General features: G+C 47.1%; 2 protein-coding genes, 1 long non-coding RNA gene and 1 pseudogene across 20 annotated transcripts; 2 read left to right on the top strand and 2 right to left on the bottom strand.

Moving 5' to 3' along the window:
- The first annotated feature begins 24594 nt into the window (after positions 1 to 24594).
- Positions 24595 to 37478, top strand: AGT (angiotensinogen). The gene is made up of 5 exons (XM_047703407.1): positions 24595 to 24684; positions 29989 to 30840; positions 33887 to 34154; positions 35799 to 35943; positions 36711 to 37478. The coding sequence occupies exons 2-5, from the start codon at positions 30012 to 30014 to the stop codon at positions 36900 to 36902; spliced, it is 1434 nt and encodes a 477-aa protein (XP_047559363.1). The 5' UTR covers positions 24595 to 24684; positions 29989 to 30011; the 3' UTR covers positions 36903 to 37478.
- Positions 37479 to 45553: 8075 nt separating this feature from the next.
- Positions 45554 to 99546, bottom strand: COG2 (component of oligomeric golgi complex 2). 16 transcript variants are annotated; one of them, XM_047701366.1, is made up of 19 exons: positions 99314 to 99546; positions 79182 to 79343; positions 77946 to 78011; positions 75661 to 75741; positions 73947 to 74050; positions 72805 to 73029; positions 71491 to 71599; positions 70511 to 70708; positions 68763 to 68887; positions 64304 to 64430; positions 62039 to 62178; positions 55735 to 55796; positions 53977 to 54128; positions 52150 to 52347; positions 51174 to 51246; positions 50739 to 50881; positions 49054 to 49193; positions 47430 to 47613; positions 45554 to 45905 (listed from the first exon to the last, which is right to left on the bottom strand). In XM_047701366.1, exons 2-19 carry the CDS (start codon positions 79236 to 79238, stop codon positions 45804 to 45806), a joined length of 2286 nt encoding a protein of 761 aa, XP_047557322.1. In that variant the 5' UTR covers positions 79239 to 79343; positions 99314 to 99546; the 3' UTR covers positions 45554 to 45803. The 16 variants fall into 16 exon arrangements, 15 of the variants coding, with proteins under 15 accessions (XP_047557322.1, XP_047557310.1, XP_047557311.1 ...); XM_047701354.1 differs by having other exon boundaries at positions 99252 to 99477; XM_047701355.1 differs by having other exon boundaries at positions 50739 to 50878; positions 99252 to 99477.
- LOC125084263 (rRNA-processing protein FCF1 homolog) lies at positions 93761 to 95462 on the top strand (annotated as a pseudogene).
- A 5467-nt stretch (positions 99547 to 105013) lies between the features above and the next one.
- On the bottom strand, positions 105014 to 114164 carry LOC125084264 (uncharacterized). Of its 3 annotated transcripts, XR_007122571.1 has the most exons (4): positions 114141 to 114164; positions 108149 to 108413; positions 105255 to 105428; positions 105014 to 105130 (listed from the first exon to the last, which is right to left on the bottom strand). It is a non-coding gene; the product is annotated as an uncharacterized LOC125084264 (long non-coding RNA). The 3 variants fall into 3 exon arrangements; XR_007122572.1 differs by lacking the exon at positions 108149 to 108413 and having other exon boundaries at positions 114141 to 114161; XR_007122570.1 differs by lacking the exon at positions 114141 to 114164 and having other exon boundaries at positions 108149 to 109098.
- Between the last annotated feature and the right edge of the window lie 22604 nt (positions 114165 to 136768).

Below are 136768 nucleotides of genomic sequence, written 5' to 3'. Positions count from 1 at the left end.
ACCCGGTGTGCAGCCACTTTGCCCGAGGACTCCAGTAGCCTTGGACACTGCAGCAGGGCAGACCGACTCTCCCTCTCCAGGACTTGCCAAGTGCACACACCGAACCTGATCCTGCCACGGGGCCTGTCCTGTGTTCTGTGCCTGGCTTAGCAGTGCTGGGGGCTGTGTGCAGAATGGTTGGGGAGGCTGGAGGAGGAGCCCGGAGGGGAGGGGAGCCAGGGCGCATGACCTGGTGTCCAGGGGAGAGGGGCCGTGGCTTAGGGCAGGGATGTTAGGAAAGCAGGTGAGAAGGGGCAGATTCTCTTAGCAAAATGACTGTCAGGGCTTCTTTGTGGGGCGCTAGGTTGGGGCTTCCTGCTCCCAGACCTGAGTCCAAGGACGGAAGAGGGACAGACCGGCAAGTTCAAAAAACTTTGGATATGCTGGCACGAAAACGCCCTCCTCCCTGCTGGTGGGAGGATAGAGAGTAAACTCTCATAACCTTTTTGGAGAATTGTTGATTAAAATCTATCAAAATAACAAATGCCTGGACCCCCGACCCTGAGCCAGCTGTTTCCTCCTAGCAACGTCCCCCGCAGATAAACCCGTCCCCCTGAAACACTTTCCAGCTTGTTCAGTTCATTGCAACACTATTTACTGTAGAGAAAAGTTGGGAAGCCCTTAGGGCCCACTCTTAGGGCCACGATAAAAAATTACGGCCCAGTTAACTGTGCAACGGAACACCGTGTGGCCAACAGACGGGAACGAGGGGATTCCACGCTGACAGGGATGTTTGATGGAAAGGTCCCCGTGCAGCGTGGTGTGCAGAGTTGGCCACCGTTTGTAGAGAAACAGGGAAGAGAATATGCTTTTCTAGCTGCAGAAGAAGTTCTTGGAAAATACACCCGGCATTAGCAAGAGGATCCCCTTTTCTGGGGTTTGGACTGAGTAAGCAGGGGCTAGGGTGTCCGGAGACTTCTCTGTATGCCTTTTTATAGGATTTTGTACTTGTAACCTTATAGATGTACTCAGATGAATTTCTTTCTAAGTTTGAGATGTTGAGGTCCAGTGGGCGGTTAGATAGCGAGGAGGACTGCAGACGTCGTGGAGAGCACCCCTGTCCTCCTATCTGAGCGACCGAGTCCCTCTGGCTGCACGGACCTGGCGCGGTGCCTCCCCTCAGTAGGATGCTCTCCACTCTCCCCCTCCCGACTCTCCTAGCGACCCCTCCTCATACGTGACCCTGTGCCCCAGCATGTACCACCCACTGTGTGTGCGAAGGGGCTTGGGCTGGGATGGGGGCCTCGGAATTCATGCACCACGCCCCACGTGTGCAGAAATGGAATTTCTTCTCTTCTGGTGCCTACGCCCCGACGGGCCTTGGGACTGCCGACTGCCCAGAGCACCCTGTGATCTTGCCCCTTTGCGGGGCGCTCTAACACACGGAGTTCAAGGCCACTTTTAAGTATTATTGGCTTAGTCACTCTTTTGGCCAAAACTGAGTCCTCTTGAGGTAAGCACTGTCTCCAGGATCTCTACCCCAGTCCACTTTTCTCCCCGGGGAGGGGGGTGGCATTTGGGCACACGGAGGGAAATGGGCTTCTTTGGTACCAGAACCAGACCAGAGGTCCCCAAGTCTCCTGGCCTGTGGTGGATCCGTCCTCCTCCCCTGGCCCCAGGGGACTTTCTTTCTAAGGTGGGAATGACCCACGTGTCACCATAGACTTCGAAAAGTCTAGCTTGAAGCTCAAAGCCAAGCAGGGATGTCTTCATTCTAGAGGGCCTCTGTTTCCCCTCCCTTCGTCTCACTGCCAAGAAGTTGAGGCTCAGGAGTGGTGGTCACGAGGGCCACCCCCGTCTCCTAGAAGGTGCGAGCTGGTGCTCCCTCTGTCACCTCCCAGGTTCACACCGGGAAGCCTGGGTCCCAGGTGAGATTCTCACTTCCTCCCCCAGGCCGTGTCCTCACCAGAACGGCTGGCATTCCAGCATCCGGCTACCCACCCTTCCTCCCCAGTGGGCCACCCACATTGACGTCACATCACAGGGCAGGCGGTCACTAGCAGGCACCCAGCACGAATCTTTCCCAGATGCTCTTTGCAGTCTCTGTCCTCAGTTGTCTGAGTGCAGAGAGCGTGCCGCTCAGAGATGCGTGCTGATCAGCTCCGGATAGTCCCCTTGGGTTCCCAGAGCTGCTCATGCTGCCTGCGCTGCCCTTGGCTGCAGCCTTGCTTTCTGGCTTGGTTGTGGAATACGGTTTCCTCCAAGGCCTTGTCGTCCCAAATAAGCACAAGGCTCCTGCTCTACAGCCCAAGGTGACACTGTCGAAATGGCCTTTGCATTCCTGAGAGGTTTCACTCTTTGAAATTTCAGCGTGGGGGCACCTGGGTGGCTCTGTTGGTTAAGTGTCTAACACTTGGTTTTGGCTCAGGTCGTGATCTCACGTCGTTGAGATCGAACCCCACCTGGGGCTCCACCGTCCGCGTGGAGTCTGCCTCATATACTCTCTCCCTCTCCCTCTACCCCTCTTTCTCACTCTCTCTCTGTCAAATAAATAAATCTTTAAAAAATAAAAATAAAATAGTAATAAAATAAAATAAAATAAAATAAAATTTTGGTGTGGAAGGAACACGGATATCCTTGGCTTCCTTCTGTGGACCCTCTGATGCCTCTGTCTCTGCAATTTGGTCTCATTTCCAGAGGACAGCTTCCCGGCCTCCCTCGGGGCTGCTACATACAGATCCTAGGATGCCCTGAACCCTAGGCCCAGCAGAATGGACCTCCACTCTCCGTGGTTTAGCAAGCAAACATCCCAACTTGATTTTTGAAAACCTATGCGTCTTGTCGCCTCTTGCCCTGGAACCCCCATTCCCATCCAGTAGTAAAAATGGGATTTACATTTTGCTATGTGATACTCTTTCATTTTAAAAGGGTCTCTTTTTTTTTTTTTTAATTTTTAAAATTTATTTTCAGCGTAACGGTATTCACTGTTTTTGCACCACAGCCAGTGCTCCATGCAATCCGTGCCCTCTCCAATACCCACCACCTGATTCCCCCAACCACCCCCCCACCCCTTCAAAACCCTCAGATTGTTTTTCAGAGTCCATAGTCTCTCATGGTTCATCTCCCCTTCCAATTGCTCTGCCAACTAGCCGTCCACTTCAGCGCTCAAGCACCCTCTGAATCCGTCTCTCCGCACTCAATGGTCTTCTTCTCCCTTCTTTCCAACAGGGGCACCTGCAGCAGCTGGGGAGGTGGGGAGTTGTGGGGGGGTGTCTGACTTATCTGGGGCATTGGGGCGGGGCCTCTGGGGCCCTGGGAATTCACCTCTTTTCTCACTGAGTTTGCTGCTGGAGGTTGCGTTTCGATTTTTTTTTTTTTAATTTTTATTTATTTACTTGACAGACAGAGATCACACGTAGGCAGAGAGGCAGGCAGAGAGAGGAGGGGGAAGCAGGCTCCCCGCTGAGCAGAGAGCCAGACGCGGGGCTCGATCCCAGGACCCTGGAATCATGACCTGAGCTGAAGGCAGAGGCTTTAACCCACTGAGCCACCCAGGCGCCCCGCGTTTCGATTTTTTATCGTGGACGATGCTTTGTAATTCCCCGGGGGTGTAGCATGGCTCCATTTTTCCCTGGTGGAAGCCCCTCCACTGGGGTCTCTCCGGGCCCCCTCAATCTCTGGCCCTCGGTTCCCTTTCCCGGCTGGGCTCTCAGCTCCTGCAGCCACCCCAACACGTCCCCTGCCTGCTCAGGACAATGCCAGGGGAAGTGACTCTTGAGTCTCAGCCACGCCTCCCCCGCCAGCGGAAATTGACATGTTTGGGCTGCGCAGTGTCATTTGAACCCCCTTCTTCCAACTGGAGGGTTTCAGAAATCCCATTTCATAAATCCCATCTCCCAGGGATGGGAACAGAACTTATTCCCGGGTCTTCCTGGCTGTCCGGGGCTGCATGACTCAGGCTCTGCTCCTCAGAGGTCCCCACGTGAGACTGATTCAGAGCGAGAGCTGGAGAAGCAGGAGAGAAGGAACTTGTTTCGTGTGTTGTGAGAGCGAGGCGGTGGTGGAGGCACTCTGGTCTTTAGGGTCTGCGTGGGAAGCATTTGGTGTCTGTGTGTCAGCATCCTGTGAGCCTCTAGCATGTGGGCCTGAGGAACGAGGTCTCTGCCGGCGAGTGACCGTGGAGTTGACCTTTCTCCAAAGCAGCCCCAGGATGGCGCTGAGAATCACTGCTGGCTTTGTTCATCCCACGCCTGGGTCGCTGGCTTCCCTGGAAACCGTGACCTCCCTCTACCCTTTAATAAACGTTCTGCTTTAAGTAGCAACTGTTGCTTGCGACGAGGAATTGTGGGCACCCTTGGCTTGTTTCCATGTGATCTTCAGGTCCTGGGATCTGAGCAGGCTTGCAGGCTTCCCTCTACCCAAACAGCCTTGGTGCCCTTCTTGTCCGGGACCCACAGGAGCCCCTGTGAGGCCGTCTGCCCCGCGGATGCACGCAGAACCTGGTGCACGGCATACTGGTTTCAGAGTCTCCTGCAAACATCTGGAAGTGTTTCCTCCATTGCTCTCTCTCTCTCTGCAGGGTTAACCAAGACGAGTCTTAGGGCGGGTGGAGGCAATGACTTCAGACATGGGAGCTCCGTTCTCACCTTCAGCTTCTCCCCCACCCCCACCAGCCCGGCCTGGGACTCCTGTTCTGGTCCTGAGAACTCCTCTGGTACCACATCCACAAGCCTGCTAGTGTTCTGCTGGGCGGGGGAGGGGCCGCAGGGAGAAAGGGTACAGCCCTCTCGGCAGGCCGGCCACAACCATCCCAGCTCCATTGTCTCCTTCCGAGCCGGCTCACGGCCAAACAGCAGAGCCCACCCAGAGCAGGACAGCCCAGCTGAGCCTCATGTAAAAGGCCAGCCACAGACTCATGGAAAACACATGTTCTGTAAAGCCCTTAAGCTGCAGGGGGTTTGTTATGCAGCAAAAGCTCACCGACACACCTCCCATGAGACCGTAACTATGGTGGGATGAATGGGACGGTCATGAGGCAGTCTCGTAACTGAGCATGACTGGGGGCAAAAATACACTGGTTTGGGATTTAGTGTTGAAAAAATACCCCTGTTACACACCTTTTTCTAAATCAAATTACACTTGGTCTGAGCTGCCAGTCTTCAGAACTGATGGAAAGTGTCCGTTCAGTGAGCTTTGGGGATGGCTCCATCCAGGGTTGCACAAGCACTCCCCAAGGAGATGCAGGAGGCCGTGGGGGCTCGTACAGGGTGGTCCCTGGCATTGCTGGGGCCTCCTGGCTTGGATGAGGACGCAGCACGTGAGAGCTAGAGAGGCTCCTGTGCTTGTGGCATTGGCCCCGTTGGCTCTGTGAGGGTAGACATTGTCCTGACCCTAATTCCTCTGCAGAAGATCTGTTGTCCCAGCTACTAATCCTCCCCTGATTTTCCCCTAGAGCACTGAGGAAACATAGATTAGGGGGAGTCTGGGAGACTCCTTCCCTCCTTTCCAGAGATGCTATGGGGGTTTTGTTCTGGGTCTGAAGGATCCTTCCATCCTAAGCCCAAGCACCATGTCAGACACCCTCTGATACACCAGAGCAATTATCCCAGAAGATCCCAGCAGAACACTCAACTGTCCTGGATCGTCCCCAATCCAGAAGTCTTCACCATTATACAGCCTGTCCCAGGGTCCTGGGGTCAGTCCAGCCTAGCCTCGAAGACAGCCCTCAGATTTACTATGAAATCAAGCAAGACCCTGGACCTTGATTTTACTTTGAGTTCACATCTAGGGAGGTTGGAGTAAGGGAGGCCCAAAGCTCCAGGGAGCCCGTTGGCAGAGACTTTGCCAACAAGTCACGTGGCTCTGGGCATGAATAATGTAGAGTATTGTCCTGAAGCAGTTTCTGCCATGTAGGAGGAAAGACAGTCACTAGTAGTTTGTGATGTTTTCCTGTAGCAAAAAGAGATGGAATACAAAAGAAAAAAGGAAAAAGAAAGAAAGAAAAAAAATCATTGTAGAGATTTTTATATTCTCCACAACATTGCTGGGTTTATTAAAATAATTAATATAATTACAAATATCTCATGGGAGCTCTCTCCTGCATCATACAGTCCAGCTGCATATGCAGTAATTGACATAGATTTTATTTAATTCTCCCCCCCTTTTTTTTTTGCGGTGAAGGTTTATCTTCAGCAACTCTTCAGGCGTCTCATCTTTTGTTACTTCTCATTCCGTCTTTTTGACACACCATTTTCAGATTCTCATAAATGGTATTCTCCCACGTTGGGAAGGCGCCATTAGGCAGCAAACACATGCTACTTTCGCCCGGATGAATGGCTCAGGAAAAGAACTATTTGTCTCCTTTGAGCTAATGGCTTTCATAAAATCTCATAACAATCCTTATGCTCCAGCTTTCGGAAGGATTTATTAGCTTAGGCTCCCATGAAAAGGGAATTTATAAAGTCACTGACTGTCAGTCCTAGCTTGGAGGACACCAAGGAACACAAGAATTGTTCATTTTGGATAGGACTTTTTTCATCTGAGTACTATGATATGAACGAATATGGTCATGGGTTCGATTATTATAACTAATGTATAAATATAGTTTCCTGTTTAATTTAGGCAATTACAAACTGTGGGAGCTGGTGGGATGCAAAACCGTTTCACGATTTTGGAGAATAGTCTAGTCGTTCCTGAAATGGTTACACCTAGTTACCATGTGACCCAGCAATCCCAGTCCTAGACATATCCCCCACCCCATGAAAATATATGTCCACACGAAACCTTGTTCATGGGTGTCTGTAGCAACATTATTCATAATGGCCAAAAGGTAGAAAGAATGTGAACCAACTGATGAGTGGATAACCAGAATTTGGGATGTCCATGCGGTAGAATATGGGCGAGTCAAGACAAGGAATGAAACCCTACAGACGCCACAACATGGAGGAACCATGAAAACATTATGCCCCCATGAAAGAACCATCACAAAAATCCATGTATTAGATGCTGTGGACTGAAGAATGTCTGTGTCCCCTCCCTGCGGCCCCAGGTCATAGGTGGAGACCTAACCCCCAGTGTGATGGGATTTGCCGGTGGAGCACTCACGAATGGGAGGACCGCCCTAGAAAAGAGATTGAGGAAAGCTCCCTTGTCCCCTTCACCACTGGGCACACAGGAAAAAGATGGCCATCTCTGAGCCAAGAAATGGGTTCTCGTCAGACACCGGGTCTGGTGATACTTTGATCTTGGGACTTCCCAAGCTTCCAGAACTGTAAAAATTGTTTGTTGGTGATACCTCACTGTCTGTGGTATTTTTGTTATAGCAACCCAAACGACTAAGCTATTCCATGATTCCATTCGTATGATCGTCCATAACAGGAAAATCTGTAGAGACAGCAACTAGATTAGTGGTTGCCAAGGGCTGGGGGAGAGTGGAGGGTGGGATAGAAGTGGGGTGCTAGCTATAGGATCCGGGGTTTCTCTGAGGTGATGAAAATGTGCTGAGATTCACGGAGGTGATGGTTGCACAAAGTTGTGACCATACTAAGCATCGTTGAATCGTACACTTAAAATAGGTGAATTGCATAATATGTGAATTATAGCTCAATAAAGCTGCTTATAAAAAGAAGATGTGTGTAAGTTCTGTGCTTAATTTTGCCCCGATAAGGTTTCATAAAGTTATGTGCTGCAAATGTGACTTGGGTGTTAATAATAGTGATGGTACGGACTGTAATCTCCACGGGAGGTTCTCCGGCATCCCTGCACATGCAGTGTTCCGTGCAGATGGCTCCTTGCGGGTCAAGGTTCTCCTGTAAGCTGTGCAGATTGATCTGTGTAAATGAAGCAGAAAGGTATTTATCAAAAGAGCTCGGGAAACCCAGAAAATGGGTAAATGCAGAGAAAAACTAAGAACCGGGTATGGAGATGAGCAGGAACTGGGGGAGACCCAAGAGCTGTGAACAGAGGGGTGCCTGGGTGGCTCAGTTGGTTGAGCGTCTGCCTTCAGCTCTGGTTGTGATCTCAGGGTCCTGGGATTGAGCCCCACATCCGGCCCCACATCCGCCCCGTATCAGGCTCCCTGCTCCGCGGGGAGTCTGTTTCTCCCTTTGCCCCTCCCCACTGCTTGTATGTGCTCTCTCTGCCTCAAATTAATAAAATAAAAGCTTCAGAAAAGAAAAAGAGCTGAGAATAGAAACATTCTCACAGCAGGGTCAGAAGTCGGGGTGACTGGAAGCCAACCATCCCCACAGCTTATACCTCTGTGCTTTGGACTCCAACGCCAGGTGGTGGCCCCTGAGCCCAGGGAAGGCAGAACCTCCCACTAACAGCCCTTCCAGATTCTACCGGAGACCCACAGGGGTCCAGGTGCCGAAAAGTGACCCAAGCCCTCAGCAGGCTCCCGGGATGCTGCCGGTTTTGTCCAGGGTGAACCCTGTGGCCCCATCAGGAAACAGAGCCTCCCCATTTTGCAATTTGGCCCCAAAATGCTACTCGAAGAATTACATTAGACACTATAGCAGTGTGTGGCTGACTCGGGAAAGAGAAATCGGGAGTGGAGGAAACATTTCATTCAGCCCCGAACGCCGGAGCAACAGATCTCTTCCTTGCTCAGCCCCGGTTTGTGGTTCAGACCAGTGTCCGTGCTCCCGATGTTGTGCAAATCCTGGCCAAAGGAGGACGTTTGAAAGAATTTTTTGGATCAAGACCCAGATGAGGAGAAATCCATCACATTAACAACCGCAACAGCAACTTTGTGTTAAACCTTTATATGTAAAGATTGAATTTGCTTCAGGCGCTTGGAAGCCGAGCTGAGTACGACTGAGTATTACTGAGTATTACTGAGTGTTACTGAACAACACGCGTGTTCTCGGCCACACCAAAGCAAACTCTTTGAATTTAAGGTATCGTCTTTCTTTAAGTTTTGATATCCTTTTCCAAGATCCCCTAAAACGTACACGAGGCATTTTTCTTTTAAATAGTCTAGTCAGGGTCCTGGGAAGAAGTAGGCGGTACACCCACTGGGACAACCGAGATTTTCATCAATGAACTGTTCACCAGGATGTGGGCAGGAAAAGACACAGTAGCTTGAACAGCTCCCTGGGGCTTGGAGCAACGGGGCCCCTCTAGAACGTCCCCATCTGGGAGGGGCAGGAGTTGACAGAAGAGGGCGTAACCCCGGGAGGGACTCCCACAGGTAGCGAGGACTGCAGGACCAGTAAGGATGATCTCCTCCACCGCCGAGACCAACTGAAAGTCCACCAAGGGAGCCTGGTGGCCTCATTCATGTCAATCAGCCTCCCAGGGGCAGGGGCAGGGAGGCGAGGGCAGGAGGGAGCAGGTGGGTGGGAGTCTTGAGTGAACTCTTTGCAGGGGGTGTGTCGTGCTGGCATCTAGCTGCGACCCACAAGAGGGTGGGAGGCCCCAAACAGTGAGCCCAGGCCTGAGTGCAGTTTTCTGAGCCAATGAGTGATGTGATTATTACCCACCTTTCCCTCCAGCGTGCCTCTGGCTCTGGTCTTTTGTTCAGATGATAAGCAAAGCCAATTATTTATAGAATTTATGAATTAAATTCTTTCCTGGAGTCTTTTTGTGGTGAAATACATGTAACGTGAAAGTGACCGTGGTAACGATTTTGAAGTGTGCGGTTCAGTGGCCTTAAGGACAGTCACAGTGTTCGGTGACCATCACTCCCATCCGGCTCCAGAACCTTCTCATCTTCCCAAACTGAAACCCTGCCACCGTTTAACAGTAGCTTCCCATTCCCCGTCCCCCCAGGCCCTGGCCACCACCAACCTGCTTTCTGTTACTATGAATCTGACCTCCTACAAGTGGGACCATACGGTATTTGTCCTTTTGCCAATGACTTATTTTACTCAGGATCATGTCTTCAAGGTCCTTCCATGCTGTAGCCTGGGTCTGGATTCCCTTCCTTTTAAATCTGAGTGATAGTCCATTCATGGCGCCCTGCTGATCCATTCACCCACCAGAAGATACCAGGATCGCTTCCACCTTCTGGGTACTGTGAACAAAGCATAGGGGATTTAAGTGAAACAAACATAATGCAAACACCTTTGCGCAAACTCCAGTGCGTGCCCGTGACCCCGCTGGTTAGAGGATCGTGCACACAAGAGAACTAGAAAACACATGTGCCCCCTGCAAGAGAGGGCATGAGAAGCTTCTAGAGCCCTGAGCTCAGCTCCTTATGGTATCATAGAAGCAAAACCCAAGCTTCTACCTGAGCCCTCCCCCTACCTTGAAGATGGGGGTGGTGGTCCCGGAATGATTGACAGGACAAGTCTCCAGAAGATGGTCTCCCCATAGACAAGATGGAAGAGAGGGCATGGGGGTGGCCCAGTGACAGGCAAGCCAAGAGGAAGACTCTGGTCCCCATCACAGTGGCTCTCAAGTGGCCCCATCCAACCAGATGTCACCAGGAGGCAGAGCCTGGGGTGGGGCAGCTTTGGAATTACACATGATCAGGTGAGTTCACCCCAACTCAACTGCCTTGACAAGTTTTCCAGAGGAAACGTCAATCCTGCAAAAGCTTCCTATTTTCAAACAGTAGCAAAGATGCCATTTTGGCCTGAGTGGGTTTATCACTTTGTAGCAATTGAGACAGCTTTTCAGGGATAAGAAAGTGCAAACGAGTCTCCTAGTAAGAAAAGCAGCCTTAGGACTAAGGGTGCTGGCTGGGGGTTCCTGATGGTAATTTTCACAGGTGCTTGCTTTCACAAGCTTTAGCCTTTCGAATTTTTATTTGTTGTGGCACCTGGATGACTCAGTAGGTTCAGCATCCAACTCTTGAGCTCAGCTCAGGGCTTGAACTCAGGATCGTGAGTTCAAGCTCCATGTTGGGCTCCATGATGGGTGTAGAACCTACTTAAAAAAATATAGTAGATTTTTTGTTTGTTTGTTTGTTTTTGTTTGAAACCTGGTGAATGTATGAAAGCGTGCTTGGAAACATCTAGTAAAGAGCTGAGTTTAGGAGTTGATAGAAACTTTCTATCATTTTAATCAGAAGGAATTTTCACGAAAAGGGGCAGAATTTTAATAGACCAACTTGGTTTTTAGGTACCTCTGGCTTTGGGTACCTCTCCAAATTTCTTGTGCTGATTTGTTGCACTCATGGGCCAGTTCACCAAGAAAGCCAGGGCTGCTCCTCCCTGCTGGGCACACCAATTTTGGAGACCCACCTGTGGCCAGACCCTGTTCTGGATGTGGAACTCTTGCCAGGAAAAAAATCAGCCCTCAACGAGCTCATCACCCAGAATTCAATATACAAACTGTATGATTTCGTACAATGATCCCCAGTAGAAGGAAGTTAAGGAGGAGTCAGGGGATAAGGCGTGGGGCAGGGTGTCCCTCTGGGGTGCTCACAGAGGCCTCTGAAGCATGAGATTTGAACTGATCGGTGAGTAATGAGCCCCTGCTCCCAGATTGAGGAAGAAATCATGCTGGGTGGTGGTTTCTAGGTTCAGGGGACAGGAATGAGGTCAGAGTGGCTGGAGCCCAGAGGATAAAGGGTGGGGGTCGTGTACTTAGGGCTTACCCACGTGGTGAGGGTTCTGATTTGTCACTAACTACAATGGGCCACCTTTGGAGGTCTTGCTCCTAGAGGGAATGTGATGGGATTTACACTGAAGAAAGACCTCACTGCGGGCCACATGACCAACAGATGGGAGGGAGCCGTGGGGGAGAAAGCAGGAAGTCTAGCAAGGTGGCCTGTGGGACATGTGGAGGAGCTGTGCAAGCCTTAGACAAGCAGTTATGGGACTCTGTTGGGGGACATTTAATTAAAAAACAGAGTCTTCTCTCAACCTGGTAATTCTCTCCACAAAACAATAGAGCAAAAAAACCAGTTTTATGAGTGAAGAGGCATTAAACCACATGTGATAGGCATCGCAGGGAATCCATGAAAAGATGGCCAGCAGATACCACCATGACACACGTGTTCTCAAGACAGACGACAACTAGTCCTCAAGGAAGAGGACACGATGGCCCTCCTGCTCATGCGGAGTTCATTGAACTTTACCTGGTGACTGGAGTGACCATCTGCTAATTGAAGGGAAGACATGCTTCTCACAACATTACGACAGGAGGTGGGGGAGCCACCCCCCTCCCCAGCTTAGGCTCCTACATACGGCACCCAGGGGCTGGGACATAAGGAGCTCTGGCCCTTCCTGCTTCTGTTTCAAAAAAAAGAGAATTGGATTGACAGTGCCAAGTTTTCTAAGGTAAGTGTTCTGAGAAAATGGATGGGGGAGGGGAGATCCCTTCCCCCATTCTCAACAGGGAGAATGGAGTCTCTCAGGATTTCATTTGACTTTGTCCTTACAGGGCCCTCTGTGTGTCAGAAACACTACCCGGGAGCACAGGGCAGCTGTGCTGAAGACTAGTTGGGCGCCATCGGCCTCTTGCTGGCCATGGATGAAAGTCCGGGAGAGATGACCAGTGGAGGCCAAAGGGCAGTGTGGAGCACAGAGAGGGAGAGGGCGGACAAAGCACACAAGATAGAGACCTTCGGCTCAGGGTCAGGTGGAGGGTCAGATCACCGTTGCGCTTCTGCCTGCTGTCAGCCCAGTAGAGCTAGCGCTCTCCCCAGCCACCCGGCTGAAACCCACATCCCCAGCAGCACACTGGTGTCATCATAAAACACTCATCATGACCTTTGAGACTAGAGTTGTTCTCCAGGGGCTTGCAGAGAGGATAACAATCAGCCCGATCAGTTCCCTGACCTAATTCCAGAGTATATGATACAAGAGCCAGAAGAACACCTGTGCCCAAAGAGTTACGGTGCAGAGAGTATATTCTACCCTGTTATGGAGAAGGGACGTGAAGCAGCAGGTGGGAAGTCCTAGAAGGGTGACCTGCCCCTCAAAGGTGCTTAGGAAGTGACAGCCTCTTATAGTTGTTGCTACGATCTCACAGGTGACATAAATAGCGCCTCTCCAGATGGACGTAAGAGCCCGGAAGGCTGGAGAACTTTCTGTGTTGTGCCTCCCAGGGTCAGATCAAGATGTGATACAGAAGAAGTGCTCAGTAATTACTGAGAGAAGATGAGGATTGTTGTGCCCTCAGAAGTGGATAGAACTTGCCATTTTCTCACACGGGCATGGAGTCTTTCTGGATGAGAGAACTCAGCAGAACTCTGTCGTGTGCCCCTCAGTTACTTACTTGAGGTTTCTAGGACCTCCTGAGCCTGTACTGATGGTTTGAATTTTGCTAGAGAATTGTCATTGTCAACGTAGGTTTTCATACTGCCCGGCAAAAAACTGTATGTAAGATTCTCTCTCAATTTCCTAATCTCCTTTGTAACTGTAGCCTTTTTATATGTGCTTGGTAAATATGTATTGACAGTCTGATTGATAGTTTTAATTTATGATCATAGAATAACTCAGAGAGTACAGTTGGGCGTTTGACTCCTGGGGAAGACCCCGGGGATTCATAATTTCCGTGCTTGGTGTTATGTGATGGTCTCTCTGCTCCGGCCTGAGAAATCACTCAAATGGGTTTAGGTATGAGACATAGTTCCCGGCACAGGTGGTCACTGTGCCTGGTCACAATGTCTGGAGCAGAGAGCTTAGGAGAATTATATTTTTCCTTTGCCCAGAATCTTTAGGAGGAGGGATTATCTTTTTTGGACCTCAGCTTCATACCTGAGTACCACTGGTGTGATTTTAGGGCTCTCCTATGTCTATCAGGGTGCCAATTTCCTGGGACCTTCTCAGAAAGTCCAACCATTCACCATCTCCAATGCAACCTTGACTCCAGAAAGTCATCATTGACATTACTGCCCAGGGGAGAGGGAGAAGGGAGGACTTTCAGATCCTGTATCCAAATTCCTCCCTCCTTACTCAGAGAGTTGGAGTGTTGGAGTGTCTTCTTGGAAACATTTTGAGATCCAAGGGAACGTCAGGAGGTGAATAAAACAAGACCTGGGGAGACACAGGGGCTGTGCTCCCCCAGTAAAGCTCTATGGAAGAACATACACAGATCGAATTCTTCATCAAAATGTGGAGCAGGGATGCTGGGACAGGATGTGAGAAGAGATTCGTTCACCCGTCGGGCTCCCTACTCTTGATAAAGTAGGGGAAGTGGTCCCACCAGCTCAATGTTTTTGTTCGTTTGTTTTTAAATATCGTAAGCACAAACCAAATAGAGCCCTCTCCCATCTTGGCTCATAGCATGACATCTGGGGCCAAGTCCCACTGTCCAGACTGCTTGATCACTCGCCATGGAGCCATTTATAAGCCCGTCCCTCTATTAATAAGATGGGCAAAGCAAGTGTCATGGCTTCTTCTCTTCATACAGGACAGTCAACTAGCAATACCCACAATGCCTGGGGGAGGCCTGAGAGGTGACCCAGGAATCCCGGCCTCTGCTATAGGGCTGGTTCTGGCTGGCAGCTTTTGCTGGCACTCCTACCACGGCTGGCCTCCCCACTGCACCCCGACTTCTCCACTCCTTCCTGTTTGTGGCCGGAAGGCACCTCCACAGGTTTCTGTCCCCAAATTTCTTTGCTGTGTTTTCCATGGAAGAAGACGCGATTCGTTGCATAAACACTATTTCTGGAACTCGGTTTTCGCAAGAGGTACATCTCGGGCCCGTAAGGATGGTGTTTCTGTTATCACCTGTATGGAACTTCAGTGGGAAAAGGGTGACAGCGTTTCCCCATTGGACAGCCATTCCTTATCTAAACTTATTAAATGGCGAGCAGCACTGTCGCCTGTAGACTTTTCCCAACCCCACGGGTGCCAAAGCAAACACGTGGAGTCCGGCCACCTTGCTGTAGTAATACAAGTGTAAGGTGGTGTAAGTAGGGAAAATAGATCTGGAAAACAGTACTATCTGTATCTGCTTTCAGGACGCCTCCCTCTGCTGACACAGAAACGGAAGGCCAGGCCTGTCCAGGGCCATTCCCCAACCAGGGAGTCACCCCCAAAACAAACTGAGGACCCCCGAGAATGTGCCATCTTAAATAAGAATGACGAATTCAACTTCATGTGACTCCTGATGAATTTTCATTGAAGATGTATTTTCTGGGATAAAACCCCTTCAGCCAATTTAATTCACTAATCAATCTCTATTATATAGAGTAGTTAAATCATTTTTATTTTTCTAAAGTTAATGCAATGTTTTCCATTCTAATTTCTCAAAAGTTAATTATCATTAGGATAAATTCTTTCCCTTTTAAAATTTATTGTGAAGAGCTGATTAATCAATTAGCTTTTGTCCTCATCAAATTCTCTTGATTATATCATCTGTCTCTCAAGATTTTTCTTTTATAGCCGGACCCAAAGTTTCCTTTTGTTTTTCTCCCCCTTCCCCTTTGGCCAAGTTCAATGGCTCAGGCTTAAAGTTGGCAGATCTGTGTTTTACCAACAATATAGTTTTTAAAATCAATTTTCTATTAGTGACAAAGTTTGTCATGTACAATTCTAGCCATCGTCTGGATAGGTTATGTACGTCATTTCTTCCTGTCCTTTTCATTATGAAGGGGATAAAATAGATCATCTAGCTTTTTTTGGTTCAGAATTTTCTGTACAGTCATCTCTTCATGCAGGAATAAAATAATAAAATTATACATGAAACAGGTGTTGTAAATAAAATAGATGTTTCCAAAGTGAATATTTATGTATTTATGCTTTAAAGATTTATGTATTTATGTATTTGTGTGAAAGGGAGAGAGTACCCATGCAGGGCAGGGGAAGAGAGAGAATCCCAAGCAGACTCGCTGCTGAGCGTGGAGCCCGACGCGGGACTCGATCTCACGAGACCATGACCTGAGCCGTCAGCCAGTTAACTGACGGAGCCACCCACGCACCCTCCAAAGCTGAATTTTAGAGAAGGACGCTAAGCAAGTATAGATCCATTACCTTTGTCCCTGGTAACCTGGATTAACAGAACAGATCAAGGTTCAGCGAGCCTTTTGTGGGGAGGGCAGGGTAACAAATATTTTAGGGTCATATCTTCTCTCAACTCTGTTGTTGTAGCCTGAAAGCAGCCATGGACCGTATGGAAGTTACCAAGTATGACTGTGTTCAATTAAAACTGTATTGTACATAGATAAACATATAGTGTGTATTTATATATACTTATATACATAAATATATACTATTTATCGAGATAAATATATGATATTGATATAAATACATATTTATCTATATATCCACAGGTCTTATTGAAGTATAATTAAGACACAATGTTATGTCAGTTTCCGGTGCACAACATACCGATTTAACAATTCTGTCCACTCTTCAGGGCGCCCCACAGTAAGCACAGCCACCATCGGTCCCCGTACGAGGTTGCCACGATATTACGGACGGTATCCCCTCTGCTGTACTTTTCATCTCCGTGACTTACTTAATTTATGACTGGAAGATTGTACCTCTTAGCCTCCTTGATCCTCTCCCATTTTCCCCGCTCCCTCCCCTCTGGCAGACTCCAGTTTGCTCTCTGTATTTAAGAGCCTGTTGTTCCCCCCTCCCCATTCCGCACATGAGTGAAATCATATAGTATTTGTCTTTCCCTGACTTACTTCACTTAGCATAACACCCTCTAGGTCCACCCACGTTGGCTCGAATGGCACGATCTCATTCCTGTTTGTGACTGCGGAATATTGCATTGGGTGTATGTACACCACGTCTTTATCTGTTCATCTATCAATGAACACTCGAGTCGCTTCTGTCTCTCAGCTGTTGGAAATAACGTTGCAGGAAACATAGGGATACATATATCTTTTTGAAAGAGTGTTTTCCTTCTCTTTGGGTAAATGTCCGGCAGTGGAATTGCTGTGTCATACGGTAGCTGTAATTTTTGAGGCATGTCCCTGTTACTTTCCACAGTGGTCGCATGAGTTGACATTCCCACCAGCAGTGCACGAGGCTTCTCTTTTCTCCACATCCTGGCCAGCACCTGTTACTGTCTTTTTGATTCTAGCCATTCTGACTGCTGTGGGGTGATACCTCGTCGTTCTCCAATAAAACTTCATTCATAGAGTTGTGGTCCAGATTTGGCCCGTGTGCCGTAGCTTGCCAATCCCTGGAATGGATGAATGCTATTCCGTTGTTTGTTTACTTGCCTGGGTTGGCTGCAGACGACTCTGGTTAGAGAGTTCCTGGAACGCACATTAGAAGTGGTTTCTCTTTGCCCAGTATCTTGGGATCTCAGGATCACAGCTGTTCTTCAAAGACCTGTAAAGCTGCCATGTGTGTGTCATACCCAGTTTTTTTTAAGGAGCTCATCAACCCACGGACTTAAATGGAGAACCATAAAATGTCCTGGGGCAGGATAAAGGGAAGATAATCATAGCTCCATCTTACTGAAAACGGAGGCAGAACAATCCTCTTAACCTTCATCACAGGGTTAATTATGGATGGAGCATATTATATGATAAAACCAAAACGCATTGCAAAGCAAGGCATGACTCTAACATTATTATTCATGAACCTCATCTGGGCAGAGCAGATTAAGTTCTGAATTTAACTGGGAAATTGTTACACTTTATACTTAGATCACTCCCTTAAATACAGAAACGATGACACTTCTGAGTATAGTATTAGATAGAGAATTGTCTCGTTACCATGTTGGAAACTGGCAGCGAATGTAAAACTGTGTGTCAATGTACGTAAATAAAAAAGAAAAGAAGAAGAAAAGCCAAAAATTCAACTAAAACAAATGTAAAAGGGAGACCCATTACACACAGGCTAAAACTTGAAGGGAAATTTAGTGTACTCAGTGGAATCGAATTTTTAAAAAATATTTCATTTATTTATTTTGGGGGGTGGGGTGGGCAGAGGAAGAGGGAGAAAGAGTCCTGGGCAGATTCCCGGCTGAGTGCAGAGCCTGACACCACCCTGAGCCGAAACCAAGGATTGGATGATTGACTGTGCCACCCACACGCCCTGGAATTGGATTTTTGAAGAATGCTCTCTTGCCCTCTCCGTGGGAATAAAGGTTAAGTTATCGGGGATATCCAGAGACAGGCAATCGTCGGCACCAGCTGGGAAGCTCGATGTGCCAATCAAAGCTCAGGTTTTCCCTCTCGTTCCACTCTATCATTCTTAGTTTGTTGGCCTTTGGTCCTTGTGGGTGTTGTCTCATGGTTACAAGATGGCTGCCCTGTCTCCGGGTAGTACGTAATGTTTGAGGGAGTAGATTCTGAGTCACTAACTCTGCTAACACAAGGAAAGCAACAAGACTCCCAGAGGCCCTCAAATTTCTGTTTATGTCTCGCCGGCCTGAACCATCTCCCTTGACCAGTAGTGGTTACAGGGGAGCCGAGGAAAGTGAATAGTTACTTTTCCCAATTTCTGCGTGGATGTGGATGAAGGAGAAAGGTGTAGGGGAGAGGAGAGGTTGGCATCCAACAGCATCCGGGATTAACTTTATTGCCCGTTTTCACAGTCCCCTGGAACTGATTCACTAATTGTATCACCTTACATCAAAATTGGTGGAGACAAATAATCTACTTCTTATTTATACATCTTTAGTGGGTGACCAAGAAGAGTCATCCGTTTGGCTCTGTGTTCTGAAATATACTCCAGTCACAAGAATTTCCCCCAATGGTGTCATCTGGAATCCCCATCCCCTCCAGCCCTTGGTCTCCTGCATCTAAATCAGCAGCCATGTCCTCACCAGACAACGTCTGTATGCAGAGGTCTGCAGGGCCCGGCCTGGCCCAGGGCATCATGCGATGTCCGGGAGGGCTCCCAGGGGGAGCAGATCCCTCCTGCTGAGAAGCGGGTGCTGGCACTAGTTCGTCTTATTTAGCAGGAGTCTAAAGCCCTTGAGAGCTGAGAACACTGCCTTTGTATTTGAGGACTCTTTATTGGAAGGAGATGGATTTCTCCCTAATGAGTCCATTTTACCAATGGAGAGAGCCCCAAGAGCTGTTCCAGTTTCTCTGGCTCAGATGAACAGGGATGAGGACTCAGAAGTGGGGGAACGTGTCCTCGTCACAAATTGAAGAACTTGGCGGCAGGACAGGGAGCACCTCCCTGCAGTCTGGTTCCAGGAAATGATGTACCTGTACTCATGTGTGCCGGACCAGGCATGTTTGGGGACAACAGCTCTGATCTGGGAAGAAGCAAGTCCCCTGTGAAATAATGAGTTTTGTCTAGAAGTAGAAATAGAAACCCGGTTCCTGTGTTTATGCCTCCTTCTTTCCTTGGTTCATTCTACCAGCCTCAGAGTCTGATGACGTCATGTACATCAATAAAGCATGGCGTAGTTTCCCAGTTTGGCTTTGTTTTGCTTTAGAGCAGGAGTTTGTGTGTGTTTGTCCTGTGGCTGGTGGGCTGGCTGGTCAAGAGGTGGGAAAGCGGGAGTTTGAGTTCAGACTGATCCTCATCTCCATGACCACAGCATGGACTTGACCTCCAGATGGAGTGCCAGATGGAGGCGTACCCCCTCGCCAAGGCATCACTGTGGCCCAACGCTGCCTCCGAACCATGGCTGGGTTCATGGACCCCATTCTGATGGCTTACTCAAGCTCCTTAGCCAATATGTGCTGTTCATTCCACAGTCTGCATTTAGCCGCAGATAAACCATCCCGGACTTCCACTTAGAGAGCGGACACAAGAGATGGTACATATTAGAAAGAAAATTGTCCTAACTCTACATCAGGTCAAAAGTCAGTGGCCTGTTTGAATGGCTGCTGCTTCTGGGAATAATTTAGAGTCTTGATCAAATGCTCTAGCAATTTTCTGATTTATTTTAATGAGCTTAAAAGCCTGGCATCGAAAATCCAGCCCTGGGAGCTGATTAATGGCCTTGAACCAGTCTCGCAAGAAGTCGAAGCTGACATCCTTTACTGTGTCCCACTTAATGGTGATTACCTCCTTATTTTTTCCCCAGTAATATGTCATTACCAAGAGAGAAATGTCTGTTTAGAGGCCCCTCTCCACTTTGTAACAAGTTTGAAATGAACTTTGACGTGTGTTGTAATCCCTGAGAAGCTTCTTCCAAATATACTAAAGGCTGTAATTGTGTGACAGGGACACTCAAGCCTGAAAAAATTGAGAGAAGTGGGAGAAATCACTCAAGGACACCCAAGGGCATGTTTTTCAGATGCTCACAGATGGGGGCAGAGGTGGCCTGGGTCTAGGGGATGGGGGGAGTGCCCAGAGGAGGGACACATTGGATGTTCCCTTGATGCCGGGCCACCACTAAGCTGTTTGGCAAAGACAATTAACCTTTGGGAGGAACTTGTCTACATGAGCAAAATAATTGTAAAATTATGTGACAGAATTCATAGGCCCATGTGAGATACAGTGATTCTTTTAAAATGAAGATTTAGGGGACGCCTGGGTGGCTCAGTTGGTTAAGCAGCTGCCTTCGGCTCAGGTCATGATCCCAGTGTGCTGGGATCGAGTCCCGCATCGGGCTCCTTGCTCAGCGGGGAGCCTGCTTCTCCCTCTGACTCCGCCTGCCACTCTGTCTGCCTGTGCTCGCTCTCGCTCTCTCTGACAAATAAATAAATAAATAAAATCTTTAAAAAAAAAATAAAAAATAAAATGAAGATTTAGAAAAGTGGTTAGAGAAGGGACTTAAGTCCCTACTGTCTGATCAGTGAATGTCAAGATTCTTTCTGTTCTTTATTATCAAATGTGTCATTCCTGGATAATTTCCTATATTGTGGCTCCTCCAGCCTGATTGTGTCGAGACAGTACAGACCTTCCTGTCTCAGCAGTTTCCTGACACTCCCAAAGCTGTGCCCTCCGTCATGCCATCTGGGAATGCTGGCTTCTGATGACTTAGCAAGTTGCCCTGTCCTTTGTTGACGATGACCACAAATGCAAGTCTTACCTACAGGGCAGTCTGAATTAGAATTCTTCTTCTGGTCATGTTAAACATACTGCTTGGATTTTTTTTTTTTTTTTTTTTTTTGTAGCATAAACAGAATAACAGGTGTTATGATCGTACCTTCCCCTGAACTCCATAGGACGTGTGGGCAGGGTGCATTCCATTGTCCACCTGCCTTTGGCACCCTACAGGAGCAGGGAGGGTAGGTGATGAGCGACAGTCTGGGGAAAAGGGGGGGGTCTCATTGTCCCAAGGAATGTCCGTCTCCCATCTGACATTGCAGAAGCCCACCCCAGAAAGCACGATGGCATTGCATTGATTTGAGGCAAGAGAGGGCATCTATCAGAAGGACCAGTTAGTGAATGGGCATCGATTTTGAAAGTCCTTGGAAGGAAGAGGACCACCCCTGGAGGACTGGCTGACACAGAGCCTGTGGAAGGGGTGGGGTGAACATTCTGAGGGCCAGAGGCAAGAGATCATAGGGAGAAAGATGTCCGCTGCCATCGGTACCCTGAGGCCATAGAGAGCAGAAAAGATACATAGGACACAGGTGATTGAGACAGATGTATGGCTCAAGCCCAAGGCTTTGGCAGTGGCTCTTCATAGCTCAGAGCTCCGACGTCCCAAAAGGAGACATCAGTACCACCCTAACATAACAGCCCAATCTTATGTGATCCTGCTAATTATTATCAGTGAAACAAACGTTGTGCCAGTCAGCAAGAGTGATCTGATGAGGAGACAGCCCTCCTAAACCGAGGATGCTCCAGAGGCAAGAGGCCTAGAGCTACTCAGACATCTGGTCACCCCCTAATGCAACATGGGGAATGCATAGAAGGTGAGGGAATGTCTTCATGGGGAGAAACAGGAATCAGGGACCACACAGGTCATGGTCCTGCCCCCAACCTGTCCCTGACACCAGAGAACTTAAAACATTGAAAAGAAGGTGCTCTAGGGCATAGTTTGTCTCCTTCCAGTTCTGTGGTCATAAGATTCAACCCTTCATGCCTTGGTTTACCCACTGTGTTGGGCCATTTTGAGATAATACAGTAAAATCTAGTTTTGTACATATCTGGGGTTCAGGATCCCTCCCCCAAACTTTACTAGTTTAAGAAATATGTGCACCGTATGGTTTGTCTAGACAGCAGATGTCCTCCTGTCCCTTAATACTGTCATTTCTGTGAAATAGTTGCTGTCCTTTGGACAGCTGGGCTAAGACACATGATCAGACATTGAACTTCCAATTCTTGACCCGTAGAAGGTTTTCAATAAATAGTTGTTGGACAAACACCTCAATGTAATAGGAAAAGAACAGGTGTAGGTGTCAGACAGACCTGGATTCACCATGTTCTTTCTGGGTGATGTTTAGCAAACCTCTGAGCCTCTTGGGGGCCTCAGTTTTCTCTCCCTGGATGGCAGCAGGTGTGTGAAAGTGTGCACTGAAGACATCGAAGAACGTGGACGCACCGGGCATGGAGCCCCACCTTAGAAAGAAAACTACAGGCCCCAAATGGCGTCACTTAGGCTAACTCAGCAAACCAAGACTTAATACCCAAGCTAACTGCAGTTTGGATCCCTCGAGAACATGACCTTTCAGCAGACAACATGGAATTTTCTGGTCGATACCAGAAAATTTACTGAGAGACCACTTCCGCTCCCTCTAGAAGGCCGACATTGCCTGAATAATGCACTCTTAGCTCTTGCTAATAAATTCCTCTATTCATTGTTTGCATGCCCTCTGTCTGCCTTCAAAAATCTTTCTTTTGGTTTGCTCAGTGGAGCTCCCCTCTACTTGCTGCCTGATTCATGAATTGTTGAATAAAGCCCATCGTATCTTCGCATTTGCTTGGTAGAATTCTGATTTTTAACAAACTGCTCAACAAACATGAATTCTTTCTTCCTTCTACCCAGGAGTTGAGAATATGGAGTTTTTTTGCTCCCTGCACCCATTCATTACCACGATTGTTAAAAGAGGAGTCCACAGTTCAATCTTCCATTGGCTTCTCAAACCATCTCAGCCGGACCCCTCCCTCATCCTTCCCTGAGGCTGCTCTCCAACTCCCTAGGGACTCCTACACTCCTCCTCATGGTCTTTGATGAGCAATAAACGGTTGGTGTCAATCAAGATTGCTCTGGGTGCAGACATCTCCACTCCGGCGACTTGAAGCCATTCTGACATACGCTGCCCAAAAGCCTTCCTTCCAGCCCTGACTCCTCACCTCTCGGAACTCTCCTCCTTGCTTCTGGAACACAACCCCCTGTGTGTTACAGCCACCCCCCTGCCCCTCCTCATCCTGCGCTGACTCCCTTCCCATCCCCCAGCTCCCTAGGTTTCCCTCTTCTCCCCTCTCCTCACATCTAAGACTTCTCGGGGTCGGCGGTGGGGGGTGGGGAACATCTCCACCCACAGGCCTTGAACTCCACCATGATGCATCAGGACCCTGCATCCAGCTGAGATCTCCGTGCTGAGAGCAGGAATTGTCACCCCGAGTATTCCCGGCTGGGATCCAATAGGCGCTCAAAACAAACCCATCTGAGATCAAACTCTTCCTGTTGCTTCCCCAAAGCTCTTGTGCTTCCTCGGTCCCTCTCTCAGTTATTGGTTTCAGCATTCTCTCTCTCCCTGGGCCGGAGCTTGGAAACCTGATGCCTGTCCCAGTTAGAGGACATTTGTAAAAGCAGAAATCAGGCTTCATAACATTCTCCCGCTCAGACACCTTCCATCCCTCCCTCCCATGGCATTTGACCTCTTTGACCTCTGAGCTGGTGTTCAGGCTCTAGCCAGCGTCCTTTCTTTCCACATCACTCGGTCCCACACCCCAGATCTGGGGTGGCCGAGTGGGTTTCGTCTCGTATGTTGGCTCAGATCCTGGAGAGTTTGGCCTGAAGCCCCGTGTCCAGGGGACACTCAGGAATGATGGGGCGCCCTCCCCGGCCATGGGGGCAGGCACAGGGAACAGTGGCCGTTTGCTGTTACCCCTGCTCTTCCTCGTAGCACCTTTAGGGGTGCTGGTGTCCCCTGAAAATCTCCGAGCTTTCCCGCCCCTCTGGTACCACTAACCCTAAGGACCCCTTCCTCAGTGTCCAAGCCAAGCTTGTTTACCCTTCGGGCTTGGACAGAAATGGCTTTGCTTCCTGAAACCTTCCCCAGCCCAACAATTGTTCCTCCCCAGGATCTAAAAGCATCTTGTCGGTGCCTGTCTGTCTGTCTGTACCACTGTTGGCGTCTAGCAGCCTCCCCAGCGAAATCACCAGTCTCTGGAAGGTGCTTCTGCTTGGTTGTGCATCTCTCCCCCTGCCCGCCAGAGGGCGTCTCAGGGAGCAGGTGCCTAAATTAGGGTGGTTTGGATAATCATTGAGCGGCTCAAGGCCATGGGGTCAGAAATTGCCCACCCGCCACCTCCCGGGCCACCCTCCACAGCTCCCTCCCCTGCCCAATGGGGACTCAAGCACAATCTTGGGGACTCTCAGAAGCACACCCTAAGAGGGCTCTGTCAGAAGGCCAGGGTGGCTGTCACACCTCAGGCTAGAGACCCATCACACACCTACACACACCTACGTGGGATCCCTGTGTGCGTCCCCGCGACCCCAGGGCAGGTGAGCTGGGGTAAATGTGTAACTCCACAGCTTGCCGGCTCATGCTGTTCGGCACGGAAAGTGTGTATCGATCACTCTGACTTCCTGGAAGGAGTCCCAGCCTGAGAGTCGCTCTGGCGCCTGTCCCCTAGCCACTCAGCCGCCTGAGGCCCCCACCCCCCAGGGTCGGGCCAAGTGATGTCACCGCCCTCCTCCCCAGCTTGGGCACAGAACGGTCTGGGAACGGCTCCATCCCCTCTGATATAAATAGGGCCTCGGCCCAGCCAGGGGAAGAGGCTGCTCTTGTTTTGGGGACCCGAGGAGAAGGTAAGCGGGGAGCCCCTCCCTGTCAGGGCAGCTGAGTTCTGCCGGGAGGAGAAGCCAAGGGGTCTCTGGTGGGAGCAGCTGGAAGCCGGAAGGCAGGGATCCGTGGTGACAGGCGCTGCAGGGGAATCACTACTGAAGACGACCCTGATATGTACCCCCTCCTGTCACATCGGAAGTCCTCTCATGGGCTGTCCTCCCCCTCAGACACCCCAGGTCTTAGCAGAGGAACTGCCCCCTTCTCCACAGCTGTAGGGCAGGGTGGCCAGGTCCCCTGCTGCCTCTGAGCAGGGCTGGGTCCTCAGGCACAGGCCGGGAGCAGAGCCACGGGGGACCTAGAGTCAGAAGGAAGCGCAAAGCTTGTGCAGGGACAGGAGCTGTGAGGTGGATGGCGGAGCAGCCTCAGATAGCTGGGAGCTGCGTCCCTGACCCCATTCCCGGAGGCTCAGGCGAGGAGTGGCCTGCACCATGTCTGTCTCCCTGTACCTCCCCCAGGCAGTGCTGCCTCTGGCCCTGGGTTCAAAGCTTGGGTGCCCTCAACTCATCACTTTGTATCCCCAAGCATCGGTTTGCCCATCTATAAAATGGGACAAACGGCGATGCCTGGCCTCCCTTGCTCATGAGCTAGGGGGTATATTCAGAGAGCTAATACAATGTGAAAGTGCTTTCTAAACTTTAAGAGAAACTACAAAGACAGATTCTTATTGTTCAAGAGGCACTACAATGGGTGCTGAAGTGTGTGGACTGTGGCATCAGGGGGTCTGGGTTTGAATCCTAGTTCTGTCTCTCACTTAGCTGCGTGACCTTGAGCAAGTCACGGAACCTCTCTGTTCTTCCGCAAAACAGCATCCATTAATCCACTTAACAACTGTTTATCAAGTACGTACTATGTCCCAGGAACATTTCTGGAAACGCAGTATGTATATCAGCGAATAAAACAGAGCAAGGACCCCACTCTCTTGGGGTTTGCCTTCACATGGGAAGAGGTAATGAACACTAAACAAATAAATACATGAGAATTAATTATTTGTAAGGTCATAAGGGGGTCAGTGCTGTGGAGAGAGGAAGTAAAGCGGGATAAGCGAGTTCAGGGTGTCAGGTGTGGTGGGGGACAGTTACAGCGGGAAATGGGATGTCACGGAAGCCTTAGCAGGATGAGACAAGTCCATGGAAAGTGCTAGAACACTGCCTGGCAATGATAGGCATTAGACCAGTGTTGGCTGCTGATCTCACCATTTCACGAAGCCACAGAACCACGAGGGGATATGGAGAGGAGACTGAGCAGGGGTGCCGGAGGAGGGCAGATCCACAGGAGCCTGGAGCCCCCGTTTATTCTGAGACCCCGCGGTGGGCTGCTAAGGACCGGTCAGTACGGCAGCCACAGATCCCAGCTGAGAGCAACACACAGCAGCCCCCGCCCCGGACCGTGACCGTGAAATTGTTTCACTGTAGACAGTGCGTGTGCTGTGTGGGACTGGCAAAGCAGGGAGGGGGCTATGCTTACCTGTGTGGCCCTAGCCGGGGACTGGGGGCCACTTCTGCCAGATTTCTCCAGCCCCCCGCTTCTACAGGTTTCCCCTGATAACTCAGAGTGTTTTGGCTTTTTACACGAGGCAAGAGCTGGCCACGGAGGCCCGTCTGGATGGGAAGGAGAACTTTCTGTTCCATTTTTGTATGTCGTGTGGCTTCTCATGAGAACCATGGATTGGGTCAAATGTGTGGGGAGGAGGGGGAAGTGGTGGCCGAGGTCAGAAGTCAAAGTTCCTTTGGTGTTTGATGACCAGAGCAGAACTAAACACACAATGCTCGTGAGTTGAAAGCGGGTGCAGGTTACCAGACCCGGGAGAGGAGTGCGGAGCGCCAACATCAGGGGATAACTGGGTATGCCGGGGTGTACAGGAAAGATGGAGGCGTCAAGGTGACCTTGAGTTCACGCCTCAGTTCCAGGGATGACTGGGCTGCTCTGGGAGGGCAGGGGGATGGGTGAGGATGAGGACGGGAGCACCAAGGATGAAGCTGGTAATGCAGTCCTCGGCTTCACCAGAAATCAGTGCGATACCATGGAAATGACTGGGAGCGAATGAACCCGTGCCATGAACACAGGTCCTAGGTCCGCAGAGCCAGCCCAAGAACCTTGTCTGCCACGTTCTCTCTCATTGAGAGGTGAGGCGGGAGCAGAATCGCAGGGCGCTAGAGAAAGGTGCCAGAAATCCTCCTGCAAACGACAGAGACCCATGTCTAGGGCACAGGACGGTTCTACTTCAGTCTCACCTGGGACGTTTTTTAAAAAAACTATCCCTGGGGGCACCTGGGTGGCTCAGTGGGTTAAGCTGCTGCCTTAGGCTCAGGTCATGATCTCAGGGTCCTGGGATCGAGTCCCGCATCGGGCTCTCTGCTCAGCAGGGAGCCTGCTTCCCTCTCTCTCTCTCTCTGCCTGCCTCTCTGTCTACTTGTGATCTCTCTCTCTGTCAAATAAATAAAAGAAAAACAAAAACAAAAAAACTATCCCTGGCCCCAGCGCAGACCAACGCCACCGGCTGTCGGTGAGAGGTGTTGGTGGGGCTGGTGTTGGGCTCCACGGGGATCCACTGCACAGGACATAGTCCTCTACGTGCAGGACACAGTCGCCGACCGGCCTGGGGCGCTGGGACAGGTGCAAACACCAGGGTTTCAGGCTGAGCCTCTGGGGCTCACTGCCAGCCGCCTGTGGGGGCCACAGTGGAGCTGAGAAACCCCTTCGAGGCCACACGCCAGGGTCATTATAGCTGGCATCTCCGGGGGCGGGGGGAGACGGACTTCCACGGTTTCTAAGGCTCCCCCGATGAGATCTGTGGGAACCGGGCTTGGGACTGACCGGTGAGAGTAAACGCAGGTCTGAATTGTATCTGTGACATGCTTTGCTGTGTGAACTCGGGAACTTTTCTTTATGCCTCAGAACTCCCCTTTCCGTGTCTGCAAAGGGGTGAAAACTTTCCTTCCTCGCATGAACAGCCAAGGGCTGGATTGGGGAATCTGTAGGCAGGGGCTTCTGGGAACTGTCACACACTACCCAGTTAGAACAGGTCTATGCTTACAGGACGCACCTGGTCTGGGGAATGAGGTGTATATCTCCTGGTTGGGACCATACAGATCGTTCTCACCAGGCCAACTTATAACATAGAAAAAAACCTCTGTGCATCTTAGTCTCGTATTCCAAACTGGTTTCCACCTACCCCGGGGCTAGGAGGCTTCCTAGAGACTCGAGGTCTGCCCCAAGGCTGGTTTTCTAGGGAAGCTCATAGCCAGAGGCAGCCATATCAAAGTCTCACAGACTGGGTCCCTTCAAAGACAGAAATCTGTTCTCTCGTGATTCGGGCGGCGACAAGTACTGATGACTCCTTCTGGGAGAACCTTCATATCTCATACCAGTTCCAAGTCCAAGCTGAGATGTTGACAGATGTGTCTTCTGAGGTCCCTCCCCCTGGCTTGTAGATGGCTGTCTTCTCCCTGTCTTTCCAGGGTCTTCCGTTTGTGTGTGTCTGTGTCCTAATCTCTTCTAAGAGGGATCCCAGTCAAATGCGATGAGGGTCCATCCCAATGACCCCATTTAACCTAAATTACCTCTTTAGAGACTCTATCTCCCAATAGAGTATATTTTGAAGTAGTGGGATTTAGGACTTCAACATAGCAAGTTAAAAATTTTAAGGCAACAAGGTGAATTTTGTTTATTTTAAAATCAAAATTCCTTCAAAAATAAGTTTAACAAGATGGGATCGGGAGGGAGATAAACCATAAGAGATACTTTTTTTTTTATTAATTTTATTTTTTTTAAACATATAATATATTTTTATCCCCAGGGGTACAGATCTGTGAACCGCCAGGTTTACACATTTTACAGCACTCACCATAGCACATACCCTCTCCAATGTTCATAACCCCACCCCCCGACCATAAGAGATTCTTAATGTCACAAAACAAACTGAGGGTTGCCGGGGGGCAGAGGGGTCGGGAGAGGGTGGCTGGGTTATGGACATTGGGGAGGGTATGTGCTATGGTGAGTGCTGGGAAGTGTGTAAGCCTGACGATTCACAGACCTGTACCCCTGGGGCTAATAATACATTATATGTTAATACAAATAATAAAAAAATAAAAAAAAATAAAATTCAGTAAAGGCAAAAGAAAATAAGTTTAAATGTTTCCATATTACTCTTTAAAAAAAAGATTTTATTTATTTATTTGAGAGATGGAGAGAGTGAGCATAAGCAGGTAGGGGATGTGTAGAGGGAGAGGGAGAAGTAGGCTCCCCGCTGAGCAGGGAGCCAGACACGGGACTTGATCCCAGGACCCCAGGATCATGACCTGGGCTGAAGGCAGATGCTTAACGACTGAGCCACCCAGGTGCCCCCCCATTACTCTTTATTAAACATATAATTATTGACTAATCCATGATATCACTGATTTACCCAAGGTAAAAAATACTATCAGGCAGTCACATATTCTTTTTTTTTTTAAGATTTTTATTTATTTATTTGACAGAGAGAGATCACAAGTAGGCAGAGAGGCAGGCAGAGAGAGAGAGCGGGAAAGCAGGCTCCCTGCCGAGCAGAGAGTCCGATGCGGGGCTCAATCCCAGGACCCTGATATCATGACCTGAGCCGAAGGCAGAGGCTCAACCCACTGAGCCAGCCAGGCACCCGCAGTTGCATATTCTTGAAGAGAAGCACTTAACAACATTTTGTGAAAATATTTGTGTATATTTTTCCTTGACGTTAACGGACATTTTGGTATTTCTGTTTAAAATCTACCCATGTCTTACTGTCGAGACATTCTGCCCATTATAAAAATCAGACAAAACAAAACCAACCCCAAAATACTCCCCCCCCCACCCGCCACCACAAAAGGCACAGCTCAGGGGCGCCTGGGTGGCTCAGTGGGTTAAAGCCGCTGCCTTCGGCTCAGGTCATGATCCCGGGGTCCTGGGATCGAGCCCCGCGTCGGGCTCTCTGCTCAGCGGGGAGCCTGCTTCCCTTCCTCTCTCTCTCTGCCTGCCTCTCTGCCTACTTGTGATCTCTCTCTGTCAAATAAATAAATAAAATCTTTAAAAAAAAAAAAAAAAAAGGCACAGCTCAGCCCACGATAGCGCGTCATGGCTCCCAGAGATACTGTCCTCAGAGCCTGGAATCTATCGCTTCTCTTCAAGGTGAGTGTAGACCCGGATAGATTTCTCCTGGGTTCATGACCACAGGGAATACGGGAACAGCTAGACGTCTGGCTGGAGGGCACTAACGCGCTTAGTAACCTGTCGCCTTGCACGAAATGCTGTTTCAGGGAAGTGAGCGCCCCTGCCGGAGATGGGTCCTGCCGGAGTGGGCCTAAGGGCCGCTGTCCTCTGCCTCATGGCCTGGGCCGGCCTGGCCGCTGGGGACCGAGTGTACATCCATCCCTTCCACCTCCTCGTCTACAGCAAGAGCAGCTGTGAGCAGCTGGAGAGACCAGGCCCAGAGATGCCCGAGGAGCGGACCTTCACGCCCGTCCCGATTCAGGCCAAGACGTCCCCAGTGGACGAGGAGGCGCTCTGGGAGGAGCTGGCGCTGGCTGCCGGGAAGCTGGAGGAGGAGGACAGGATGCGGGCGGCTAAAGTGGGCACGATGCTCAACTTCCTGGGCTTCCACATGTACAGGGCACTGGGCGAGTCCGGGAGCGCGGCCAGTGCGACCGTCCTGTCCCCCACGACTCTCTTCGGCACGCTGGCCTCTCTCTACCTGGGCGCGCTGGACCCCACAGCCAGCAGACTGCAGGCCTTCCTGGGCGTCCCCGGGGAGGACCAGAGCTGCACCTCCCGGCTGGACGGCCACAAGGTGCTGTCCGCCCTGCAGACCATCCAGGGCCTTCTGGTCGCCAAGGGTGAGGCCGGCGGCCGGTCCGCACTGCTCCTCTCCACGGTGCTGGGTCTGTTCACAGCCCCTGGCCTGCGCCTGAAGCAGCCTTTTGTGCGGGGCCTGGCGCCCTTTGCCCCCGTCACCCTCCCACGCTCTCTGGACTTGTTCACGGACCCGGATCTTGCTGCTGAGAAGATCGACAGGTTCATGCAGGCAGTGACAGGGTGGAAAATGGACAGACCCCTGTCAGGAGTCAGCCCAGACAGCACCCTGCTTTTCAACGCCTATGTCCACTTCCAAGGTAAGGCAAAGCCCGGAGGTGCCCTTGGGGTGGGTGCCCTAGGGAGACAGCTCTCTGTGTCTACAGACTTAGTGTCCAGCATTTGGCTCAGCAGGGCTGGGCCTTGGGGATGGGCAAGGTGAGAATGTGGGGAAGTACCTGAGAGTCACTCTCAAGGAGCTGGTAGTAGCTGCACAAGGGGCTCCTTGGATGAGCATCCAACTAGCCACCTGCTGTCCTACTGTGTGCAGCGACTCTAGTACTCACTCGTATCCTGATCATTTAATCCCCTTGGGACGTGGTAAAGCATTGTTACTGCCTCCAGGGAAAAACCCACAGTGACCGCCTTAAGAAGGCACGGCCACAAGTCGGGGTCCTGAGATCCAAACCCACACCTCCCAGCCCAGTGGCCCATCTCCACACTCAGGAGGGGAGGCTTCTTGTCTCCTGAGAAGGTCAGTGTCCTTGCAAAAATACCCAGTTTGTTTGCTTACACCACTTTCATGCTGGGAGCAGTTAGTACTACTCCCCCCTCCCTAAATCCCCACAAAGATAGCTGGCTCATTCAACAACTGATTGTTGAAGCCCTATTACGCGCATGCCCGAGCTGGGCGTCTCAGGGGGCCAGGGAGGAAGGACGCACAGGTGTGGAACCCAGGTTGCCTACTGACGTTACAGAGGGGAGATGGACCCACAGGTAAGTGCCCCCAGCTGCAGAGCTCTAGGGAAACGTGCCCTGAAAAGGCACTCTGGGGCGCCAGGCCCTTGGAGGAGGGAGGGTCCCCGGGGAGAGGACAGAGGATGGCGAGGGGAGCAGGGCTGTGGAAGGACAAATGTGTGAGCAAAAAGGCTGGCAAGTTCGGAGCCAGAAACCAGAGCAAGGGCGGCTCTGTTTGGCCAGAGCTCAGGGGTGATGGGACCTATGGGAGGCACAGCCCGAAAGAGGGGTCCAGCCAGATCTTGGGATGTGATGCTGGGAAGGGTGGTGGATGCTGGAGCAGGAAAAGTGTTCTGGTCAGAGGGCATCCAGGCTGCCAGGGCTGTGTGCATGGGAGGCGGGGAGGGTCCCAGGAAGGTGATGCAACGGGCCCACTGTCCCGGGAGCACGTGCTGAGGCAGTGACCTTGCAGACTGACAGGTGGGGTGGGCAGGGCGTGTTTTCGAGCCAAGGGAGCCACAGCAGAGAGATGAAACCAGAGACATGGAGGTGTAATAGAGCATGACTATTGTCTTACTCTGAAAACATCCTGTAAACCCCCACGGGGGAGGACCTCCAGCCCGTTCTGGGTGCAGGGGGAAGACAATGGACCCAGGAACCCAGCACAGTGCCCTCCTGCTGAGGGTGGCTGCCCGCCCCCCGCCCCCCGCAGTGGAGGACAGAGGGGGGATGCGTGGAGGAGGAGCCCCAGGAGGATCGCTCACTGAGAAAGTCCTGCCCCCCAAAAGCTGGAGAGCCACAGGTGCCTGGACACTCGGCCAGCCCCACCATGCCCACTCTCTGATCTTGCCCCCTGACCTTTCTGGGCCTCGGTTTCCATCCAACAGAGATGCACAACCCCTCCCAGCCCAGCACCACATGGCTGCCTTACGAAGCCGAAGGCTGTCTCTCTGGGGAGCTCGAAGTGCCTCTTTGGTAATGATGTTCTGTGACCACGACCTCAGAGCCCAGATGGGCGTTCCCGGCTCTCGAGGCCTTGGGGGTTGGGAGCCCCTGAGCTGTAGGGCGCCCTTTGCTCAGGCCCTGTGGTCATCCCGAGCTGCCGCGGGCTCTGGCAGGTTCCACAACACCAGTTGACTTAACCTTGAGAGATTTACTTAACCTCTGGGTGAGGATGGATTCTGTGCTTTTCAGCGGAGTGTCCAGGACAGGGAAGCCACCTCTGTTCAGACTCTCACGTCCTTCTGTTTGGGTGGGAAAAGGTTTAGTCCTTTCTTCCCCTAAATCTACAAGTCTCCAGCCAGGCCTGGTGGGCCAGCACTGAGGGCCCCCTTGGGGAGCCTGGTACAGTCACGGGGGACCCCGAGAGACAGGGCATCCAGCAAGCGTCTGCCTCTCTTTCCGGACAGCGGAGCCAGCTAGCCGCACCCCTCGGCCACCCCTCATGCAGCCCCCCCCGGGGGGGGGCACACGGGGCTGCCCCCTCCCTGCAGGGCCCAGGGCGAGCTTGCACCGAGCGCTTCCCTCCGAGCCACGGCTCGCACCAGGTCCTGTGTCTGTCCTGGGCAGGACGTGGAGCCTGCCTTGCGGGACGTGTGCTTAGCTCTGCGTCCTGACTGCAGAAGGGGAGCCTGTCGCAGCTGACACTGCTCCCAGATGGAGACGCGCGCGTGCCCCAAGGCTGCGTAGGGCTGCCAAGCTGCTCTGGGTGACGCTGGGATGGTGGGCGCAGATCACTGCACGTCTGTCCAGCCCCACAGAACGTACGGCCCTGAGAGCGAGCCCTCATGTCAGCCCTGGACTCTGGGTGACAGTGATGTGTCGGTGGAGGGTCATCAGGGTTAACGGACGTCCCGCTCCGGTGGGGGTGCGGATCGCACGGGAGGCTGTGCTTGGGGTGGGGATGGGTGTACGGGGAAACTCTATACCTTCCCCTAATTATGCTATGAACCTAACTTCTCTAAAAAAATGAAGTTTATTTAAAAAAAGGAGCCAGTGAGTGTGGCGGGCCGCAGGCTTTGGGCCAGGACAGATCTGGGGTGAGTTTACCTGGTCAGTTCATGGTGGCCTAAGGTCCCTGGTTTCCTTTGTGGACCTTAAGGTGACAGGTGTAAAATCTCAGAGTGCACCTGGTGTGTTAAATGTCTTCAACATGGGCAGTTAGCGTCACCGTCGTGATCTCAAACGGTTGGATCTTGTAGGAGGAAGACTCTACCGGCCCTTGGGGTACAGGGTAGGGCCTGCAAAGCGCAGGGGTGGGAAGATACCCTGTGGCCCGCGGTATGCCGGGGGAGGTCGGGTCACAGGCTGGGCCTTCGGCTCTCCCCGTGGTGTCCCCAGCCCTGAGCGCATCTGCCTGCCCCTGCCTCGGCTGACCCGTCCCTCCTTGTCTCCTCTCTGGGTCTCCAGGACAGCTGAAGGGCTTCTCCCTGCTGAGGGGACTGCAGGAGTTCTGGGTGGACAATGCCACCTCGGTGTCGGTCCCCATGCTCTCGGGCACGGGCACCTTCCAGCACTGGAGCGACGTCCAGAACGGCCTCTCCATGACCCGGGTACCCCTCAGCAAGAGTGCCTGCCTGCTGCTGGTCCAGCCCCACGGCACCTCCGGCCTGCAGAAGGTGGAGGCCGCCACCTTCCAGCACAAATTCCTGACGTGGTTGAAGAATCTGTCTCCCCGGTACGGCTCCTGGGACACCGGCTGGCACCTCTGGGGCAGCTCCCCGTGGACAGTGGGGAGCTGGGCCCATCTGTCTACCCAGGGCGGGAGGGGACGTGGGATGAGCAGATGTGTGGGTGTTGGCTGAGCCCTGGGCCCAGGACGGGGAGGGGCCGGGGGCTTCTGCTGTTCTGGAGCCTGTGCGTTCATGCGTCACCCCTCCTTCCGTCCACCCGTCCACCTAACTCTGCAGGTGTCGTCTCTTTCTGGGTGCAGGAGAGGGAAGGAGTGGGAACGTGATTTCCTTGGGCTTGGGCTTACCCGCTGGTTTTGGAGGACTGCGTTTCAATCCGCCCTGAAGGGGGGACCTTTGATGCCATGACCACCCACCACGGCCCCCTCCCCTCCCCCGCCATCCTCCCACCCCCAGTCTGCTGCATTCCTAGAGCTTGTCGGGGACTGGCTTCCCAGAAGGGTTCGGACCCCTCTGGGATGCCTGGGGGAGACGCTTTCTTGGGGAGCTGTCCTTGAGTCCAGAACTCCCTGCCTTGCTGCCCGAGTCGTTTGCTCCTCTTTCCAACTATGGCAGGAAGAAAGCCATTCCCGTACGCTGGCGTGCTACACTTGTCCCTTGTCCATGGCCCAGAGCAGTGGGGGCCGGAAACCTGCTCCGAGACCATCACTCAGGGACACACTGGCCTCCCGAGGGCAACGCTCCTTTGGAAATCAGTTTCGGTTGTGCTGATGGTAAACGCCTAACGGCAAGTGTACCACGTGTACCATCTGTAGCGCACCATTCAGTGACATGAAGCACCCCACACTGGTGTGCCCCCCCACCGTCCGTCTCCAGGTTTTCAGCTTCCCCGACGGAAACGCAGCCTGCCCACCCCACTCCACCCCACCCCCACCAAAACCCTGGCCATGCTTCTGCTCTCTGTGAACTTGTCTGTTCTAGGACCTCAGAGCAGTGAACTCATACACTGTCTGTCCTTTTGTGACAGGCTTGTTTCACTTAGCATGACGTCCACAGGGCTCGCCCGTGTGGCAGCGTGGGTGGGGATTTCCTTCTCTTACAGCTGATGCTCCATTAGACGGACAGACATGTTTTGTTTATCCCGCCGTCCGTCCGTGCACTCTTGGGTCACTTCCACCATTTGGCTACTGTGGATAATGTATGGACGTGGGTGTCATGTAAATCCCGTGAAGGCTTTGGGGGTCACAGGAAACATCCCTGGGCTCTCAGGAAGACGGAAGGCAGAGGCCCTACAGGCAAGCCAGCTGAGTTGATGTCAGCAACATGACTGTGTGGAGAGTGACGGGACGTTCTTCCCATCGCTCTCTCCTCCACGGGGCTTTCTGTGTCAAGAATGACACTGCAAGGTTGGTAGTAAGACACGCTGCGTTATTTCAGAAAACAGCTTTTTACAATTACCCACGTAGTGCAGCTTTGATGCGACCAGCTGAAAACCAGAGTAGAACGAAGGACAACTCATCACCAACCTCCCGGGCGCTACTTGAAGCGCACATCCTTCTCACAGTATTTCCAAGGACACGAGAGTTTTTTGTTGTATTTGTTGCTGACAAACTTTTCCTAGCTGGGCGGGGGGCCCCAGGGCCTCCCAGGGGAGCCACCCGGGACTTCCTAAGTGTGTGTCATCCCCATAGGACCATCCGCCTGACCGTGCCCCAGCTGACACTGCGAGCCTCCTATGACCTGCGGGACCTGCTGGCCCAGGCCAAGCTGCCTACCCTGCTGGGGGCCGAGGCAAACCTGGGCAAAATCAGCAATGATGATCTCCGAGTCGGAAAGGTACCGTCTGTGCCGGTGATGTCCAGGCCCAAGTGATTCCGTGTGTTCACGGCGGGGGGGGGGGGGGGGGGGATGGAGACGGAAGGGACACGGAGAGAGCTTCTGCGGGGCAGGCAGGGGAGGAGAGGAGGACAGCATGGCTATGTGGCTATGCATCCGGGGTGGGAGAGAAGTGACCAGAACTTTCCAGGGCTTTCTGGGGACAGGAGGAGAGCAGCAAACCCTTCCCCACCATGTGTTTTTGGCTCTGCCCAGCATGGCCTAACCTCGGGGTCCTTCCCAAATCCCACAAGAGGGTCAGGACTCAGGCCATGGGATAAGGACCTGGTGCCAGTCCTGCCAGAGCTGCGTGCCCCAGGGAACACTCAGCAGGAGGCAGACTGTCCCTCTGCCTGAATGATGTCTCCCTGGAGCTGGGGGGCTTGGAAGTGCTGGCACCGGGCTGGGTACCGGGGAGAGGGGGCCTTTGCAGTTCTTCACTTCTGGGGAGCATCAGCTCTCTTGCTAACTTCGTGGGAGGAACCAAGCACTAGCAGACCACAGCCAAGGGGCCTGGGGTTCTGTCCTGGAAATCCAGGTGGAAAGTGGGAGACCGGTGGGTTGGAGGGATGCTCTGGGGAGAGCTGTTCTGTGAGTGGGGCCGAGTGGGAGCCATCTACACCGAGGGGCATGTATGGCACGAGCGAGCTGGAGAAACAGCTGTCCTGCACCTTCTCCCTGGGCCCTGAGGGCCGTTGGGAGCTGTCACAACGCTTGCTGCTTTGCAGGTGCTGAATAGCATCCTTTTGGAACTAAAAGCAGACGAGGGAGAGCAGCCCACAGAGTCTGCCCCACAGCCGGATGGGCCCAAGGCCTTGGAGGTGACCTTGAACCGCCCGTTCTTGTTTGCCATTTACGAGCATGACTCCACTGCCCTGCACTTCCTGGGCCGTGTGACCAACCCGCTGAGCGCGGTGTGAGGCCCGGCCCGCCCGCAGACCTGGCAGTCACCGCGAGCAAAGGCAGCGGCCCGCAGCAGCGCTGATCTGTTGCCGTCTTCCACTCTGCCTTCCAGTGAGTCAGCTTCGAGCTGGGAGAAAGCCGTTCTCTTCCCGTCTAATGAGCAGCAGAACCTGCGGGCAGAAGGCCTCCCGGGTTCTTCGGCTTCTCCTGGGCCACGTGGGGGGTACCAGGAACCGGAATTTAGTACAGGACAACTGTTCAGGAGAAAGTCTGAACAGACCAACTGGGTCGTGAAACCGGAAATTGTTTCCTTTTTATCGGAGAACAGGAATTGGGTTTCACAGTCCCACGGTTTTCCCTGCCCTGAGTGTAGATCGGCTGGGGAAGCGTGAGCCGCCGAGCCGCCATCCCCGCGATGCCTTAGCTTTTGTTGGTCCCGGTCTTCTTTCCCAGGATGCTGTGATCTTGGAAAAACCCAAGCACCTGAATTTATGTTAGAATGTAACACCATGCCTAATTATCCCTTGTGTTATTAATAAATGTTTTGCAACAATAAACAAAACAAGAAAAATTCTTGGGCTGCCTGGGTGGTTCAGTGGGTTAAGCGTCTGCCTTCGGCTCAGATCATGATCCCAAGGGTCCTGGGATCGAGCCCCACATTAGGCTCCCTGCTCAGCCCATCCTCCCACTCCTGTTCTGTCTCGCGTCTACTCTCTTGTCAATAAATAAAACAAATCAAATAAATAAAATCTTAAAAAGAAAAATTCTATCCTTCAGCAGCAAAACAAAACCCTGCCATCTAGCTGACAGACTGTACACACCAAGTCCTTTCTAGAGCTTTGAGCCAGACTTTGGGCGTATTTCCACGGAAGGTGTGGGCCGTGACTTAGCCATCATGTGGAGAAGTTTGCTTCCGGATGCTTCCGTCCCTAAGCGGCAGGTGGGTGCGTGGGGGAGGAGGCCTCAGGCCCCTACATGCAGCCGGAAGGAACGGGGCCCACGGGCACTTCTTCCTTTCCGGGGACACAGGGTTGATCGCTGGTGCTGACGACAGTGAACCCATTTCCTCATGTACATTCAGCGCTCTCTCCCGCTGCCTCCACCGACACCGAAATGACCAGGCAGGCTACGGACTACGGGGCCCACCGACGAGGGCCCAGGGGCATGCGGCGGCCCGGCACGCATCTGGGGGTGAGAGTGGGGGTGACCATCTCAGAGTTGAGCCGGGTCTCTCCTGTATGCAGATGCAGTGGTGGGAGCAGAAGCACCCGTGTTCCGCTCACATGACGGCTTTGCTGCCCACAGTCCAGAGAGGACTGAGTGTCCTCCGAGCCTCAGCGTCCCCCTCATGTTCCAAGCGTCCAGCTAGTCTGACACACACCTCCTTGCTCTGAGATCCGGGAAACAGCTGGGCCAGGCATGTGAGAGGCAGCATGGTGGGGGCTTAGGGGCATGGCTTCCAGAGATGGACAGGTTGAGCAGGAAGCCCACATCCAACGCTGACCATGACCCGGAGTGGGTGACCTCCCCTGTCTGGGGTCCCCTGCCCTCCTGTGCCAAATGGGAAATCCTTGAATGAATAAATGAGAAATAACCACCATCATGCCAGTGGCAAACGTTTTGGGGTGCAGGCAGCACCCATCCCTATCTCTACAGCTGCAGGTGAAGCTTTCTGCTGCGGATCATTTCAGTTCCTGGCCGCTTCCCATCGCCCCGCCCCCCAGCTCCCCTTTCCTCAGATCAGCCTCTGCCTTCTGGCTGCACAAGGAGGCCCCAGACACGTTACACCGATCTAGATGGATGCTTGAAAGTTCTAAGGCATGAGTCCTTCCAGAATGTGAAAGAGCCTAAGCAAGGGGTGCCCATTCCCCCCAAACCCCCAAACCTCACACGACATCAGCCTGAGTGATATGGGCCCCCGGGGGGATGACTGTGACACAGCACCAGTGCTTTGCACGGTCACTTCGAGGACGCAGAGATCCAGACGCCCTGAGCCCTCCCCACGGCATGTTAATGAACTGTGGGTGCTGCCCGGAGCCCCCCTTTCCGCAGCTGGCAGAGACTCGATTCCCGCAGCAGCCCCGACCCTGCTGGGCCAGCCCTGGCTTATTTTCCACCACGCTCTGCGCTCCCTGGGTCCCTCTTCCCTCTGCCCAGCGTGGGGCAGAAGCTGCCCCCCAAGTCCTCTCTGGCTTGGGCTTTCTGGAAAGGTTAGGAGACGCCAAGGCTCTGGGGAAAGCCGGACGTTCAGGAGACAGGCGTGCCTGAGACTCTCACGACTCAGCCCAGCCTGTGGTGTGTGTGGGGACGCAGAGCCTCGGGTCCCACCCAGGCCCCAGAGTCCGCGTCTGCATCTTCCCGGTGGCCCGCGAATGCACACTGGACTTCAGGTTAGGAACAGCACAGAATCCCCCTCCCAGCACAAGCTTCAAGAAGGGCCGGGGCCACAGCCAGCAGCATCAGCTCCCGGATTCCCGCTCTCAGCGGGGAGGACGCATCTTCAGTCGGAACTAACCCTGACGGCTTCTCCCGTGGTTCCTGAAGCGACTGCGGACAGACAGCGGTCTAGACGGGCGCGTGCGCTACAGGTGCAGCTCGTCCCTGCACCGACACACCGGCGCCAGCAGGGAGCCCGAGCCATCGTCGCTGCCCTCAATCTGACTCGTGAACCGGGGTCTCGAGGCGGCTCGCGGAGACACAAGTGGTCACGCTGCAGCCAGAGGAAGGGGACGTCGGTGTTCTTCCCCGTATTTTAGAAAGCAGCTGGCAGCGGACGAGCGCGTTTCTCCTGCTGCTGGGGCCGCTGGGGCTCGGGGCGGTTGCTAGGAGTACGGTGTTGCCAACCCACACACGGCTGCTTTTGTCCTCCAGCCCTTTTATAAATGGGCAGTGGGTCAGCATGTTCCCAGGATACAAAATACGAACATTCAGCAGATTGCTTCACACGCAGGTATCACTTCTGGGGGTCTGTTTCTCTTACACCATTCTTCACTCAGTTCTAAGTCTTCCTGGGGGTGCCAAACGCCCCTCCCATAGACACGGGCATGATTCCGCAGCTCCGATCCCGTCCAGCCTGGGCACGGGTGGGGCCGGCAGGGACGGTGGCCCAGGTTGCTTCCCTGCCCACCGAGGAAGCACATCAGAGCCCAAATCTTTATGACTTTTGTTTGTTATTCATTTGGCAGCAAACCCCAACCTGAACAGACACGAGGCTGCTTAAGATCCTTGCGTGACGGAAGTTTATGGAAGTGTGACGGGCCCTCAATTTGCTGCAGGAAGATCCGTGTTGGATGAGCAGATGCGTTCCATGCAGCCCCATGGTACCTGAGATGAATCACGTTACCTTTCCAAACTGAAAAATTCGGATCTCTGAAACATGTACTGAAGGCTTTGGGCTTTAGATAGATGGTGGATTTGAATATCATCCCATGTGATCTTTTTTTTCCAATAGGATTTATTTTTTAGAGCAGTTTTAGGCTCACAGCAAAACTGAAGAGAAACTACAGAGTTCTCCTATACTAATAGGTGAGATTTTGGGTGTCCTAAAAACCCTCTGTGCTCTACCTATTCATACCCCACGCCTCCTGGCACCACTGACCCTTTAACCGCCTCCCTAGGGAGACATTCTCTTCCAGAAGGTCGTGTAGCTAGAATTCTACAGTGTGCAGTCTTTCCAGATCGCCTTCTCTTAGCAATATGCGTTTAAGATGCCTCCATATCTTTTCATGGCTTGATGGCTCATTTCTTTTTAGCACCAATGACATTCCACTGCCTGGATGGGCCAGCCTTTGATTTATCCATCCCCATACTCAAGGACAATTTGGTTGTTTTCAATATTTTTTGGAAATTATGAATAAAAGCTGCTATAAACATCCGTGTGCAGGTTTTTGTGTGGTCACCATTTTGCCTTGATTTTTTTTTTAAGACTTTATTTATTTATTTGACAGAGAGAGATCACAAGTAGGCAGAGAGAGAGAGGGAGAAGCAGGCTCCCTGCTGAGCAGAGGACCAGATGCAGGGCTCGATCCCAGGACCCTGAGATCATGACCTGAGCTGAAGGCAGAGGCCTCCGCCCATGATTTTTTTTTTTTTCCTTCAAGATTTTACTTATTGGGGCACCTGGGTGGCTCAGTTGGTTGAGTGACTGCCTTCAGCTCAGGTCATGATCCTGGAGTCCCAAGATCGAGTCCGGCATCGGGCTCCCAGCTCCATGGGGAGTCTGCTTCTCCCTCTGACCTTCTCCCTTCTCATGCTCTCTCTCAAATAAATAAAATTTTAAAAGAATTAAAAAAAAAAGATTTTATTTATTTATTTGAGAGAGACCAAGAGAGCACCAGCAGGGAGAGGGGTGGAGGGAGAGGGACAAACAGACCCTGCGCAGATCAGGGAGTCTGATGCCGGGCTCGATCCCAGGACCCTGAGGTCATGACCTGAGCCGAAGGCAGCCACTTCACCAACGAGCCACCCAGGTGCCCCCATCATGTGATTTCTTAAAGCTGCAGAATGAGTAGACGTTCAGGGTGCCTCAGGGAGACCCTCAAACACCGTGTGTTTTGAATGTCAGTGACTCCATCACTTCAAAGGAGTGGGGGTCCTGTAGCCCACCTCCCTGCCTGCAAGTTACTGCACACTTCTGTTGAGCTACCCGGAAAGTTCTCCTCTGAGGCCTGTTTGTAAGCTCCGTTAAGCGGGTAGAGACCAGCCTGCGGTTTAGGCTAATTCGGTGCCACCCCTGAGGCCATATCCCTCCAAGGACCCTCCTCATGGCCCCTGTGAGAAACCTTCCATTCCGGGAACACACACTGTTCCCAGGCCCCCCGAGCTCAGAGGATTGTTCTACCTGCTCCCTTCCTCGCCTTCGTGGCCTCCTGCCCACACCTGTCCACACGGCTAGTCAGCACCCAGCTATACGAGAGCCGCCCTCCTTCCTCTCCACACTCTACCCCCAAGTTCTGGCCTCCCAAGCACCCCCAACTCCAAACTCTCTCAAACCAGAGTCGCCAGGCTCTGGGTCCTCCTGTGCTGGGGCCTGGCCGCCGTCCACACGGGGCTCAGTTTCCCTTCTCTCTGAGATCTCGGACACTGCTGCTGCCCGGTGTCCACACTGCACGTTTCTGACCTTGGCCTTGTTCAGCTGTTCAAGGCGGGAGAGTGACTCAGGTCATGGTTACTGCATCACGCTGGAGTCCTTCACAGCCGGAACCCGCCTTGAAGATTAAGAGTGCGTTTTGGCCCCCCATCAGAGAGAGAACCCATGTTCTGAGGTACAGCGTGAATGTGAGAATGAGGCTGAGCGGAGCACACAGGCGCGCTGGCAGCCGCGGGAAGGGAGCATGGGGCCTACCCCCGCTGCTGTGCGACACGACACCCGGAGGCCGGTCAAGGGGGGTGGGCAGTGCCGGGAACGTGCACAGGTCAGTGCCAGCGTCCCCTTCAGAGCTGCTGACCCTGAGGCAGGAGGAGGAGAGACAGGGAGAGGCCGGCTTTCTCCCATGGTGGGGAGACTCCACTGGGGCTGCGTGGAGGCGGAGGAGGAGGGGTCTCTCCTGTGGGTCGGGGTGCCAGCACCAAGAAGATCAACGGTGCCTTCAGAGAAGAATCACCGCCCCACCATCCCCAAGACCCGGCTTCAGAATCTACCACTCACTTGACGTCTGCATTCCGTCACTGGCCTCAGTCCTGGAACATGAACTTGAGCGGGAAGGTCTCGGTGATCTCCGTGGCAGGTCACATCTGCGTGTCACCGTGCGGCCAGTAGGGCAAGGCCAAGCACCCGAAGTCCTGCAGCCCTGGCTGCCCTGCTTTAGCCCACCAGGAGAGGCCGGAGGACCCTGGGGCAGCCTTTCCCACACGCGCTTGGTGGCTGAGCAGCTTGGTTGCTGGCAGCGACTCCCTACAGAAGTCCAGGACGCTGCAGAATCACCAGTACAGATGCCCACCAGGAGTGCGGGCGTGAGTCTGAAGCAGCTCCAGGATCAGCGTCTGTCTCTCGGTCCTCCTGGACACACAGCCAGACCAGTTTCCAGTCTCCACGGGCTGAGCTCCAGCCACGGGAGTGTGCTGGGCTCTCCCACATGGGGCCACCACCCCCCCCCCCACCCACCCACCCCCCCCCCCCCCCCCCCCCCCCCCCCGGCGTGGCCCTCCATGTGCTTTTCCTTTCCCGGTTGGCTGCCGCCAAGGGGGAGACCACATGGTGGCTCCAGAAGGTCTGCCCACATCCGAAGCCCTGGAACCTGGGCCTGGTGCCCGGTGACCTCACTCGGCAAAGAGGCCTTTGCAAACACGATTCAGCTCGGGAGCTCGGGACGAGATCCTCCCGGATTAAGCACGTGGATCCTAAATGCAAGGACAGCGTTCTCCTAAGGGAGGAAGGGCAGGCGGCCCTGGGAAGAGGGAGGCAGAGACTGAGTAGTGCTAATGCGAGGGAGGTGGGAGAGGCAAGGAGGACTGTGTCTGACCAGTCCTCAGGGTGCAGGGCCCCGCCGACGCCCACATTCGGACCTCTGCCTTCAGAACTCTGAGAGAACAGAATTCTGTCCTTTTAAGCCACCATATTTGCAGTAATTTGTTAAAACAGCCACAGGGAACCAACACAGGAAGTCACCCTCAGGGAACGTGGAAGCCACAGGAAGGAGATGGCGGCTGGGAGGCAGCCGGGGTCCCTGAACGATGGCGGGGAGCGCCCCACCAACTCGCGCACAGCCTCCAGGCACCACATCACCCAGGCCAGAGAGACGTCCTTGTGCTGAGATGGCTGTTTGGCTCCTATGTCTTAGGGTAAAAACTCATTCTAGTTTTTCCTATAAAAAATGCATTGGTTCGTCCTTAACCTTTGCTCAATTATGATTCTTCAAGGCAAAGCGAACTAACAGAACACACATTGACACAGACGTTCTGGGGAAGCCAGGGATAAGCGTTCTAGAACTTTCTGCTTTTCACTAAAGACTGTTTCTTCAGCCTAGAAACCAGCCTCAGGACCCCAAGCGTGTAGCTACGCCGAAATGAGCCCGGAACGTGTTGTTACCGGACCTAGGCCGAGCCTGGGCCCCAGTCCTGCAGCAGCAGCTTCTCTGTTCCGACGCTCCTATTAAGGAGGGAGAATTATTACCTAGTGGGGAAGCCTGGACCCTGGGACCAGTTTGGTTGGATTGAAATTCCACTTGTTAGTTATCCTAACTCCTTGTTTTCTGTTTCCTCATCTGCATACGGGGACAGTGGGGGGTTGGAAGGGCTAAATACATTGGATCCCTGTCAACCCTGTTTTGAGACAAACGAGAAAGGCAAGGCAGCCAGGCCGAGGGGACACACCAAGGCTAGCGTTGACCAGCGCTGGGCTGGCGACAGGTGCTCAGCCACGTGGCAACTGAGCAGACCGTGGGCAGGTGGGCGGATCTGCGCAGCCGCTGGCGCTGGGTCTTGGCTCCCGGAGGGCCGTGCCAGGGGTGGCGGGAGGCTGGCCTTACCCACGAGGGCCTAAGTTTACACGCAGAGGCAAGTGCTGGGCCGGCCACTGTGGTGGCTCACACAGGTCCTGTGGGGCTGCAGGCTTGCCTGCTGGCACAGGGTGGCAGGGCCCCCGCTGGATCTCCCTCGGCTCCCGCAAATCCTGGGCCGGGGGTGTGTGCAGCTTCAAGAAAGCACGACTTTTGTAGGCCCCCTTTACAGAACTTGGGGTCTGGGGGCAGCAAGAGACAAACGCGGGTGTGGGCTTATCTCCACTGGCTCCAGGTCAGCCTAGCTCGCTCTCACTTCCCGTCCCCTCCAGGACACCTTCCTACTGCCCCCCCCCCCCGACTGCCCCCGACGGCCTACAGGCCCAGCACCCGCAGAGGCAACAGCCCGTGTAGACGGCTGAGCCGGTGCCCGCGGTCGTGCGAGCGCCCACCCTGACGCTGAGTCCCTTCTGCTCTCACCGCGGGGCTGCGGCCCACCAGACCCCGGTCCCATCGGGTGAGAGCCTGCTCCAGCCGGGGCAGGGCGCGCAGGGCTGCAGCCAGCGCTCTCCAGGCCCCGAAACACAGCGGGAGCTGCAGGGCCGCCCGGGAGCTCCTGCCGCCCCTGCCGCTCTTACTGGGGTTCCTCTCGTGCCCCCCTTCTGCAGCTCGGCCTCATCACGGCGCTGAAAACAAACAGCAGAGTAACTGCTGCTGGCTCCCAGCCCTGCTCTCCTCATGGCCTCTTAGCCTCTTCCTTTCTCGGCCGGCCGCGGGCCTTTGAACCAAGGAGACTCTGAGATGCGACGAGACGCACGCTAGCGGGAGGAGAGCGGCGCCTCCGGCGCCTCCGCAGTGGGTCGGCAGCGGCCCACCTCGCGCTCCTCCCTCTTCCCCGCGCCCTGCAGCCTCTCCCTCCCGCCGGGGAGCGCCATCTCACCCGTGCTCAGCCACAACCCCAAACCCCAAACCGCACGCGCTTGGGCAGACACGTCTTTTATTCAGGAAACACGTCTTTCCTCCTGCTTCGCGCCGGGCAGACGGAGGAGTGCGGCTTCCCGCCTGCCTCAGAGCGTCCCCTGCGCGCGGTCCCCCTGCAGGCGGGCGCTCCCCGCGGCGGGTCCCGGCCAACTTTCCGCAGCTGCCGGCTCTACGAACTCAAGTCCCGTTTTAGAAAACGGCTCTTCCACGCTAAGATTTACAATAAAAATAAAATAATTTGCTCTGTAAACTATAGTAGAAAGTTTCAAGTGTCTTAAAAACGATCTTCCATACAACGGAAAAAGGCTTCTGTGTTCTGCTCTGGGTGACAGGACACCTGATGTGCGGAGAGCAGCGGCGTTGGGGTGTGGCGTTGGGGTGTGGCTGGAGACACGGTGCACCACTTCTGGGCCACAGAGACTTGGGGAGGGGACAGAGCCGCTTTCCTCCCCTCAGGCTCCATGGCCTGCTCTCCCCTCCCCGTGGGCTCTTCCAAAATGCTCAGGGCTGTTCTGCCGTTGCCTGGTCCTTGGCGGCAGCGACCAGCTCGGCGAGAGCGGGGAAGCTCTTTATGTCCTTTGTCGCCAGGCCCATCTTTTGAATCTGCAAAGGCCAGGAGAGCGAATGAAGGCCCCTCCACTCCGTCTGAATGCGAACAAAAGCCCCTTATGAAAGGACACACAGAACAGCTACCCCCCCAGGAACCCAGAAAAAGGGCGCTCCCCAGTGACTGCCAGAGTATTTCTCCCTCACAGCAAAGGGCTGACTCATCGTCAAGCCTCACTTTTTGGGGCCAAACGCTTGGCATTCTCAGAAGCCAGCATGTTCATTTATCTTAGTCCGTCACACCGGGCTCTTACCAGCCTGAGAGCCTCTTTTGTGGACTGCGAAAGAAAATTCACACAAAAAGAATAATAAAGTGAACTATTTCTTAAGTGGAGAGTTTTCAGAAAAGCATTGGCCTGGGCTCTTCATTTCTTCACACAGCACCACCAACCTCTCCTCAGAATCTGATGAATTGCGGATGCCGTGGCGGGGCGAACGCCGTGCATTACCGGGGCACCCGAGTCGTGGCACACTGTGTTCCTGCTTTTGTGAATGGAAGCTACAAACACAACATGCACACATGCACAGGAAAATCTGGAAAAATCTGCACCAAGTATACAGAATCTGCCGGATGCTGATGCTCCTCTGGGGACCGGGACCAAGGACTCCCATTTCTATTTGTCCCCCTGCTGCTAGCCCCCCAGCCCTCCCCTTCTTTCTTTGGCTTCTTTGTTCTTCGCATTGCTGTAACAAATTGTTTTACTTGTAAAAAGACTCTAAGTTTCTCTTTTGAAATAAAAAAACAAGGCAATGGACTTCTGCCAGAATAGACCTATCTCTAAATTCACCTTAAAGCAGCAAAATTTAGCCTGCAGGAGTCCTCAACGAGCTAGAAAGCCAAGCACCTCCTGACGGGGATTTCAGGATCCCACCTCTTTTCCTCCAGCACAAGACCTTCCCAGAGGACCTGTGTCATTCCACGAGCCTAAACGGTTTAGAAAGCCAGCTTCTCGAGGATGAGAAGTTTCTCGATCCTTGAGCAAGTCACCTCAGTGTGAACAGAGGCCTTGCCCAGAACCTGGATCTGCCCCCTCAGAGACATTAGGTACAGTAATGCTCATCCACCCGCCGTGACCCTAAAGCCTGGGTTCAATGAAAACAGAGAACTCAGCCAGGGACGCAAAGAGGTCAGGCTTCGGTGATTCCTCAAGGGCCACACTGAGAAATCCAGGGGCTAATGGTTTTCCCGTTATTTTAACAACCTGACTGCGTCTTGGGCACTTTCCAGAAGGCGGACAAACAGGACACCATCTCCGTCTGTGAGCTCACACTCACACTCACACGCTCACACTCACGAGTGCCCGAGCCAAACAGAGGCAGTGAGACTGCAACCGTCAGTTTTTCGTATCTGCTGGCGCACGTCCTTTTCCTTCAAGTATTTTGGGGCCCTGACCTACTCTCCCAGCCCCAGAGGCGGATACCCCCACCTTCCCCGGGCAGCACGCGTGGGCTCAGGTGAGCCCCCAAGAGACCGAGGGGCCATCATCAGAGGCATCATGCTGACGACAGCTCGGGCCTTACCTGCTCTCCCAGGTATTCCACGTCCAAGGCCAACTGCAGCCGGATCTTGTCATCGTCGCTCATGCCGCCGCCACTGGGACCGACGGGGTTGGCGGGAGAGCTTCTCCTGGCTTGCTTCAGCCTTTTCAGGCTCTCCTCCATTTTCCTCACCGAGCTCAGGACGTCTGACACGGTTTCGTAATACCTGGAGCACAGGGCACACTCACTGGTGAGGCCGAGGTGCTCGTGTGTCTCCCCAGACAGGGTACTGGCTTTGTGGGCCAAAACAAGAGATTTTTAGGATTAAAAATTCATTTCCAATTTAAAAAAAATCTGCCATGGTAGATTTATCAATGTTTCTTAAGACTGAAAAAAAAGTTGTTTTTTTTTTTTTTTAAAGATGTTATTTATTTGAGAGAGAGAGAGAGAGTGCACAAAGTGGGAGGCGCAGAGCGAGGGGAGAAGCAGGCTCCTCGCTCAGCGGGGGGCCTGATGCGGGGCTTGAGCCTGGGGGATCATGACCTGAGCCGAAGGCAAATGCTTAACTGAGCCACCCGGGTGCCCCTAACGGGCGGGTCTTGACTTTCTAACACTGCATTCCCTCAGAACTGAAGAAATATGTACGTGGACTTGTGTACAGTTTTACCCCCGAACTGTAAGAGGAAACTATGGGCCAAATGGTCTTTCCTACTTGAAGAGTGAGTAGCTGGAGTTCATTCCCCAAAAGTGCAAGTAACAGATTCATTTACAGTCAGTTCTTGGAACAGTTCATCTTTTAAAGAATGGAAGCATTTCAAATTTTTAAATAAAACGAATTACCTTCACAATAGTCTCAATATAATTTGCAAATTATAAATGAGTTGCTTTTCAAAACTTTGTTTACAAGCTGGTTACCTGGCACTTGGAATGTATTTGCCCACAAAAGCAATATTGTAACTCACTGTTATGTCCTAAATTAACCCACAGATTTCACTTAATTCAGATGAGACTGAAATAAATCAAGTATTAGTGCAAAATAATTAAACAAAACTGAATAATATTCTTTTGACATAAGCCAAGGCTGGCATCGGGGGAGAAGCTGATTAAGGGAGAAATGAGGAGACATTCAACCACAGGGATGCTAAAGACCTCCTTGTATTTTTAAGGACTGCAGGGTTTGAGACACGGAGCATTTCTCCGTTGTAATGACAGTTCCGAATGTCTGTTTTCTCGTCTAGACTGCAGCGGCCTCGCGGGTAGGAGCCTTGGATTATGCGGCATGATCAGAGCCATTTCAGACACAGCTGAGGAGAGAGAGGATCTTGAAAGGAAAAGTAAGCCTGGACTTGCACAAAGAGGCCCGCATGAGGTGCATCGCGGACACCAAGGCCCAGGCATGCCCAGGGAGGTGCAGGGCCAGTGTGAGCCCCAGGGAGGCCGGGAAGCAGGCGGCCCGACACGCTCTGGGTGCAGGGTGAGTGGTGCGAGCGCGGCTGAGCCATCAACACAGACGGAAGGACTGAGCACCCGTGCCTGGCTCGTCCAGGCACCCACTGACTGGATGGACTCCCCACCTTGTGCACATGCAACCCGCCAGGGCCTCCGCGATCTCTGACTCAAGTCTTTTCTAAGAAAGTCTGGAATTGCCTACTCCTCGGGTACTTACTTATGAGTGCTCTCAGAAAGGGCGCCTTCTAGCCACTGCCGGATTATTGCCTGTTTGAGCTTATCCTTGTGCCCGCTCTGAAGCTGGTGAAAGGGCTTTAGAGCACTGTCCACGTACGAGGAGGCTGCTGTTGGCACCTCCTGGAATAACGATGGTGGGGGATACAAAAGTACACAGGAAAAAAAAAAGAGAAAGTTACTCAAACTTCACGGAGGTGCTACTGACCTACCAGTTTTGAGACAGGCACAAAGTCCCTCCCTCCCCAGAAAGCACACCAGTGTTGTCTACAGAAAGACACCTGGAGAACAAAGGAGGTCTGGTAAAGCAAGGGAAAAGTCACGTTTCCAGCCAGAGATGGGAGAGAGAAAGAGAACATGCACCAGGGCGGATGGGGGTGATGGGGGCCGTCGGGGGCTGTCTGAGACCATGCATGTCTAACAAGCTCCCACCAGGTGGCGCTAACGCCGCCGATGAGCAGCCAGAGGAGCATGGATCTAGGGTTCGTAATTTGACTTTTTTCAGTTTTAGCTTCTTCAGCTGCAGACAAGGCCACTGGAATTCACTTTATAGAAGAACAAATGACAGTATCTGACCCACCTGCACCTGGTAAATACATTAACGTCGTATGGAACAGACGGGGAAAGCCGGTAGCTTACTAAAAGGAAATTAATGTATTTGGAATATAAAGTAGGTCTCTCTCCCACCTTGAAGTGGGAGCTTCAAATCAGACCAGAAAGAGGAAGCCAGGTGAGAAAGTGTGCTTGTTGGAAGCGGCAATCCTAACGCACACCCCAGATTTAAGAAGGAGAAGAAAAAGAACCACAAAGGAGGTTCGCCCCAGCTCAGTTCAGCCCTCTCTGCCTCCGGAACATGAGTCGGACAGGAAGGCCAGCACGAACGGGACAGGACCCAAGATCAGCACGCGCGGAGGCTGCCCCAGGGACACTCCAAAACAGCACAGCGTCTTAGGAAATCGTCATAGTTCTTGAAAATAATTTTAGCCTAACATCCAACTCTACAATTGTGAAAAAAGAAATTCGATGGAAAATTAAGTGACACGTAGCCAGAAGGAGAGGAGAAATGCCTGAAAATAAGAATTCAGGAGGGGAAACTAAGACCACTGGTCCAAAAGAAGTCCCCAAGTCGCCATTCTATAAAACGTGACAACAGGAGAATTCGACTTTGAACACCAGTGTGCGTGCACGCTTTTCCATCTCATAAATGCTTTCCATGTTCTTAACGCAGCTTTTCAAATCTTATCGAGTTAAAGAACCGGAGGAAGCTGGTACTTGCTAGGACAGTATGAAGGGAACAAGGTAAATTCAAATTTTTTCAAATATAAGATTCAAAGACCAAAAGAGTACAGGAGTTAAAGATATTTTCTTAAAATGCTTTCTTTTGAAATCTTTATCTTTATCTTTTCTTTTATCTTTATCTTTTCTTTATCTTTCCTTAAGGCCAAAGGCATCCAGAACAAGTCCGTATAGTCTGAGTCCAATTCCCAAAGCAGCTGACCGTAACCATTCACCCGTGTGGTCCCCCTCCAGCAAATAAAGACTCTTTGGATGAGGCTGATTAGGTCTGTCTTGGGCTGTCCTGGGTCTTGCTGAACCACTCCCTCCCTCGGTGTCTTTCCTGCTCTGTATTTCCCCACCTTGGAATTCTTTTCAGTGAGTGCTGCTAACCTTATTGGTTCTTCGGTAAAGCCTGGGGACCTCCAGGGCACTTTTCAGGTAACTGAAACAAGACTCACTTAAGTCTTGGATGATTCTGTTACTCAAGGCAGGCACACAGGCTGACAGAGACGTCTGGGAGTCCTCCAGGGCTGCTGTAGAGACATAAAGATTAAATGTAACCACTTACTCAGGCCCAGATGTGAATCTTAATTTAGACAGTGTCATGGTATTTAGAGAGTATATGACAGTAAATCAAATCGAATCATTAGGATTAAACAAAATATCTCATTTAGAGAAGTTAAAATCACAGAACAGAATATAGAAACAACCAAGGATTTACAACGAGAGAAGAAAATGGTAAATATATCCTACAGTGTCTAAAGTTTTATTTTAAATTATTTCTCATTCAAAGATTTGCTGGGTCTAAAGGTTCATTTTTTTTACCTGAGATAGAAGAAAAATTCTTAAAGCCAATCATTTCAAGTTTTGGCTTGATTGTTTCCAAGAGTTCTGGAAGCTGAAATAAATATGCACTTTATATATTCAGTTACTTTTTAGAAATCAAAGGAAGAGGCAATTCTATTTGCATCTATAAACTCTAAAATATTGTTAATGAACGATGAAACTAAACTCAGGACTTTCTGTCATTTTCGTCAGAAGAAGGGAGAATTCCTAACGCTTTCACAATATAACAGAAGCCAACATCACGTGAAACGGCAGTGCTCGGCTAGCAACAGGACAGGGACTATGAAAACCATTTCCTATCCTGTGGCTCTTTCCCGTCCCAAAACAAACTTACAACGAAGACCATGTTTTTGCTCAAAACATGTTATTTGTTCGAGCCCCACAACATATTTAAACCGGAGGAAAGCAGATTTATGTACCAGAGCACTCGCACACAAATTCGGCCCACAAAGCCCTCTTAATTAATGATAAAGGCCCCAATATGGGGCCCTATCCAGGGGAAACAGAGGCAAAAGTTTTAACAGTTGAGCACTTTCAAAGTACAGCTGACGATCTAAAGTTACCTGGAAATGATGTGGTCAGGTCAAGTGGGGTAGAGACAATTAAGCCCCAACCTGTTAGCAATCATGCCGCACAGGGTGAGCGGAACTAATGGGCAGACGGGAGCGGGCTCGCTCGGGGCTCATGACAGCGCTACGGGAGAGGAAGCGGAGGCCCCAGGTTCACACAGTTTGCGACCAGACTGATGAGCAAGGACGAAGACAGCCCACTGGTGGTGGGGGGAGGGTTTGGAGAGACACCTCAGAGGGCAGATGAACATGTTCTCTCGAGGTGCCCTTGGGCCCCATGATTCTAAGCCCTGTGAGGCCAAATGGTGTCAGGTCTTTGCACACACACTGCTTTCTGTGGCCACACCGAAGCAAGCACCTGGGATTCTTCCGGGACACAGGCCTACCTGCTCCTGAAGCTTGTCCAGGTCTGCAACCACATACACGAGCTGCGTACTGGAAATGGAGACCGTGGGCTTTGTTTCTGAAGGGCCACTTCCTTGGTCTTCACCATTTCCTTGGGTAACTGAAGGGTCTTTGCTACCAGTTACCAAAGGCTTTTTGATATCCTTGGCACTTTCATTAGAGATGGGCCTGAGTAAAAGCTGGAAAACCATTGCAATGATTATTTTTCCACTAGCAACATCTCTGAGCTTTCGTTTTTGTGGGTCAACGACTCACCTAAAGTGACAGCTATCTACGAAGTATTACAAGTTAACCAACGGAAGCACAACAAGGAGAAACAAGGTCAAGCGACAACCCCACGTACATTTAATCTTCCTTAAACCTGTGTCTAATTTTGGTGATAAAAAGTAACTGGCAAAAATAAAATAGGTTCCTAAACAGAATGAAAATGTTTCTGGAACATCACAATTAAAAAAAAAAATCATTGACTCTACTGGGTAAAATCATTTACCTAGTGTGCTTGGCAAATTTATCATTATAATTAGTAAGGATAAAAAAAAATCAAAATCCAAGCTTCATTATGCTTCAAATAGTACAAACAAAAGTATTACTCAAATCATGTATTGTTACAAGGGGAAAACCAGAGAGAATTACCCTGGAATCAGGAAAAAAAATGCAAAAATGAATGTTTAGGGCAAGATAATTTATTAGAGACGTCAGAATTACTGGCTGGTCAGAATGCATGCCACCGCCGACTCAGACCGAACTGAAGCATCTCATGGCCCCCGTGTCCCCAGAACCGATCACACCGTGCTCTTCAGAAACAGCCTGATTGTCTGCTAAGACCCTTCTGAGCAGAAGAAGGCAAAAGGGGAAAAAAAAAAACAAACTGGCTTCCACTGAGCTCCCGGGATCCACCAGGTACTTCCATCAACAATTTGTTGGTCAACAAATTATCTCTTTACTCCGCACAACCACATATAGAAGCTGTTTTCCCATTTTACAGATGAAGAATTTGGGACTCCAGAGCTAATCTTCCCAAGGCCGTGAAACATAAAAGTGGAAGAACCTCGGTTTGGTTCTGACTGAAGCCTGCGCTCCTTCCGTTAGAACACTCAGCGACATGGTGACGTGCTCATCTCTGATGCCAACTAGGACTTCCTTCCCACAGAGGAGACTTCTTTGTGTCATCTTTCTAGAGAGCAAACACACGCTTCCGGCCTCTTTTCATTGTCATCACACACAATGAACCGGCTGCGTTGTCTGTCTGTCTCCTGAGACTGTCCAGGAGGCAGGGACTCTCTCAGACCCAGATGCTAGTGTGGGGCCTGCCTGCGGGCTGAGCTGAATGGATGCTTTACCCACAGAACCTAATAATTCTTCGTGGGCATGTGGCTATTTAATATAGTCAACTACCTGACAAGGAGAAAAGTAGGATATTCTGAAATGAAGGGAAGGTTAATTAATTTCCCTACCTTTTAATCTTGACTATCGTATGATTTTTTTTTTTAACTTCCAAATACGATTAAAACATGTATATTTTTATTTCTACTCCTTTTCATTAAAATGAGCATCTCTGTTTTAATCTGGGGGCACCTCAAAGATTCTGGCTTTGAGGAGGGAACACGAGCTCGTCAGCGTGGAGCTTTCCCACCAGATGCCCACAAAGGCCATGGAGCCAAGAGGGAAAGGGAAACACACACTGGCTACGAACTTGAGAAGGGCACCTACTGTCGTCCTCCAGATTAACCTCTGGTGACCACAGGGCATTGTGAAACCAGAGTCCCTGACAGCGCTGGTTCTGGAGCGGCGGCGTGGCCGGCCCTCACCTCGCGGACGAAGCCCGAGTACCGAGCCAGGAGCTGCAGCGTGAGCCTCCACAGCCGATGCGTCAGCCCCGGGAGGAACATCTTGGCCGACCAGCACCGCTGCAGGCCACTCCACGTCCTGTGAGAAGCCAGGAGGCAAAAGGGACTGCCAGCTGGAGAGGAAACAGACACGTCAGGAATCACCGCCAACTCCAGGCTCAACTCAAACATTCTCGACGTGTAACTCAGGAGTGGGGAAACTGGCCCTAAACCATCCACGCTACCCCATCTTTCGTGGCAACGCGCCCGCTAATTTTACACAGGTCCCCCTCCCAGTTGCTGGGGAAACAAACACACAGCATTCAGGAATCATGTTACGAGGCATTTTATACCACCTCAATAAACACAAGCAGGAGGGGCGGTCCTTGCAAGGGCTTTGACTTTGGTGCCAAGTCTGTCCTGTTGCATTTGTCTGCTCCTCCGTTCCCCTCCTTGAACCCACTGCTCATGTACAGGAAGTCAGGGACATATGACCCTGTTCAGCAAAAACAGGTGAAGACCGACTTTGAGGCTAAAACCGCGCGGTCCAGGCTGACCTGGCCACACAGACACGAGGAGTCTCAGCAGGGCAGCCTAGAGACCCACATGGCTACAGAAGTAGCTGGACAGTGTGTGAGTGGCCGCCGGGAGTGACTACAGGACATGGGATTAGCGAGACCACCGAGGAAAGCAAGCACGTCCGGAACCCACCAACCACAGTCACCTGCTCACTATCCCGGAATGGAGGCCGGGGCTCTGGAGGCCTGGGGCGGGAACCCCAGTTGTGAATCATTCCCAGGAGGGAAGGGCCATCCTGATGCTTTACATGGGCCTGGGACTAAAGCAGATGTGAGCCAATTTGCTATACAAAGAGCTGATCACCAGGGGCTAATCCCCTTGCCGTGTTATATTCAGAAACAAAAATAACATCTGCTTCCTGTATCCTTAGTGTTTTTTGCTTGTTTATTTTAATTTCACTTTAGGGACACGTGGGTGGCCCAGTCAGTTAAGTCTGGCTTCAGCTCCGGTCATAATCCTGGGGTCCTGGGATCGAGGCCCGAGTCAGGCTCCTTGCTCAGCAAGAAGCCTGCTTCTCCCTCTGCCTGCCTCTCCCCCTGCTTGTGCTCACTCTCTCTTTCTCTGACAAATAAATCTTTAAGAAATAAAATCTTAATTCCAGTGTAGTTAACATACAGTGTTGTACTGGTTTCAGGCGTACAATACAGTGACTGAACGATTCTGTACATTCCTCGGTGCTCATCATGGTAAGTGTCCTCTTAATCCCCGTGACCCATTTCCTCCTCCCCTCTGGTGACCACCAGTTTGCTGTCCATGGTTAAGAGCCTGTTTCTTGGTTTGTCTCTTTTGTTCCCTTTGCTCGCTTATTTTGTTCCTTACATTCCACAAGTGAAATCAGATGGTGTGTCTTTCTCTGACTCAGTTCACTTAGCACAATGCACTCTAGGTCCCTCATGTCCTTGCACATGACAAGATTTCCTCCTTCTTTACTGCTGAAACAATATCCCATTCTTTTTACCGAGAATGCTCTATAAACCAAAAAAATTTGATTTCTTTAGCCTCTTTAGAAAAAAAGAGAGACTGAGTTATGTTCTTAAGGTCTAACTATGGCATGACAGGACAAGGTGCAAGGACCCTCGGAACGGGGAGGTCTAGGTGACTGGCTGAGCTTCCCTCACTCAGGGAGCGACATCCTGCCACTGATCACTTTCAGGAAGTTACCTGGGGCGTCCGCCAGCACACCGGTGAGTGCTGCTTCTAAGGATCCTGCAATCTCTCTGAATCTGAGATAAAAACAAGAGCACAGATGAGGGTTAATGCAGCTGCTAGATGCCTCTCCCTGTTCTCCCTCCTTCCCAGGGACCGGCCACTGCCTCCATTGGCTTGTCCCTCAGTCTGATGCTCTTATCAATGTCCAATCAGCCCCAGAATGCCTATTCTCCCAAACGTTTTCTAAACCGAATAAGGAAAACATTTCTTAATCGGGCACAATTAGGTAGGGTTTCTCTGTTATTTGCATCTGACTGGAATCATGACTAACCCGTGCTTTTCAAACTAAAACTGCCCGTTAAGCTGCCATCAAGAAGCCATGCCTGCAAAGTCCCACCTGCCTTGTGAAACCTGCGTTTCCATCCCCTTGCGGCCACGAGACTGCAGCTATCTTCAATCCATCTTGATTTGCACCATCACAGCAGAGTACATGTCCTCAAACTAAGGAACGGGGAGGCTGTATTCTGTATCTTTGTTTGCAAGCTTGAGAAAAGCCACTGCAGGTAGCCAGTGAGCACAGCGGCTGGTGGCCCACGCTCTGTGCATTTCCGTGGAGCCCCTCATGCTCCCTGGTGCCCACCCTGTTGGCACAGCCAGCGGCATCTGCGCCACTGCTTCCGGTCACTTTGCCTGTGTCTCAGCTGGCCCACCATCCATCGCGACCTCCTGTCCCTGATTTCTGTTTTAATAATTGATGAGGGCATTTGTTTAGGACTCTGTGACATGAAAGTGTGTATTTTTTAAACTAGGTGCTCAGGTAGCATTCTGTTTCCCGACTACGTAAACTTCCCCCATCATACCCTCCCCAGCACGCTCCTGTCACCGGCCAGTTCCCTTACGGCAATCAATTCTGACACACGCTCAAGATTAATTTACCTAATTGAGCAGTTTGGTTTTTTAAATTATTTTACCTATTTTATTATTTTTTAAATTGTTTTGTTATTCACCATACAGCATGTCATTAGTTTTTGGTGCAGTGTTCCATGATTCATTGTCTGCATATAACACCCAGTGCTCCATGCAATGCGTTTCCTCCTTAACACCTATCACTGGGCTCACCCATCTCCCCACCCCCCTGAAACTCTCAGTTCCTTTCCCAGAGTCTACAGTCTCTTGTGGTTCATCTCCTCCTGATTCCACACCCCCTTCATTTTTCCCTTCCTTCTCCTAATGTCCTTCGTGTTATTCCTTATGCATCACAAGTAAGTGAAACCATATGATAATTGACTCTCTCTGCTTGACTTATTTCACTCAGCATAATCTCCTCCAGTACCGTCCATGTTGCTACAAAAGTTGGATATTCATCCTTTCTGATGGAAGCATAATACTCCATAGTGTATATGGACCACATCTTCCTTATCCATTCATCTGCTCAAGGGCATCTTGGCTCTTTCCATAGTTTGGCAACTGTGGCCATTGCTGCTATGAACAATGGGGTACATGTGCCCCTTCTTTTCACATTTGTATCTTTGGGGTAAATACCCAGTAGTGTGATTGCTGGGTTGTAGGGTAGCTCTATTTTTAACTTTTTGAGGAACCTCCATGCTTTTTCCAAAGTGCCCATACCAGCTCGTTTTCCCATCAAGTGTTAAGAGGGTTCCCCTTTTCTCCACATCCTCTCCAACATATGTTGTTTCTTGTCTTCAATTTTTGCCAGTCTAACTCGTGTAAGGTGGTAGTGGTTTTATGATTTGAATTTCCCTGATGGCTAACAATGAACATTTCTTCATGTGTTCTTCATGTGTCTGTAGCCATTTATATGTCTTCTTTAGAGAAGTGTCTGTTCATGTCTTCTGCCCATTTTTTGACTTGATTACTTGTTTTTAGAGTAGAAGTTCTTTATAGATCTTGGGTATCAGCCCTTTATCTGCAGTGTCATTTGTGAATATCTTCTCCCATTCCGTGGGTTGCCTCTTTTTTTGTTGACTATTTCCTTTGCTGTGCAGAAGCTTTTTATCTTGATGAAGTCCCAAAAGTTCATGTTCCCTTTTGTTTCCCTTGCCTTTGGAGACGTGTCTTAAATAAACATTGTTAAAATTAAAATGTCTATGCTGACCAGAGCAATCTGTACTTTAAATGCCATCCCAATCAAAATAGCAATGGTATTTTTCAAAGTGATGGAACAAACAATCTTAAAATTGTATGGAACCAGAAAAGGCCAAGGAAATGTTAAGAAAGAAAAACAAAGCTGGGGGCATCATGTTGCCTGATATCAAGGTTTATTACAAAGCTGTGATCACCAAGACAGCAGAGTACTGGCATAAAAACAGACACACAGATCAATGGAACAGAATAGAGTCCAAATACAGACCCTCAACTCTATGGTCAACTAATCTTCAACAAAGCAGGAAAAAATAGCCAATGGAAAAAAAGAGAGTCTCTTCAGTAAATGGTGCTGGGAAAACTGGACAGCTATATACAGAAGAATGACACTTGACCATTCTCTTACACCGTACACAAAGATAAACTCGAAATGGATAAAAGACCTCAACTGTGAGACAGGAATCCATCAAAATGCTAGAGGAGAACGTAGGCAGTAACCTCTTCGACATGGGCCACAGCAACTTCTTTTAAGACACGTCTCCAAAGGCAGTTTGTTTTTTTTACAGTACATATGTGCTTTTTAAAAGCAGTCCAGGGACGGAGCTGAAGGAAACTGGCTGAAGAGTGAAAAGAACCAACTGTGAGAACCAACCGAAGCGAGGCTGTGCACATCAGACAGAGAGCAGCAGCTGTGCCGCCCACCAACACGGCCCAGAGCCCAAGACCCCAAGGCCGCCCTGCATTGCTAGGACCCCCCTGGTTACCACAGTTTCCTAGAGGCTAAGCGGAAGGAACCTTCGCACCTACTGCCCAGGGAAGCCTGCGGAAGGCTTGTCTCCCTGAGCTGCAGACAAGAGGCATGGGGGAAAACAAGTGACAAGCAGAAAGGCGGGGTTACAGAAGGGAGCCCAGGAGATGAGCCCAAGAACAGAGCAAAAGGGGATGGTATGACCCTGCGCCGGGGGAAGAGAGGGGGGAAGGGGAGCTCTGCAGCGGGGAGAGCGTACTGGCCCCAGGTCTCAGCCTCAGGCCCCTCACATCACTTTTTACAAAATCTATACAAAATACAGAGTAAGCTCTGACAGGGAAAAGGCCTGAGAGGTAACCCGGCACTGCATACAGCTGGGGAAACCCGGAGCGAGCTACACGGCCCCGAGTAAGGAAACGGTTACGTGACGTGTGGCACATTCATTCTAGAATGTGGTATGGGAAGAGGTCGGCTTGAAGGTACATAGCAGTTAGAGCAAATATAACTTACCAGTAAGGAAGGGACAGAGGACACAAAATTATTCAGACATTTATGCTAACGACAAGAATGCACACGTGAGAAGTTACCAGAACCAAAAGCAGCAGGACCCCTGGTACCTTCCTGCCTTCACATGGCCCTTTGCCGTGTGACACGTGGGAAGAGCCATGAAAGCACACCTGCCCGTGTCACCTGACTGAGCTGTGCCTCCCCAGCCCGGGACCTAGCACCAGCCCCTCGCTCAGCTTTGCTGGGCAGCCGACTTCTAGGACGGAAGCGACAGGTTATCGTTCTTTATGCAAAACAGCAGCAAGTGAGAGGCGACTCTGGTGAAGCTTGAGAAACGTGCTGTCGTTGGCACATGGATGTGTGATGCCATTCTGCTCTTGTCAAGAGTACTTGTAGCAAGGGCAAACCCCAAATAAAATGTTTCTCAAGTCTTAAATCTGGGTTTGGGGAAGGTCTCCGGACACATTCCTCCAGGCAGGCTTCAGGTCTGCGAGCTTCCGAAAGTGCTCGTACAGAATCGGCACGGCAGCGAGACACCCCCTCTGCTTGGCAGGATCAGAACTGTCAGAGGCCGAGTCTCTACACACCTCTACCTCGTGTACACGCACACTTGGGGCAAAGGGAGAGTGCGTTGATGCTGCAGACACTCCACATCATTAACGAGGAGACCTACTACGTTCAGCATGTACCGAATAAAGCATATACCGTGAACGTTCTGGGAGTATGTAAGGTTCTAGAAAGATTTCAATTAAAAAGACCTACAACTTAGCCTTTGGCTTTGAAGGGACTAACACCAGTTTCTAGGTAGCCACTGGCTTGTGACAATTTGACACGGTTTCGGTCCTACCTGCATTTACTTTTCTTCCTATGAGAAACTAAATCCTAAAGCTACTTTGCAACATGCCTGTAAGAACATGGGAAATGCAGACCCAGCAGGGTATCAGGAACAGTGTGCTCCAGAAGGTGCTAGCTCGGAATGCTCCCTTTTCTCCTAAGAGGATGGGGATGCAGGCCTATGGTCAGACCAGGAGCGTAAACCTGTTCCCAAGAGTGCAATATGAGTATTTCTCCCTATAAATATGTCAAAGCGTATTTGTCAAAGCGTACCACCCCACTGGCTTTTGGCTTCCTTCAGGTGACCCTGAAATGAATCAGATAACAATACAACTCTGACCCTAGTCATGTTTGTGGAACTTTCTGTCATTCCCCCAGAGTAAACAATTCGACACCTGGTAAAAATCAACAGAACAGTCCTACAAAGGATTACTTGAATTTATTTTTAAAATGGAAAAACAAACGTATTGAATACAAGTTCCACACTTCGTAACTCAAACGTCATTTTTAAGAATTTCACAAATTTTGAGAGAGATTACAAAAGAAAGTTAACCAATTCCTTTGAATGCTTAATTTTAAAGATCTGGTGAAGGTACAAAATCTTTCAGGAACTGGCTGACTTTCAACCTAGTTTAAGGCTCATCTGCCAGCCCTGTGAGAACCAACTGAAGTGAGGCTGTGCTGTCGCTGTGGGGCTCTGCCTGGCCCACCCTGAGCTCGGGCTGAAAGCAGCCCGCTGGAGCTCCAGGAGGGTGGGTCCAGGAGGTGGGGGGACAGTACAAGATCTCCAAGCACGGGATCATGGGATCTGGGGGAACAACTGGAAATAAGAGTTTGGAGGCAGCAGCCAGGACGTGATGTGATAGTACCGGATGTCTAAAGCTATCTAACTCACCACCGACTACGGAAGAAATGGTTAAATGCAGACATCTCTCCTCTACTGTAGCCTTATACTGTGACATAATGCTCCACTATTTTAAATTCTGCTCCTGAATCGAAAGGGCTTCTTACCCTGGCTTGATCTTGATTATCCCGTAACAACTACTTCCAGTGTGGTCCATGAATACCTTAGATGAACAAATCCTTAATTTCCTACTCAGAGACAAGCTACGTGGTGATGGGACCTTGGCAAATTAAGCATAAAATTTGGGAGTAATATGAGAAGGGCATCTCCCTAATGTTCTGATAACCGTGATTTCATTATCACAAGATGATTACATACATTTGCAATCATGGCAAGCAATTATAATCAAGGTACCTAATCCGTAATATATTTCCCTGTGACTTTCCCTCAGAACTCTAGGGAAAAGGACTGCATCGTAATGAAAGTACTCAGCGATGAAAACAAAAAGCCTATGACCCTCTACAGACCGTTCTATCTAAAACACTCTAGTTAATGTCATTCTATGAAGGAACTTACCATGACCTCAATCAAGAGACTCTGCAAAAATGCCGGATCTCATCGATTTTTCTAGCAAAACACACGTTGCTAAGAGTTTATCCTAAATTTCCCCAATAGTTTATAGAAGCACTTATTTACATACGTGTCATCATCAGGACATCTGTTAGAAGTGTCACCATTTTCCAGAACAGAGAGAACAAATGTCAGAGATTATAAAGAAAAGCCAAAATAATAACTAAGATTCTCGTAACTGATTGAAGGAACCAGATGCAAAGGATACCTAAGGCTGCGCCTCTCCCCACTCTCTCTGAGGGAAAAGAACTGTCCAGAGAAGCCGACAACAGATGTGGGCCGGGGCCGCTGTTTGACAGTGGCAGGTGGTGAGAAGAGGAAAAGGCAAAAGAGTGTGCCGCTCCAGAGCCCCTCCTGTCTGCCTCCGTGGATGGCTGTGGAAGTGTCATCTGGGGGGACGGAGCTGGGCCCGGAGGCCACCTCAATTCGAGGCTGGTGTGCGCAGCCCTCTAATCACAAAATTATTTTTCTCTCATGTGAGCCAGGACCTTGACAATCGAGACACCTGCACGTTTCCATTTTAGGTTTTGCTTCCCACGGAAAAGTGCAATGATCTCCAAGAAAAGGCCGGTAAGTGGGGCAACCCCTGCATTGGTATTCGAATTCCGTCTTAGAAGACTGGAGGTGGGGGGAGGGAATAAATTACTGACCTTATTTGAAAATAAACAGGTAAATTCCACTTATTATTGAAGCTGTGATAGGCAGGATGAGCTCTTAGTCTCCTCACACTGGCCTGGGATCCACACTGCTGTTCAAACGCTCTCACAAAATCCATACTTACGGTGTATTTCTAAAAGAAGAACACACAGGTGGGCGTTTCACTGTAAGCACACTAACCAGAGACGGGAACATGCACGGAAAGCTGTAATCCAGAGAGAGAAGGGGAGCCCTAGGACTCCGTTCCCAGAGCCAACAGGGACCTCAAGAGATCGTCCTTCCCAGGTCCCAACTTGAAGATCCTGTAATGCCCAAGTGGTCCGGTGACCGGCTCACGAGCTTACGTGACAAGCTCATCTGGAAACCCAGTGCTCTGCAAAGGACAGCTCTCATGTTCCAGGGCACCCCTAACCTAGCCCACTGGAACGAGACGAGACTGGAAATTAAGTGGTCTCGCTTTCACTGCTGCTCCAGAAGAAGCAGCAGGACAAGAATCAAACCAGGGGAGCAGTCCAGTCCTTTCTACAGACAGAACAGCACGAAAGTGGATGGGGACGGGTGGGAGGACGGGGGGGTCACACCACCGTGAAGAGCAACAGCTGAAACTCACCCAGCATTCATCACCTGTGCACTGTGCTTAAAACTGTACCACTTAATTTCGCCCACAAAACTACCCTACCAGTAACTACTGCTTGTACTTTAAGGACGACATTTCCTCTTCTGCTTAGGCTCCGAGAGAATTTACCCCCAGACGAAGCTAACAGAGGACACAGAACCGGGGTCAGCCAGCGGAGCAAAACCGCAGATGTGGTGAAATGCGGATTCCCTTGTGGGAACTCCAGACGTCCGAGTGCCCAGGCTATTAGGAGAACGTGTGTGGACCTTCCACGGACTTCTTAATTAAGATGGGCTCAATTCTGGCTCACCAAACCATTCACCTAAATTTGCTGAAGTCTGCGCTTAGGCCCGAATTACGGTGCCCTGAATACTACACATTTTTAATTTCTTTCAATTGGTTCTGAGCAACAGATCCCCTGAGTGTGGGGTCTAGGCATGTGGAGTTGAGATAAAAGTATTATTCATCCTTTTGGGATAAAACGTATTCTACCTCTGCATAGGACAGGATGTTAAAGGATTACAAAGATGTTTCTCTCTTCACAAGAAGCATGTCACAGCAATGTGGAAAGCTGAAAGCATTTTTTGAGAGAAACTGACAGATGCTATGCTTGCTTGAAATATACCCACCAACATTAAAGCACTGGTTTAGAATTCTAAAATCAAAGCGCTGTGAGAAAGTGTCATTTCCGAGCTAAAACATCTCCTGAGCCTAACGTGATCCATACAATTCTCTAGAGTACAGCAAAATGTAAAAGGTCTTAAATGGTTCCTGCCTAAATCACTATTTCATTCTGCTTACAGTATCTATTTTTGAAAGCCCTAATTTTCAAAATCACAAAAATCACTGTCACACAATTTACTGAAAGTGACACCAAGTGATCGTATTGTTCAACATACTGTTAACATCACAATGAGTCACGAGGTCAGTGGTATTTCTGGAATAATAACGCTCCAAATTTGTTGTCTTACCTGTTTTTGAAGTCCACCAGCCCCCCAGCTCACCGCACTTACTGCCTGCCTCTCTACGCTTTAAAAATTAACAAGGATTTTACAATTCCATCGATACCTTTTGTTTTGCTTAAAAATTATACAGTACTGGGACGCCGGGGTGGCTCAGTTGGTTGGACGACTGCCTTCGGCTCGGGTCATGATCCCGGAGTCGAGTCCCACATCGGGCTCCCGGCTCCATGGGGAGTCTGCTTCTCCCTCTGACCTTCTCCTAGCTCATGCTCTCTCTCACTGTCTCTCTCTCAAATAAATAAATAAAATCTTTAAAAATTAAAAAAAAAATTATACAGTACAGATCTGCAAACCTACTTTTTCATGGAAAACAATTGCAACGAGATTGGCTTTTAATGGTTTCTAGGATCTTTTTTAAAAAGTGAGAAAATAATATATGTATCTAGTCACAACTGTGTTCAGACTGGATTTTACTAAACATTGTCAAATTAAAATACTTATTCCCAAAAGTATCAGGGACTATTACTTGGATGAAACGATTTTTAAATACATGCTCACTCATGAACTCAAATTTTTATTAAAAAAATAACACCACAGAACCAAGACTCTGCAGAAAACATGATTAGCATCAAGTCTCTGTTTAATATCTTCAAGAATCAAGAGGATGGAGGAAAAGGTACCTCGTGAAATGCATCAGGATTCCCGGGATTAAAAAGAGAAGGCAATTTTTCTTCTAATCCTCGTACTATTTCTGGCCACACAGAGTTCACCAAAAAGTCATATCCAGGAACAGTATTGCCTTTTTCACTGTAGGACAAGAGCAAAATCTCAGTCAGATACACTGTGCTCTTCTATTTACAAAGGGCGAAATTCTACTGTGCTGCTTTTACTAGAAGTTCCTCAGCCTAACACTTATTTCAATCTTTACGAACAACTCTCTCTGTCAATGAGCTGGTTTAGGGCCGACACTTCTATCTTACTCTTTGATCCCAGACTCACCTGGAAGCTGGTGTGTCCTCTGTGGCCTGACTCTTCTATCTATCACACAGGAGAGCAAGCTGGTGTCAGACTGCCTTGGCACAATTCCTCCCCTAATTAGGCCACCGTATTTACACTCTATCTTGGATAAGAAGCAGTCTAATAACACAAGAAAAGCGATCTTCGCATTGAGGTGTTGTAAATGACACTAATTACCAATTACTAACAGCTGTGCGAAGATGCCGCCCTCTCTGAGATCACCTTCAGTTCTCCAGCTGTAGGACTGCTCCGTGTAAAATCTTGATCACAAATTCCGATACAGAATACCTACCACACTAATGTTTTTGTGTGTGTCCATGCTTTATTTTGCATTTTTTAACAAAAGGCTGGACTCTGGATTTCTAGTTCTAGAATTCGACGAGAGGCAGAGGCAACACAGACATGAAGCATTCACTCGGAAGCCAGAGTGCCTGCGTTCAAGTCGTGGGCCCTTTACTTTCTATGTTTTGTTGTCTTCGTCTTTAGATGGACATGACAGCATATCACAGGTTCATCATACGGGTTAACGTCTACCAAGCATTTAGGCTGGGGCCTGGCGTACAGTAAGTGCTATGTTAGCAATGCTTTCATACATAAGTAAGTAAGGCAGATTCCTTAAGTATCTCCTGAATTTAAAGACACATAAATATGTTTCAGGCAAATGCCACCGCGATGATTACCCGCTCCGATGGTTGTATACTGCGTCACATGCTCTACTTTTAAGAAAATTTTCTTGAACAATGGTCAGCAATGCAGTACACGTTCTTATTTAAGCTAAAGTGGGAGTTCTGTAGCTAAGCTGCGATAGCATATTGGGATTTTACTATGCTGGCGTTAAAAATCAACAGAAAAATGCTTTCATAATCTTCCTGCTTAGCAAAAATTATCAGGAAACACAGGTTATAAAGGAAGCTAGGCTTCACTTCCAGAAAGGGATACCAAATAATCTTACTATAGTTTAGTATTGATAAGAAATCCCCTGTGGGTTGGAAGAGGGCTGGGGAGGGCAAAAAAGAAAGAATAACATTAAGGGTTTTAAAACTACAGATGCACAGAGTATAAGCAACATTAAATAACAAGATCTCCACATCCTCAAGGTAAATATCTACTTAAAGCCCCAAAGAGAAAATTTACATCCTCAAGATGAACAGCTGAAACAGATGGCAAATGAGGGAAGTGAATCCTTATTCCTCAGAAGATAAATCCTGCATGGCGCCCGGTGCTGCCAGATTATAAAGGGCATGTGCGGACGCGACACATGGAACAAGTGAAAGACGGACAAGGAAAGCGCTGAGCCGAGCGTGTGGAAACCTGGAGGCAGGAGCTAAGTGGGGGTGGTCAGGGGCAGCACAATCAGGGTGCTTGAGGCAAATGACGACCTACAGAGGTACAATTTAGATTCCTCGGTTAAGCATCTGCCTTCGCTTGGGTCATGATATCGGGTCCTGGGACCAACCCTGCACTGGGCTCTCTGCTCAGGGAGGAGTCTGCTTCTTCCTCTTCCTCTGCTCCTCCCGGGCTCATGCGTTTTCTCTCTCTCTCTCCCCTTCTCCCTCTTACATAAATAAGTAAATAAAATCTTTAAATAAAAAAACATAGATTCCGGGGTGCCTGGGTGGCTCAGTGGGTTAAGCCTCTGCCTTTGGCTCAGGCCATGATCCCAGGGTCCTGGGATGGAGCCCCGTATCGGGCTTTCTGCTCAGTGGGAAGCCTGCTTCCTCCTCTCTCTCTGCCTGCCTCTCTGCCTACTTGTGATCTCTGTCAAATAAATAAATAAAACCTTTGGAAAAAAAACAAAAACAAAAACAAAAAAAAACACAAAAAACCCCATAGATTCCCCAAATTTCTGAGGCTTCTACGTGAATTCGGCCACACTGAAAATGGTGGGAGAACTTGCAAAGCTTTGAAACTTGACATTTCAGGACCAAGACTAGCCTTGTCAAATCTAATGACTGGCTGTTTCCTAACTGTGGTTTCTTTAGTTTTGCATCATGACTTTTCTTCTTCTTCTTCTTCTTTTTTAAAAAATTTTATTTGAGAGAAAGCACAAGCCAGGGGTCAGGGCAGAGGGAGCCAACACAGGGCTCGATCCTAGGACCCTGAGATCATGACCTGAGCAGAAAGGCAGAGCTCAACCGACAACCACCCAGGCGTCTCTACATCATGACTTCTAAATTCTTAATGTGAAATCCAAATCCAGCTAAATCTTCATGATTACTAACTGCAAGCGGCAAAACCAGGCTTTCTCTAAATTCCTGTAATGAAAACAGGGTATTTCAATGGTCAAGTGGCGTATTTATTACTCCAGGTTTTTCTTCCCACAGAACACAAATTCAAGACCAACTACATTGCTTGCTTACTTCATAAAGATTAGGGCCCTCCTTAGCCACAGATTCATTCTTTCATTTTGCAGACACTGGGTAGTTTTATCTTTAAGATGCTGTGCCAGGTGTGGGCAGGAAGGCGTGGGCAGCACAGAAGGGAGCACGTGCTAAGTCTATGGACATCAGTTCTCAATAGATTAAAAGCCAAATGGAATCCAGAGGATGTGCCTAATGGTGAACAACAGGATACAAGATGGTCTCTTGAAAGAAGTAGTACCTCAGGCACGCCTGGGTGGCTCAGCGGGTTAAGCCTCTGCCTTTGGCTCGGGTCATGATCTCAGGGTCCTGGGATCGAGTCCCACATTGGGCTTCCCGCTCAGTGGGGAGCCTGCTTCTCTCTTTGCCTTCCCCTCTGCTTATGCTTTCTCTAATAAGTAAATAAATAAATAATCCAAAAAAAAAAGAAGTGGTATTTGGACTGGAGCTTCATGTGGAGTGACAGGTCAACAGAAAGACAAAGGGAATGTGACAGTCGGGAAGCAATGAGGGAAAACACAGAAGCGCACAGTACAGATAGATGTTCCTCGGCTTATGATGGCCTCAGCTCCTAATAAACCCATTGTTCAGCTGGAAATCTCTTTAGCTGAAAATGCATGGAATACACCTAAGCGACTGAACATCAGAGCTCAGCCCCGCCGACCTTAAATGTGCTGAGAACACTTACAGTATTGCACAGTTGGGCAAAATCCTCTAACACAAAGCCTATTTCACAATAAAGTGTCTGGTATCTCATGTAATTTGCTGAACACTGCACTGAAAGCCAGAACAGGATGATTCAAGTGTGCTGGTTGCTGACCCTCGTGATCACGTGGTTTGCCTGGGGGCTGTGCTCACCGCCCCAGCCCAGCATTACAAAAGAGGATCCCACTGTAGATCGCCAGCCCGGGAAAAGATCCAAACTGAACGCACTACTATAAAAAGTCAAAAAACCATAAACTGAACCAATGTGAAGTCAGGGATCTTCTGTACCAGGTGTGCTAGGGAAGGTCAAGTGCTCCTGTCTGGCCAGGAACCATAGTGGTATGGGGGAAAGTTCCACAGTAGAAAGTTCTACAGCGGAGAACCACTAGGACTCAAGCACCAAGGGCCTCACAGGTTGTGCCAGGAAGACTGGATGCTCCTCTGTGGGCGATGAGAAGCCACGAGCAACTCAGGAAGGCCGCAGAGCTCTGGGCAGGTGGGACGGCCGAGGGCTGCAATGAAGAGGGACAGGTGGAGCCGGGAGACCAGGTGGGGAGAGCCCGCTACCCTGGACAAAAGGCGACAAAGGCCTGGACTGGGATGACGGAGATGGTGGAAGGTAATGGGACATTCATGAAACGGACTGGAAAGCCATGGAAATAAAATAAGAGAGGGAGGGAAAACCGAACAGGACTTTAATCACCATCAGTATAAAATGTGTTGAACTAAACTGAATTGGTATTTCTAGACAGATGATGACATCACAACAATGGAAGGAAACCAATTTTGATTTTGAACCTGGTTAAGGAGAAAGTATAGACAAGAGAAAAGCAGAGGCTCTGGAGTCACAGAAATGTCACCGTCAAGATTCGTCCCCACTCTTCGTTCCCTTCCCTGTAACCCCAGGCGAGCGACACCCGCCTCACAGCACTGGTAACAAACAGGGAAGCGCACACGTTCCCGGGTCAGACAGGACAGCCAGGGGTCAGCGGCGCATGAGGAGGTGACAGGTGGTCACTAAACTGAGCTCAGGCGCATGCACAGCAGTTTACGTCACCTTGAGATGGCGCCTCCTGTGACCTCTCGAAGAAGGCGGCAGTGGTGAGGAACGAACTCCAGGAGCTTGGCATACATGATCTCTAGGCCGTCCGGATGAGACTCAACGATCTGTTCTACGATCACCTAGAGGAAGGAAGAGCGTTTTTTTGTTGTTGTTGTCTTTTAAAGCACCTAAAAGAGAAGTATGAACTCTACACTACAGACAAAAGAATCGAGTAACCCTTAAAAATGCACTTCGCCATTCCTCCTCCCCACTCAACATGCTTTCTAAACAGGAGGTAAGTAACAGCGGCGCGAAAATCTAGGTCCCGGGATTTGGGAACACTGTTCCAACCCTGGGGGACACAGAGGCTGGGGGACAGAGACTGGCCTGAAGCTAAAACATCACACACACTCATCTGTTTCCCTTCTGAGCTTAAAAGCAAAATACTGTGTCTCCAGACAACAGCTCCGTGCCATCTTCACCCTGGCCTTGTCCTCTACCGTCTCCAGAACAGGGAAAGGGCTGAGACGGAGAGCGATGGAATAAAACACATCTTATTTTGCTTTAGTATTTTATTTTTTGTGGTGAGGCTGAGTTGCAGGAGGTGAATGACAAGCATACAAACTTAAAATACAAACATGGCCACAGTTCATCTAATGACACGGAAATGTAAAGTACTTCCCTAATTTAGCATATTAGATTCAGTTCAATGAAAAGGGCATAAATTAAAGAACTAAAATATTTTCATTTAGTGACAAAGAATAACGTGATCTTTTTCACCCCCACAGAGAGAGCTATGAACTGTAATAGGATACATACAAAGAACTGACAGATCATTTATTTTTAGTAGTCCTAATGAAGCTGAGAGGATTACTGAAATTAATCCTTCAATTTCACTTCTATCAATGGGATGCTGTCCCGTTTTAAAACTGGAAGCCTTTCATCCTGAAGTCATGGTGGGTAGCTTTGTACTTACTGGACAGAAAGAACACTCGCACTGGCAGGTTGACTGAAGAAAGCCCTCAAACGCTGAGACTGGCTTCATGATTTCTATCAGCCTGAACCAGATGAAACCGACGCTCTCTAAGTGGGAAATTGCTGAGTGCTGGCGGCCTCACACAGCGCAGCCCGTACTCTGGCCGCTCAGAGGCAGGATACACTGACTCCCTGTATTTAACTGTATCCTCATAGGTCAAGGACACTGGGTAACCAAGTTCCGGACTTAAGGTACTACCCCGCTAACTCGCCCATAAAAGCCCTTTATCTTTGAATATTCCCTCCCTCCCACCTTCCTGGCCTAGCAAACTCCTCCATGGTTTTCAAGACTTAGGCCACATCAATTCTGCGAAGACGCCTCCCCTCACGGACTTTCCCTGCGCACAGGGCTGTCTTCCAGCTCCTCCAGCGGGCACGGGCGCCTTGGTGGGGTCACGCTTTTCGGCAACTTCATTGACGTGTAACTCACAGAAATTGAAATTGACCTGAAAATGTTCTGATCCGTACCTTCTTCCTAGGCAAGTCCCTCACCCCTACTAAATTAAGATGATCCCTGAGCTATGGCATCACTGGAAGAGACCAGAGCGCATGCCTGATTCCTGCCATGCTGACGGGCACCAACCGGGCCCAACCCTTTCTTACAACCAGAAGAGCAGTAACTAGGAGCATCTTCAAGGAAGAGCCCTGAGCTCTCTCACACCCAGTCAAGAATCAAAGCCAGAGTAGATGCTCTGTGTTTGCAGAATAAAGTGCATGGGGGCACAAACCTCATCCATGTACGGTTTCACCAGTACTTGACCGACTAGCGCCTCTGCGTCCCGTGTCTTGTCAATTGTGGCGTAGGTCCGTAGGCAGTGCCGTATGATGTCAACATTGGAAGTCTGAAGACCTTCTAACAGCAGGCCTTCCAGGGACTGCTGCAGCATGGCCGTAATGCCAGCTATACGCTGCAAGAACAGAGGGACAAGGAAAGAAAGGTCCAGGCAGAACAGTTTCTAAAAATTCAAATATATATGTATAATTTATATACATATGTGTTATATATATAAAGCAGGCCTCTAATTCTACCAGAATATATGTAAGATGAAAATCCCAACATTTCCTAGAGAATAACAATGAATCTCTTCTCCCCACGATTTCTTTCTTTCTTTCTTTTATTTTTTAAAGATTTTTATTTATTTATTTGTCAAGAGAGAGCACAAGCACACAAGCGGGCAGAGGCGGAGGGAGAAACAGGCTTCCTGCCAAGCAAGGAGCCCAAGGTGGGACTCGATCCCAGGACCCTGGGATCATGACCTAAGCCAGAGGCAGTGGCTTAACCGACTGAGCCACCGAGGCGTCCCCTCCCTGTGATTTCTTTGAAGGTAAGTCAGCTTCATCAAAGGGAAGTTTAGACAATTACTGAACGACAAAAAGTTATTTGCCTCTTAAGCTACGGAGTAAATCTGACAAGTGTGCATTTAAAACTGGTCAAGGGCTTTGGATAAATGAACTCTGACTACATCATATGAAATTCAGAATTCATTTTACTCGCATAGTTTAGAGACTACACTTGTGTCTTTACACAAAATCTACCTAGTGTGACCCAATGGAAGCAGGGTCCCAAGCAGCAGACACTAAAAGAAAAAATTCAAAGCTAGCTTCAAAATCCTGTAGAGTAGCAATTATCAGGGGGCAATGCTAGGTCAAACCAAAATCATCCAGGAAATTCGCAAACAGCACACTGAAAATCAAAACCAACACTTACTGGTCTTACTTTGTCCAGAAGAGGCATGCCTTTGCTCTGAACAGCATGAAACTGTAACTGGTTAAATTCTGTGGCAATTCTCTCCAAAATCTGTCCAGTCCAGAGGGGGCTAGTAGAGACAATTAGAGAAGTGTAATTCCCAAAGTTGATTTGCGAGCGACCACATCACCTGGTTAGCAATGCTGACTCTGGCGCCCCCCGTGCTCTAACTTTCTTCACAATGTGTTCCCAGCCACAACCCGTCACCCCCGGTGCCCCCCACGCCTTACAGCGCTCAGGCACCTGCACGCCATCAATTTTCAGGACAAACTGTCTGTGCAGCAGGCCCCAGGTGCGGGGGATGAGGAGAGGGGAGGGCGTAGAAGCCACCGAGGCAGCCTGGCCCGGGCCACAGGGCCCAGGCAAGGGGATGGAGCTATTTTAGGTCAGTGTTTTAGGTCAACTGCGTGTTTCCACCACGTTCCTCGGGCTCTCCCATTCGTGCCCTTCTTCTCCCTTCTTCTCCCATTCTCTAGCCCCCTCCTCTCTCTTCCCCTGTCCTACTGTTCATACCCGAATCCCCCTCTTCTTCTCCGCCTGCCTCATTCTCCCTCCCCAGTACCTCCCCAGTACCAACTACTGCTGTCTCCTCAATCAGCTAAAACCGGCCGCCTAGCAGCAACCCAGGAAATCCCTCAGAGCAGCGGACTCCAAGTTTACATTTACCCAACGGCGGAAAGAGCAAGCTCGGTGCTCCGGGAGCTAGTGAGAAAACACTTACAAGTGCATCTGCCACCAAGTGGACTGGATACACTTCCCTCCCGCCCCCCACATTAGAAAGCGTCAACCCCATTCAAAAGGAAGCCGAACAGTGAAAGAAAATAAAATAAAATAAAATAAAGGCCCCGAAGCACCTGCTGGGCTCTTTGAGGCATCCCACATCTGAGGATGGGCAGTCAGGTAGTGAGGAAACACACTGTAAGGAAACCCAAAACATCTGGAGACCCGCGGCAGTGCGCCCAGTCCCGGAGCATCAGAACTAGTGTGGAGGGAAGGCAAGCGATTGGCACGACCAATGCCGAAGCCTAATCCCAACCTCTACTGACTGATCCCGTGGGCATTTCCTATTTATCCTTATCTCGACGTTTCTGGGCCTGGCAAGCATGATGGATTTACCATGCGCCAACGCTGCTCTGGCTTTCCTGACTCTAGAGCTCAGAGCTGCTCTTCTCAAGAAAAAAAGTCCTCCAAGGTAATTCTGAGCAAGAAAGCGCACAATGTCTGTTTATCAAGGACAGCGTTGCAAAGGGCCAGGATTATAGACACAGAGCTCACTGAGGTGTTTCTATCCGAGGGGCGCAGCGGCAATGGCAAAGATGGGAAGAACACTGGAGGGCCGGCTCCCCAGGGACCGAACGAGGACGTGGCCGGAGGGGCTGCAGGCACTGCGGAGGGCCGCAGCGAAGTGGAGCTGCTGGAGACACATGGCCTGCAGAAGGGCCGCGCACCGAGTGTCTGCTAAATGCGGGCGAACAGGGGCAGAAGCACGAGAGCAACGGGCTAGAGACACAAGCATGGGGGGGGGCTGACCATGTAGTTGAACGCCTTGATGTGAAAGGGGGCAGAGACCTTGCACCAGAGAATGGCTTCCTTTGGGATGTGTCCATTCTGAATCTCCATCATGAGACATGTGGAGCATATGGTCTCTCAAGTTCCTTCCAAATCTAAAACCTTAATTCCTAAAATTTAGAAACCTAACTCCGCCTGCAGGAGGGACTGTTAGCCTCACACGACAGAGCATGCAGGGCACCAGGCTACCTTGACGCGGGCAGCCCAGCTGGTACGTGCAGGACCAGCCCGGGCTCCTCCCACTGCACCACTATGCATCTCACGGTGCTGACAGGACCTAACAACTCATTTTCTGAGTCACTCATCTACCCTGCCTGACTGAAAATTCACACCAGGAAGGGAACAAGACAATCACAGTATAACAAAGAGAGCCATCATCTTTTTCCTATTTCATAAGCTTTTTCTTTCCTGTTTGTAAATTTCAACTGGATGTGTCCTACACTGTTTCGTAATAATACAATGCTGGTGCAAAATACATCAGTGGTAATACTCTGGGCATGTCTAGGAAAAAAAAATCTGAGCAAGATGAATGGTAGGTATGCCTTGAAGATCAACAGGATTTTGCTAGTCCTCAGGGAAGGTGATTCCAAATATAAAACTTTTCCACTGGAAGCATAGTGATGTGCTGGAACTGTGGTCTAGAACCAAAGGGTTTACAGGGACGTGTTACAGACGTCACCATTTCATGCTCTCCACTCTCCTGGAGCTACATTCAAAAACACTAAGCCACAAACCTGGATTTTCTTCTTGTTCAGAAATGAATTCTAACTAAGCCCTCCCCACCAAATTGGGCTGGATGTGAAGTATTAATTTATGTGCTACTTAGTTAAAAAAAAAAAAATGCTTACCTGCTCGCTTCGAGTGCAGAGGTTTCTTTAGAACTTTGTGAATTTAAGATTTTTTCAATCTTTTCAACTGATCGAATAACTTGTATAAGCCTCAACACACACATCTATAAAAATAAAAATTAAGCAAACAAAAAAAGTCACCATCTTTACTCTTAATCATCTTTATTTCCCATGCTAAATGCAGGAAAATATAAAACCAAAAGTCAACTCCAAATATGTAGGGCATGCTATATTTTGAATATATCTATGAAACACAGAATTCTCAAGAATGCAAATCTTAGTTCTGGCTTTCTAGAATAGGCACACTTCAATATTCTATTGCAAGTTTATAGAAAAAAAAAACCCCTAGACTTTGCTTTCTCATATTCTATACTCTTATTTCTTCTTTCTCCCATCCTGAATCTTTCTATGGGCATTTCTTTCCTATTTTTTAAAAAAGATGTATTTATTTGAGAGAGAAAGAGAGAGACTGCATGTGAGCGTGCAGGGGAGGGGCAGAGGGAGAGAGAATCTCGAGCAGACATCCTGCTGAGCACAGAGCTCAATGCGGGGCTCAATCTCATGACCCTGAGATCATGACCTGAGCCAAAATCAAGAGCCGGACGTTTAACCAACTGAGCCACCAGGCGCCCCTCCGTTTGTTTTCTTATGGCCCTTTATTCATGTTTTAACTTTGGCTTCCGATCATACTGACCCTCTCAGTTTATATGTGCGTATACCTATCTGCCCAAGCACCAATTCATTAAAGACCTTTTACACTACAAATATTATCAAAGAGGTTGAGGGACATTATGAAAACTCTCATCCTTAAAGAACAAAAAAATACAAAGTCATCCATTCAATAAATAGTTACTGAACACCCCTGGGAGCTTGACATTCGTCCCGACGCGGGGGGGGGGGGGGGGGGGGGGGGACACGAGAAAATGCAAGAAAAACACCCTGCTCTCACAAAGCTTACTGTTTTGTCTGGAAGCGCACGGGAAGCATTCTTTGGACAAAAGCTGTGAGGAGATCTAGAGGCGAATTAAACAGAAGGTCCCCTCAAACAGGCTTCTCCCCACTGAGATTTTAACAAATATGCTAATAATACACATAGAAAACATTGTACAGAGCAGCAGGCCAGAGTCAGAAGCCCGGACTCCCAATGCCCGCTGTGCCCCTACATCATTATGATCATGAATGAAATCGGGGACACTTGAAACTGGAGATAGCACTAAGGGGCGCACTCCCAGGGTGAGCCCTCGGATGTACGGAACCGCTGCCTGTCTCACACAACTGAAACTAAGCCAACACCACATGCTAACTACTGGGAATCGAAAAAATTAAAGTGAACACAGAACATAAAGAACACAGAATCAGAAAATAACAACAAACCTGCGGCAGAATCCCGAGTTTGCTTTAGAAAGCCCACTTCTCCCCTAGTCTCTATCTAATACAGGCCTATTTTCTTTACAGGGCCGCTGAAAATTTATACGGTCGTTAAACTGTCAAGCCCTGCACCGACAACACTTATCACTGTTTCTTGTTCTGGAAAAAGTGAGTGATCTTGAGACCATGTGGGTACCTCTAAAATTCTGTCTCATTATTTCAAGTAGATAATGTGACATAATGCATGAGAGCTTTGAAAAAAAGCTGAATACTGCTGACAAGTACGCGGAGACAAGAGGAGAGGGCTTTAACTGGCAGGCAGCGTAAGAAATCTAGTGGAGGGTACCTTTTTCTTCCTTATGTCCTCTTGTTTACACATTCGTTCATCTACTGCCCGAATTCCTTCACTGACAGATGACCTGAGACTCTTTAAAAGAATAATAAAGAAAATGTATTACAGACGTTGTTTTCTCACATTACCAAGTTCCTACATCTCACTCAATTCCACAGAACTTAATACCTGCGCAGCAGTACTATGCAGATATTGACAAAAACACGATATACCAGACACAATTACTGTTGAGGGGACTCATGATCTGGGGGCAAAATGACACAAAGGCAGGGTCGCCAGAAGAAGAATGACACATATACAGTGAAAGTCGGGGAGGTGGGGGGTGGTTAGAACAGAGAACAGGTAATCTGGAGCAAAGTACAGGGGAGTCTGGAAATGTGACGGGGCTCGAATCAGACTCTGAAAACGATGTGTACACAGCTGCTGAGGTGGGGGGGATGTGGAGAAGAGGTCCATGCAGACGCACTCAGGGTCAGGGTCGGACAGGCACACAGCAGTGTGCACTGCAGGCTTCCTTCTGGAGAGAAGCAGAAACAGGAAGGGAGGGCCAACTTCACTGAGATGAGGGCTTTAGATTCTGCACGTTCTGGAGAATGAGAGAATGTCAAAGCACTGATGCATGATGATGAAATGTGGGTTTGGGAAAACTAGGAATCAAGAATGAAGACCAGAAGACCAGAAAAAGGCAGAGCGCATAGGTAGAGAAACATGTCCAGAAGCTAATGAATAAAGAGATAATTAGGAATTAGGGCCAAAACAAAGGTTAACAGAAACAACTAGAATAAAGTAGGCATATCACAAAAATTCCACAGGAAGGTGAATTAATTCACTCCATCAACATTATGAAACACCTCCTAGACGTCAGTATTGTGGGAGCCCACAGGGATACAATGAAGACAGAAATAGTCGTATCTCAGTGGTCTGAGAATCTCACAGAACAGCTTCAGAGTTGGGACCAGAAAGCAGGTCAGGCCTGTGGCTGAGCAGGACCAAAGTGGCTATAAAACGGGCCATGGAAAAGGAAGGGGATAGGGTCCTGGCAGGGGGCGAGGTAGGATAGGAGCCTGTGCGAACAGAGCAAATCTGCCTCCAGGGAGGGTGTTTGAGAGAAGAGTGGGAGGCCAAAGGAAGGTTGGGCTCAGGAAACAGCACCGCTACGAGGCCCCAGGAGGAAGAGGAACACCAAGGAGGCAGCAGGAGAGCCCCACAGCAGCTGGTGTGGAATCCAACACTGGACCACGAAAATCACTTCCATTCCAAGGAAAAGTACCTTTAACAAGATTTTGTAAAATTCAAACAAGACATAAACCATGGAAAGTATCGGCTAGCTCAAGGCACAACTCAAGATTTTTACCTCTTTCACGAACTCTTTCCTGCCTACCCCTCCCCTGGGCTTCTCAGCACTGACATTTCTGTCACTCTGCATTTTTCTTGGTTCTGACCATGCAGTGTGTCTTCCCTTAAATTATCTTCTCTTTACATTCTCTCTAGGATGCAGGCACTGTCTTAGGGGCAGGATGCATGAGGCCACTCAAGCTAGAGGAGACACACAAGGAAGGATGGAGTCGTTTACGAGAAGTTTACGACAGGGCATCAGAACGGATGGAGGCCGGAAGTCAGGGCACCAGACATGGACAGGGGAAGTGGGGAAGACAGGGCAGCACCGTTTTCTGTTGGAAGAGATGCCACAACTCCCCTCCACAGTTCACCCGGGTGCAGTTCCTATTCCCAATGGCTTAGAGGTGGGGAGTCCCATTCCCACAACAGAGATTTTTCTGAGAGAACATTCAAATGTAACATTTATTAAGTATTACATTTTATTTATATTATCCTTCAGTTCCATTAGGGATTACACAGTTTTTGTAGATCAGCCCAGGAACCTAATCACATGTAAATTACGTGGGGGGGTGGGGTGGGGGGATATTTACAAGATTATAAACTGTTAAAATACAAGTCATTCGTAAATTGGAAACCACTTACATATGACCAAAGTGGCATTAATAAGTTGAATTTGGAAATATGCTTCCTCTCCCCTGACATTTTAAGGCCGTCTACTCTGAGAATCTGTCTTCTTCAAATCGAACATGTTTTTTAGGTTTTTAGCATATGTGAAAACAGAAAATTATTTACAATTCTTCTGAAGGTGAATACTATAATCATGAACCATTAAAATACAACCACCAGTACCACCAACCTAACAGATGAAAAGAATTCTTAGAGAAAAGCCGATAAGGACAACATGCGTCACAGTAGACTGTTTTCATTCACTGGGGACTTACCAGAACTTCTTCTCGTAACTGTCCCAAAGGCACAGAAAGCTGATTGAGGGCTTTGTCCATGCCGACCTAAAGGCAAAGCCAGGTTGGCACAAACACATCACAATCAGGAGTAACAGTGACGTATCTACTTAACGATCAAAGCAGTACCAGATTTAAGTGATTTTTTTGGCACAACCGTATTTTGCTACTTAACTAGCTAAACAACAGAGGTGTTACTTGGCCATTAATGTTGCTCAAAGAGTATGAAAAAATCTGCTGAAATACATGAAACTATAAAAATAAGGGAAGTCATGAGAAACGAAATTTTCCTTAGGAACAATTTGCCTTTAGATGACATTTTAAATGAATGTGAAAAATTTTCACAGAAGGTGAACAGTTCTGTCTGTAATTGATGATACTCAGCCAGCTGATGTGAAAGTCTGATGGGCTATGTCTCTCTTAAACATTATTATAACCCTTGAGAAAAATCCAAATTAAATAGAAATAAAACTTTCTAGGTTTCTAATCCTATTGGGACATTTATCTTAGTGTTATATTTCCCCAAAGCAAATATGCATCATTAATTTTAATGCTTCTTGAAATTCCTGTGGAGCTGTGACTTTCTGTGCTTTTTTGGACAAACAGATTTAAAACAAAATGAAACATCAACAAGGAGATTTTTCTGCCAAGTAATAAAACTCAACATTTCTCAATGGCTTTTACCATCAACTAATAAGCTCATTGCAAATCATTCTTATATTTTTATAAAAACAAACTTTTAAAATATCAATATTGGCCAATGTTCCCTCAACCTAGCTCTGGCTAACAGATATACCTGGGAGTAAATTAAACATTTCTGTAAAAGTGGTGCACATTTGCTCCTACAAATTAGTCTAAACCAAGGAAGATTTCAGGGTAATCACTTAGCAACTAACAAAACAACCCCTCGGATATTATTATCCTTTACTTTTCACTGCTGACTAATGAATTTGAAACATAATCAAACTAGAGCAGCCTTAAATGAATAAAAACTAAAATAAAAAAAATGCATTCCAAAAAGTTTAGTTCTTTTATTAATGAATTTGGTAATTTCTTCAAGTTTCTGGTGGGGGTGGGGGGTAATCAACTGAAAGGTTTCTCAAAACTCTGTCCTTTTAATAAATATGAAGGAGAGAGAACGTGTGTGTGTGTGTGTGTGTGTGTATGTGTGTGTGTGTGTGTGTGTGTGTGTGTAGGACTTGCAAATTTCAGGTTTACCAAGTTTGTGGAAAGGTTGACAAAATCTGCGTAATCCTTGTTGATGAGCTCAACCATGGCTGTTTTAAGAAGTTTATAGTAGAGTTCCAGATCTCCTCTTAGTTCCTCCAGCTGGACACGCTTCCTACAGTCAGACACAAAATGATCGACGTCGAAATCTTCCTGAAAATCAAACCAGAAAGAAAAAATGACTGTACTGATATCACATTTTACCTATAAAAATAAAACCAGAGAAAGAATAAAAGAGAAACGCCATTCTATTCATTTAAGAGGCCGTATTACTGCAGGGGAGCACACACAGGGACATCGGGGGTCTGCTCACTTCAGAATGGTTTGGGAAAAGGGGCCCCTCGCCAAGACCATTCTCTCCTGTTGCCTAACTCTACAAGGCACTTTATTTCTTTTAATTATACATTTCAAAGAGGCTCTTCTCAAAATAGAAACAGCTTTTTCTTCTTAATTTTAAAAGTAACAAATGTTCACTGTCAAACTTTCAACCAACAAAGAAATACTTATATAAAAGAGTAAAAAAAAAAAATCACCCACTCTCTGATGCTCTGCAGTTAAGCACTGTTAATGTTTGTTTGTTTTTTTTCACTATGTAACACTGCAATTCACATCCTTCCAGACTTTGTTTTGGTCTTTCTCTTTACCTTTTTTTTTTTTAAAAGATTTTATTTATTTGAGAGAGAGACTGAGAGAACAAGTGGGAGGAGGGGCAGAGGGAGAAGCAGACTCCCCGCTGAGCTGGGAGCCTGATGCCAGACTTCATCCCAAGACCCTAAAATCATGACCTCAACGGAAGGCAGATGCTTAACCAACTGAGCCACTCAGGTGCCCTAGTCTGTCTCTTTAAAATATAAGTAACTTTCAGGGCACCTGGGTGGCTCAGTGGGTTATAGCCTCTGTCTTCAACTCAGGTCATGATCCCAGAGTCCTGGGATCAAGCCCAGCATCGGGCTCTCTGCTCAGCAGGAAGCTTGCTTCCCTGTCTCTCTTCCTGCCTCTCTGCCTACTTGTGATCTCTGTCAAATAAATAAATATTTTTTAAGAAAATAAAATATAAATTACTTTTTTAAAAAACTGACATATAATGGAAACATGTTAGTTGCAGGTGTACAACATAAAAATTCCACATTTTTATCTATTTTGAAATGATCACTGTAATATTAATTAACATCCATTACCAAACATACATTTTTTTTGTGCTAAGAATTCTTAAGCTTTAGCAACTTTAAATATACAATGGAATACTATGCAGCCATCAAAAGAAATGAAATCCTGTCATTTGCAATGATGTGGATGGAACTAGAGGGTATCATGCTGAGCGAAATAAGTCAATCAGAGAAAGACAATTATCATATAATCTCCCTGATATGAAGAATTTGAGAGGCAAAGTGGGGGGCCTGGGGGGTAGGGAAGGAAAAAAATGAAACAAGATGGGATCAGGAGGGAGACAAACCATAAGAGATTCTTAATCTCACAAAACAAACTGAGGGTTGCTGGGTGGAGGGGGTTAGGGAGAGGGTGGCTGGGTGATGGATCGTATGTGCTATGGTGAGTGCTGGGAAGTGTGTAAGCCTGACGATTCACAGACCTGTACCCCTGGGGCTAATAATAATAATTATATGTTAATAAAAAATAATAAAATAAATATACAATAATATACAGTTATTATTTACTACAGTCACCATGATGTACCTTACATACCCAGGGCTTATCTTATTAACTGAAGTTTTTACCACCGGACCCCTTCATCCATTTCCTCCACAACCCCATCGCCTTTGGCAACCACCAATCTGTTCTCTATGACTTCATTTGTTTTGTTTTTTAGATTCACATATGAGGGAGATCATACAGTATTTGTCTTTCTCTGTCTGACTTATTTCACTCAGCACAACATCCTCAAGGTCCATCCATGTTGTTGCAAATGGCAAGACTTCCTTCTTTTTATGGATGAATAATATTCCATTGTATACACACGCATTTTCTTTATCCATTCACCCATCGGTGGACACTTTAGTCATTTCCAAGTCTTGGCTGTTGTAAATACTGCGATATTCACTACCGTGAGTGTAAGTCTTGTTGGCCACTAGAGCCAGGTGATCTAGAGGTACTCCCTGGGTAGCAACTGCAAACCTTGGGGCATCATACGAGCATGCAAGCTCCTTTCTAGGAGATACCAGAAAGCAGAAGCGAGGCAGAGGGACAGCACAAAGATGGCACCTGTAAGCTCCATCTTTGGAGAATACCTTACTAGGCCCCCAGATCCCTGTTAAATTAGATGCCTGCCCCTCAGGGCTTTAAGATAAGCAAATGAGCCTCTTTCACAGAAATCGGAATGCTTTTCAGCGTGCTGCTTCTGTGCTGAGTTCCAGGGTGGGTGAGTCTACTTGCGCAACTGCTTTAAGAACTGCTTCTCCGTTTGCTACAGCTTTGTGGGTCTCATGGATGCAAGCCCTGATGGCTTTCGAAGCTAGATGTTTTGTGGTCTTGTCTCCCAGATGCAGGTCTTAAAAGTTGGGGTGCCAGAAGTGGGGTTCAAACCCTTTGCTCCTCAGGGAGAAGCCTGGGGTTTTGAGTACCCTCCCAATCCTAGGTTGCTGTACCAGGGGTGGGGTTTATGGCAAGACTGAATCCTACTTCAATGTAGGTTTTGTTCTCATTCACCTAACGTGTAGGAGTCACTCAGCTAGTTCTAGGGTTTTTTCCACAGGAAATTTTTCCATGTGGAGCTATAGATTCAGTGTATTTGACTGAAGAGATGAGTTCAAGATCCGTCTATGCCACCATCTTGAATGGAAACCCCAGACCTTCTCTATGTATGTGTGTACACACACACACATACTCTCTCTCTCTCTTAATACTGTAAGGGCCTATTCAGCCAGAGCAGTCCCAACCCAGTTGAACTGCCATTTTGTTGTAAAACTTAAAATGACCCTGCCCCCCACCCCCAGGGGAACTTACTCTAAAAACAAGTCCCAGGTAACAAAGTCCAAATACAAGGGTAGGTCAGGCCAGGTGGAGTTATTCAATCAGTGGGGGCGCATACTGTCTCCTAGCTACCAAGGAGTATGGGCCCCGCCCTTTGGGCACCTTTTGGGCGCCAATTCTGAACAAGGTAATAGGCTGGTTCAAATATCTACTAGGGTAAATTGTAATTCAATTGGTCACCTAGCATGACTGTGCAGCTTTCTCTGTGTGTTACAATTTCATTGGCCACCTGTGGCCAGGCCCAACCACATGGCCTTTGCTCTATAAAAGTTAGCCTGTGAAACAGAGAGGGGTCGCCCTCTCTGTAAAAGGGGCGGCCCCCACCGGTCTATTTGACCATCAGTTTGATTCTTGATGCTTGGCCTGAAATAAAGCTTTTCTTGACCTTTGCTTTATATCAGTCTCGCTCCTTTAATCACAGACCCATTATTGGGGGACCCAACAATACTCATGCTATTCTAAACTATTTCCCATCTAGAGGCGCCTGGGTTACTCAGTGGCTTAAGCCTCTGCCTTCAGCTCAGGTCCCGATCTCAGGGTCCTGGGATCAAGCCCCGCATCGGGCTCTCTGCTCAGCAGGGAGCCTGCTTCCCCCCTCTCTCTGCCTCCTTGTGATCTCTATCTCTGTCAAATAAATAAAACCTTAAAAAAAGAATAAAAAAAAAACCCATTCTATAAAAAAAAAATTTCCTATCTAAAAATATAACTTCAATATCTTTTTGTAAAACACATACATTTCTATTAATATTTTATGTGGATGTTGAGTGTTCCATTGAACAGATGTTCCAAATCTTTCATAACCTATTTCCAAGTATTGGTCTCACAGGATTAGCTATGCTGTGTTTCCTCTTTACAATACTGTGATGCCCCTGGTAGGCTTATATGCTTAGAGGCAATAAATTACTATCTACTTCCCCTGTGACTTTGCTACTCATTGACCTGTTTAGTCAGCAAGAATCAAATGTGATGATTCTCAAACTAGTTAAGGACACCTACACTTACTTCGTAATTATATAGTTTCATTAAACACAATGTAAGCCAACAAAATATGAGTAGAAAAAGATCACAGTTCTTACGAAAACTAAGACGGCTACTTTGGAAAGATTTGATACAAAGGAATCAATAAGAAAATTTTTGCTAAGTTAGGTATGGGTGAGATGACCACGTATCAGGTAAGGAGGGGGTGATCACAGGATTCTCACTCAATTCAGTTAAAGAAACTGAAACATAGAAAGCTTTTTTTTTTTTAAAGATTCTTTTTATTTATTTGAGACACAGAGAGACAGTATGAGCAGGAAAAGGGGCAGAGGGAGAAGGAGATTCCCTGCTGAACAGAGAGCACAACCTGGGACCCCATTCCAGGACCCCGAGGTCATGACCTGAACCGAAGGCAGATGCCTAACCTACTGAGCCACCCAAGTGCCGTGACAACTCTTTGGAAATCTAATCAGCAGCCAGTTCCCCGAGAAAAGACCCGGCACTGCTTCAGTGGAGAATAAAAGTACATATATTTTTTCCAAATAAAATGCTAAGAACTATATGCACCATTCCCTAAGAGTACTTGTTTAAACTGACTTTCTTAGTTAATCAACCATAGACCCAACCCTGATAGTGTCAGAGAGGAGGACTTCATACCAAACCGTAATTTCACAGTCATCTACTGAAAACCACCTGCTTCTTAAACTGGGGCCCGAATTAGCCTGGACCTTTCTCTCTCGAGACCATCTCAGACAACACCTTACATCATAGTTATGTAGTACGTCACGGGATGCGGGTCTCAGTTCATAATCCTGGCCATGCTACTCACCAACTGTATGCCTTTAGGTTGATCACTTTCCCTGCCTCAGTTACACATTGTTGAAGTTCTGAACTTCATGATGGCATTCTAAATTGTGTAACTGGGACGCCTGCGTGGCTCAGTTGGTTAAGCGTCTGCCTTCAGCTCAGGTCATGATCCCAGTCTCCTGGGTTCGAGTCCCACATGAGGCTCTCTGCTGAGCAAGGTGCCTGCTTCTCCCTCTGTCCCTCCCTCCTGCTCCTGAACTCTCTCACTCTCAAATAAAATCTTAAATAAATACATAAATTGTATAACTTAGCCTCAATGAACAAATGCTATTAGGTAATATTAGTACTCAACTTACCATTTATGTATTTGTTCTCAGATAAACAAAAGTTGCATTAACACATGACTAAATAACTCGGAACATCTGTGAATACTGGGTTAGGCAGCTTTTGCTGTGAAAAGCAAACCCAAACTTGCAGTGCCATAATAAAGACCCATTTTACTTACCAAGAATGGTTTTACTTTATAGTAGATTTATATAGTAGATTTCCCAAGTATTTAAAAAGAAAGTATTTACAACCCATACATTTAAGGTCAACTGATTTTTCACAAGGATGCCAAGACCATTTAATGGGGGGGGGGGGACAGTCTTTTCGAGTGCCTACTACTGGGACAAGTGAATATCAACACGCAAAAGAATGAATTTGGAACAGCAACTTCACACATACACAAAAATGTAACTCAAAAGGGATCAAAGATTTAAATATAAGAGTAAAAACTGTAACACTCTCAGGGAAAACAGGTGAAAATCTGTATGACTTTGGATTGGGCAAAGCTTTCTTAGATATGATACACAAAGCAATAAGAAATAACAGATAAGCTGAACTTGATCAAAATAAAAACTTTCGTGTGTCAAAGGACACTACTGAGAAAGTGAAAAGACAACCCACAGAATGGGAGAAAGTATCTGCAAATCATTTGTCTGATAAGGACCTAATAACCAGAATATGCAAAGAACTCTTAGAACTCAACAACAAAAAGAAAAATAGCCTAATTTAAAAACACGCCAAAGACTTTTGAATAGACATTTCTCCAAAGATGATACAAAGATGGTCAAGAGCACACGTTGGGATGTTCGACACCCTTGGTCATCGGGGAAATGCAAATCAAAAGCACACGGAGATGCCACTTCACACTCACTAGGACAACTACGGTAAAAGAAGAAAAAGAAAAAGAAAAAAAGAAGAAAAGTGCTGGCAAGAAGGCAGAGAAGCTGGAACCCTCCTGTATTGCCAGCAAGAATGTAAAATGGTGCGGCTAAGGCAGCAATCAGCTCGGCAGCTCCTCAAGAAGTTACACGTACAATTCCCCAGCAATTCTACCTCTAGGGGTATGACACCGACAGAACTGACAACAGATGTTCCTGCCACAATCTGTACATGAATATGCACAGTAGCACTGCTCGTAACGGCCAAAAAGTATAAAGCCAACGACCATCAACTGATGAATGGATACTTAAAATGTGGAAGAGCCTCTTACACAGCAATAAAAAGGAATAAACTGTTACATGCTACAACACGAGTGAAGTCTGGAAACATTCTACTCTCAGGTTAAAGGAAGCCAGACACAAAGGTCATGTTTTATATGATTCCATTGATATGAGATGTTTCAGAAGAGGCAAATCCATAAGAATAGAAAGATTCATGGTTCATGCATAATTCATGAATTGCCAGGGAATAAGGGGAGGGGAGAATTGGAACTAAGAGGTTTATTTTTCGGGTGATGGACATGTTCTGGAATTAGACAGTAGGGACGTATGTACCACATACATAGTAAATATACTAAAAACCAGAGAAGAGTACACTTTAAAATGGCAACTACTATGCTTTGTGAATTATATCTCGATGAAAAATGAAACAACTTAGGGACGCCTGGGTGGCTCAGTTGGTTGGACGACTGCCTTCGGCTCAGGTCATGATCCCAGAGTCCTGGGATCGAGTCCCGCATCAGGCTCCCAGCTCCATGGGGAGTCTGCTTCTCCCTCTGACCTTCTCCTCGCTCATGCTCTCTCTCACTGTCTCTCTCTCAAATAAATAAATAAAATCTTTAAAAAAAAAAAAAAAATGAAACAACTTAAATATCAACAAGTTAAATGCTCAGATACATTAAAAAAATCTAAAGTAACACTAATCACAGGAACACTGGAGAAGCTATATGAATTTCAGACAAAGCAGATTTCAGAGCAAGGAAAATTATCAGGCATAAGGAGGAGCATTAAATAATGATAAAGAAATCAACTGACCAAGAAGACACAATTATCCTTAACGTATATGTGCCTGATCAACGCAGGTGAGACACAACCTAACAGAACTGCAGGGAGAAATAAAGAATTCCATTATCATAGCTGGTGACTTCAACACTTCTCCATCAGTAATGGGCCGATCCAGCAGCAGGGCAATAAGGATCTGACAGATATGGTGCACTCTTTCATCCCAGACAGGGCGCACTCAACACCACCATTGATTAACATACGACAGACGTCCACAGACAACTTCGCCCAGTAATAGTGCAACACACATTCTTCTTAAGCTCATAGGGAACACTCATCAAGACAGAATAATTCTCGGGGTGCCTGGGTGGCTCAGTGGGTTAATCCTCTGCCTTCGGCTCGGGTCATGATCTCAGGGTCCTGGGATCGAGCCCCACATCGAGCCCCACATCGGGCTCTCTGCTCAGTGGGGAGCCTGCTTCCCCCTCTTTCTCTGCCTGCCTCTCTGCCTACTTGTGATCTCTGTCTGTCAAATAAATAAAATCTTAAAAAAAAAAAAAAAGACAGAATAATTCTGGGCCACAAAACACAACAAATTTTTAAAAATAAAAATTATACCAAGTATGTTCTCAGACCACAGTGGAATTAAAAATCAGTAACAGAAAGATAGCTGAAGAAGTCCAAAATACATGGAGATTAAATGGCACACTTGTAAATAACAGGAGTCTCAACAAAATACAATGTAGCAAAATGTGTGGGATGCTGCCTAAAGGGAAAATACAGTATTGAATGCAAATATTAGAAAAAAAAGATTAAAGTTAATAATCTAAGCTTCCATTTTAGGCAATAACAACAAAAATTAAATCTAACGTAAGGAGGGGCGCCTGGGTGGTTCAGTTGGGTAAGCGTATGCCTTTGGCTCAGGACATGGTCCCAGGGTCCTGGGACAGAGCCCTGCATCAGGCTCCCTGCTCAGGGAGGCTACTTCTCCCTCTCCCATTCCTCCTGCCTGTATTCCCTCTCTCACTGACTCTCTCTGTGTCAAGTATAAATCTTAAAAAAAAACAAAACCTAAATTAAGTAGAAAAAAAATTAAAATTAGAGCAGAAATCAATGTAATTAAAACCAGGAATTTTTTTTTTTAAATCAATAAACCCCAAGTCTGTTTCTTTGAAAACATCAATAAAACAGATAAACTCTTAGCCAGGCAAACAAAGAAAAAAAGGTAGAAGACATAAATTACTAATATCAGATAAAGAAGGGAGGGCTACTGCTAACAATCCCAATTACTGTAAATTCAACCAGACATTTATGGAAGAAATACTACACAATTCTCTACAATCTCTTCCAGAAAGTAAAACTAGAAGGAATACTTCCTAAATCATTCTAGGAGATCATCATTACCCTAATACCAAAACCAATACTGCAAGAAAAGAAACTACAAACTAGTATCTCTCATGAACACAGATACAAAAATCTTCAACAAAAAATAGCAAATAAAAGCAAACAGTATATTAAAAAATTATACACCAGGATCATGTAGGATTTATTCCAGGTATGCAAGTCTGGTTCAACATTAGAAAATCAATGTGATCCATCACATCAACAGAAAACAAATCACATGATCATATCAATGAAGGGAGGAAAAAAACATTTAACAAAATCCACACCTCTTCATTATTAACCCTCAGGAAACTAGGAATAGGAGGACTTCCTCAACTTGATAAAAAATGTTTCCAAAAATCCACAGCTAACATGATATTAATACTGAGAAAATAGAAGACAGGAAATCAAGGCAAGGATGTCCCTCTTACTACTACTATTCAACACTATACTGGGAGGCCAAACTAATGAAATAAGTTAAGAAAAGGAAATAAAAGGTGTACAACCTGGGAAAGAATAAAACTTTGTTCACAGATGACATGACTGTCTACAGAAAATAGAAAGACTTCATACCCCACACCCACACCCACACCCTCCTGAAACTAGTCAAGTGATTATAGCAAGACTGCACGATACACAGTTAAAATACAAAAGTCAACTGCTTTCCAATGATGTATCAGACAAAGGGCCAGTATTCAAAATTTATAAAGAATTTATCAAACTCAACATCCAAAAAGCAAAAAAATCCAGTCAAGAAATGGACAGAAGACATCAACAGACCAAAGAAGACATCCAAATGGCCAACAGACACATGAAAAAGTGCTCCACATCACTCAGCATCAGGGAAATACAAATCAAAACCACAATGAGATACCACCTTACATCAGTCAGAATGGCTAAAATTAACAAGTCAGGAAATGACAGATGCTGGTGAGGATGCGGAGAAAGGGGAAGCCTCCTACACTGTTGGTGGGAATGCAAGCTGGTGCAGCCACTTTAGAAAACAGTATGGAGGCTCCTCAAAAAGTTAAAAATAGAACAACCCAACGACTTAGCAATTGCACTACAAGATGTTTATCCAAAGTACATAAACATAGTGATTTGAAGGGGCACAAGCACCCCAATGTTTATAGTAGCAATGTCCACAATAGTCAAAAGATGGAAAGAGCCCAGATGTCCATCAACAGATGAATGGATAAAGAAGATGTGGTGTATACACACACACACACACACACACACACACACACACATTACTGAGTCATCAAAAACAATGAAATCTTGCCATTTGCAAGGACATGGATGGAACCAGAGGAAGAAAGACAAACACCATATGATTTCAGTCACACGTGGAACTTCAGAAACAACAGATGAATATAGGGAAGGGAAGGAAAAATAGAAACAGACAGGGAGGCAAATCACAAGAGACTCTTAACTACAGGAAACAAACCGAGGGTTACTGGAGGAGAGGGGAGGGCTGGGGTAACTGGGTGAGGGGTATTAAGGAGGGCACTTGTTGGGATGAGCTCTGGGTGTTGTATGCAACCAATGAATCACGAAATTCTAACCATGAAACTAAAAGTACACTATATGTTAACGAAATTGAATTTAAATAAAAAAATTTTAAAAGTCAATTGCTTTTGTATATACCAGCAATATGCAAATGGAACACAAGACCATTTACATTAGCAGACAAAAAAAATTTAATACTTAGGTGCAAATCTAACGAAATAGGCACAAGATCTATGTGAGAAAAAGTATAAAATTCTGATGAAAGATAGCAAGCAAGGTAAGATGTGAAGAGGAAAGAAAGTCCATAATCTTCGGTAAGGACACTCAATACTGTTATGAGGTCAGTTCTTCCCAAACTGATCTACAGACTCAATGCAATCCCAATCAAAATGCCAGGAAGTTATTTTGTGGATATCAACATGTTGATTCTAAAATCTGGATGGAAAACTGGAAAACCAAGAGTCCCAGAGTAGTCAGTTTTCCTTTTAAAGGGGGGGGGGGCGGGGGAGGAAATTGAAGATTGCCACCACCCAATCTCAAAACTTACTATGAAAGCTACAGTGATTAAGACAGAAGGTGCTTTGGCAAAGGAGACGAACAAATCAACGGAACAGAGTGGAGAGCCCAGAAAAAGATCCACACACACAGGCAAAGGCGATTCAATGGGAAGGAGAGTCTTCAACAAATGGAACCGGACGATGGGACAGCGACATGAAAAAAACAAACACAAACGAAAAGAATAAAAACAAACTTTTCACACCTTTCACAAAACCTAAACGTAAAATGCAAAACTTCTTAAGGATAACATAAGAAAAAAACGTAGGGATCCTTGGATTTGGCAATGACTTTTCAGATACAAAACCAAAAGCATGATCTACAAAAGAAAAAACCGATGAGGGCACTTTGTTAAAATTAAACTTCTCTTTAAAAGACACTCTTAAGAGAATGAAAAGACCAGTCACAGAGTAGAGAAAATATCTGCAAAACACATCCATGGTAAAGTACTTAAAACCAAAAATATAATATAAAGATGTCTTAGTAACAATAAGAAATCAAACCTAATTTAAAAATGAGAAAAGAGGGGTGCCTGGGAGGCCCAGTCAGTTAAGCATCTGCCTTTGACTCAGGTCCTGGGATTGAACCCCACACTGGGCCCCCTGCTCAGCGAGGAGACTGCTTTTCCCTCTCCCACTGCCTGCTGCTACCTCTGCGTGTGCTTGTGCTGTTAATAAATAAATAGAATCTTAAAAAAAAAAAATCTGAAAAGATGCTCAACTTTGTATGTCATTAGGAAAATGCAAATTTAAACAAGGTACTATTACATATCACGTAGAATATCAAAAATCCAAAACACTATTAATACCAAATACTAGCAAGGATGTGGGGTAACAGAACTCTTCATTCACTGTTGGTCAGAACGCAAAATGGGAGACATTTTATAAGACAGCTTGGCAGTTTCTCACAGAACTGAACACACTCTCACCATAAGATCAGTAATTGTGCTCCTTCGTATTTACCCCAAAGAGATTAAAACTACTGTCCACACAAAAACCTGCACACGGATGTTTACAGCAGCTTTATTCTCTGAAGTGCCAAAACTTGGAAGCAATCCAAATCTCCTTCAGTAGCTGAACAGGTACACTGTGCCACACCCACACAATGGATTATTCGGCAATTAAAAAGATGAATTATTAAGCCTCAAGACTTGGAAGAACCTTAAATGCATATTACTAAGTGAAAGACCAGTCTGAAAGGCTAAATACTATATGATTCCAACTATATGGTATTCTGAAAAAGGTAAAAATTAACCAGCATTTTTATTTTTTATTTATTTTTTAGGTCATCTCTACACCCAATGCGGGGGCTGGAACATACAACCCCGAGATCAAGACTCAGATGCTCTAGCGACTGAGCCAGCCAGGTGCCTCTGAAAAGGTAAAACTCTAGACAGTAAAAAGATCCCGGGCTGCAGGGGTGAGGGAGGAGGGTGCAGACAGAGGAGAAGAAACAAATAGATGAGGTACAGGGGTTTTCAAGGCAATGAAACTAGGCTGTAAGATACCGACAGTAGGTAAATAACATTATGCATTTGTCAAAACCCAAAGAACTATAGAAAGAGGAGTGAACCCTAATGTAAACCATGGACTTTAGTTAATACTGTATCAATGCTGGTTCATCAGTTCTAATACATGTGCCACAACAATGCAAGACATTAATAATAGGAGATACTGAAATTAGAAGAAAAATAGCTTCTCTTTGTACTCAGGGGTATTTCCTATCTGAACCCAGGTAAAGTACAAGTCCCCCAAAAGGCCAGAAGTTGGGAGATCACAAGAGGTGTTAGAACACAGGAAAAGAAATGAGCAAAGCAGACAAGTTACAAGCAATTTAAGAACCATTAACCGTTAGAGAAGCAGTGACATCACTTAAAATTAAAACCAAGTAGAGTTTAAAGGTTTAGCTACTTTACTAACTAGCTGCATTCAGGGATGACAAAGACTAATTCAAAATAACCTGGGAATTAATCATTTAAGACTTACCAAAAATCCAATTATTAGTAGCTTTAACACTATGAAAATTACATAGAATTTTGGAAAAGATCGAAGTTCTCTAAGCCGCCAAGAAGTAAAACACTCTTTCCCAAATACACGGACTTATAAGATCACTATGTACTATCTCCATGACAGAAACAGAATCCCCCGGAACCATCACTCTGTAATGATGAGAAGTACTAAGAGGGCACATGAAATTTATGATCTCTGCCCTGAAACATACCATTTGATCGAGACAAAAAAACAAAATAGTTAAGCACTAACCTGCACACTACATAGGTTGAAAGACATAGAAAGTTAGTGTGAGCTCATGTATGTGTGTTTCCAACCATTCTTGAAAACTAATGGACAAAAGAGATGAATAAATGCCCCTGTATATCCCGCAAATATTCCTTAAATATTTATCATGCAACTCCAGCTCTGCTCTAAGACCCGTGGACACAGTCATGAAAAGGAAAGACAAGGTCTCTGCTTTTAAGGAGCATATATTCTAATGCACGAATGAGGAAATAAACATGTAAACAAACAAACATGATATTAATGAACAGTGATCAAATAGTGATTAAATAGTGATCACAGCTAAAAAGAAAACAGGATACCGTAAAGGTTTGAATGACAAATGGGATGTACTTTAACTTGGATGAACCAGGAAAAGACACTTACAGAACAATGAGTTGAGATCCAAATGACACAAAGGAGCTAGCCACGGGAAGTGTGGGAAGAGTGTTCCGGCCCAAGGGATCAGCATGTGTGCAAAAATGTCCTTGGAGCTCTTCCCTCCAGCCCCTGCCCTCAAATCTCTGACCCAGCTAGGTGGGGACATAATCTAGGACTTGTGTCTCCCAAAACTCATTCTAAATCTTTATTTGGTGACTAAATTATTCAAGCTTGAGAAATTAAAAACATATGCTAACAAGATCTTCCCACCATCTACAGAGAGATCATCTTAAAAGCATCATGAAATCGTAACAGTGAAATTCTAAGGAACTTCTGTTCTAACATTTTAATCAATTTTATGTCTAACTCCTTTGTTGAATTTATATACCTGTTTGACATACTTATGAAGAGACAAAAAAAAAAACACCCTACATTCTGTAAATTTATTCATCCATCTAACAAATATTTGGGTACCTAATTACACTCTGTTCCAGCTGATTTCTTCTCTTTGTCTCTTTTTTCCCTCAATTTAACACCAATCACAATCTATATAGGCTTTTAGTTCGCTTTTCAAACTTAATTTCTTGAGCTATTTAAAGGAATTATCTAGTTCTAGAGTTCTCAACATTGGTCACACATTAGAATCACCTAAGGGGGGCGCCTGGGTGGCTCAGTGGGTGAAGCCTCTGCCTTCGGCTCAGGTCATGATCTCAGGGTCCTGGGATCGAGTCCCACATCGGGCTCTCTGCTCAGCAGGGAGCCTGCTTCCCCCCTCTCTCTGCCTGCCTCTCTCTCTCTCTCTGTGTCAAATAAATAAATAAAATCTTTTAAAAAAAATCACCTAAGGAACTTTTTAAAAGATTTTATTTATTTATTTGACACAGAGAGAGAGAGCCCAAGTAGGCAGAGAGGCAGGCAGAGAGAGGGGGGGAATCAGGCTCCCAGCTGAGCAAGATAGAGTCCCACGCGGGGCTCGATCCCATGACCCTGAGACCAGGACCTGAACTGAAGGCAGAGGCTTAACCCTCTGAGCCCCTAAGGCACCCCCTCACCTGAGGAACTTTCAAATAAAAAGCCCAAAGGGCACCTGGCTGGTTCAGTCACGGGAGCGTGCAGGTCTTGATCTCAGGGTTGTGAGTTCAAGTCCCATGTTGGGTTTAGAGATTACTTTAAAAAAAAAGAAAAAGCCCAAGCCCCAGTTTGTGATTAATTTGTTTAAATGTTTAAAGAAATTTGATGCTAAATGTTGTAAGACTGGTTAAATAACAAAAAGATATGTTTACATAATACTCTTGCTCTCAAATTTTGAACAAAGAACTTACTAATAATCAACAACTCAGTAGGCCAACGTTTTATTCAAATGATAAGTTTTATGATACTACAAAGAGTGAATGAGAAAATCAAAAGCAAGGAGAAATGAGCGGGTGTGAACATGGGGAAGCAAGAGAAAGCAAGAAAGTATGCGACCATGAAGTGAATGCTTAGCTCCGAAATCAAAGGCTTAAAGAGAAGGACAGATTAAAACCTAAAAAGAAAGAAAAGAAAGATCCCGTGCACTCAAGGAAAGAGAAGTCCCCCAACATCCCTCCTGCTTTTTCCAGTATAAACACACAGCTGGGCCGCCTTACCACATCCTGGTTGGTACTGACTTTATCAACTTTTCTATTTAAGCCAAACTTGACCGGGTACAGTCAATGATGGACGGGCTGTGTGCCAAGTGTATCAGTTGTATAACTGACTGTGTAATGGCTGAAACTGAGAAACTGGGGTGAAAGTATCAATTGGCTCTAAGGATTGCCAAAGAGCCAAGATTCAAACGATTACCATGTACACACAAGACAAACTACCCAGATGTCTGCTCAGTACAGAAGTAATTCAGAGTGTTACATTGTGGCATCAGCTGACCCAGACCCAGAAGATAGCTGGAGTTCCCATCATGGACATTCCTAACCATAGGGACGACACTGAGTGAATGCCAGATGATGACGGAGCCCCTCGCTTCTATTTCTTAACAGAGTTCCTCAGCCCTCCTTTACCAACTTTTCCTGTTGCCAGTTCATACAAGCAAGGTGCCACCGCATGAATTATTCTCCTTACCCATTTCCTCTGTTCTGAGCTATGGCTAAAGACACTCACTTTTTGATGTTTTGAAACTGATTATCTTGTACCATTTTACATTTTGTTGCATCTTTTTATAAATCAGATGACCGCTCACAAAAGAAAAAAAAAAAAAGGAAAGGAAAGGAAAGATCAAAAGGGAGGACAACAACCAAAACCCACTTCTTTTTTGCCGGGAACCTTTCTTACCAAGTGCCAATCAGATAAACTTTATCTGATGTTACATCGTCACATCTCCTCTGTCATCAAGAAAAGTAGTTCACATAAGAAAATTTCTCTATAAAATGAGTTGTAGGCTCACATTCCATATTTGGCTGATTAGAATTTTATTACGATGTCTGTCTCAAACTGATGCGGAAGAGAATGGAATCTTGTCATCAGGACGTGGCATCGAACTAAGCACCCACAGGGTAAGCACTCAGCTCCTGTGACACGAAGACGGCTCCTGGGGATGGGGGACCCTGGGCAACAGTGGCTGACCTGCTGGCCTGCGGCTATCTGCCATCTGTCACTCTTCTCTCTTCCTCCTCTGTCAGCCGCCATCAACAAAGTCCGCCTGAAACAGCCATCACTTCCCTCTGGTCCCGTTTACTGTAGCTAAGCTACAGGCCAAGCATCCAGATCACCAGCCCTGTGGGAATTTCTTCTAAGGTAAGAGGTGGCGCTATTGGTGAAATGCAGGCGCCAAGGCATGTGGACACTGTGCCATCTTCTGCGCTATTCTTAATGTTCTGATTGTCCCACTTCCCACCTGCGGCCTCTGGAAAAGAACATGCTACAGTAGGATTTCCAAGGACTGATGCGTGGGGGTCAGGAGATCCGGCCTGTGATTTGCCCCAACTAGCTGTGTGGCTTTAGTGGAAGTCATCACACCTCAGGCCTCAGTTTCCTTATCTGCAATCCGGGAAAACGGACTAGAGTCTTTTCAGACAAGCAGGCAAAGATCATACAGATAAGCACCACCTCATTATACTAACAAGCAAACAGAAGCCCAGAGGCGAGTGATTTGCCCCAAGTCAGACGGGACCCACATCTGCAGGTCACTCCTAATCAGCCAGCACAGTACAAAGAGATCTGAGCAGCTGCTCATTCTTCCCCTTTTCCATTTTGTCCATCAGAATGCATGCTTCCTGTGAACAAGGACGCGCAGGACCCGCTTCCTATGTGAAGATTCCCAGTTCACCCAATCAGAACAGGGAGGAGCCTCAAGGACTCTCACCTACGGTACCTGCTTACAGTCACCGTCCGGAGAGCTCCCGCTTCACGCCTCACGGAAAAGGTCATCATGTGCCTACCCGGGTTGCCAACGAAGCCGCAGGTTCCGGAGAGGAACTGATGCAGAGACGTTCGAGGGAGGCAGACTGGCTCAGCGCAGAAACAAACTGTCTACCAAGGAAAACTGCCCCACAGGGGACTGAGTCTCTTTGAAATACGTTCGAATGTGTAGGAAAATGTTTTTTCAAGAGCCGGTGGACTGACCAGTCACCTCGTACATACAAGATCACATCCGCATTCTGACAAGAGTGGCCTACCTGCAGTGTAGACCAGGGGCCAGGAAAAGACAAGGAAGGCGCAAGGAGACTGGGTGAGAAGCTTCTACGGCGCGATGACGAGGGCGCACTGCAAAGGTACGAGAAGAGATGAAGAAAAGTATATGGACTCAAGAGGTTTAGGGAGCGAAATCCACAGGACTTGGTGTGACAGACTAGATTTTGGAAAGGTGACGGAGTAGGAGTTGACTTCTGGTTTCCCGACTCCCAGCTAAACGGATGGTGAAGTGTTTACTGAGAGAGGCAACAGAATAAGAAAGGTGGTTTTCAGCGGAAGAGGTGCTCACGAATTCCGTCTTGAACCTGATGAGTCTGAGGGGCCACAGACACATCCAAGAAGAAAGGTCAGCAAGTCCGATACACAGGACTGGTGCTCAGGAGACATCTGGGCCAGAGACAGGAATCTGCCTTACCTGCCCATAGGTGGTCATGAAGCAGCACGAAGGGTCATCTAGGGAAAGGAGGGAACACGGGGCCGAGCCCATAGCCAGCATTCAGTGGCTACCAGGAGCATGACTTTGCACAGGAGACACATCAGAGAGGTAGAAGAAAAACAGGAAGCAATGCAGAGCATTGGTCTACTGCGACGTCGAGTAAGGAGACAGAGAAAGGTCAGGTGCGCTGACTTACAAACAGCTTTGGTAAGAACTCTTTAGTGGAATGACAGGGCCTGAAGGGTGGAAGGTGAGAAAGTCTAGTCAACCCCTGAGCACTGGCTGCGATGCGCGACAGTGACAGGGCAATACCTAGAGGTGGGACCGTCAAGTGGGAGAGGATCAAACAGGAGCGCACGATGGGAAGGAGTGCAGGGGAGAGGATCCTCGCAGGCTCCTGGAAGGGCGGGAGGGCATGGACTCCGACCCAGAGCGGAGACTGAACCCGAAGAGGAAGGAGAGCCTCTCCCCGTACCAGGCGAGGAGGAGAACGGGACAAATACAAGAATGGGATCGTGATCAGCAGGATGGAGGAGGTCCCGTGGATGGCTGCTAATTTTTCTGTACGACTGGAGATGAAGTCGTATGTTGAGATGGAAGAGGAAGGCTACGTGTGATGTCAACAGCACACCCATGTAAATGGTCTAATTTATCTGTTATGCCACCTTCTCCCCCTACTACCAATACCTTATGTTCCACTCATCTATTAGTTGGCTGTCAACCCTAAGGATTTTCGTATTTCTAAGCCAACAAAGTATGATGTTGCCACTGCCTCTGCCCCAGGGGACCCTTCCCCATCTTCCATTCCTGCATTTTGATCACCTACCTCTTTTGCATACCTTTTCCCTCCTATTTCTCATTAGATCTCATAAACATGACTTTTTAAGTAGTCTCCTGCCACCAGTCAGCTCCAACTCAACAGATATGACCATGCAACTTCCTGCTGTAAACCTGACTGCAGCTCTACCGTGAAGACTGCATCAACGTGGATCCCTCAATGTATGCAGTGTCCAAGGTGCAACCCGCAGCCCCACCCCACCTCCCTCTTTACCATCCCAATCTCGTTCCAAAATGTGCCGAACAAGACACCTATGTAGAGATACAACCCCGACAGCAAGCTCTCCACTCATTTCTGCCTGGGAACTGTTAACTTACAAAACGTCTCTCTGATGGAAACACAAATTGCAAATAACCTTTATCTCCAGGTCCCACCTAGAAGATCAATACCACTTTACACAGAACAGCTGTTCCATGGATTTTTCCTTCTATGTATGAAGGGGTCACGTTCATTAACACTACAAATTATACATTACATTCAGAAGTTTCAGAGCCTTGAAAGAACACGGAATTGCTGGCATTCTAGCCACTTTCCCAGTTTGCTCTCTCCCTACCTCTAAGTCCTACTTTAGAACTGCTATTTTGAGATTTCTATTTTCTGAAGCTGCTTTGACCAAAGGCATTCTGTCAGCTCAGAGTGAGAAAGATGGCGGGGCTAGTAAGTGTGAGAAAATGCTAGTGTTAGGCCCAAAGGAAGCCTGACGAAGTCCAAAGACAGACAAGCTAAAGAGACTTCCGTGCTTTGAGATTCTTTAAGTCTCTGTGTGTGCCTTTTCTTCTTCCAATGACCTCTCTCCTCATCATGTGTCCTTCGTTAACAAAAGGTTTCTGGATCAGAGAATTCACTCTGTGCTCTCCTTCAGACACTCCATTCAATTTACACCTTCTATTACAGTGGTTTAACATCACTGTACAAGAACAAGAGTACAATATACCTTCGTCTAGACATCCCTACATATTAAAAATGATATGGCCACACCGCAGAGGATCCAGACATAAGCACTTTTAAAGCCAGAGTTTGGGAGATGTGATCTGAATGCAAATATCAAAAAGGAACTAGCTGGTTAACCCAAAAAAGACAAAAAACATATTATGACTTGAAGTCATAAAAAAGTAAGAAATTCAAACTCTTTCAAAATTTTAGGTACCTACAGAGCCAAAACTTTTAAATATTGAAACCAGCGACTAAATCCCAATCCTTAGAAATTAAACATATACGTTTTGATAGTTTAAGTACAGACCCAGAGGGATACAGAAAACAGATAAAGCTCCTCCTGGCTCTGATTCAAACCTTGGGACATTTTCAAGGCTATGCCTGATGAACCTTTATTGTCAGTAAAGTCTTTTCAGTTTAAATTTCTATTCTGTAAGTTTATGTCCTACAGTTATCTGCAGCCAGCTTCAAGCTGACCTCACCAAGAGAAGTAGGGCAACTTTAGAAAAGGAGCTTGGTATGCTTTGTAATCCTGGAACAGAATTGGTCAGGATAGTACAGTCTTTCAGATTTCACATTCCAGGAGCTTTAGACGAAAGTGAGGCAATAACTTTAGGTTAAGTGCCTTTTTGACCCGATTCCTGGTAAGTACGTGCGTTCAGAGATGTGTTCAACGCACAGTCGCTGAACTAGGCGCAAGGCACTGGGAGGCTTCTGTCAGGCCAGGGGAGCGGCGGTCTGACTGTGCCGCACGGTAACAGAGTCGGGTCCCAACAGGGGCTTTTACGTTTAGCTCAAAACCACTTGCCCTGAACTTTCAGGCCTTTTCATTCAATGTGCACGATTTCACAGAAGTGCTTTCTCCAGGCTGCACCTACCAAACCCGAGGCCAAGAGACTCACTGCGCAGTGCAGCGAGGTCCCCGCCGAGGACCCGTCCGGGGCGGGCACGGCCCAGGAAGCCCGCAGAAGCCCGAGGAGAGGCCCCGGAGGGCAAAGGAGGGCAGGCCACCCACGGCCCGGCTCCGGGGAGCCGAGCCCCGGCGCGCACCTTCATGAACTCGTCCTTGTCGAAGCAGAGCGTGTCCGGCCCCTTGGGCAGGTTCATCCTAATTCTCTCCATCCCGCCGGCCGCCGCCTCTCAGCGCCGACACTCGAGCGAGGAGGAAAGGTAGGAGGTTGCGCTCCCGGGCGCTGCGGGCGCAGGCACTGCCAGTTCCCACCGCACAGAAGGCACCGCTTCCGCCAACATGGCAGCGCCCGCGCCGCGGCCAATGAACGAGGACGCCGCGGGCCCGCCTCCGCCTGCCGCCGCCAAGAGAGGCGCGAGGACCGCCGCCGCTGAGCCAGCACGTGGTGCTGCCCCCGTGCGGCGGAGGGCGGCACTACAACCTCGAGTACGTTTCTGCGGGGCGAACCGGAGAGGGGAGGGCGGGGAGGGTCAGGGGCACTCCCTCCCCACCTCACCGTTTCCCTTGGAAAATCGGCCTGCGAGCCTCTTCCAGGATCTTCTCCCGAGATATTCCCGCGGGAAGCATAGCCGTGGAGGTATGCTGGCCCTTTACTTCTGCGGCCGGTCGTCCAGAGTGGGGCGCGTCCCCGTGTCAGTCCTCCGGTCCCCGTGCGCCGCCGCTGCAGCCGCCTGGGCGCGGAGGCCTCTGTGGGAGCCTGGCTTCCGCCCTTAGCCCCGGCGCCCACCGGCGAGCGTGGCTTCTCCCCCGCTGAGCTTGGCTCCAGCGATCTGTAGGGAGGAAGGTGGTCAGCTGGCAGCCTCGGGTCTTCTGGGCAGCTCCCCGCTCCGCTTCGGCTCAGCTCCGGGGTGGCCACAAGTTTGGGTCCTCAGAGCTCTTAAAGGATCACCTCGCTACCGGCCGACAAAACACAGCCGACAAGTAGATGTGCGAGCATGTTTATTTCTAGTCCACGCTAGAATGGGCGGAATTGTGCGTTTGTGGCCAGCATTGGTTCGATCGCCACACCTGACCCCAATTTCCGAGACTCCCTCCTCCTCCTGCCATCTACCCCACATTTATTTTGAGATTTTTCTTTCCTCTTCCCTTGCTCTTTCTCCCACTGTCCTCCCCTTTAGTGGGAATGCCATGGTCAAATGATGATTCATTTCTCTTTTTTTTCTCCTTGAGACTCTGACAGCTCAAACCACAGATCTCATTTCGCGCCCTTCACCCTGCAGCTTTGCTGTAATAGACCAGGCCCCCTGCCAATGCTGTGATCTCCCAGAGATAGCATTAACAGTCCTTAGAAAGGGATGGGACCCAGCAAGACAACGGCTTAACAGTGAGTCTTGCATTCGAGTCACTCCAAATGGGAAACTGGTCACTTTTTTTAAAAACGTGAGTATAGAATCTGAAACAATACATTCCCTAGCAGTGGGCCTGGCAAGGCCTTGTTGAGGAAAACGTTCCCAGTCAATACCCAGAGACTATGAGAGGTAGGATGAGAGCTGGAATCTTATCTGGAGAATCAGAATAAATTGCCAGGGGAGCAACTATGAAAGTGCATTTTATGCCCTGTTGTGGTCATTTGAATATAGGGAATGAAAGCCTCGTTATCTGGTCTTTGTTTGTTTACTCTTATTATGAAAATTTTCAAACATACACCAAAGTGTGGAGAGTGGAAGGATCCCGGCCCTTCCGAGTACTTATCACTCTGCTTCCCCAACTGTCTGTTTCATAGGCCCTCCTCCTCCTACTGCCCCCGCAGTGCCTGTATTTTTTTTGGGGGGGGGACGGGGGAGGTCTGGAATATATTTTAAAGTAAATCCCAAACATCACATCATTCCCTGCTCCCCAAATACCTTGGTTTACACATCAAAGAAGGAGGAGGAAGAGGAGGAGGGGAAGACTGAGAAGGAGGAGGGATGAAGAAGAGAGATTTCTGCACAGGCCCACAATGCCAGAATCAATAGGTCTAATAAGCTATTCCGATTGGCTCTGAGAGGCATGACTTTTAGCCCAGGGCCACACTGTTAATAAGCGACAAGGGCAAATTCAGGCAGCGCAAACAGCAAGGCCCACACTCATCACCAAGGCACCGAGAGAGGGGGCAAGGGTGCCAGTCGGACCGAACAAAGTTGTCTGGGAACCCCGCCTGCCCTAGAAGTCCAGATGAGCGAGTAGTTGAACTATTTCTTACCTTCATTGTCATTCCTTTCTGAAATGATTGCCGGCCTTTGGTAAAGACATGAACCTGAGCTTGTGCAGCCTGGGGTACTGATCTTGGGGATGCTGAAGAGGGTAGGTGCCAACAAAGAATGAAAATCCCTGATGCCTGTTCTCCTTCCGAGAGTCAGGAGGGAACAGTCAAGACCCCATACAGTGTGCTGCCACTTGAGCCCCCGGCTGTGGCAGTGGCGTGGCCCATCAAAGCCAGGAGCAACAGGCAAGGCCCCAGATGCTAATGGAACACCCTGGGGAGGACGAAGGAAAGGCAGAGAGTCAGCTGAAACCTTCCCAAAGGACATTGCCCTCAGTTTCACCTGGGAGCTGTCATTCAGCTGGTAAACACCCCTTCAGCCATGCAAAGTTTGGTGACTAGCTTCTGGCCAGATCCTGCTGTGTGTCTCCCTACCCTGAACCCTTCCCAAGATCCCTACCATGGCCTCGGGATCCAGGCACTGGGAGCATAACACATGACTCTGCAGGGGTCCTTGGGCCAGCTTTTGGTTAGTTAGTTGTCCGTGCTGTTAAAGATTTGCCTACTGTTATATGTTTGACTCTCGTCTTTGGTGATGGTACCTATTTCATAGGAAATAGGAGCTGGAATCCAGGAAACAGACTGGAAGATGAAATTAAAAAGTGGATACAAAGCTTCTAATCAGAGCCAGACACAATCGGCGGTCAACTATATCCCAGTCTCTCCCCTCTTCTCTGATCTGTACTTTCCTTAATGAGGAATGAGACTTTAAGTTGACTTTTTTTTATCTTCTAGTCTCTCTCTCTCTCTATTCCCTAACTTGCCTCTCTTGCTTTCATTTCATCCTAGAGCTTGTGCCCACGACTTCTTTTCTAAGTAAATATTAACCCCCTTTGACTCTGAATCTCTGGAAAATTCTCAGTTCCCTATTTTCGCTGGCACTGTGACAGGTCCTCATTTCTCCTTCCCACTCTTCTCTATTTATAGTTTTCACATTTTTTTGGCAGGTTGGCTACAGAACACTCAAAAATTACAAAGAGAAATATCGTGTTCTGGAAATTTGTATGAGCATTTTTTCCAATATCGTCCTTATCCTCTTCTGATCCTCTCTTGAACTGTTGGACTAAAGCAGCTGACGCTTCCACCAGCAACCAGAGTCATCCTGTCCACTACTGTGGGAACAGAGGGTTTCCATTTGGAACTGCAGACTGAGCCTAAAGTCTGGTGGCCCTTTGGTGCCAGAATAGCAGGTGTGGGGCGGGTGGGACATGGAGGACAAGCATCATGGTAGAGGTCTCCATTTGACCAGGAAAGCTCACAATGAGCCAACAGGGCCATTTCAACATCTTCTGTATTTTCCTTATACCCTGTTTCATTCCAGAGTGGATTTGAGATCATTTAGTTTGATTCTTAAATATTTCCCATTCCAACCGGAAACAGACTCATCCTGGGGCTCCCAAATTCTGCCTCATCTTCCTAATCAGTTAGTACCCCAAATTCGGTATGATAGTGCCAGAATATTCTTCCATGTGTATTTTATATCAGATGAATATTTTATTAGTTTTTTCAAACTAATAAGAATGATAAGGGTAACTTTTTTTAAAGCATAGGCAAAAAAAAAAAAAAAGCATAGGCAAAATCACAAAAGACATTGAAATGAACCTAAAAGATTATAGTGTCTTCCAAGGGAAAACAGGTGTTGTCTCATGTGCCCTTCTGGGCTGACCAATTCTATGGGATATTCTGTGCCTTTCTTGTCTTTGAGCTATTTTGCAACTCTACAGATTGTACATAATTGATATGGATACAGATGATCTTGTCTAGTGATATGCAAATGAATTTTGTCCACTGCAAGTACAGTTGACCCCCTTTCCTTTGGTAGAAGGCAGTTTTGCATCCATTTGCATTCTATTTGCATATCTATTTGCATCTATCAAAGCAAATTTGTTTAAGTATTACTGCTTGTATATGTGTCTGCCTTGAGATTCTTGCTTGAAGTGGTGGTAACGTCTTAGTGGTTCCCGAGCTAATGAATGGACTAAACAAAATCCCTTCGGGCATTCATCTCATATTTGTAAAATGGTCATTATTTAATCTTTTTGAGAAAATGATACACTAGCAAACCATGACAGGATTCTGGTAAATGAAAAGTGCAGTGAAATCAAATTGGAACGAATTTTAGAATTACCTTCAGTGTGGCCCACGCTATGCCAGAGGCAGAGAATGAATGAAGCTCGAAGACGTGGCTTCTGGCCCCCAGGAGTTACAATAATCTGTGTCAACATTGGCATGCCTGACAAATGCATGGGACTTTCCCATCAGGGTTTCCCCAGGGGTTCAGTTAACCTTTCTCTTCCAAGCTACCCTCTCCTGTAGTGAAATCAACTGTGCCCTTGGTTTCAGCTCCCATTCCCTAGCCAACATCTCTCCCACCGATACACGACCATCTGTTTCTTTCCTACCCACCAGGCCCGTGTAGCTGACCACCTACTCGTGCTATTTCACTGTGATGTCCCACCCGTGCCTCAAAACCCAGCATGTTCAAAACTTGATTCATCATCGTTTCTGAAAGAAAAGCTTATCCTCCTTTGTTTTGTTTCTTTAGAAATGATTCCACCAAGGCCAGCGGCATGCACCAGAAACCAGGAACCAATCATACAGCTGAGCCAACCTGCTGTACTTTAAAACACTTGACTACAATCCTCCAGTGGATGCTCAACCCTGGCTTCAAACTCCCTGGTCTCTCCGGTGGGTTTGCTTTCCCTCTAATGGATGACCGTTTCACACCTTCAAGACTTGCCTCAACAACCCCTACCCCCACCTCTTCTGAACTATGTCCCCTCACTCTCAGCTCCTGTCCTAGGGATGAGGGAGCAGAAGACAAGCTGAGGACAAAGCAGAAGCTGGCGCCCTACACCCACCCCCCATGCCATATGTGTGACATTCCTCAGGCACTCCTGGCTACCCTAAAGGAAAAATAATGCTTAACTAATAGAGATCCCAGTCCTGCAGGACAGGAGTCTCCCTCCGTTTACAAATCTCCTAGCGACTTACAAGGAAGGAAGAGGCTTTCTCATCAATAGCCTGACTTCCGGAGACCCATACCTCAGTTTCCGGAAGCCCTAACATCACCCTCCCCTCCATAAAATTGAGGGAGGCTGAGGGGGAGGGAAGTGTAAATAAAACTGAATTTCTTCTAAACCCGAAGCCCACTGACAAGGATGTGTGATAGGAGGAATGTAACATTTCTCCAGGAAACTCCCAACTGTCTTCATGCTTTCCCTCATTAGAGGCAAAAACAGCCTTGGCTTGACAATAACCAGGTCTCCCTTATCCTGAAATTCTTCTTTAGCATATGACAGTCCTTCTGGACACCCCCTTTGTCCTTACCTTCCTCAGCTCCCAGTCCCAATCAAATCTATACCTACATTTGTATCCATTTTTAATTTGTTTTTAGACATTTACTCAACAAATATTTAGTCAGTACCTACTAAGTGCTACACACTGCCCTGAGTGTGTGTAAATCTGTGGCGAACGACCCAGAAAAGTCCCTGGTATCATGGAATTTACATGGTAATTGGAGAAATATACAAGAAACACAGAAAGAGTTGAAGACAGAGCAGGGTTATTGAGAAGAACAGACACCCCCAACTGGGTCCCCTTCCTTGTGTCTGGGATTTGTTCCCTCCAGCCCTCTCCAGGACTCTACTCCCAGGGTCAATATCAATAGTTCTCTTTCCAATGGATCCTTCCAGTCAGAAGACAAATGACCTTTTTCTTAAAAACAAAAGGAAAAAACCCAAAACAAAGACTTCTTTTTACCTTCTATCTTCCTATAACAACCTCCATATTTCTCTCCCCACCTCATTCCCAGCATAGCTTGTAAAATATTTGTCTACACCTGTGGGTGTAGGGTACCATGTCTGCAAGGGTAGTTGAAAAAATCTCTATAAAGAATCCTTGTGTGAAGATCATTTTAAGGGAGTCCATTTCCAGATCCAAACTCCACGTGTGCTCTGTAGGATAGGTGATATGCCCATTCTTGGGTCTGATATCAGGATACTCCTCTCGCTTCCTGGAAGATCAAGACACTCCTCTCAGATCTTATTAGAGTGTAGGACTTGGGCTGACACCAAAGTTGAAATACCAGTTTTGTTTCAAATAATGCCCTTCTGTGGGCAGTCCTGGGGCTTTGCCTTTAGGGCTTCCTCTCCTTATTAAGGGTGAAGGTTAACATCGGAAAGAGGGGATTTGGGCAGATGTTGGAAGTGCTCTGAAATCAGAAAAACAATCAGTTTCGGTTAGTGACACTCATTCCTTCATATTTAAATTAAACTACATATTTTTAGGGACATAATAGGAAAAAGCACAAGTAAGGATTTTAATGGTTTCATTCCATTCCAGTGTGGTTTGGGAAATAAAATAACAGAAAACGAGACTGTTCTGCTTAAAAAAAAAAAAAATCAACTTGAAGCATTCAAATGTTATTCCAATGAAGTCGATCCTTTCTTATCTCATTTTCTTTTTAAAGATTTATTTATTTATTTATTTATTTGGCAGAGAGAGAGAGACACACACACACACACAGAGAACACAAGTAGGGGGAGGGGGGAGGGAGAAGCAGGCTTCCTGCTGAGCAAGAATGTGGGCCTTCATCCCAGGACCCTGGGATCATGACCTGAGCCAAAGGCAGCTGCTTAGTGACTGAGCCACCCAGGCGCCCTCTATCTCATTTTTTATTTTTATTTTTTTCTTAAAGATTTTATTTATTTATTCGACAGACAAGTAGGCAGAGGCAGGCAGAGACAGAGAGAGGAGGAAGCAGGCTCCCTGCTGAGCAGAGAGCCCGATGCGATGCGGGGCTTGATCCCAGGACCCTGAGATCATGACCTGAGCCGAAGGCAGAGGCTTTAACCCACTGAGCCACCCAGGCGCCCCTCTATCTCATTTTTTAAATGTTTAATATTTTCAACACCTAGTTAATAAAATATACATATACTGTGATGAAAAGTTTATGATTAAAATTTTTTGATGTCCACTCTAAAATGTGCAAGGTGCATGAATTCTCGTAGGGGGTCTATGCACCATACATGCCGACCACTAGCAAACGTGGACGTACTCGGTGTCTCTAGGTTCCCGCTTCCTTAGTGCCCTCTTAATCACTTGGTTTCTCTTCCTACCATCCTGGACCTGTATTCTCAATCTGCTTCTCTATCTCATCTCCACATCTTTGAAGAGCTTGATTCTGGGTCCTCTGTAGCTATGCGCTCGCTGGTGCGCTCTCTCTCTCTCTCCCTCGATCAGGGTTTCGCAACCTAGCACTATTGATACCTGGTGGATGATTCTCTGCTGTGGGGCTGTCCTGTGCACTGCAGGACAGTTAGCAGCATCTCTGGTCTCTAGCCACTGGATGCCAGCAGCACCCCCCACCCAGTAGTGACCACCAAAAATGTCTCCAGATATTGTTCAATCGGCCCTGGGAGCAAAACCCCCTGCCTCCCAGCCCCAGTTTAAAAACCACTGCTTTAGCTGATTCCATTCAGCATCATTGATTTAAATTCTTTGAAGAAGCTGAAGGCTCTGAAGTTAACGTCTCTAATCCTAACCCGCCCTTGGAGCTGAGAATCACGTGGCCAGCTGCCTGCAGCATTTCTCCATGAATATGTAACAGGAGTCTTATTTTCACCACGATTTCTAACCTGCTCCCTCCTCAACCTGCTCCTGTCCCGGTTTCCCCATCTTAGTAAACAGCATCCCCACCTCCTACTGGCTAAAGCCTCAGCCCCTGGGATAAATTTCCCCTTTCCCTTTTCTCGTATCTAATCCATCAGCAAAACCAACTGATTTGACCTCCAAAACAGAAGTCAGACTTGATCACTGCTCTTTATATCCACTGCTCCCATTTGAACCCAAACCCTGAAATTTTTTTTGCACTTCAGACACTGTTAACAGTCGTTGGTCCCACGACTACACCTACACAGATATTTTACAAGATCGCTAATCACCGCCAAATTGCCAAATCCAATGATTAACCCTCAGATCCAAATGACTCATCCTGTCAGTCCTATAGACACAGAAGTCCCTCCACTTCTCTGGAAATATTCTATTTTTTTCATCGTGATGTTGGCTCTCCCTTCCTCTTCCACACTGGTCAGTGATGGCTCCTTTCTTGGCTGGGTTCTCTTGAGCTTTCTGACCTTTAAACATCAGTCCTGTGCTCTGGGACTCGGACCTTCTGCCTGAGTTTTCTGTTGTGTTAAAAAAAAAAAAATTCAGCTGAGTCCATTTTAAAGAATTTATGGTTGTATTCAATGATTCACGAAATGGGCAGCATCTAAGCTAGCAGACTGAAAGGAGCTCAGAGGAGCTGTACAAAACAAAAGACTTTTATAAGCAGAAGGGAGGAGGAGCAAGGAAGTCACATCAGGCAAACAAGGCAGGTTGGTTGTGGCCAGGTGACTTGGCTGCCTGGGATGGCAGGGGTCCGAGGGAGTGCGGATCAGGTGGTGTCTGATTGCCTGGGCTCAGATTCCATCTCTGGGGCAGCTGAAATCATAATTGAGTCTGGTTTGGGTGACGTGGGGCTTAGCATAAGCAGCTCCATTTTGGGCCTCTTGTTTTGTTTTTAATAGTTACTTCATAACAAATAATAACAAGTTTAGTAACTTTAAACAGCTCAGTTTACTATCTTACCATCTCTAGCCGTCAGGAGGCCAGACACAACTTAACCTGGGTCCTCGGCTCTGGGTCTCACTCAAAGGAGGAGAGAAGGCGCCCACCAAGCTGTGTTCTCACCTGCAGGTTCCGCTACGGAAGGCTCTGCTTCCAAACTCACTCAAGTTGTTGGCGGAACTCATTTCCTTGTAGCTGTGTGATTTGGGGGGGCAGCCCACGCTGGGGGGGCAGGGAGATTTTCCAGGCTGTTAACTGGAGACCATCCTCAGCCCCCAGAGGCCGCCTGCGGTTTCCTGCCATCTAACTCTCTCCACGGGTGATTCTGAACTTGGCTCTTTGCTTCTTCAAGTCCAGGAGAGCCTCTCACTCCAATCAGTAAAACAATCTGATTTAATATAATGAGATCATAATAGTGACATCCTCTTACCTTGCCAAATTCTACTGGTTAAAAGCAAGTCCTAGGTCCCATACACACTCCTGTCCACACTCACAGGACAAACACCAGGGGACAGATATCATGAAACTGCCTTATCGTGTTGCCAAACACACCTCTGTCCATACTCACTGCATAGGTAAGCCCACTTCTTCTCAGAGCTTGAACCCTATGTCCTAACGGTGCCCATATTTATGCCTCCAGCCTGGACCTCACCCCTGAATGCCAAACTCATGTGTTCAGCTGCTGGTTTGGCATCCCCATGTGAACTCAGCCGCCATCTCCAAAACCAAACACCTGTTTCCCATCAAACTTGCTTCTCCCGTAGTCTTTCCCATCTTAGCAAATGGCAACTTCATTGTTCCAGGGCCTCGGGCCCCCAAAATTGTAAAATCATCCCAACTCTTTTCTTTTCCGCATACTCCACACTTAATATATTTACAAATCCTGCGTGTTTTGCCTTCAATATACACACAGAATCTCCCCACTTCTCCCCACCCCTGCATCTACCGCTCTGGTCTGGGCCAATACTGCCTCTCACCCAGATCGGTGGTCCTCAGCCAGGAGAGTTTTGTGCACCTGCCCCCCCGGGGGACTTTGACAGGATCTGGACACACTTTTTGTTGTCACAACTTGGGAGTGGGAAAGGGCCCTCCTGGGATCTAGTGGTCAGTGCACAGGACAGCTCCCCATAGCAAAAATTAATGTGGCCCCAAATGCCAGCAGTATAGAAATCTCAATCTACATTAATACAAGTAGCCTCTCCACCCCACAACCCCACAAGTCCGTTCTGCACACAGTAGCCTGAGTGATTCTTTTCTTTTCTTTTTAAAATTTTATTTATTTATTTGACACAGAGAGAGAGATCTCCTGTAGGCAGAGAGGCAGGCAGTGGGAAAGGGGGAATCAGGCTCCCTGATGAGCAGAGAGCCCGATGCGCGGCTGGATCCCAGGACCCTGAGACCATGACCTGAGCTGAAGGCAGAGGCTTAACCCACTGAGCCACCCAGGCACCCTGATCCTTTTCTAATCTAAATCAAGTCAAGCCTCTTCAAAACCATGCCAGTCTTCTCGTCTGGCACAAAGTTAAAGGCAAATCTTTACAAAAGCCTTCGAGACTTTATGTGATCTGACCCCACTACCTTCCTTACCTACCTCCTACCTGCCCTCTTGCTCATTTTTTGCCCAGCATTATTGGTCGCCGTGTCATTCTTTTAACACACCAGATGTGGTCCCACCTTGGGCTTAGTGTTTGCTTTGTGTGGGATGCTCTTCTCCAAATAGCACAACTGCTCGTTCCTTAATTTCCTCCAGGTCTTTCCTCAAATGAGGGAGACTTCCCTGACACAGCCCCATAGAAAATACCAACCTGCTCCCCTAAACCCCCACACCCCATGTCCACTCACTCAGCTTAGTTTCCTTCCTACCCCACATCAACCCCTCATATGTATGTATATTTATTTGCTTCATTTCTCACTCAACAACTAAAATGGAAACTCCAAGAGGACATCAAATTTATTTTGTCTCTTGTTAACTATTCTGTCTTTAGGGTTTAGAACAGGACCTGACACATAGTAGATGTTCCATAAATATTGGAGAATGATTTGTTTCTATTTTTGCCTTCTCTCTATCCATTCTTTACACGGCAGCCAAAATGACATTTTAAAAATACAAAAGGAATCCCATGACCACCCTCCACCTACCAGTGTAAAACCCTTCAACGGCTTTTCGTTGTGCTGAAGCCGCAGCTGACATTTTACAGCCCAGACCAGATTAAGATTTCAGAGTTCTTAATCACCAGGAAGACGATGGTGTCGTCACCACCAGAGATATTTAAATTTTTTTTTAAAGATTAGATCCCAAAGTAAGTGTGCTAAAAGCCTAGCAATTTTGGATTTCACAAATTCAGATTTCATAAAGTCTCATTAGTCTTCTCACCTTGTGTAAGTTTAATCTTTCCACGGCCCCTTTTTCTCTTCTGTTTCAGGCACTCACCATACTTTGCCAGAATGACCATAATGGCCTTCCAATCTGTCATCTCATCTCCAGCCATATGCCCCTTTCCCTCCCCTCCTCACACCAATTCATCCTTCCTCTAAACTTATTCCAAGATGATCACTCTAAAACGTGCATCTCATGTCCTTCCCCTACAGAAATTTACTCAGTAGCTCCTAAGGACGTGTGGATTTCCTTGGTGTAGTATTTTTACAAGACCCTTTGGTTGCAAGTGGCAGCAATCCAAAGAAAACTGGACTGAACCAAAGGGGAAAAGTAAACAAACAAACAAACGAAACAAAGGAACGTCCAGTTCCCGTAGGGGTGGATACCACAGGAGTTCATAAAAATCAAAAGAAGAGCTGCAGAACTAAAATTTCAGAATCAAGAACTAGGGACTGGAAACCAGCAAAACACTTTTCTCTTTGTCCATGTCTCATGTTTACTCGTCTCCATAGGGAGGCTTTCTTCTCTGGTCAGAGTCTCTTCAAGTGTCAGGGAAGATGGCCATTGCCAGCTCCTGAATCCCATCCAGCAAGGCCAGCCACTCGCCTAAAGAGAGAGCCTCGCCTTCCCATCATTTACATATCAATCCCAGGGAGACTCTGATTGGTCCTATTGGTGTCAGGTGGACCAATCACTGTGTGGGTTTATACGTGTGCCCCTCCTCCCCCCAGACTGCATAAAGCACAGGTGAAATTCTTTTTTTTTTTTTTAATTAACATGTAATGTATTATTTGCCCCAAGGGCACAGGTCTGTGAATCATCAGTCTTACACATTTCACAGAACTCACCATATCACATACCCTCCCCAATGTCCATAACCCAACCATCCTCTCCATACCCTCCCCCCTATCCTCAATTTGTTTTGTGAGATTAAGGTCTCTTATGGTTTGTTTCTCTCCCATCTTGTTTCATTTTTTTCCCTCCCTACACCACATGACTCCCCACCCTGCCTCTCAAATTCCTCATATCAGAGAGATCATATGATAATTGTCTTCCTCTGATTTACTTATTTCACTTAGCATAGTACCCTCTAGTTCCATCCAAGTCATTGCAAATGGCAAGATTTCATTTTTGATGGCTGCATAGTATTCCATTGCATATATACACCACATCTTCTTTATCCATTCATCTGCTGATGGACATCTAGGTTCTTTCCATAGTTTGGCTATTGTGGACATTGCTGCTGTAAACATTCAGGTGCATGTGCCCCTTCGGATCACTACATTTGTGTCTTTGGAATAAATACCCAGTAGTGCAATTGCTGGGTCCTAGGGTAGCTCTATTTTCAACTCTTTGAGGAACCTCCATACTGTTTTCCAGAGAAGCGTGGGGGAAATTACCCAGAGTGAACGGCGTTCTGTACCCAGAAAGAGGAAGATGAGAAAGCACAATGGTCAGGCACAACACATAGCCAACAGTTTTCACCATTTACATGATCTCTTCAATTCTACTTTTCCCCGCTCCTTCCGCAGGTTCTGTGCTTGAACCACAGTGAGCCCCTGTGAATTCGTGGATAGCTTTGGCTTTCTCTCACCTGCATCTGGCCACACCTGCTGCTCTCTGTGCCTAAAACCCTATTTGCTGGCTTGTTATACAAAGATAATACTTCCAGACCTTCTTCACACATCGTACACCTCATACATCACCTCCTCCAGGAAGTCTTTGTTTGGACTTAGGGGTTTTATTGTCATTTAGGGATAGTAAGGCCAACAGACCAGGAGATCACTGCCGTTGAAAAGACAATTGATTACTCACAGATCCCAGAAGGAGGGGGCTGGTGCAGCCACCAGGGAGGGGTGTGGGAGGACAAAGGGGAGCACCAGGGTCTGTCAGGATGGGACTGAGGGTAAGAGCCTTTATTGTGGTTTCTGCAGGAAGGAAGGGGGATGTGGGGACAGTAGGTTGGGACTGGCTGATTTGGACACTTTCAGCAGGAGCTGGGGTGTAACGGCTGTCCCTGGTTGTCTGATACTTGACCCTGGGGTGATTGGGACCCTGAGTAAGAGTTCCACAGAGAAGGTGGTCAGGAATTCAGACTCTAGATTCATTGCTTTGCATTTAAAAACCACACTCCCAGCTGAGTGATAACTCTCTCTAGGAGCTGACCAACCCTGGAGGGGCAGTCCTTCCAGCATCAGCAAGCACTCATGATGGTCAAAGTATCAAAATATGGAAAATAAAGGACATGGTTACTCATCTTCCCTGATTTTTCTTTCTTTTTAAACTTCTTTTATTTAAATTCAATTAGTTAACATAGAGTGTATCAATAGTTTCTAATGCAGAGTTCAATTATTCTTCCCTGATATTTTTTGTTCACCCTCTTCCCCTAAATCAGGTTTCTACGTCTCTTCCTTCTGATCCCATAATAACCGGTGCATATTTCTGTCCTTGCAAGGTGAAGCACCAACAATGGCATCCCAAGTGACAGCATAGCAATGTTTGACCTTCAGATTCCTTCGAGGGAAGCGGGTGAGAACTTGAAGCCATTTTAATTTCGATGTAATGGATATGTGACCTCATTTGATGCGGGTAGCCTGTAAGACTGCACTTCTAGTCTTTACTCACGTGTCCTAAAAATATTTTTATTCATATTTTTTTATTAAAATGATGACAACAAAACTTGAGGTGTGCTATATATCCTGAAGTTCCACCATCACATTCACTTATGGAGCCATTGTTCATTTATCCTCATACAGATTATTGAATATGTTTTTTTCTCTGCATCATTGTGCCTATCTTAGACCCTCCAAATACACAATTAAACCAGGAAAATTTAAACTCTGACTGCTCTTTTAAGAAATTCAGGCCTGTGAATATCCATGCATAGAAAATCAAAACAATATGCCTGATTACATAAGGACCCCTCCCACTGCTGAATGTATGGTGCCTTATCTTTATATGATGCCTGGGTGTGGATTAGGAAAAGAAGCACCTTCCTTTGCGTGGTTGCAGCTGTGTGCTGTGGAGACTACTTGGGGAGCAAAGCACAGGTTGGTTTTTAGCCCAAAGTGTCTCCTTCTGGTAACCCTTAAAACGTCAGGCGAAGATGCTGAATGTGCACTATTTTGCCCCAATGGGTGTAGCTCGATTCATGTTCCTCCCAGGGATTTTCTCCGGGACCTGATAGCATTAGCATTAGACAATAGCAAGTGAGGGACTAACCCATCACTGTGTAAATTTCTGCTGCCGTAATAAAATGTGCATGTTTCTGTTTAGGAATCTGAACACGTATTTGACCTTCTTAGTGATTCAACTTTGAAGCAAAGACTTTTTTCATCTTTTCTTCAAGACTTTGGGTTAAATTAAGGAGTGCCCCGAGATTTTAAGGCAAATTGTCATGAGTCAGCCTTTATCTACAGTTACTTATCTCTGTAATCAGATTTTTCTCAAGACACAAAATACATGTACACACAAAATAAAACACAGATACAGTTTAGATGCTGACTCAAATTGTCAGCCAGGGCTGCTGAGTCCACATTTTTTATCATCCCAGGTGATTGATTATATTAAGTGAATATTATACATTTGCAGTTACAAAATGTACTTTTATCATTTTTTTACATTAATGGTTTTTGGTTAATTTTTCCCATTTCTTAAAAAATAATTTTTAAAAAATATAGCTCTGCTATAGACTGAATGTTTGTGTCCCCTCTCAAAAGTCATATGTTGGAGGGGCACCTGGGTGGCTCAGTGGGTTAAACCTCTGCCTTCAGCTCAGGTCATGATCCCAGGGTCCTGGGATCGAGCCCCGAGTTGGGCTTTCTGCTCAGCAGGGAGCCTGCTTCCCTCCATCTCTCTGCCTGCCTCTCTGCCTACTTGTGATCTCTGTCTGTCAAATAAATAAGTAAAATCTTAAAAAAAAAAGTCATATTTTGGAACCCTAATCCCAGTGTAATGACATTTACAGATAAGGCCTTTAGGAGATTATTAGGTCATGGTGGTGGGGCCCTAACAATGGGATTAGTGCCATTATGGGAAGAGACAGGAGAGAGCCAATGATATGATATACTACATATAATATATGAAATATTATCATAATGTTATATTACTATATCAATAAATGAAATGCAATAAATAAATAAATTTCCAGGTACTGTACAAGGCACAAGAGATAAGCAGTAACAAAGTGGAAGTTCTCCCTGACCTTCCGACATTATTTATTTTTTCCTATGATATTAAAGAAAGTTATTTTGTGAATTGGTGGGTTAAAATAACTGACTTACATGTAAGTCCCTCCTAAAAAACTCCTAGTCTGTCATTTACTTTAAACACTGTACATTTGACTCAAAATAATTTTTAAAAAGATTAATTCTAGTATAGACACAAAATAAAATTAAATGGAATGACAGGTATTTACAGAAATTTGTTGGGTGATTGGGTACTTGAGAGGAAACAGGTACAAAGGGAAGACATTGAGGATATTTGTGGGTGTTTGGAAGGAATTTCTGTGTCCATTCAAGGACTCTGATTCTGCATATTACTGTACCTCCCAGACTTTCAAAAAGCTGAGACTGGGAATGAACTGGGTCAGATACAGGGATGCGTGAGAGGGTGTCAGACTTATCAGCGATTTAGGAGGCCGGCTCAGAGGGACAGACGTTGTCAGTGTGGTGGAGCTGGGGGAAGAGGGAGTTGGTGTTACGTAACTGGGATGAGCCATTTGGAAGATACTGGCAAGTTTGGGTTCCTGGAGATGGAAACATCAATTTACATTTTAATCCCTTGAAAAGAAACCCAAAAGTTAAGCAAGTATCCAGCCATCTTTTGACAGTGAAATTATAACCAGAGTTTTCATCTAAGTAGAGCACCCTCCCCACAACCTTCTTTGGCAAATGGACCCACGTCCACCTTTCCCTGTAATCATGGAGGTTAGCCGGGATTGTGTGGGGAAGTTGGCAAAAGCAGAACAGGCTCTCCAAAAGGGAAGGGAACAACAACTCTGCTCATTCTAAGATTGAAATCAAGTAATAGAGATTATCTTTTTCAAAGATGAAGCCAATATAATCTCAGTAGGGCCCCAAATTACATTCCCATATGGACTTCTGTCCCCAAGGCAGAGCCAGAAGTCTCAGGAAAGACCACAGGAACCACTGAAATCAAATAGGTCATTCATCAACCAAGTCTCAAAGTTGAGTTTTTATTTTTATTTTTATTTTTTTATCCCCAGCTAGAAAAAGCTTCTTCCTTTCAAACTTCTAGGAACCAGGTCCGAGGGACTCTATGGTAGTGCTTCTTTCCTAGTGTGTCGAGAACACTCTTCCCATCATTAAATTGAGTCAAGAAGCTTAATGTTTGGGTGGAGGAAGATATGGGGGTGTGGAGTTGGCTGGACAGAAGAGGCTGAGGCGAGTTCCTGGCTCCACACAGTCTGTGTGGTATGGAGAAGACCCAGAGCCCCCCTCACCTCCCCAGCTCCTGCTGGGGAACAGAGAGAAGACCAAGAGGGATGGGGCTGGGATGAGTGAGCCATGGTATACAGGGACTTGATAGGAGCCAGCCTCCAGCAGTGGGAGCCCACAAGACCTCACCAGGACCACCCACAAACCAGCATTCTACAGCAAAGACTACCAGTGCCACAGGATGCAGCATGAATCCAAGGGCTTTGTGTCCCACAGCCTTCAGTCCCATCCCACCCTACATCCAGATCCATGGTAGGGAGAAGGGTGAATGGAGAGAGCGCCTATACCTGAAAAAGACTGCGTGGTACAATGGAGTGTCTGACCCCGCCTGGTGAGGGAGCTGGATTTTGAATGCGCTCTACTTAACCACGAAGATGCTGAGATACTGTAAGTCCCCTGCTCGCTCTCCATACAAGGCAGAGCCCCATGAGCAAGAATGGATACGACAATAAAGAAGCCATATTTTCTTTTCCCCATTGATGGTAGGGTGCACTCTGTCTCTCCACCAAGTGGGGGCAAAGACAAAAATGTGCCAGAGTAACTGACCATCAAGCCCCTGAACAAAAGTAGGGCGATGAGGCTATGAGTGAAAAATCACTGTGGGAACAAGGAAGCGGATTCGGTTCTGGGTCATGTGGCAGCTGATGCAGGAGAGCTCTGTCTGCCATCCCAGTGGGCTGTGTCCCAGGGAAGGGCTCTGCGAAATGATGGGAAAGGTCCATGTCAGAAAGAGCAGCCTAAGTGTCCATCACCACATGAACAGACCCACAAAATGTGGTAAATCCATACAATGGAAGATTATCCAGCTTAACAAAGGAAGGAGTGTGGGTGATGTCCCTGGTGGGCCATGCTGGCTCTTGGCTGGGACCTCAGCCAGGCCCGGACTGAAAACCTGCATCATCCCGCCAACTTGGGGTTTCCTGCTGTCTGCCCCCCAAAGGACAAGTGTCCAGTGTCAGAGCGTGGGGACAGAAATAGCCTCAGTTAGTTCCTACACTAAGAGTAGCTTTGGAAACTTCTGAAAACCCAACTCGTCATCCATCTGGCTATGAAGGGACGTCTACAACATTAATCCCGTGACCCATGTTTTACTTTGTAGAATTCCAAACATTCAGCAAGCTTGTGAGTGGCCTATTTATTTGCAAGCTTAGGTTGCTGCTTCTTGCCTTTAAAAGCCAAGCACTGTAGTTGCTACCATAGATCGGTACAGTCTTTTACAGTTTTCAAAGCACTTATGAGTTCTTCCCCTATTCTTTACTTCTGAAAAGCAAAATGTGTATCAGTCAATGATGTAACTAGTTTGAACAGAAAAGGACTTTATTGAACATTATCAAGGGCCTTGAAGAATGCCCGGAGGGCCAATGCCAGGTTCTGGGGCTGTACCACCGCAGGACTGCCCAGGGGAGATAGTACAGTGATACCCCAACAGTGGGCCCTGGATGGAACCGTGGGCATGGCTGCTCAGAGAACTCCAGTCCTTTGCATTCATCCTTAGAAACAGATCCTACCTACTTGGTGCTTGCTTCTTCTTCTCCCATCAGAGCCTCATGTGGGTGCATCTGATGGGCAGACCTTAGGTCACATCCTTATATCATTTGCAAGGTCGAATGAGAAAGTAATTTCTAGCTTCTCTTTTGGGGTAGAAAGTCAACATGGGAAAATTCCTCAGAGGTAGGAAGAGTGTTCAAAGGATGCTGGCCGTTGCAAATTACAACAAACATGACTAAATACCACTGACCACCAGAAGTGGGGTTTTAATGTCTTGAAACAGTTATTATTGGGTTTTGATGTTACTGGGAATCATTCACTGTAGGTTCACAGGATATCTGATAAGAGAGCACCTTTTAGATTTCTCTAACCAATAATGTCTGCATTCTGATCCTGCAGAAAAAAGTTCTCTGAAAGTGCTGACCAGCTTTGATTGCAATACGATTTCTCAGCTGATTCTTTTCATATCCTATTTGAAGCAGAGCTCAAAGCTCTGTACTCAGTGGGTGGTTGTATAATTGTTTTAATTCATTTGTTAAACATAATTATCTTTCCTCACTTCTGTCCTATTCCTTTGATATATGCTCAGCAACTAGGTCCCTAATGGACGTGATTAGAGCTTCCCACAGTGTGCAGCATGAGAGGGAAGGGGTGTTACATCGTTAAGCTGGGGACACATCTTCATTTCATGTTTCAGGTACTTAAGCTGTTTCTTCTGATACCTGGGAGCTAAGTTAACGAGAGAGTTCTTTAATGGCTTTATGTGAGCTAATTCTGCTTGTCACATGCTATAGGGGACCTGGAGAAGAGGGAGGAAGTCAGAGGGCAGAGAATAGGTGGGGTGTCTTTGTTCAGTGACCATCCCCTCATGCCAACCACCAACCCAATCATTAACTCTGTGCGTTTAAACACAGACATCCTGAGACAGATCAAAGACAGGTCCTTGGCAACAAGTCGGAACATATTCTTGGGAAAAAGAGTTACGCTAGTGGTCCCTTGTGAATCTGAGGTGTCTTCCTCCTAGAGACCTGAGGGTTTCGTAGACATCCTCTCATCCACCTTTTTGCAATGTGTCCACAAGGCACCTCTTCCCAAGTCTGGGAAAACTGAAGAATATTAGACTTTGTGCTCTTAGAGATGAGGGCAGGTGTCAATGAATCATCCTTCTGGGTTCTAACCTAGACTGACAACAAATACGAACCGAGTTCAATCAAATGTGATAGGTATTGAGGGCTAGATGAGTCAACATGGCTTAGATTCAAGACCAAAACAGTCTTGAATCTTCCTGTGCCCTGAATTGAAAAACGGTGCCCAGGGAATAGTGTACCTGGCCCGATCCACCCATGCTTACCCCAAGAATATGAAGATTTCCCCCTGCATTTTCTTTTGGAAGTTTTATGGTTTTAGCCTTTACCTTTAAGTCTACGATCTATTTCCAGTTAATTTTTGGATATAGTGTGAGGTAAGAGTGGTGATTTGTTTTCCCATACAAACATGCAATGATAGAAATGCTTTCCAGCCTGTCCCCAAGAAGAACGAGCCTGGGTCTTTCCCACTGTTTCCTGGCAATGGTCCAGCACAGCTTTCCTTTGGAGCAGGCAAATAACTGAAAGAAAATCCTCAAATTTAACAATCTTGTCTACTGGGTTTCAGTGGAAGTTCATGCATTTTATCCACTCCCCCTTTTCAACCTGCTTTCTATAGAGATCATCAATTCACCTGTTGGAATTAAACCTGAAAAAAATGGCAACAAATTAAGCCACTTACAAGAGTGCAATGAAGTACCGATCTTTTATTCTTAACACAGTGACTGGACAGAACCCCTATTTTTTGCCAGTAAAATAGAGCAGGCAACCCTTCCCCATCCTATGCAATGGTGCGCTTCGAAGCCTTGTCTAAGCAAATTTTAGAATGTAGAAGTTATAGGGAACAGAACGTTCATCAGTTTGATGAATGTTGGAAACAGTGATCTTTGCAGCTTCGGTTTATAATGGTGAGCTTGTGTATTCTTGGATAGCTGTCCATTACTGATGTGTGCCGGATTAGTTTTACAGTTTCACCTGAGGAGCGGAAGTCTGTTGTAGTTGTTTTATGAAGAGTCCAGAAATTCTGCTTTTAAAAAACAGGCTAAATGCATACAGCAACATTTATTACACGGAAAACGCAGCAAGTCTACAAGGCCAGAAGCATAAGTACTAATGAATGGACAGCAGCACTAGCTAGGACTATAGACAATCCTATAGCAAGAGAAGACTGTGATGCTTCCGGCTGGTCCAGGAAAGCTTCTGGAGGCTTCAGTACCTGGTGTGATCATTTAGCTGTGAAGAGGGCACTTCGGAAGGGGTGGTGTGGTGAGCAAGGGCACAGGACAGGAGCCGAGCACATCTGGTGGGTGACAAGTGGACTGTCGAGGTGGGGCCGTGAGAGACTGGGGTCAAGGCAAGCTTCCAGGAGACAGGAAGCCTCCTGAAAGCCTGAATATCCCAGGATAGCATATCCTCAAATCATGGTGATAAGACTTACAACGATTTAAATGCTGTTAAATGGGAATTTTCAAACCATGCTATACCTTTGATTGTAAGATGTATCCCAATCTCAAAGATGTTAGGTTGTGTGGGGGTAAAATCATAAGTCAGTGTGCTAGCCAGCCTCGGAGAAGACCACAAAGATTTCCACATCCCGGTATCTGCACATGTGTTGTACCCTCCCACATTTGGTGTGACTAACAGGATATAGCAGAAATGGGGGTAAATCAATTACAGAATTAGGTTATGAAAGACACTGAGGCTTCTGTTTTGTTCTCTCTTTTCCTCTCTTTCTCTTCTCTCTCTCTCTCTCTTCCTCTATTCCCCCTCTCCTTCCCTCTCACTCCCTCCCTTTCTCTCACTCTCTCATTCATCATTAGCTCTTGTGGACACGCAGGTCTCCCTGTAGATACCCGGGTATCTGAGGAACTGAAGCCCTCCACCCCTGCCACCTGCACAGAATTGAGGTCTGTCCATCATCACATGTCCTTCAAACAGCTGCAGCCGGCTGACTGTGTGATGGCAATCTCATGAGATACCTCAAGGCAGAAGCACCCAGCTCAACTGCTTCCAGGTGCCTGACCCTCAGAAACTGTGTGAGATCATAAGTACTTAAATATACTGTTTGGGCTGCTAAGTTTGGGGGTAATTCATTGCACAGCCATAGAGGAGGGATTCTATATTCAGAATCGAAAAATGCCTTATTCCGTATGTGTACTCAGTGTCAGTCGGACGTTCAGAAAGAGATATGCCTGCCTGAGTCAGCTTAGACCCTGCAGTGCCTCAGAACAGGGGGGAGACATTAAAGAGAGGTAACCACGTGGGACTCAGGTGGTGAGTCATATGGTCACAAACGAGGATGGTTTGCAGAAGCAAGACTGGGAGGTACTGAGCCAAACCTAAATGCCTTCAAAGCTGAGACCGCTGTCTGCCTCTGTCCTGGAACATTCTATCTTCTTCCTACCCAAGTAGAAGTCAACTCCAGAACAAAGTCCCACCAGATTTCACAGAAAGAATTAAGGGGAATATTTTTACAAAGTAAGAAGTTCAAGGGTGGATGCAGATCCAGGCATTTCTGGGACACTAGAATTTTAGAACTTCAGAATGTTATACGCCAGTGATAGATCCTAGAGGACCTTGACAGCCAGGCTAAGGTATTTTGACGTTATTGTGCAAGCTGAAGGCAGCTGCAATGATTTGGGGCATGAGAGCTGGGTGATAATAACAGTCTTTAGGAAGATTAAACCGATCACGGCAGGCAATGTGAACTTGAGTCAGAGAAGCTATAAAAGTGTGGCCTATTTCCAGCATGAGGATGTCAGTTTCAACTTAGCAGAATCCTTATTTTCTCATCCCTCATGCCCCCTGCCTGGCTCAGCATCGAAGTGAGCCTCACTCCTCCGTTCCCAGTGCCTTGCTGTCACCTTACGCCGATTAGAAACTTCTCTTCCCGTGGCCACTCACTCCCTCATAAAAGTCCTTCCATAAGACCATTCTAGAAGCTGAAGTCCATCTGAGGCTAGCATGCTGAGTCCAGGGCCAAAGCAGGACCGGGCTCTGGGGGAGGTTAGGGTGGGTGCGAAGTCCTTGAAGAGGGAGGACAGGGCAGCCTCCCCGGGATATGGAAAGACCTTCAGGAGAAAGAGCCAGAGAGCTGACTCTAGGCGAGAGTGTGGGAGAACAGAGGCTTTCCACAAATTCCTTTAATGTGCTGGAGGGATCTTAGGCATATTCTGATTCAGCCCACAGTTTTGTTAATAAGGCACCAAGCTGAGCCTTATACACACAATCCATGGAAAGGTCTCGACTCCTGGTCTGCAGTCCCCCAGGCCAGTCTAGTATCACCTACAGACCCCATCTACCCCCCAAAAGGAAGAAAAGTCAGTGTCTACCAGCATGCAAGGTGAGCCTCCATGACGGGGATGACAGCACAGGGTTCCTTAGAAAGCAGACTGTCCCTGGGGTGTTTTTGCTCATTTTTTGATGAGCTAAAATTGGAGAACTTGGGACTGGTGCCTCCCACTTCCACCTAGACGAAAACGATTTTTACACGTGGGTGAAGGAGAGACGAATTCCCATCTAGTTTACTTTCTATGACTCTATTGAGGGGGAAGTTAAGCAGGTAAACTCGACATATTTTTGTAAGTCTGTTTTAAGAAAGTTGAAAGATTAATGTGATTTATTCAAGAGTATTTGTTTCTCCTCCTATCATTAGTCTGCGCTGGCATAGATTTATTTCCCTTCCCATGGGGAAGGCACAACCCTAAACAAGGAGGAGGAAATCCTCCCACTTGATTTTGTTATCCGTTTCCTTTCTCACATGTCTTTTCTCTCTTCCTGAGAAAGTCACCTGGTTGACTTATAGCACTTTGTACCTCCCGGGACAGAAGCAAAAGTCACAATGTGTTTCAGTCACACAATAGGACTGAAACACCTGTTTACAAAATTAAAGCAGAGTTTTATTTACTAACCTGTGCATTTTATTAGGCGTCATTCTCTTCTCTTTATGTTTCACACACACAAGCCCTGCAGGGTTCTCTTTCTGGCCATATGGCAACCTAATTACCCAAATCATCCCTTCTTGCTGAAAATAACTAAAAAGGTTGAAAATCAAAGGCTTCTTCAAAGCGCTGATGAGCTGGCAAGAAATCAAGGCATACACAGGGCAGAATCCAAGGGAACATGGAAACAGAGGGAAGTAACAGAGTCGGCTGTCTGCCTGGGGCATTTGCCAACTTTGGTGACACTGAGCTCCGGTGCTCATGGCTTCGTGGAGCCTAGGAGATGGAGACGCAGCACAGGACAGCCGAAGTGGCACATCCCAGAAGACCCTCGTCCCCCAAAGCTGGGACCCCCGAAAATCACACCTTCAGCGTCAGCTTGATCTGAAAATAGACCCAAGTCTCCTCTTACCACTGCACAGCACTAGGAGGAAAATCACCCAGCTCCCTGGGGTTCAGCAGAAGGGAAACCCCGCCCATGGGAAGTCGCGGCCACAGGCTAGACCTTATACACATTCGCAGCACAGACTCACCCTGCCTGGGTAAAACAACAACACTCAGGGAACCCGGGTGGCTCAGTGGGTTGGGCCTTTGCCTTCAGCTTGGGTCATGATCTCAGGGTCCTGGGATTGAGCCCCACATCGGGCTCTCTGCTCAGCACGGACCCTGCTTCCTCCTCTCTCTCTGCCTGCCTCTCTGCCTACTTGTGATCTCTGTCAAATAAATGAATAAAATCTTAAAACAACAACAACACTCAAGAGGAAATGTAGCTCGAAGGGACAATGCGCTAATGGTCTCCCAGGGCATCTGGCAAAATAACCTAGACTTTTCTACAGAGAGTTCTGTTTTAACTCCAGGAGAATCAGGAGTTCTTTCTCTCTCACTCTTTTTTTTTTTTTTTTAAATTTAAATTTTAGGTAGTTAACATACAGTGCAATACTGGTTTCTGGAGCAAAATTCAGTGATTCATCATTTACATACAACACCCAGGGCTCATCCCAGTGAGTGCCTTCCTTGGGGCACCTGGGAGGCTCAGTGGGTTAAGCCTCTGCCTTCGGCTCAGGTCATGATCCCAGGGTACTTGGATCGAGCCCCGCACTGGGCTCCCTGCTCAGTGGGGGGGCTTGCTTCTCTTCTCCCTCTGCTGCTCCCACTGCTGGTGCTCTCCTGCTTCTGTCAAATAAATAAATAAAATCTTAAAAAAAAAAATGAGTGGCCTCTTTAATGCCCATCAGCCACCTAGCCCATCCCCCACCCACCTCCCTCCATCAACCCTCAGTTTTTTCTTATCATTAAGAGTCTCATAACTTGTGTACCTCTCTCCTTTTTCTTTTTCCCCTTCCCATAGGTACATCTGCTTTCTTTCTTAAAATCCACATATAAGTGAATGATATGGTATTTGTCTTTCTCTGACTTATTTCACTCGCATAATACTCTCTTGGTCTTGTTGTTACAAGTGTCAAGATTTCATTCTTTTTGATGGCTAAGTAATAGTCCTTTGTAGGTAAATACCACAGCTTCTTTATCCATTCATCATTCAATGGACTTCTGGGCTCTGTCCGTAGTTTAGCTATTGTTGATAATACAGCTATAAACATTGGGGGGTGTCCCTTCAAATCTGTATTTTTCTATCCTTTGGGTAAATATGTAGTAGTGCGATGGCTGAGTTGTAGGGTAATTGGACTGTTAACATGTTGAGGAACCTCCATATTGTTTTCCAGAGTTTCTGTACCAGTTTGCATTCCCACCAACAGTGCAAGAGGCTTCCCCTTTCACCACAACCTCGCCAATACCTGTTGTTTCTTGTGTTGTTGATTTTAGCCATCCTGACAGGCTTCAGATAGTATCTCATTGTGGTCTTGACTCACATTTCCCTGAGGATGACTGATGTTGAGCTTCTTTTCATGTGTCTGTTGGCCATCTTGATGTCTTTTGGAAAAGTGTCTATTCATGTCTTTTGCCCATTTCTTAACTGGGTTATTTGTTTTTTGGGTGTTGAGTTTGATAAGTTCTTTGTAGATTTAGGGTACTAAATCAGCAAAGATTTGGGGTACTTATCAGCAAATATGTTGTTTGCAAATATCTTCTCCAGTTCTATAGGTGGCTTTTAGTGCTGTTGATTGTTTTCTTTGCTATGCAGGAGATTTTTATCTTGGTGAAATCCCAGTGATTCATTGTTGCTTTTGTTTCCCTTGTCTGTGGTGACCTGTCCAGTAAGAAGTTGCTATGGCCGAGGTCACAGAGGGTTCTGCCTGTGTTCTCCTGTAGGATTTTGATGATTTCCTGTCTCACATTAAGGTTTTTATTTTTGTATAAGGTATAAGAAAGTAGTTCAGTTTCATTCTTCTGCATGTTGCTGTCCAGTTTTCCTAATGGTGTTGGGACTTTCCTTCTTCCACTGGATATTCTTCCCTGCTTTGTTGAAGATCAGTTAACTGTATAGTTGTGGGTCCATTTTCTGGGTTCTCTGTTCTGTTCCATTGATCTATGTGTCTGTTTTTGTGCCAGTACCATACTGTCTTTTTTTTCCTTTAAGACTTATTTCTTTGTTGAGGGGGAGGGGCAGAGGGAGTGAGAGAGTCCAAGCAGACGTCTCATTGAGTGGGTAGCCTGTTGTGGGGCTCCAACCCAAGACCCTGAGACCATGACCTGAGCCAAAATCAAGAGTCAGATGCTAAACCGACTGAGCCACCCAGGCACCCCAGTACCATACTGCCATGATGATTATAGCCTTGTAATATAGTTTGAAATCCGAAATTGTGGTGCCTCCAATTAATTTTGTTTTTCTTTTTCAGAATAGCTTTGGCTATTCAGGGTCTTTTGTGGTTCCATACAAATTTTAGGATTATTTATTCTAACTCTGTGAAAAAATGCTGGTGGTATTAAAATGCATTAATAAATGTGTAGATTGCTTTGGGTAGTATAAACGCTTTAATAATGTTTATTTTTCCAATCTGTAAGCATAGAATACTTGCCATTTCTTTATGTCCTCTTCAATTTCTTTCATAAGTGTTTTATAGTTTTCAGAGTATAGATCTTTTACCTCTTTATTTAGATTTATTATTAAGTATCCTGTTGTTTTGGTGTAATTGTAAATGGGATCCATTCCTTGATTTCTTTTTCTGCTACTTTGTTATTGGTATATAGAAATGCAACAGACTTCTGCACATTGATTTTATACCCTGCAAATGTGCTGAATTTATGTATGAGTCCTAGTAACTTTTTGGTGGAATCTTTCAGATTTCCTACATAGAGTACCATGTCATTTGCAAATAGTGTAACTTTGACTCTTCTTTGCCAACTTAGATGCCTTTTATTTCTTTTTGTTTACTTCTTTTTATGGCTGAGGCTAAGACTTCCAGTAATATGTTAAATAGGAATGGTGCAGGTGGACATCCTTATCTTGTTCTTGATTGTAGAGGAAAGGCTCTCAGTTTTACCCCAATGAAAAATGATATTAGCTGTGGGTGTTTCATATATGGTCCTCATGATATTGAGTTATGTTCCATCTATCCTTATTCTGGTGAGCATTTTTGTCAGGAAAAGATGCTGTATTTTGTCGGATTTTTTTCTGCATCTATTTACAGGATCACATGGTTCTTATCCTTTCTTTTATTAATATGATGTACCACTTTGATTGATTTGTGAATAGTGAACCACCCCTGCAACCCAGGAATAAATCCCTCTTGATCATGGTGAATAGTTCTTTTAATGTACTGTTGAATTTTATTTCCTACTGTATTGTTGAGAATTTTCTTTTACATCCATGTTCATCAGGGATATTAGTCTGTAATTCTCCTTTTCAGTGGGGTCTTCATCTGGTTTGGGAATCAAGGTAATGATGGTTTCATAGAATAAATTTGGAAGATTTCCTTCCATTTCTATTTTATGGAACAGTTTGAGAAGAATATATATTAACTCTTCTTTAAATGTCTGATAGAATTTCCCTGGGAAGCCATCTGGCCCAGGATTTTTTGTTTGTTGGGAGATTTTTGATTTCTGATTCAATTTCATTGCTGCTTATGGGTGTGTTCAAATTTTCTATTTCTTCCTGTTTCAGTTTTGATAGTTTATAAATTTCTAGGAATTTGTCCATTTTTTCCAGTTTGTCCAGTTTGTTGGCATGTAATTTTTCATAGTATTCTCTGAAAATTATTTGTATTTCTGTGGTATTGGTTGTGACCTCTCCTCTATCATTCGTGATTTTATATATTTGGGTCCTTTCTCTTTTCTTTTTGATTAATGTGACTAGGGATTTATCAATTTTATTAATTCTTTTAAAGAACCAGTTCTTAATTTCATTAATCCATTCTACTGGTTTTCTTTTTGTTTGTTTCTACATAATTTATTTCTGCTCTAACTTTTATTATTTCCCTTCTTCTGTTGGCTTTAGGCTCTATTGCTGTTGCTTTTCTAGCTCCTTCAGGTGTAAGGTCAGGTTGTGTATTTGAGACTTTTCTTCTTGAGGTAGGCCTATACTGCAATGTACTTCCCTCTTAGGACTGCCTTTGCTGCATCCCAAAGGTTTTGGGCTGTTGTGCTTTTTCATTTTCTTCCATGTATTTTTAAAATTCTTCTTTAATTTCCTGGTTAACCCATTCATTCTTTAATAGGATGTTCTTTAACCTCTATGTATTTGACAAACTATAAGAGACTTTTAATCTCAGGAAACAAACTGAGGATTGCTGGAGGAGTGGGGAGGGATAGGGTGGCTGGGTGATGGACATTGGGGAAGGTATGTGCTATAGTGGGTGCTGTGAATTGTGTAAGACTGATGATTCACAGACCTGCACCCCTGAAACTAATAACACATTATATGTTAATTTAAAAATAACTATGTATTTGAGGTCTTTCCAATTTTTTTCTTGTGGTTGACTTCTATCTTTTTGTACTTGTTGAGGGCTGATTTGTGATCTATTCTAGAGAATGTCCCATGTGCATTCAAGAAGAATGGGTATTCTGCTGCTTTATGTTGAATTGTTCTGAATATATCTGTTAAGTCCATCTGGTCCAGTGTCATTCAAAACCATTGTTTCCTTGTTGATTTTCTGCTCAGATGATCTGTCCACTGCTGTAAGTGGGATGTTAAAGTCCCCTACTGTTAATTTATTATTATCAATCAGTTTCTTTATGTTTGTTATTAACTGATTTATATTTCTGGGTGCTCCCAAGTTGGGGGCATAAATATTTACAATTGTTAGATCTTCTTTTTTTTTTCTTTTATTTTTTAAAAATATTTGATTTATTTACTTGAGAGAGAGAGAGAGAGAGCAAGCATGAGCAAGGGGAGGGGTGTAGGGAGGGGCAGAGGGAGGAACAGAGGGAGAGGGATAAGCTCCACTGAGCGGGGAGCCCAATGTAGAGCTCAGTTCCAGGGTCCTGGGATCATGACCTGAGCCAAAGGCAGGCACTTAACTGCCTGAGCTACCCAGTCACCCCCAATTGTGAACTCTTCTTGATGGATAGACCACTTAATTATGATGCAGTGCCCTTCCTCATCTCTTGTTACAGTCTTTGGTTTAAAATCTAATTTGACTGATATAAGTATGTCCACTCTAGCTTTCTTTTGATATGCATTAATACAATAGATGGTTCTGCATCTCCTCACTGTCAATCTGTAGGTGTCTTTAGGTATAAAAGGAGTCTGTCATAGACAGCATATGGATGGATCTTGGTTTTTTTTTTTTTAATCCATTCTGATACCCTATGTCTTTTGATGAGAGAATTTAGTCCATTTACCTTCAGATTGATTATTGAAAGATATGAATTTAATACTGTTGTGTTACCTGCAGAGGTGGCGTTTCTGGTGATGTTCTCTGTTCATTTCCAGTCTTTGTTGGCTTCTGGTCCTTTTTTCTTCACTCAAAGAGTTCCCCTTCATATTTCTTACAGGGCTGGTTTGGTGGTCATGAACTCCTTTTGTTTGTCTTTGTCTGGGAAACTCTTTCTGAATGACAGCCTTGCTGGATTAAACTATTATTGGCAGCAGATTTTTCTTATTCAGCACATTGAATATTTCCTGCCATTCTTTTCTGGCTTGCCAGGTCTCTGTGGACAGGATCTGTTGTGAACCTGATCTGTTTCCCTTGTAGGTTAAGGACTTTTTTCCCTTGCTGCTTTCAGGTTTCTTTTCTTGTCTGTGTATTTTGTGAATTTGACTCTGATATGCCTTGGCAATGGCCAGCTTTTTTGTTGAATTTAGTGAGAGGATTTTGATGTCTGTGTACTTCAGATTAGTGAGGTTTTCAGCTATAATGTGTTCAAATAAATCTCCTGCCCCTTTATTTCTCTCTTCATCTTCTAGAACTCCTATGATACAAATGTTATTATGTTTTACTAAGTTGCTGAGTTCTCTAAATATACCTTCATCGTCCATTATCTTTCTTTCCCTCTTCTTTTCAGCTCCATTATTTCCCATAATTTTATCTTCTTTTTTTTTAAAAGATTTTATTTATTCATTTGACAGACAGAAATCACAAGTAGGCAGAGAGGCAGGCAGAGAGAGAGAGGAGGAAGCAGGCTCCCTGCCGATCAGGGAGTCAGATGCAGGGCTTGATCCCAGGACCCCGAGATCATGACCTGAGCCAAAGGCAGAGGCTTAACCCACTGAGCCACTCACATGTCCCATAATTTTATCTTCTATATCACCAATTTGCTCCTCTGCTTCATCCATTCCCATTGTTATGGCATCCATTTGAGTTTGCACTTGGGTATAGCATTCTTAATTTTGGCCTGACTATTATCATTATTATTTCTTTTATCTCCATAGTAAAGGATTCTGTAGTGTCGTCTATGCTTTTTTAAAGCCCAGCTAGTATCCTCATAACCATTTTAAATTCTAGTTCAGACATTTTACTTATGCCTGTATTGATTAAATCCCTGGTTGTGATTCTACTTCATGTTCTTTCTTTTGGGGTGAACTCCTCTGCCTCATCGTTTTGTCCGGAAAAGGAGAGAGAGAAAAAAGAACAAGAACAACAACAAAAAAAACCCCAACAACAACAACAACAAAAACAAAAATAAAGAAAGAGGAAAAAATAAGAAAAATGAAAACAAAATAAGAACCCCCCAGATCGAGGGTGCCTGAGTGGCTCACTGGTTAAGCGTCTGTCTTTGGCTCAGGTCACTATCCTGGGGTCCTGGATCAAGCCCAGAGTCATGCTTCCTGCTCAGCAGGGAGTCTGCTTGTCCCTCTCCCTCAGTGCCCCCCGCCCCCGGTACTGTCTCTCTCTCTCAAATAAATAATAAAGTCTTTTAAAAATGCCAACTAGATCCGAGGTGTGTTTTGGTCTGGTTGTTTAAAGAACCTAGGTCCCAAAATAAAATAAAATTAGGAAAAAATAATATATATAAATTTTAAAAATTTCAAAGGACTTGGAAAATATAAGAAAATAAATTTAAAAATAATAAGAATAAAAGAAATAATGAATAAAAGTAAAAAGGAAGCTCCATCTTATTTCCCCTAGATCTGAAGCTCTGCAGCCCTGTATGATCAGTAAAGGGTGTGAGCGAGTCCTTTGCGCAGGTCTTCTGGGGAGGGGCCTGCCCTGCTGACTCTCAGGCCAACTCGTTTCAGTGGAAACGTGAGGCCGCTGCGCAGAGGGCTGGGCTAGGTGTATGTGCATCCACTAGGTGGCGCTGTTTTGCGCCCTGAAGGCTTTCCCCCGCTGATGGGTGGGACAAATATGGCTGCGCCCTGTTCTACCCCTGAGCTGAAAGTTTCCACCCCTTACTCTTCAGTGAGCCCTCCTGGAAAAGCAAACACCCTATTTGTTTCCCTGGTTTCTGTCTGAACCTGCATTCACCCTGCCCATGTCTGAGCCTTCTTATCTAAGGTGCAGAGCCGAATTTCAAAACTCCAAATTTCAGGAACACCCACAGGGCGATCCAGCACTGTTCCTGCAGGGGAGGGGCTCACCACACTTTGGGACCCGTCCCAGGAAAGCACTCCCACGTCCAAATGGCAGTTCACAGTTGATAGCCGAAAGCCGGCACCAAGACCCGCTGCTCTCTGCTGGCTTCCCAGCTCCTAGGCCTGGGAATAGCGTAGCACTGGGAACCACCCATCATTCTTCCTGTGACCCAGGGGGTGCTGGACCATCCTATCACTCCTGGGATTCCTCCCCTCTTCCTCACCGGAGTGCCTTTAATCCAGCCACAACCCCCACAATAGCGAACTTAAAAGTTCAGATTATGTGCTCTGCCTCTAACACTTTGTGGTTGTCCCTACAAGCCGGTTCTCTCCCCACAGCTGCATCCACAGCTGTGTCTTCCACGGGTGAACTTCCACACCTCCTACCTTCCAAAAGGTGGTTGTGTTTCCACTTGTGGACTTGCAGTTTCTGTTCTCTGGGACCTCCAGCTGACTTCTTGGGGGTTCCGAACAATTTGATAACAATCTAGTTGTGTTCTGGGGACAAAACAAGTTCAGGTCCTCCTACTGCTCCGCCAGTTTAACTCCTTTCTCCAGAATTAGGAATTCTTAGTCCTCGAAAAACTTTCTCAAATACATTTCCAAGGAAAACAAGCAGCTCACAGAAAAATATCATAAATAATTAAGGAAACAAGGCAGCCTGAGTGAGAGCCACTGCAATCAACAATTGAGATAGACTTGCAAAGAGCTCAGATACTGGAATTATCAGACACAGAATTTTAAAAAACCGTGTTTTCTGTTAAAAAAGAAACAGACTTCAATGGCTGAGGAGATTAAAAAAAGAATGAAGTAGAATGTCTAGAAAGAAATGTAGCAATGAAATAAATACCTGAATGGATGAGTTTAACACATTAGACATGACTGAAGAGAGAACTGGATCCTAAGGACAAAATACGGATCTTAAGAACTTACTAAATGTCCCATAGAAAGAGGAAAAGATGGGGCATTTGAAAGCAAGAACTATAAAGTGAGAAAGTCTAACACGAGTGTAACAAGATGTTCAGAAGGAAAGAAAAAAGACAGACGAGATGAGGCAGAGATAATATTTAATGATGTAATGACTACAATTTTTCAAGAACTTTCAGAAGACACAAATCCACACACAAAGGTCCAGCAAATAGCTCACATAATGGAACTGCAGAAAAACTGACAGGGAGGAGATCTTAAAAGGAATCAGAGAGAAGAGAGAGATGCTACCTTCAAAGGAGCAACTGTTAGCTCAATAAATCTGGACAGCAACTGTAGAAATCAGACAAAAACAGAATATTTTCAGTGTGCTGGGAGAAGAGAACTGTGCACATTCACCGACACACACCTCCAGCCAAAACATATTTCAAAGGGTTAGGGTTAGGGTTATATAAAGCCATTTTTAGGCTAATAAAAGCTCAGCTTGCCACCAGCAGACATCAAGGGGTTTCTTTCTTTCTTTTTTTTTTTTTTAAGATTTATTTACTTATTTGAGAGAGAGAAAGAGAGCTTGTGAGTTGGGGTGGGTAGAGGGAGAGAGAGAGAGAGAATCTTGAGCAGAATCTTGAGCTCCGTACTGAGCATGGAGTCTGACATGGAACTCGATCCCACCACCCTGAGGTCATGACTTGAGTCCAAATCAAGAGTCAGACACTTAACCAACTGAGCCACCCAGGTGCCCCAGACATTGGAGAGTTTAGGGAAATTTTCAAGGATATTCTTTAAGTAGAAGGAAGGTGATACTAGATGCAAGGAATAAAAAGCAAAGAAAGTGATAATTATATGGGAAAATGTATTGTTAAATGGCTGTATGAAACATTAACAGTAATGTTTTATAGGTCTAAATATCACATAGAATTAAAATACATAAAAACATCATAAAATTCAGTTAGTGACAAGTGGAGTTTAATTATTCTTAAATCCTTGAAATGATTGGAAGGATATAAAAATATTTATGAACTCTAGGCTTTAATAAATTAAATAAGCATTAAAACAACAAAAGATAAAAAGAATGTGTTACGTCTATAGTCAAAGGAAAACTTAGAGGAAAAAATTATTTAAACAACCAAGTTAGGGGCATCTGGCTGGCTCAGTCAGGGGCATGTGACTCTTGATCTTGGGGTCCTGAGTTTGAGCCCCATGTTGGATGTAGAGATCACTTAAAAACAAAATCTTTAAAAAGTTAATCCAAAAGAAAGAAAGGGGGACAGAAAAGACAGGAAAGAGTAAAACTAGGTGGGAAAAAGTATGGAATAAGACAGTGGCTGTAAGTACCATGACAGAAGTCCAAATATATAAGTAATTATAATAAATTAAAAGGCAAAGATCAGGTGCCTAAGTGGCTCAGTTGGTTAAGCATCTGACTCTTGATTTTGCTCAGGTCATGATCTCGGGGTCCTGGGATCCAGCCCCATGTTGGCCTCCATGCTCCGAAGGGAGTCTGCTTCAGATTCTCTCCCCCCCTCTCTCACTGCCTCTACCCCCATTCACACGAGCTCGCACTGTCTCTTTCTCTCAATTAAGTAAACAAATCTTTTTTTAAAAAGGACAAAGATCATCAGATGGAAATTAAAAATAATTTAACTACATGGTTGTTAGGGTGGAGATTCTTGATGCTTTGAGTCTAAGATATAATAGAACCACAAAGAGCCAGGGCGCTGAGGTGGCTTACATGGCTGACTCTTGATTTCGGCTCAGGTCACGATCTCAGGGTCGTGAGATTGAGCACTGTGTGCGACTCTGCACCCCGCTTAGGGCTCCACACTTCACGTGGGCTCCATGCTCAGCAGAGTCTGCTTGGGATTCTCTCTCACCCTCTCCCACTGCCCTCTCCCTGACCAATGCTCAGACATGGGCTCAAAATAAATAAATAAATAAATAAATAAATAAATAAATAACTTTTTTAAAAAAGAAGTATAAAGAGTCGGTAACAGCCAAGACACTCTTTGAAAAGGTGAAGGAGCTTATGACAAGGCTCTCATACTTAGGAGAGCATGGCACTGGTTCAGGCATAGAGGTGTGGATAAGCCATTGGAATGTGAAAGAAACCCACACGTAGGTGTGCTTCATAGGCAATGCTACTGACATGTTAGGTCACTGGGGACAGAATTGGCGTTTCAAAACAGAGCATGAGAATAATTGGTTATCTGTAGGAAAAAAAGACCAAACTCACACCAAAAACCAACCCATAACGCCAAGATGATTCAAGTACTAACAGTGAAAGGCAAAATCTAGAAAATGTTTCAAAAACAATATAGAAAAATATCCTTATGTCTTGAGGAAAGATAAGAGTTTATTAAAGGGAAAGCAGAAAACACAACTTAAAGATTAACAAATTCAACAACAATTTTAAAATTAAAATTTTTCAAATCAAATACTCAGAATAAAATGACAGACAACCTTAAAGAACATATCACTACACATGTAGTCAACAAATGGTTAGTATATGGAAAAGATATGCATATATATTATTGACCATTTTTTAAAAGATTTTATTTATTTATTTGACAGCCAGAGATCACAAGTAGGCAGAGAGGCAGGCAGAGAGAGAGAGGGAAGCAGACTCCCCGCTGAGCAGAGAGCCGGATGCGGGGCTCAATCCCTGGACCCTGGGATCATGACCTGAGCCGAAGGTAGAGCATTTAACCCACTGAGCCACCAGGTGCCCCATGACCATTTTTATATCTTTGGGAAAATGTCTATTCAAGGCCTTTGCCCATTTTGCAATTGGGTTGTTTGTGTTACTGTTCTTACTGAGCTGAATGTGTACCTTATATATGCTGAATATTAATCCCTTATCAGACATAAGACTTGCAAATATTTGACAGATTTCTTTTTTACAAGAGACAAACCCCAAAATGCTATTCAACTAATCCTATTCAACTCAAACTGTTTCCATTGAAAGCCTAATGTATTTAAGAAAGAGAGAGAGAGAGAGAGAAAGAAAGAAAGAAAAGGAAGACAGATCAGAAGCCAAAAAACTGGATTTCCCTGGTTTCCATTTACCTCTTTTCCTAGAGCATCTTTTCTAGATTTTTCTCCCTCTTTTTATCAGAAAGGATTCACACCTGACAGAAGTCTCTGTTCCATAATCCTAATTTATCTTCTTGACCTACTATACTTGAACTAGAGAGAATGATAAGAAAAATAATACGATAATAGGAATAGCTACAATTTAGGGAACACCTACAATTTACCCATGCACCAGCTCAGGGCCAAACCTATGAGGCACAGGTATTGTTATCCTCATTTCACAGGAAAGAAAAATAAGTCTCCGAAATGATAAGTCTTTTGCCCAAGGTCACGAGGCTATAGGCAGAGAAGTCAGAATTCCATCTTGATTCCAATGCCTATGTCCTCAAGTACTGAGGAGAGCTATCATCCCGGTGCCCAGAGAGAGGAAAATCCTACCGAACATTGGCTGTGCACCTGCTAAAGAGGTCTCTCTGTTGGTCTGTCTACCGAGGAAGGCACATATCCTGACTTTGTCCTATGGTCCCACAGCCAATAATAATGTCCAACACTAGTGAAATAAAGTACTCTACCTTTTACATCTATCATCTCATTCAGTCTTCTCAATCCTTATGAGAGAGTTCCTATTACCATTTCCTTTCACTGATGAGGAAACTAAGGTTTTGTTGAGTGAGGTCATTAGCTGACAAGTGCAAGGGAGATTGTGTGCCCAAGCTGCCTGATGTCCAAGTCCATCCTGAGAGGCAGGGGACTGAGCAGTTTGAGTCCGGGGGTCTGGTTCTTTCCAGTGATCTCCTTCAGAGGAGCAAGGGGTAATAAACCTTTCTACCTGGGCCACTGCAGCTTTGTCTGCAGGCTCAAAGCAGGAAGGAGGGCACACGCCCTGCCGTTAGTATCTAACATTGATGTCGCGAGGGCCCAGCGTTGCATCAGCGGCATTCACTCTGGGCTCTGGGTTCTCTGCCAATCCTGGGACAGCCCTCTTCAGGAACAGATGGTGGGATTCTTAGATGCTTCCACTTGAGCAGAACTGTGATAGGCCCATCAAGGTGGAGGCCAGACGCAGACCCTGAGTTGGGCTAATTTCTTGCCAAGACACCGAGCTAATTGGTACCAGATGGTCAGCTGTTGTTCCAAGAGGGGAAGGGCATCCCTTCTCAGAATGCCTGGCTGTAGCATAAGGTTAGGGTCAGCCTGGGGAAGCTGGGAGAGACAACATAGCTGGCTTCCTTCCCCTTTCGATTATGACTTCCTATAAATCCCTGGAATGAGTGTGGGAAAGCACTAGAAAACTGAGCCCACCCGGAGGGATTAGAGGATGAAAAGTGGGTTCGTGATGACTAGTGGAGAATTTTTGGTCACTCTCTTGAATTCTTAACTAAATGTTATCCTTAAAAATCTTCATTTCAATACCTTTAATATTGACTTTCAGTTGCTATGCTGTTTATTTGTACATTTACTTCCCATTCTCTGCCCCCCTGCATTTTAAAGTAGGCCAGTCCACATGGGCTTGTAATGTTTAAGGCCGTAGGAGCCACTGACCAGCGGGTGACCCCGGGCAAGTCAGTTCTGCTCTGTGCACCCCAGTCCGTCACCCACACCCATCTTCTTCCTCCAAACCATAACATGCAGTAACTAATATTTTCAAAACCCAGGTCTTTTGAAGATCGTGAGCCTGTATTTGAGAAAATACGAAACCAGTAAGGGCTACCAAACATGCCTAAAAGTTGCCAATTTCTTAGAGAGGTTTAGGAGTTAAAACTAAATATTAGGAATGCACCCAAACCTCTCTTAGCTTTCTGTCTTAACTCAGACATCTTCGGTTCACAGAAAAGACCTCACACACAATCACTGGAAATGCCATTCCGGCTTCGCTTCCAAAGCTTCCAGCGTCCAACCCAGATTAGAAGTCGGTTAAGCCGTATTTAACGAATCGGATGTGTGATCTCAAGGAAGAGTTCGTGATGGTTCGTATTAAGATATGAAGTACCCTCGTGTCCTTTCATTTGCAGGTTTCATGATCTCAGGGTCAGGTCTGAAGCATCTGTAATTCTGTTTAAGCACAGCTTTAAAGCTCTTGCATATTCGTCAGTGAAAAGCATGCCATAAATAACACGATCACATAGGCAAATGGTATAATTTGCAAAAGGTTTAAAATATAGGTGGATGGATTTTTAACATAAAGCACTGTGATGCAGAACTGTGCCTGCGGAAGGTTCTAATGCAGCAACACTGCTGGGCTCTGAGGACAGTGAGCTCGTCTGCCAGCCTCCTTCTTGATCCCGGGACCCTACCTGCCATGCCTCGATGTGGACACCGAGACTGTCCCCCTTTTTTCTCTGCCCCAATGTTAACATTAGGGAACAGTGACAACATTCTCCCTCTATTTAAACAGGTGTTTTGAAACCAAATGATCCTAGTTTCCGATTTTATTATTAATTAAATCCTTGAGAGTAATTAAGGAGTTCATATATTAAAAAACATGATGGAGGGCACCCGACTGGCTCAGTCAGAAAAGCCT

Source organism: Lutra lutra, chromosome 14 (assembly GCF_902655055.1).
Source record: "Lutra lutra chromosome 14, mLutLut1.2, whole genome shotgun sequence".
Classification (NCBI taxonomy): Eukaryota; Metazoa; Chordata; class Mammalia; order Carnivora; family Mustelidae; genus Lutra; species Lutra lutra.
The sequence above is the reverse complement of the archived record's forward strand: the minus strand, read 5'-3'. Positions and strand labels throughout refer to the sequence as shown.

Coding starts and splice junctions, on each gene's coding strand:
- AGT (XM_047703407.1), top strand. CDS start 30,012: ATGGGTCCTGCCGGAGTGGGCCTAAGGGCCGCTGTCCTCTGCCTCATG. Junction 34,155..35,798: donor TTGAAGAATCTGTCTCCCCG/GTACGGCTCCTG, acceptor TCATCCCCATAG/GACCATCCGCCTGACCGTGC. Junction 35,944..36,710: donor ATGATCTCCGAGTCGGAAAG/GTACCGTCTGTG, acceptor GCTGCTTTGCAG/GTGCTGAATAGCATCCTTTT.
- COG2 (XM_047701354.1), bottom strand. CDS start 99,323: ATGGAGAGAATTAGGATGAACCTGCCCAAGGGGCCGGACACGCTCTGC. Junction 73,030..73,946: donor TCTGCACTCGAAGCGAGCAG/GTAAGCATTTTT, acceptor TTGTGTCTCTAG/CCCGTTGCTCTCGTGCTTCT. Junction 47,614..49,053: donor CTTTCTGAGAGCACTCATAA/GTAAGTACCCGA, acceptor CCTGTGCTCCAG/GTATTACGAAACCGTGTCAG.